Source organism: Theropithecus gelada, chromosome 7b (assembly GCF_003255815.1).
Source record: "Theropithecus gelada isolate Dixy chromosome 7b, Tgel_1.0, whole genome shotgun sequence".
In the NCBI taxonomy this organism is placed as follows: domain Eukaryota; kingdom Metazoa; phylum Chordata; class Mammalia; order Primates; family Cercopithecidae; genus Theropithecus; species Theropithecus gelada.
Genome location: NC_037675.1, coordinates 58,492,604 through 58,636,782, shown reverse-complemented (window position 1 = coordinate 58,636,782; position 144,179 = coordinate 58,492,604). Strand labels below are relative to the sequence as shown.

General features: G+C 36.8%; 2 protein-coding genes and 1 pseudogene across 6 annotated transcripts; 1 reads left to right on the top strand and 2 right to left on the bottom strand.

Annotated features, from left to right (window-relative positions):
* Window positions 1–27,039: 27,039 nt before the first annotated feature.
* Window positions 27,040–54,689, bottom strand: AP5M1 (adaptor related protein complex 5 subunit mu 1). Of its 2 annotated transcripts, none has more exons than XM_025393003.1 (8): window positions 54,209–54,689; window positions 48,281–48,926; window positions 42,844–43,071; window positions 41,035–41,174; window positions 40,258–40,343; window positions 40,046–40,164; window positions 36,471–36,567; window positions 27,040–33,956 (listed from the first exon to the last, which is right to left on the bottom strand). In XM_025393003.1, exons 1-8 carry the CDS (start codon window positions 54,280–54,282, stop codon window positions 33,874–33,876), a joined length of 1,473 nt encoding a protein of 490 aa, XP_025248788.1. In that variant the 5' UTR covers window positions 54,283–54,689; the 3' UTR covers window positions 27,040–33,873. The 2 variants fall into 2 exon arrangements, with proteins under 2 accessions (XP_025248788.1, XP_025248787.1); XM_025393002.1 differs by having other exon boundaries at window positions 54,509–54,642.
* On the top strand, window positions 54,674–119,327 carry EXOC5 (exocyst complex component 5). 3 transcript variants are annotated; one of them, XM_025392999.1, is made up of 18 exons: window positions 54,674–54,956; window positions 76,191–76,285; window positions 77,054–77,201; window positions 79,529–79,723; window positions 83,885–83,949; window positions 86,063–86,091; window positions 87,614–87,723; window positions 89,383–89,427; window positions 89,533–89,673; window positions 90,998–91,080; window positions 92,023–92,232; window positions 93,881–94,028; window positions 101,131–101,239; window positions 104,090–104,210; window positions 105,428–105,514; window positions 113,846–113,954; window positions 114,127–114,342; window positions 115,107–119,327. In XM_025392999.1, the coding sequence occupies exons 1-18, from the start codon at window positions 54,930–54,932 to the stop codon at window positions 115,293–115,295; spliced, it is 2,127 nt and encodes a 708-aa protein (XP_025248784.1). In that variant the 5' UTR covers window positions 54,674–54,929; the 3' UTR covers window positions 115,296–119,327. The 3 variants fall into 3 exon arrangements, with proteins under 3 accessions (XP_025248784.1, XP_025248786.1, XP_025248785.1); XM_025393000.1 differs by having other exon boundaries at window positions 54,743–54,956; window positions 77,085–77,201; XM_025393001.1 differs by lacking the exon at window positions 79,529–79,723 and having other exon boundaries at window positions 54,686–54,956.
* On the bottom strand, window positions 60,420–61,024 carry LOC112629427 (annotated as a pseudogene). The gene is made up of 2 exons (XR_003120594.1): window positions 60,817–61,024; window positions 60,420–60,774 (listed from the first exon to the last, which is right to left on the bottom strand). The product of XR_003120594.1 is annotated as a multifunctional methyltransferase subunit TRM112-like protein (transcript).
* Window positions 119,328–144,179: the final 24,852 nt, after the last annotated feature.

Here is a 144,179-nt window from a genome sequence, read left to right as displayed (position 1 = left end):
TATAAGATTTGACTGTAAATGACAGGAAACCTAAAATAACAGCCACTTAAGTGTGGCTTTTTTTTTTGGTTCTGCCATACATAGTCTCCATTCCTAAGGTCATCCATGATCCAAGGTGGTTGTTCTGCCTCCAACTACCACAACTACATAGCAGAATAAAAGAAAAAAAAAGTCCAGATGTGGTGGTTCACACCTGTAATGCCAGTGCTTTGGGAGACCAAAGCAGGAGGATCACTTGAGGCCAGGAGTTCAAAACCAGTTTGGGAAACAGCAAGACTCTATCTCTATAAGAAATACAACAAAAATTAGCCAGGTGCATGCCTGTAGTCCCAGCTACACAGGAGGCTGAGGAGGAGGATTGCTTGAGCCCAGGACTTTGAGGCTGCAGTGAGCTTTGATCATGCCACTGCACTCCAGCCTGGACAACAGCATAAGACCCTGTCAGGAAAAAAAATAAAAGTAGGTAAAAAGCACCTGTCAGCTGTCCAATAGGGAAGATTCTCAGGAGCTGCCACACTACAATTCTGCTTTCATCTCATTAGCCAGAACTTATCAGGCCACCTGGGCAACAGAAGAGGCTGAGAAATGCATTCTTTATTCTGGATGTCCATGTACCCAGCTAAACTTTCTGCTACTGTGGAATAGGTGGAACATGTATAGTGGGAACCACAAGCTGTCACTGCCACATTCTTGAACCTCTCAAGAAGCCACTGGCAGACTTCCCCCTTATGCCCTATTGGCCAGCAAAGTATTGCATGCCCATGCCTAAGCCAACCTTGACAAGGGACTGGTAGGTGCCATCATGATTAGCTTACATCAATCAAGACTCCCAGTCTAAGCTTGGAATTGGGACTAGCCTCTCCTGAAGGATATGACTTCCAGCAAAAGAGCAGATACCTGGGTGAAGTCAGAATTCTTAGGAAGAAGTAAAGGACACAGAAAAAACAGGAAAGAAGGAGGGGTGTAGAGTGGATTTGGTAGGCATGATCACTGCTTACCCTCTGTATGGAGTGCAACAGTGTCCAGGTCCCTGATTCCATGAAGTGCAATTGAAGTGTTTACTGTGATGCTCCTGTTACCGTCCCATCTCTCCACACTGCCAGAATCAATAGTGGATTTATTGTGTTTTCGTGTGTGAAGACGAGAAAAGGGAAGTGGAAGAAGCCCAATTAAATGCAGTTACTGCTAGTGGCTCCCCCAGTATGCACTCTTTCCTCCCACCTAAAAGCTCATTTGAATTAAGTTCTGAGTATTGAAATTATTTGTATTCAAAAGTATTTGATTAGAGAAGTTTCCCAGGAAAAATATAACTGTTCCTTACCTATGGTTGACTAGCAAGAGTCTCGAAGAGTGCAAACAGAAAAAACAAACTGGCATTTTGAATTGAGGGTGTTAGGATTAGTAACATACACTTTTTTTTTTTTTTTTTTCTTGGCCACACATAAACTTTTTTGGGAAGAAGGAAGCCAGCATAGGAAAAAGGATTAAAAAAATAGATGGAGGAAAATGGCGATGAACAGAAATAGGTGAAAGAGAAACAGTAACGGCATATGTGTGAGAGGGAGGGAAGGAGCCGTTTGCTGTTGTCATTATTATGTTGCTATGGTAATGAAGCAAAACTGGGCTGATACTGCTCTATGGGTTTGCTTTGAATGAGAGGCCAAATATGTGCAAGCATAATGGCAGATTAACTCTTTAGTAAACCAAAGGAACAATTTAATTGTACTTCATCTAAAAATTCATGTAATTTTTTAAGAACTCCCACATTCTGTTGAAATACTAAGACCCAAAGAAGACTCCGAAGACATATAATAATTTTGAAGTTTCTTTCTGTGAATTAGCAGTGAATGAAAACTTCTCAATTATAAAGTACATATTCAGTGCAGAAAAAAATGTGAATATATAAAAGAACAAAGCCGATGATGAAAAAGACAGCTGATTCTGTTAACTTTTTGATGTGTAGCTCTATTGTGGTGATCTTCCCTGGCAGCTTCTGAATTTTCTAAAGGGAGAGGATTTGGCCCAGGAATTCAATCTCAGGCCACTTTAAAACATGCTTGGTAGTGGCTCACGCCTGTAATCCCAATACTGTGGGAGGCCAAGGCGGGTGGATCACCTGAGGTCAGGAGTTTGAGACCAGCCTGGCTAATATGGTGAAACCTCATCTGTATTAAAAGTATAAAAAATTAGCTGGGTGTGGTGGCACATGCCTGTCATCCCAGCTACTCAGGAGGCTGAGGCAGGAGAATCGCTTGAACCCAGGAGGTGGAGGTTGCAGTGAGCCGAGATCGCACCATTGCACTCCAGCCTGGGCAATAAGGTCGAAACTCCATCTCAAAAAAAACAAAAACCAAAAACCATACCTAGTCTGGGACAATGCAGAGGTAGTTGTGTGGGAGTGGAGCACCATCTAAACTCTGGTTTTTTTGGGGGGAGGACGTGTTAGGGACTGTGTGAATATTGAGGTCTGAGTCTATGAGATCATTCAGTATGGTCATGGTGTCTCCTAAGAGTTTCTTGTGATCCTAGATGGTATCACAATAAGACCAAATATGATTCCCTTCTCCAGATACGGAAGAAAGTACAGCTGGAAGGAGCCTGGTGGGTTGAGAAAATGTGCGGCAACCTGCAAACTGGAGTCTGGATGAAGTTGAAGATTAGGTAAAGTGCAAGTATGAGATTGGGAGTTTTGGAGACAGGTGCAAGATGACAGAAGGCTGTGTATAGATCTGCAAGAACAGTGGAGGAGTTCCAGAATGATACATTTTCATGATGTGGTCATGAGAATGAGTTCTTATTCAGAAGCTAATGGATGGTATGTAGAAGGGTGTTGGGAATATTTGTTGCTTTGCTCTAAACTCTTTTATCCTCCAGAGCCCTAAAGACACCTGCATCTGAATGTCTCATTAATCCCCTGCCCAGGCAGAATTCTGCATCTTTCCCCAGCCAATCCGATCTCCATCCTGCGTTGCTGGTCCCAGTACCAGCCATCCAAGCCAGAAATCTGAAGGTAAGTCATCCTCAACATCTCCCTCTCCCTCACTCAAACACAGTCAATCACTGAACTATGTTAATTCTATTTTTTAAATATTTTGCAATTTCTTTTCCAACTCTCTATTTCCACTGCTGTGACCTTGGTACAGATCATTATCACAATCTCTACCACTGTGCTCTTCTTGCCACCAGTCTTCAAAACCTCCAGTCTATTCTCTCCTGTCCCCACCCCCATGCTGGGTAGAATGAGCTTTTTCCTTCAGCACTTCAGACTCCACTTCCACTCCATCTGAAGCAGCTTCTCAGGACACACCCTGCTGTCAAGCCACACTGAACTACTTGAAGTTGCAAGAATCTTCTACATTTTCTCCTTTGTTCAGTCTTTAGTTCAAAGAGTACTCCCTTTGCCTAAAATGCCCCTCCTTTCTTGTTTCTTCCTGGCTAACTCCTGTTCATGCTTTAAGGTCAGGCTTGTGGTTGCCTCCTCCAAGCATTCCTTGGTGACAGCTTTCACCCTTTCCTTCCTGCTTGAGATCCTCCAGACATGCTCCCCAGCACTCCCGCATATGCTAGTAGAGAACTCCCTGCCCTGTCTTGTGAATACAGATTGATATGTCTTTCTTCCCCATTAAATTGTGAGTTCTTTGAGAGAAGAGATGTGAGTCTTATTCAAATTTGTATTCTATTGCCTGGTTTGAAGTCTGACACATAATAGACCCTTAATAAACACCCACAGAAGGATAAATGAATGAGTGAATCCAGGGAAGATCCATCATAACTATAGTTCTTTGATCCTGTGAAGCTTCTCCCTTTTTGCACCATGATCATTTTATGAAGCACTGTTAGATCATGTCTTGTCTGAACACTAAATCCTCATTAAAACTTCTTTGTCATCAAAGGCTGAGATGGAAATGTAGTCAAGTGTCTTCATCTTTACAGATGAAGAAACTAAGGCACACAACAGTGGAATGACATGCAGGGGCACAGTGGGGCCAAACTGGGACAGGATCCTGGGCTCCTGTGTCCTGACTCCATGCTTTTTCCAACTACTACATGGCTGCCCCCTCAAATACCTGTAACTGCAAATACTTTTGATTGTATTTATCTGAGAAATGCATAAAGTGCTGCTGCTGCTGCTTCTTCTTCTTCTTCTTCTTCTTCTTCTTCTTCTTCTTCTTCTTCTTCTTCTTCTTCTTCTTCTTCTTCTTCTTCTTCTTCTTCTTCTTCTTTTCTTTTTGTAATGGAGTCTCACTCTGTCACTCAGGCTAGAGTGCAATGGCTTGATCTCAGCTCACTGTAACCTCTGCCACCTGGGTTCAAGCGGTCTTCGCACCTCAGCTTCCCGAGTAGCTGGGACCACAGGTGCATGCCACCATTCCTGGCTAATTTTTTGTATTTTTGCTGGAGATCGGGTTTTGCCATGTTGCCCAGGCTGGTCTTGAACTCTGAGCTCAAGTGATTCACTTACCTCACCCTCCCAAAGTGTTGGGATTACAGGCATGGACCACCGCGCCTGGCCCATGATGTGCTTCTAACCTCAGGAAACAAACACTCCCACCTGTAGACAACTTTGAATAGATGTTTAACCTTTCTCTGAAATGATTTTACTCTGTATTTCAAGCAGGAGGGTTAAACAGAGTGCCTTCCAACTTGGCTGCCCCTGGCCTCCTCTGTGCACTCCAAAACTTTCGAGGAAGGAAAACAAAGTCAGCTTCTCCTCTCACTTGGCTAGGACAATGAACATGGTCTGATATCAGATCGCCTTCGTTAGGTACTGGGTCTCCTTGGTGTGTTTTTATAAAAATCATTCACATGAAAGTCACGAAACTAAAGCATGTGGTGCTGGAGGTGGTGGGGTGGGTGTTCATAAAGTAAAATACAAAGCTCAGAGCTGTTCCCATCTTTTTTCATAGTCATATGGACTGCTCTGCAAGCCCAACTTGGTTTTAAGGCTTGCTTCTGTTTTCCTCTTTCTTCCATTCTCTCTATGGATCTGCAATATCTGTTAAAAAAAAGATCCCTCCTGATTTTTTCCCTCAGTTTATTTCTCTGATCACTGTGCTTACTGCTTGTGGCAGGTACATGTTTAGCAAGTCAGCGTGACTGAGGTTTCCTTTAGTTATAGGCCATAACCCAGTTTAGATATTTGATTTATTTAATTGCTGCATTCAAAACACTGTTGAGCATTTCTCGTTAGTATTTTTTTCAGTCTAAAGATCACCTATGCTTATATTAATATTTTAAAGAGGGTATTTTTGTAGATATGGCTAGTCTGTCAAATTACTGCCTTTTATCATCTCTCAGAAGTATTCATATTTCTTCTTGTAAGTGATTGTTAAGGATGTGTACTCAGTCAAACAATATCATAGAACAAAGCCATAAACACTGGAGGGTAAACTGATGGCAAAGACTTTCCATTTTACTGAGGCTTCTAGGCTGCTATGTTCCACTTTGAACCATAGTGGCACCTTGTGTGTATATGGTGTGTGTGTGTATGTGTGTATTTGCATGTACTAATAGTTGTATATAAATGTACAAGTATGGCCACCATGCATGCTTGTGGGGTATCAGAACAAAGCACCCTCACAAATATATTATCTACTAAGAAAAGAAACAATTTTGAGCACTGTGGGGAAATTCCAAGGAAGTCTAATCAAGATCACTGCATGACCAGATACCTTTTTTTTAATGTCAGGTATTTATCACAGAATTTTAGCCTTCTTAAATAAAAAGACATACCAAATATTTACTAATAAAACACTCTGACTCAATTTCTCGCCCACTTACAGTTGAGGGAATCATTAAAGTTCTAGGTGATGAACCTGAAGTTTGTGGTTATACAATAGAAAAGAAATGATTCTAGGACTGCTGATGCACTTGAATTCCACGTGGCTCCACCTGCCAGCCTCACAGATTCCCTTCCCCCGGCCCATCAGTCCCTGCAGACTCAAGCTTCCGGTAGGGGGTGCTGTTGTCTAATATAAGGCCTATACTTTGCAAGAGAATTTGGTTATTACTTCAGATCATTTCTAATCTTTACCGTTTCCCAAGATTTAATGTGTTTACATTGATATTGGCTATTTGCTGTTAAGTTTACTGTGAATTTAATCTTACGCTACTGTTTAATACATTGAAGTGCCATTTTGGTTGCTGCCACTGCACTGATCAGCGTTAAATTTTCCCAGAATGTGTTCTGAATATCAGTGACCTTGTTCAGGAAAAAAAATAATAATTTTATTGTTTTTAAAACAATGAAATATTTGATTACTTTGTAAAAATGCATGAAGTGAACTTTGATTAGAAAGGCTTAGGAATCAAACTAAGACTTTTAGAGGAACTGAACATAAAAGTTTTGCCTTTAAAATTTTATTTTTCTGCTGGTGGAGATGTGTTATATTTGCATTTTTGAGCCTGAATAATTTTAATTCCATTTTTATTGTACAAACCCAAGAGGAACGTTTGCTTTGTTTTCACTGATTAGTTATACAATTATTCTCTTCAGATATTACATGAACCATGAACCATAATATTATATTTCTTGTTAATACATTTTGGCAAAAGTATTTACATGACAACACACTACATAAATGTAATGACTTTCTCAAATGAGTACATTGTTGCCATGAAGCAATCATCTTTATTTTAATACAAGTAAAGTTCATTAAAATTTTTCTCAATTAGCAAAGCGACTTTTCCAAATGAACTAGTGAAGGAAAAACATTTCCTGTTTTATCCTAGCCCAGCTGATTTGCTTTTTATTGCCAGATGTCTATTTGGGAAGGAGAGGAAAAAAGAGGAATGTTTAATTTTAATAAACTCGATACAATGCTGACTCCTAGGGGATTAGGTATGGTTCTGATACACTTAGTTTCTTTGCAGTTCGTTTCAAAGTAAAAGTTAAATTTGAAAGCAAAAGCCTTTGAAGCAAAGATACTACTTTCAAGACTCTCTCATGTTGAAAGGTAAAACTTGGAGAACCAAATGAACAAATCCTTTGAATTGCAAACTTAATTTAAACAAAAGAATATTTTATTTTTCTCCTCTCACTAAAATGTTTAAATCCCATCATAAGTCTAATAACCAGATTATGTCATTTGACACAGACAGTTGAGTTGAGCCCTGTATCTGTAAATGCAAATGTAGCTTTTTGGGAAAAAATATAATTAACTTTGAATTTTCATTTACATAGCATAGATTTCAGATTAATTTAACTTAACTGCTCCTTTACGAAGTAATTGTTTAGGCCTAGTATTGGCCATTCATTTTATGTGTAGAATGAAGATATCTTTTTTTCCTTAAGATAAGTTAAAAAATAAATGACAATACCTGTGTACAGACGGAATGACTCAGAGTATTGAATTTGTAAAGTATGTTAGTTTTTTTTTTTTTTTTTTTTGAGACAAGGTCTTGCTTTGTCACCCAGGTTGGAGTGCAGTGGTGTGATCTCAGCTGGCTGCAACCTCTGCCTCCTGGGTTCAAGTGACTCCCCTGCCTCTTCCCAAGTAGCTGGGACTAAAGGCACCTGCCACCATGCCTGGCAAATTTTTCTATTTTTAGTAGAGGGTTTTACCATGTTGGCCAGGCTGGTCTGTTGGATATTCTTAATAAAAATGTGAAGACTAAGAATATTAATTATCATATATGTTTATGTGGCCCTTGCTTTTAAGATACTTAGTAACACAGAATCTAATTCTTAGAATACCTGATTAGCATTCTTCGGATGGATTGTAAATTGCTAGTTAAATAATATTTCTAAGGGAATAAGGTTAATAATGAAAATTTCAACTTCTAGTAATGTTTACCTAGGATAAGTGACAATTAATATTGTCTCTGTCTTGTAGGAAGCTAGATTAAGATGTTAAAATAAATTATACATTAATCATGAGGAAAGAAATCAATATATTTCTCCTTCCCTGATCATCCAAATAGCTCTTAACTTTACAGAAGGAGTCAAGCCTTAAAAAAATAACAGCAATAAAGAAGAGGCACATGATAGACTCTAGTTAAAGGAGCAAGGCTCCTTAGAAAAATGACTGATTAGAGAGCTGATGCAGAGAATATGCAAGATGAATCTAGAGCATCTTGTAAAACTAGACAGTAAGAAAGTGCTCAAAACACAAAAACAGACAAAAAATAAATCAGGCATGTCAGAGGAACATAGGAGTCAAACTAAAGCTGCCAGTGGACAAATCTGGAATAAATAAATAAGGTAGTATTAAATTATAACCCAAAGTATAAAATAAATATTCATGAATCAAAGCTTGAATAAACAAACAAATAGGAGAAGCTCAACACCACCCCTCAAGTAGGTAGAGTTTAACTCTCCACCCCTTGCGTTTGAGCTGTGCTTAGTGACTTTCTTGTGAGAAGTAGAATGTGGAAAGAGGAAATAAGTAACTACAGCAGAGAAATATATCATCTGGCTCCAACATATCATCAGTGAAAAGTCGTGTTGATAGCATGCTTTCTTGATATGATGAGAATGGCACTTTACCTTCATTGTCTTCCTCCCAAATACTCATAACCCCAGTCTAACTGATAGGGTTTGGCTCTATGTCCCCACCCAAATCTCATGTTGAATTATAATCCCCAGTGTTGGAGGTAGGGTCTGGTGGGAGGTGATTGGATCATTAGGGTGATTTCTAATGGTTTAGCACCATCCCCCTCATGCTGTTTCATGGTAGAGTTCTCATGAGATCTGGTTGTTCAAAAGTGTGTGGCACCTCCCTGCTTCTCTCTTCCTCCTGCTCCGGCCATGTAAGACGTGCCTGCTTCCCCTTCGCCTTCCACCATGATCATTAAGTTTCCTGTGGCCTTCCCAGCCACTCTTCCTGTACAGCCTGTGGAACTGTGAGCCAATTAAACCTCTTTTCTTATAAATTACCCAGTCTTGGGTATTTCATTATAGCAGTGTGAGAATGGACTAATACACTAAACATGATTAAAAAAAAAAAAAAAAGTCAGACAAACCCAAATTGAAAGACATTCTACAAAACACATGATGACTATACATAATGCGATATCCTGGAAATATGATCCTGGAATAGAAAACAAAAATTAGTGAAACTGAAGAAACTGTGGAAGTTCATTAATAGTAATGTACTGGTGTTGGCTCCCTAGTTGTGACAAATGAGCCAGGAGAAACTGGGTGAGGGGTATAATAAGGGAACTCTGTACTATTATTGCAACTTTTCTGTGAGTCAAAAACTATTCTAAAATTTTAAAATTTGTTTAAAAAAGAAAAGGTATTTAATATTTCATTTCTGTTACATAGATCTTGATAGGTTTGGGGGGAAATTGGAGCTGGAGGATAGGAAAATGTGGCACAAGAACTAATTCTCTCTCCAAAAAGCATACATGATTTGTGAAAAATACCTCCCCGTCACACCCACTCCCAAAGCTTTCCACCCTTCTGGATATTAGTGATCATATTGTAAATTGGGTTTGAAGAAGTCCATGTTTTGTATTAAGCTAATGGTTAATGTGATGGATTTGCCTCATCTGGCATAGGCTGGAACTGTGATTCTGATATAACCCGGACTGGCACCTGTAATTACTGTTGTGCTAGGGATTACCTTTGCCTCTCAAATGTGTAGGATCCATCCCCAGTCTATTGGTCTATTGAATTATAAGTTTTTTTTTTTTTTTAACTGGCTTTCTCTCTCTCTCTTTTTTTAATGGAGGACCTCTTTTAGAAGTTTCATTGAAAAGAATACATAAGGAAGCAAATTTTGGAGAACTTGAATCTCTAAATATCTCATTCAAGTGATTTTTGATTGGACCTAGAATTCTAGAATGTAAATTATTTTCCCTCAGAATTTTGTAGCATTATTCAACTTTCTTCTAGTTTTCTGTGCTCTCTTAAGAAGTCTGATCCAATACTGAATCTTGATTGTTTATGTCTAATGTTTTCTCCCTTTAGAAGCTTTGTGGATCTTCTCATTGTTCTCTGAGTTCTGAAATTAAAAATTATGAGCCATGTATAAGTGTATTTTTATTTATTGGACTGGACATATACCAGGCCCTTTGAATGCAGAAAGTCATGTTCTTAATTCAACTTTGGAAAATTCTCATGACTATTTTTGTTGGTGATTTCTACCTTTCCCCTTTCCATTTTCCCTGTTATCTGATTATCTCCTTTGAATCTCCTGTATTTCTCCTCTAATTTTTGAATAAATGCTCTTATGTTTTCTATTTGTCCTGACCTGAGCGTCTCCTGACTTCTGGTGATCTGCCTGCCTCGGCCTCCTAAAGTGCTGGGATTACTGGCATGAGCCACCGTGTGAGGGTGCTTCTTGTTCTTTTAAAGAAAAAAACCCTTTCCTGTTATTTTTGTGTGTTTTGTTAAGGCTGACAGAAGGCATGCATATGTGCAACCTGTCATCTTTAGATGGAAATCCAGTATGTCTTTATAGAGGGCCTACCATGGACTGGACTGTGCTAGGAACAATGGGGAATATAAGATGTTCCCTCGAGTCATGAAACTGAATCACTGTCACGACTCAATTTTAACCTGAAATTTAGAATTGGCCTTAGGAAAGACTGAGTAATTCAAGATGCTACTTTTCCCATGATCGAGGTCAAATCAAAGATGGAAAAAAACATGGTGTAATAACTGTTAGAATGAGTAGGAAAATCTTCCTTAGGTACTTTATGTATTGAGATGTCTATATGTTGTAATAATTTTTTTCTTCTTTTCTTTTACTATTCAACCCAAAAAACTAATGAAGATGAAAAAGAGGAAAACTTTCTTTTTCCCCCCTGAGCATTTCCAAGATAGTCTTGTGAAAATAACTCTTCTTTGAAGGGGTGTTACAGTCCCCCAGGATTCAAATATAATAAACTTAAGGTCACACAGTCAAATGTCCATAGAAGTTACCTGGGTGTAAATAAAGAGAAGCAATAGAGCAAGAGACATAATATATGTCAGAAGACCCTTGACCTTACAGGTGGGGGACCACAAAAAGCAATAGGAACTGTGGAGAACTGAAAAGGGAATGCCCTATTTAAAGAGGGTCCTCACTATTGAACTTCAACCTGTTGCTGCCTTGTGGAAATGAACAATCCAAGTTGTCAAGGGAAACCAGAAATCTGTGTTTTTAATATGAAATTTTAAAATAAGATATAAAACAAAATATTAAAATGTTAATATGAACTAGCCCAATTAAAACATTTTAAACATTAAAAAGTAGCTAAATATATATATTTTTAAATAGTGTGCAGGACAAAGAAAATGTGTTTGTGAAGCAGGCTGAGTTGTAGGTCTCCAGTTTGCAACCTGTGCCATAGTCTTCTATTTGCCCTGGATTCATTTTTCAAGATTATATAGGGTCATTCATAATTGTCATGGCAAAAGTAGCACCAAAGATTAATATTCATCTCTGGGAAATATTAGGCTTAGTAGGATGCAAGAATGGGAGATTCTGACTTACTAAAAATGCGGGCCAAAAATCCTGTATACTCTTTGCCATAAGAGTTATACTATTTTTTCACATACAGTTGACTCAGTTTCTCAAAACCAGCCTGCCTTTCCACAGTCCTTCTAATCAGAACTGATTTTTGGCGGGGGGGCGGGGAGGGGGAAGGAGTTTTACTCTCTCGCCCAGGCTGGAGTGCAGTGGCGCAATCTCAGCTTACTGTAAGCTCCGCCTCCCAGGTTCACGCCATTCTCCTGCCTCAGCCTCCCGAGTTGCTGGGACTACAGGCGCCCGCCACCACGCCCAGCTAACTTTTTGGTATTTTTAGTAGAGACGGGGTTTCACCGTGTTAGCCACGATGGTCTCGATGTCCTGACTTCGTGATCCGCCTGCCTCGGCCTCCCAAAGTGCTGGGATTACAGGCGTGAGCCACCGCGCCCGGCCTGTGATCAGAACTGACCTTGCGGTGCTGTATAGCTGGCTACAGGAGTGAAGAAGCTCTCTATCCATTGATAGGAAAGGACTGCCAATATATATTCTTAGGTGAAAAAAATCAAGGTGAGGAAAAATGTCTACTGTGCTACTTTTTGTGTTAAAATAGAGGAAAATAGAGACATATTTGTCCATTTGCTTATATATGCATTAAGAAAATCTAAAAGGTTACATTTTAAAAATTAGGAATGACCTGTGGGGTACTGGGCAGATTGCCGGAAGGATCACTTGAGGTCAGGAGTTCGAGACAGGCCTGGCCAACATGATGAAACCCCGTCTCTATTAAAAACACAAAAAATTAGCCAGGCATGGTGATGCATGCTTGTAATCCCAGCTACTCGGGAGGCTGAGGCAGGAGAATGTCTTGAACCGGGAGGCGGAGGTTGCAATGAGGTGAGATCACATCATTGCACTCCAGCCTGTGCGACAAGAGTGAAACTCTGTCTCAAATAAAACAAAAAACCTATTCTATTTTAATCACAAATCCGTATCAAACATAACTTAAGTTTAAAAAGGGTGGTGTATTGCCCTGTGTACTTGAAGAGTCCAGGAGCAGGACTAGCTGCATAAGGTATGGCTGGATAAATTAGGACTTTTTTGCTTTTGTTTTCTTTCCTCCCTAACTCTCAACTCTCAGTTTGAGGGTGTTGGCTGCATTCTCTTACAGCAGATGGCTGCCCCCTAAGGTTCTGGAAAAATGGTTGCAAGATGCATGAGTCACATGCCTACAGTGGCTACAATCTATTATTATAGATTGCCAAGGAGGAAGAAAAAATATCTTTCTTCTTTGGTAATAAAGTCCAAAAAAGAACTCTGGATCATCTTAGGCTATATACCCATCCCTGATCCCTGAACCAATCATTATGATCAGAAGGTAGAGCACTTTGATTGGCTAGGCTTAGGTCACATGGGGACATTTAGCTTGTCCTCATCTGTACCACATAGAAAGGGCAGGGATATTCCCCCAAGCTAGGGGTGATGGGCCATGAACACTATATCTATTATAGAACCAAATGGGCTCAAAGTTAAAGCAACCCTCCTAAATCCCGGTGGCTCAGATCTTTATTAAAGACGTGCTGCAGAACTCAGTGAACTGCAAGATACCAGGTACATGGAAAATGACCATTAATCGTCCAAAAATACACTCTCGATTTACATAGGCTGCGAAGTTGAGACTAGAATATGACATCTTTTCCTAGGCCCCTACCTGATTAAAGTTGCCATTTTGCATACCAGGAAACACAGTAAGCCCCTTTTCCTCACAGACTGTTTATTTCACTCAGGTATACATGGTTTGAGAGCCCAAACTAAAATGGTGAGAGAATGGAAGAAGCAATACAGCAAGCTCTGATTTCAAAAATGCTGAATTAATCTTCACCAACTTAACAGATTTTTCAAAAATAAAAGCTACGTTCATTAAAAAGTCATCTAGTCTGACAACTGAAGACAAAAGAATGAATGTTCTGTCAGTAAGTTAGCTAGTTTATGCATCCTGCAGCTTTATCAGGACCTGGGGAAAACTTACTTGCTTCAAGGACTGATTGCTCTCACAATGCATAATTGTTAATAAATAGCCATTGCTCTCACAGTGGCTATTTTTGAGTGTACCTAAATTCTCTCTTGAAGGCTGAATCAAGCCACCTGAATCCCTTGAAATATCAATTTCTCTGTCTTTAAAATTGAGATGATAGTTTTGTTTTGTAAAATTCTTGGGAGCTGCATTAGTGTCTGCTATAGACTGAATGTTTGTATCTCTCCACAAAGTTCGTACATTGAAATCCTAACCTCCAGTGTGATGGTGTTGGGAGCTGGGACCTTTGCATGAGTGGAATTAGTGCCCTTATAAAGGGGACTCCCAGAGAGCTCCTGTTCCCTTCTGCCACATGATGTCACATGAAAAGATGTCTGCCTATGGACCAGGAAGCCAGCCCTCACCAGATGCCAAATCTGCTGGCACCTTGATCTTGGACTTCCCAGCCTCCAGAACTGTGAGAAATAAATTTGTGTTGTTTGTAAGCCACTCAGTCTGCAGTAGTTTGTTACAGCCACCCAAGTGGATTAAGACAGTATCCTACTTAGTCAATTGGGTGGCCATGTTTGTGGCCAATAGCTTGTGGCCATTACTACTGCATAGCAATACAAATTACCACAAATGTAGCTTAAAACAACACAAAATTATTATCCACAGTTCTGGAGGTCAGATGCCCAAAATGGGTTGGCAGAGCTGCATTATTTCTGGCAGCTCTAGAGGCAGAAGCCATTTCCTTGCCCTTTCCAGTTGCTAGAGGCTGCCTACATTCCTTGGTTCATGGTCATATCACTGACTTCTCTCATGGTTATATCTTCTTTTCTGACTCTGATCCTTGTGCCTCCCTTTTATAAGGACCCTTGTGATTACACTGGCCCACCCAGGTAATCGAGGATAATCTTTTGTATCAAATCCTTAATAATACCTGCCACGTAAGGTAACATACAGTTTTTGGTGACTAGGATATGAACATCTTTGGGGGACCATTATTCTACCTACCACCAGAGTAGAAAATGAAATAATATCTGTGAATTTTCTTAGCACTGTGCTTGCCACATAATAGATACTTGATTAATGCTGATTTTAAGTTTCTAAGTTTTATCAATTCAGATGTTTGACCATGCATCCTGTCTAGCATTCCATATTTGGATGTTTAATATCCTGGTAGAGCAGAATATGTAATATTATATTCTCATGAGTACCAACCTAATTTTTTATACTTATGAGCTCTTTGTACTTATCTTGAAAGAGATTGTCTATCCAAAAATAAAGGGCAGTCCTTGGATGGAACTATTTTAAGCAGCAAAATTGCCAACATGCACATTCTTTTCAGCTGCTCTCAACGAAGACCAAATGTAACACATGGATTGTGGAGAATTTTCAGAGAATACTCAACGTCCTAACGAATGTTCCACCTTATAGATGGCAATGAAAGGGTTAATTCATCAAGGTACACTGCAGGGGGTCAAGATTTGGCAGTAAGGGTGTTTGTACCTTAGCACATCTCCCCATTTGTCTTTAGGTTAACAGGTTCCAAGGGCATCCCAGCGTCCTTCTTTTGGGGAGGGTCCTCCTGGCCCAAAATTATACTCAGCATGGCCCAGTGGCTCTGATTCAGGGGTTGAATGGTGAATTTTGATGTTTTTCTCCTGGCCTATTATACTCCAAGGACTTTAACGACCAAACAGAACATGCCACCATATTGAAGAATGTGCAGTGGACTTTGAGAGCCTCCCAAAATGATTCAGGAAGCCTAGTCATATATCTAAAGAAAGGTAAAGATTAAGCCTTTATGAATTCTAGCGGAAGAAATGAACGCCCATGATTCCCAGAGGGGTCAATGTTTGCAGTAATGAAGTTTATGTCTGGGATGATGGGCCATCCCTCATGTGTGTTCTTTTGGTTAATAATAGTCTTTGTTTAGTAGTCACTCTCCTAGGAGGGAATGCTAATGTAATACTCACTGATTTCTGCTGCTGGCTGGGAATTATCAATAGGTCATAAATAAACTACCCTCACACAGAAAAGACAGTAAGATTATATATACTCCTACTACCTCCAATTACTGTAAGAGTAACAATTATAAGGTTGTACTCCTACAGCCACCCTATGGAGAAAATGAGAGGAAAATGTTCCATTAGCTTAATGAAGAGAGCACGGCAGAGCCACAAATTTCCTCACTATTAGCACCTATGGTGTGCCCCAGCACAGGAGGGAAGCTCAAGTTGCAGGGTAACAATTAAACTTTCTGACAATTAGCCCCTGCAAGGTATGGTCTCTGAACCTGAAGGAGGCATTTCAAGGAATCCCATTTATGTTTTTCTCACCTCTTGCCTCTGAAATTTGAGTGAGTCATTTGCTTGTGGAAATGGAGGGATCAGGGCAAAAGTTTCTTTTACAGATGATTACAAAGCATCATTGGCAGGCTTGCCAGAGAGCACCCATCAACTGAATGCCCCCATTAGTAAAAGGGAGGGTTAAGAAAGGTGAAAGATCTGCAGAGAAATGCTCACATCAACCTAATTAGGGAAAAGATGAACTGGATCAATGTCAGTACTTTAGCTTTCGTGTTATTTGCGTTAGAAAGAAGACGACTGAAGAATAAAAATAGATGTAAGTCTTGGCATTGCAGCTGTCAAAGAGTCAGGTTTGCTCCTGACAGCACTTGTATTAGAGGGAGAAGAAATCAAGCTCCCCAGAGAGGCTGTCCTGTATTCACATTTTGGCTCTACAGCTTACTCTCATCAAGTCCCTATTTTTCTCCTCTGCAAAATGGAGGTACCAATAGAACAAACGTCCACGGGTTTGGGGAGGATTAAAAGAGAAAATCCACAGAGATTAATCAATAGTAAGTGCTTGACAAATGTTAGGTATTATTACCTAGGTTCACAATTAGCCTACACCACCATGCATTTGTATAGCATAAGTAAATATGTGTGATAATTAATACTCTCAACATATCCTTTGCCAAAATTTCCATGTTCAAACTTTACTTGTGTGTAATTAAATAGTTTACTTAAGATCCTCTCAATTTAAGAAGTAGTATAGAATATTTATACAATTTGGAGATGTAATATGTCTGAACTGTTCTACAAATTGCTCATAAATATATGGATAAATATGGGCAAATAATGGACTTTTCCCTCCATTATCCAAAACACAAGGGGTTTTTGTTTGGTCCAACTTCTCTACCCAATTGCATGGAATACTGATGTTGAGCACAGCAGTCCACTACTGCTCTTGCTTCTTATTGCAGCCTAGAGCCTGTTGAAAAGTGGGTGGTCTACTGCCTACCTCTCTGGGCAAGACAAAGCAGTTCTTAGACAAAGCCCAACTTCTCTTCCTTGGAGCTGACTTTGACCACGGTGCAGCTCTAACGTATGCCTCTTTCTCTTTTATACTCCACATTCTCCAGGGTAGCAGTTGGCCTCAGCAACTCTAGGTCAGTCACCTCATGAATGCAGTTCCCTCTCCCCACAATTTTGCTCAAGGTACTCGCAATGGATTTCCTGAATTGAAAATTTCCAACCTCTGACTTCCAATTATAGTTACTAATAGAAAGCCTAAAAAGTCAAATAGCAGACTATCTTATTGAGAAACAGTCTTGCTTAGGATACAATATTTCAAGCATTATCTTTCATACCTGTGGATTTTATGCTGATGTTTCAGAAGGCAGTTGGCAATTGCAATTAGGCTTTAGGTGTTTTGTGAAACTACAACAGCTGTTTTTTAAAAGATCTTTTAAAATAGCAAGATACTGAGTTTGAGAAATAGAAGTACTTCTCAATGATACCTTTACTTGTCTTGTGACGCCTAGATGTCCTTGTGATGATTAAGCTTGGGTCACTTCTTTTTCCTGGTGTGTGGATTTTGCCTTTCACAGCATGTGCTTCTCTTTTCCCAATCATTAGAGGGTTCACTTTTGCCCCCTGCTACCTGGCTTTCCCCCATTTTGTGACCATTATACATTACATTTTAAAAACTGTACCCCACTTCCATTCCTAGGACTCTGTCCTGATTACCTCTCCCCTCTTTTTTTTTTAACTCCAAAGAATTTATCACCACCTGATATACTATGTATTTTACTTATTTACATCTTTATTTTCTATCTTCTCTTACTGTAGTTAAACTCCTTGAGATCAGGGGATTTTGTTTCATTCATGTTGATCCCCAGTGACTAGAATAATGCCTGGTACATAGTAGATGTTCAACAAATAGTTATCTATAGGTAAAATGTATTAATTTTTAAAATTGTGACCTAACCTCCAAAATTATAGGTGAAGATTTTTATAACTCAACTTCCTTAACTATGAGCCCTATCATCATTGTCACCATTACTTTTTTCTTATTGTCTTATCTCTCAAAACTACATGGCTACTAACAATAAAATTTGATACCTACACTAATTTAAAAGAGACCCAATTTAAAAAACAGAGATTGACTTTTTAAAAGATTTAAAAAGAGATGGGTAAAAAACAGATCATCTAATCATCTTGCCTTGCTTCCACATTTTTCAGATTTAGAAACTGAAAATAGATATAATTGTGATTGCACAGCTACTTGCACTGTGTGGATCTTGGGGACTGGGGGAGTGTTGTTTTAGTTTTAAGATAGAAAAGCCCTGTGACTTTATAAAAAGATTTGATAACCTGTGCTCATGAGGATAGATGCTCCCATAAGCTCATGAGCCCTAATTCCCTGTTTGCAAACACGAGTAATAATTTTGGCTGTCCCTTTATCAAGGTGGATGGACCACATGAGTAGGATGAATAAGGAGCTGCTGATGTAGCATAGTTTGAAAGGTATCTAACAGTATGGAGGCCCTATAGCCCAAAATACAGAACACTCCCAATGTCAGAAATTGTACCATTGGCCTTTTTGCTCAGCTTTATTCACTTTGCAACATTCTATCTGAAAAGCAAATCCTCTAATATTAGAGCGCGTGAAATCCATAATACTTTAGTGGGGACACGGAGACTTGGAAGTGATTCCCAAAATCTAGGCACACAGAAGTACTGAGATTTTAGGTATGGAGAAGGGGCAAAGTGGATACTAGTAATGTACTCAAAGAGAAAGCAAAAACGCTGAGGGTCAACTGCCCACCTAAGGCCAGCTCTGAATGTCCTCCCCAGTAAAATGGGCCAAACGAGCCTGCATAGTGTTAATGGTGGACTATGATGCAGAACTAATCATGTTGTATAAAGGCCCTGGGAAGCATGTGGTTGACACACAATTATTTGAGAATTGTTAATTTACTAATAGATAGCATCCTTGGATCTCCTTCTCACTAAGTGAATATTGATGAACATACAACGTTCAAGGTTGGTGTAGCACATCTTTGAAGGTTTTCTGCAGTTGGATGCCCCTGGCACAAAACAAAGCACGTTTTTGTCGAGAGAGATGAAATGAGGGTAAGCAGTAATGTGTCGCAGGCAGGGTAGTCCCCTCCTGATACAGGCAAAAGGGGATGCAATGTCTGTAGAGAAGTACATAGTAATACAACTGACCAAAAGTGTGTCTGCTTTTCATTATCACTGTGTGCCACCAATTCTAAACTATGCAAATAATAAAATAATCCTCCTGTAAACTACCTTGTGTTAAATTCTAAACAATTGCTCCGGTTGTGGTTGAGTTGAAATAAAACATATGAAAGTTTCAAATAACCGCATCTTGATAACTTATCCTTTAATAAACATTGTATCCTATGTGTAAATTAATTTGGAGAATTTCCAATTATACGGTTAATCCCCCACAAAAGGGCTCTGCTATACCCATTCTTTTTGAGAGTAACAATTGAGAAGCGCTGAAATTCGCTTTGAAGGCAACTTCTATATTTAAGCAGTATAATTGAAATGAACAATTTAGTGCCGTGATTTTAAGATGAAGAACCTGAGTTACTTCAATTAGGTCATTCTGTGTAGTTTTTATTACAATAGTGAAGCAGCATGCCAAGTCTGAGGCGTAATGTTTTTGACAAGTGCAAATTTTATTTCAAGCATTGTCTTTTACTAAATTTGAATACTACTACTTCATTAACTTTTTTTTTTTTTTTTTGAGACAGGGTCTTGCTCTGTTGCTTAGGCTGGAGTGCAGTGGTGCAATCACAGTTCACTGCAGTTTCCACTTCCCAGGCTCAGGCAATCCTCCTGCCTCAGCCTCCCAAGTAGCTGGAACCACAGGCTCATACCACCACGCTCAGCTGATTTTTAAAAATTATTTGTAGAGACGGGGGTCTCCCTATGTTGCCCAGGCTGGTCTTGAACTCCTGGTCTCAAGATATCCTCCCACCTCAGCCTCCCAAAGTGCTGGCATTACAGGTGTGAGTCATCGTGTCTGGTCTAACCATTTTTTTTTTCAACTAAAGAATAACTCAAGAAAACAGAATGTTACATCAGTAGTGTAATCTAGTTGTCTAAATTGTACCTTTTGCAGATGTTTTGGTTTTACTAAAATTCAGTTATCAATTACTGTAATGTTAGTATGTATTACCGAGACAGACTAACATGTAGGTATAAACTCTCCCCTCTTTTTGAGATATATAATTTTAAAATAATGATATTTTTTATTTTGTAATATTTCCTTTTTAAATTTTTGTACTGCATGATTATTATGCACGTGCACACACACACACAAACACACACACACATTTTCAATAAAAGACATTTTCAGTATCTGCACTCCTTTTTCAGTCATCGTTCTCGTTCCTTTCATGATTATTACTGAAAACAATTTTGTCCTGTGAAGGTGGGTATTAAAAAAAATCCACTTTGGGTGTCAAATACTCTAGATATGACACTAATACCTACAACACTGGTACTACAATGAGATCTTCTACTTGGATCTCTTAATTACCTGCAGCTTTGCAAATACACTTTGTACCTTCACTGGCTGATATTTCTAGTGATTGCTAAAGCAATGAGCTACTTAAGACCAATGTGAGCTCCGTTTAATTTGGTTAAAAGATAAGAGTTCTTATTATTGCAGTTATTTTGTCTTGATCGGTTAAATTAACATTCAGTTATTGGGGTTGCTGTGCAATATATGGTATCATTCTACCTACTGTGTGTTCAGAGTAGTCTTGTCATAGTGACAGCATGCTAGCATAGGAAGCATTATAACAAATAGGTAAATACATGTCTTTTGTGAATTAAAGGAGGTAATTATGTCAGCCTTACTGCAATTGTGGGTGAATAGCTAAAAATAATTAAAGTAAAAAAATGCCAGAAAATATTTAACATTAAATAAAAATAATCACAAGATTGTCATAAGAATGAGAATGAGCTGTAAAACATAATTTTTAGTTTCTCTTGATAGAGTATTTCAAATCAGAATATGAAAACACATATACAAATACTCTTTTATTTTCTCTTCATTCAAAGCAGTCCCAGTCCTAGACTATACACTACAGGTACGATTGCTGTAATTTTCCTGCCAAAATAGATATTTGCTATAAAAGACTTCTAAATAGTTATTTTTGTTTTTATAATTTATCTTTATGCTTTGTACAAACAGAACCCAAATAAATCTTGATATTTAGAATATTTTGGCTCCCTAGAAACATGTAGGATTATGCTGTATGGGGTGTCCTATTGAGATTCATTTAAAAACAAACATACCAGAACTTGCAACTGAGCCTCAAAGTAGCTTTTGGTTAACTACACTTATTCCAGTAACTCTGCCATTGTGCCAAATCTTTCTGGGAATTTCTTTTTCCTTGTGAATGGCCTTTAAACCATGTGGCATATTCTTCCAAACATTTGATGTATTGAGCCTCATGAATATAAGGTGGTTAATTATGTTAGATAAAATGGTTATTATTTAAACAGAAGAGGGAATTATGAGGTTCATTTTTCTTCTGTAGCTTCTAAATTAGCTACGAAGGCTTTTGCAAGAGAGGTACCCTGAATACTTTTCTAGCTATGACACACTGGAATCATATTCAGAGGAGGCTAATTTGAAAGACATGTATTTGAACTGGTAGAGTTGTTAATGATGTGAGTCCTCCTTTTTCTTTTAATAGTCAAATAGATTTTAATGGCTATTGATGTGAAGCAACAATCAGTGGCATAACACAGCTGTGTGTGGGCAAGAATGAAATGCTTAAATTTAGAAGCCACCAGGGAATTATCTGACATCCGTTGCAGGGTCACATTACATTTTCCCGAATCTTTTTTTCTAAATTTGGCCTAGAACATCACTCAGCAGTGGGTTGACATTATTTTGTATATATAATTATCCTCAGCCTTATTCCAAAAATGATTTGCGAAAACTATAAAGGATATAGTAGTACATCATTAATAAAGATCAGTACAATATGATAGGGTAGTACAATAGGATGCAACATAAAAAAATAGATTGAGGGTGGGAGAGGTGACTCACACCTGTAATCACAGCACTTTGGGAGGCTGAAGTGGAAGGATTGCTAGAGCCCAGGAAATCGAGGCCAGTCTGGGCAACATGGCGAGACCCCATCTCTACAAAAAAATGTTTTAAAGATTAGCTGGACATGGCGGTAGGCATCTTTAGTCCCAGATACTTGGGAGGCTGAGGCGGGAGGAATGCTGAGCCTGGAAGATTGAGACTGCAGTGAGCCGTGATCACACCACCGCACTCCAGCCTAGGTAAAAGAGCAAGACCCTAGCTAAAAAAAAAAAACAAAATTGAGGCAAAGGGAAAATCAGGAAAGCATAGAAAAATGAAGACAATACAAAGCTATTAACAAAGCATGTACATGAAAAGGCTCTGCGCAACTCTAGTTTCCTAGTTATCAAACCAGAGAGGAAAACAATCTGTTACAAAACACATATACACTAATATGTGTGTGTGTGTGTGTGTAGGGGAAGTGGCACTGGTTAGCTTAACTAGATGAAAATCTAAACCTGACTCTGCCATTGACATAAACTTTTGATTTCTATGTGCTGCAGTAAACATGAGGATTTAACACTTGGCTTTTCCCTATTTTACTAGAATACATTACAAACAATAATTTGATGTAAATAATTATGACCTATTTTCAGTTCACAGCTGACATTGATATTCGAGGGGAGTCAGAGGGAATGAAAAGGTATCAGCTATGTTGCATTCATTTTGTATATGCTACATCTTTAATTCATACACCAATCTGAAGAGGTAAGGTTCCTATTTTATAAATGAGGTCCCTGGGCCCCAGGAGACCTCCTTAAACAGAGATGGCATTTGAACTGTGGCCTGCCTAATGCTACAGCCAGAATACATACTCCACTGACTACACTGCTTACTAAACCCACCAAAGGCTTTATTGAGAAACTATCGATAGGTAGCATAATAAAAAGTTATCTTTTTTTTGGATTCCCTAAGCATCAATCTTTGGTTTTCACAAAGGCCCAAGATTACTGTGCACTCATTTGAGTTTTAACCTTTATGTTAGCTATACTCTACCCAAATGATTTACTAATTTTCTTTATATGAATTCATTTTAAATTTATTTCAAGAGAACTTTAAATCACTATTAAAAATGTAAAACCAATGTGTTTGCCAGCAACAGAAGACACAGAGAAGTAACTATTAAAAGATGGGAATACATGTAGTTCCTAAGCTCTCCAGCACTACCAACTGTGCCTCCCTGGAGGGCAGGGGCCCTCTTATGCAGGACTGGGAAGTCAGGAAGCTCCTCGAGTGTAGGGGAGTGGTCTCCGGGAGTTTCTGAGGGTCAAATCCAGGCTTCGATGTCATTTACTTTTCTCCTTTCAAACATGAGAGAAACTTGGCATTTGGCAGAGATGCAACCCTAGGGAAGATTAAGGAATATACCCACTGCCATCAGAAATATGTAGCTGCAGCCTAGGATACCTTATTCAATGGAGCAAATTTGGGGAAAATGCTGGTAGAACAAAACAAAACAAAAGGTGTCTCTTCTGTGAGATGAAAACAAATTACCACTCCTTTTAGCATTACTGAGATTTAAGTGCCCTTGTTCGGAAACTTCAGATTTTCAGGAAGCAAAATTTGATAACTCAAATGTTTCACCACATGAATAAATCAAGCAATCTGATATTAAAAATTTTTATATTGCCAATATTTTTCTATTTTTTGTGGAAAAAAAGTCAAGAAACCCCAAGAGATAATAGCTGGTACTCAAGCATTTCTACATCTTTTAGATTGTAAATTTTAGGAAAGCAGGTACTTATTCGAATTTTACATTCCTGCCACCCCCGCAACCCCAACCAGGCCCTAGTACAGTACATTACATAATGTGTGTTAGAATATTCTGAACATATTCATCTCTTTACCAGACATCCAACTCAGGTATGATCATGGTTCATCTTAAAAAGAAATGACTTCCACAAATAGCAATTTGTTATGAATGGTACGGACCATATGTTGGACAATGTAAAAGACCTCCAGAAGTTAATTGAGCTCTATTAATAGTTTGTGCATTATTACCACATTTGTCCAAAGTTCCTGTGGATGAGTTTTATTTTCACTCAGTCCCACTTTGGGTAGAATATAACTGTTTTCTTATAATTCATGAATTTTGAGTAAATGTCTTTCCATGAATAATGATGAATTGTTAAACTTTAGCAAACTTTAGCAAACACTTACACCCACTCAATTCTACAGCCATTTTATTAACTCCAAGACCCATTCAAGCAACTGAGTAGGCATTCTGCAATACAGAGTTGAACATTCAAAACCAAGGGCACATGGACAATTCATCTAATTTTGATAATTTGAAGGCACAATCACATAATTATAGGTAGAGACAGTTCCATGAAAAGGCCATTATGAATCTTTAATACAGAAGGGAATGAACACTGATTGAATACCTATGCACTTATAACTTAGTATCATTCAAGGCTCACAATAACCCTACAAAGTTGGGAGGAAACTGAAGACCACGGAGGTTAAGTAATTTATCCAAGACCACCCAGCTTGTAAATGGCAGAGCTGGGATTTGAAATCAGGCCTGTGTGACTTCAAAGACTGTATTATTTTCTCTATACCACTTTGCCTTTATGGTTAATGGAAATGTTCTAAATAATCACTTGGAACTTTTGGATACTGGCGACTCCATTTCATTAGTACACAAGGACCGCTGAAAGCTGTGGTTTTATAGGAGAGTCATAGCATACCAGGTCGTATTATGCCAAACAAAATCAGGATTGACTCTAGCAAATAGTAGGGAGCCCACAAAGCTGTTGTAGAGTGAGTTTCAGAAGGACATTTCTAACATACGAGTGCCAAATGTTTTAAGGTTCACTGAAGCGTAACTGCAAGCAATGTGTCCTATGATGGGCAGCCTCAGCTGTTGCCAGTCTGACAGTTTAAGCCAAGGCACTACAAAGTGTGTCTGAAGATCAGTGTCATAAATGGCAACAAATTCTCTGAAAAGTGCTATAAAGATGGCAATCACAGGGCAGAATTCACCTGTGCCCAATACAGAATGAACCACTGTTTGCACAATGGCCTTTCTATACACACATGCAAAACCCTAGTTACTCAAACATCACTAATTTGTTTTAGGTGACAGGACAATCTGCTTTATTATGTATTTAACATTTTGCTACTTCGCTAAATCAACACTAAGCTGCTTTTGTGTTTCTGGTGGCACCGGAAATCTGAAGGTATGAAAATGAATGTCATGGTCCACAAGAGGTTTGAAATATTAGGGAGGTAGGGGAAAGACTGGCACACTAATATAAACCAGTGTGAGGACACTGCTCTAGAGCTTGTATTTTTCTTGTTTTCCACACATGGACACACACACATATTCAAAATGAACAAGGCTAAGAATGTGTTCCAAGGTAGAAATTCTACTGGATGTGAACTATCCTAAAGAAAAATTTAGTTTATCAATGGACTACACATTAGGATAGTTGGTAAATCTAAGACACATTAGCATATAAATGTTAGATTACATAACATTTCTTCACATATATATTTTCTTTATAATTCTATATAGATATCATATTTTCTTCACTGATAAGGCAAAGGTAAATCTCATACTAGCAAATTGAGCACACATTCAAATCAGTGAAGGAGGCAGGAGGGGAATCAATGGGAGAAACGTATACTCTGTATGTAGGAGTTTTTTTTGTATTTAATTTAGTATTTCAGTATAATAAATTAAATATCAAATCAAATACAATAGTAATCACTTTCATTAGACATTTATATTTACCCTATGTATCCAGATGTTTGGACCTGAGGCAAAACCAATTCTCTCTCAAACATCTGGAGGCAAAACCAAATTCTCTCTCATGAATAAATATACTTCCTATAATCTTTCTTTCCTTCTGCTCTATCAGGTGCTCAAGTTTCCGGGATTCCGTTTGCTAGAGATAGACCCATGGGGATATGCTGCCCCTGCGGCGTGCCCTTTAACTGGCAGGTAGACTTCCACCATCACCTTTTTGGGCAGTTTCTGTACTAACAACATATAGAAATAGTCTTCTACACTACAATACTAATACATTGCAGGAGGCAGAATATATCCTTCAAAATATGGAACTGTTTTTTGTCTTTGTGTCTAATCCCAGAGTAGCATACAACATGAGCACAAAGCTTAACATTAATTATGAATTTTTATTGACCAAATTAAGGTCTCCCTCTGAACCATACTGCTCAGCAGTTTTAAATTCCAAGCCATACCTTATGATCAATTGCTTAGGCCTTAAATATTAAATAAAATAATGTGCTATTTTAATATGTCTGAGGGAAATAAATACTTATGGCACGAGACCACTGTTATTCATATTAAAAAGTCCTCTGGCTCCAGTTAGTTAACAAGCAACAAATATTACTAACCACTTCTACTGATGATTGCCTTAGCAAAAGCAGAATTAGAGGCGTGACATCTACTTTATTTTAGATTAAAAATTTTTTGATTATTGACAAAGACAACTTTTGATTGATTCTAGACTTAAAATATATGATGCTCTGTAAACATACATATTATAGAAATGGTAAGTAATAAAGTAACAGGCTAAGAGTTTCTTAAGGGCTAATCTTTGATAACTGCGATAGATACCATTTTTAGGTTGAAATGTGGGAAAAGGCCGACAACTTGTCCTGTTGGTAAATCTAAGAAAATAGTTCTTCAAAAATCAGCCAATCCATAAGGGATTACAGAATACTAAACTTGTATTCAATAACACTAAGAGACCAAGTAAAACATTTTAATCCCTGTTAAATACTATATTTCAATTTCTAAAGTGTAAGAGTGATTTAAATTGTTCATTTTAAAAAGGTAAAGGCTAAAATTCTTTCTAAATTTTTAATTATTAACTTTCCCACTTATCAATGCATATAATAAAGATTGAACTTTTAAAGGTCAAATTGGTACACCTATTGTTCAATGGCTTTTTCATTCTCAATGTAGTCTTTATGAGATAGTTCAAAATAACTGCAGCACTCAAAAGTTATCACAGTAATCAACTGGTATTTCTCCAGTGCATATATTACATACCCATTTCAGTAATTTCACAATTGTTTTCATTTTTTGATTATTTTCAGCTTATTATTTCTTATGTATTGTAGCTTCTGGGAGGAAAGTTACATAAAGCATCTGGAAGTAACTGGAAGGTATATTCAAATAAATAAATAGAGAGTTTCTTTTCTTTTTTTTTGATGGAATATATTTCCTAGAGACAAAAATCTTTAGCAGAGAAGGTAACATTAAATTTGGCACTTAAATATTTTGAACTAACATAGTTGAGAAATATTATGTTAAAAGTTATTTATTTTCTAAAATGTACAAGTGACTGACTCATTTTTATTATCACTCATGCACTGTAAGTCTGGAGAGCAGCAGGTTGCTTGAAGATGCAACAAATATTCTTTCAACACTTCAATAAACACAATGTAAACAGTCACTTTAATAATGTTTCCTTTGTTAATGCAAAACTGAGTGCATTTTTTCCTTCCCTCTGGCTGAGCTATGACTAGCTGAGTAGCAACAGCAGAGTGCTGAAAGAATTTTTCAACAGCAATTTGCTTGTTCTAATTTACTTTTCAAGGTTGATGATCAGAATCATTATGTTGCTTGCAAAAAGATCTATTTCTATTAATTTGACCCAGTCATTCCTCTTGTTCTCATCATATTTAGCTTCCCTGGCAGCTTCACCAAGTAAGTTAATTGAATCAGAAGTGCCATTACCACTCCAGTTCTACAGTTTCATATAAAAAATGAACTCCTATGTCCTTCAGAAACAAATCTGCTACACCTGTTGAGAAAGTATAGGCGTACTGAAAGGAGTAACTCATGTACTTCCACAGGATGGTGAGGAAACCTTTGCCTTTTGCTCTTCAAATACTCTTTCTAGTTTAGTAGACCTATGTCTGCAATGGGCAGTACCTATGCATTATCTGTTTAGTACTCACTTTTTTAAAAAATAAGCAATTCTGAGAAGGTCTGCTTTTTGAGCTAGAACACAATCATCATCATCAACAAAATCAAGAAAGAGAAATCTTGTGTAATTTTCAAATTATTTTCTTTCATGTAATTTTACATGACGACTGTTGAAAAAGCAAGGCTTACTCCAAATGTGTAATATTCTAAAAACGTAATGGGAAACAAGCTATTCCCTACATTTGCAATAAATTTCAAAATAGCTATTTTCCCAATCTCCCTTCTGTGAGGGAATGTGTATTACTACATTTCCAACATTTAAAGAGCTCCAGCTAAGTAGTCTGGAAGTTCAATGGTATCACATTCTTCACACTAAACACACCTATAAAACTAGTGGAGAAAAGAAACTCCAACTTCAACCACTGGCAAATTAATAAGAGTTAACTTAAATAAATTAGCTCACACTTTCTTTGAAATTGGGTGTAAGCAGGCTATGTGTATGAAAGAGAAAAATCACAGGGTTTTAAAATATAGTCACTAATTATCTCTCTATAACCTGCAGAGGGCACCCAAGTCCCTTGAAGGAAAAAGTAAAAATTTAAGAGGAATAACTAATTTAAAATTTTTTCATTATAACAAAATTTATAAACATAAAATATTTAAAAGAGGCCATTTAAAGGAAATATGCAGTTTTGACTTTAAATGTCTGACAGATTAGAAATGCAAATTTTCACATCCTACTGGAAAAAAAATTCAGCAGGTGGTTTTTAGTGTGGAGTATTTGTCCATCTGTAAATGCTTGTGCATCACACATTAACAATACACTGATGTCAATTATACAGATTGGCCAGGGCATTAGAAAAATCAACCAGCCCTTGCAGTATCCTGCTTATAAGGCAAGAAACTAGTGATACAGGTACAGCTTTGTATTGTTCCAGGCTATACACAAACACTAATGTTACATCCATAAAACAGCTGGTGAGGAAAGTTGGAGGCTAGTTGGAAAGACTTCAGGTCATAAGAGTTTTAATCACTTTGTTTCAATCACCAACTCATGAGTTCCTTGGCAATTTTCAGTTTAATGAATCCTTTCACTACTATTAACTAATACTGTGTTTGGAGGAAAGATATTTGAATATTTGACCTTAAAATATTCTTTATCTTACATGATACCGACATGTTTCACAGGGAAACCCATCAAGTCAGACACACTAGTGTTGTATACATTTACATAAATTCATATACTTGTATATGTATGTTGTGTGTATATATACATATTCTATGATGGTCAATTTCAAAATATACCCTGTTTTATTGAATAAATATAACTGCATGGAGTGTAATGATTAAAAACACTAGTTTCTTAGCAACATAGCCAATGGGAACCTGCCCTCTATCTTTATAGAATACTGCATCTTATATTTTTCCTGATCCGCAATTTTGTTGTGGTTTAGGAACTTGCTATCAAAATATATTTTGAAACTAGTTATTAAATTGAAACTAGAGGAGGCTGGCTTGGCACAAACGTAAGTTAGATATGCACTTCTTTGAGTCACTGTTTCAATTTATAAGTTAGATCGCAAAAAGTCTGAGCCAAAAAAAAAGTATAATAACCTAAATACATCACTTGTATTGTAAAATACTACTAGAATAGTAATTACTAAGCATTAAAATGCTTTGCTTATAATTCAATCATTAATCAAAATCTAATCTTTAAAAACATATTTTGTGACAAATCAGTATACTTTTTTTTTTAAAGGTCTTAAAATATACTGGAGGAATAAATCCTCTGATTTGACATCTTGCAAGATAAAGACTGACATTACTATTGAAACAGTTTTAAACAGCAAATTGAGAAACCTAGCATGAAACATGATCTTAAATTTTTTTCTCAAAATACTGTGCAAAATCCCATGTAATATTTCAAAATTTAAAATTATGGAAGAAGAGGTACTCAGATAACTGAGAGAAAGGCAGGCAGAAAAAATTTAATTACTCGAGTATTTTGGTAATGCTGTCACTTTTTTTTAAAAAAAAAAAGCGTCCTGAAAATGAATGCAATTATTCTTATAATGGAAACATAAGAAGTTCCTTTGCCTCAAGAAAAGAAATAGTTAACAAAGCTTCAAAATCATTAGTCTTAAGGTGGATAACCGGGTACTACAACACATTTTCCTCAACTGGATTTCTTTACCACACAGTATGACATTTTCTAATGGTGGTGGTGGTGGTGGTAGGGGGAAAGGTGAGAAGAAACCACGCAGCTTAATAAAACAGAAGCATTTTCTCAGCCTAAGTTATAGCCACTGCTTTGATTTTTGGGTTATCTCAGGGCCAGTAAGTATACTCTAGTGCATGAAACAAAACTAGAAGCAATACTTAGAATGTAGTCTTTGTTTCTTCTTTCTTCAAAGCCTATGTTTCCTAATATCATTGTTAGGCAAAGCAAAAAGAAATGTTTGTTCTATTACGTAAGAAATAAACTTCATTTGGTATTCAATTGACTTTCTAACTTAGCAGACAGGACTTTACATCTTCAAATACTGAAAATAAATTGCATTCTTGGCCCTTGCTTTAAAAGGTTATAGAGAATAAACGCACACCCTGGTAGTGTTCTAGTGATCTCCCTAATCTCAGTTGCACTTTGTCAGAACGAGGTAACTGGTAGTTAAGTGAAATACCCTAGATCAAAGGGGGATTAATCACCAACTGAATCCTTGCTGAATAAACCTGTCATTCAAGAAAATTATTTCCACTGAACTTAGCAGAGGATTGAAGGTATTTGCATAACAGGGACCAACGTACTTCAGCCAGGTTAAAAGGTTCAGAATTCATCCCATGTTTAGCTTTTTGCCTCCTTTTCCTTTCAGCAGCCTGGTACAATGGTTTCTAATCTGATAATACAGCTAACTATCTAAATGATGTCAGAACAGGAAAGTATTGCAAAGTTTGGATGAGGGATGGATCAATTTCACTTTCAGTAACTCCTAAATCTGATTTGTTGGAATTTAAGATGTAATCCTAAAAAAGTCCCTTAAACCTGAGGACTGTTTATTAACACCCCTTTTTTTGACCTTTGTCTTAGGAACAACCATTCTGTTGTGGCAGCAGTCCCTACAGAAGTACTGGATGGTAATTCCACCTACCTAGCTCCCAGGGGTAGGGTAGCAGTTTATCAATGTCTATGAAGTATTTTGAAATACTATAACAAAAACCAAAAAAAATTGGCAATTGTGACTAAGTATAAATGTCTGCCTTGAAAGATCTTAAATCATACAATGTATAAAAACACCATAATAATTTTAATCCAGTAGAAATACTGAATTGGTATGAAAAAATGAAAACTATTTTATGGGACAGACTAATGTTTAATACAAAAATTTTTTTAAACAAATAATTGTCATCGGAATTCCTGACAAGACTACTTCAAACTTGACATTTGAATCAATTGCTTAAAAAGTTAAAAAAAAAAAAAAAATGCCACTACTGTAAGGGTATATTGCCTGAGTACTATATTGCTGGCTTTAAAAAGTTTTTAAAATATTGTTTAGTAAAAATGGAGAAAAGGGTTTACAAAATCATGAACCATCTTTTCTGGAGTTCATTCTAAAAAATTTAACACTTTTTTTTTTTAACCTTTCGAATTTATTGAAGAATAATTACCTATGTGATAGACATCAGATTTCATAATCATATTTTGGCACTAAAAGGGAATTTAGCAATTTTGCATCTAGAGAAGGTCTGACACTATCCAAATCTTTCACTGGAAGTAGTTGCTCATATGCACTGCAAACGCAAAGCATCTTTCAAGTTAAAAAATGCAAAGAATAGTTATCAAAGAAAATGAATAAAATCCATAGTGAGATAATTTTTTAGAAAATGATTGAAGTTTTAACCCAAGAAAGGACTCTTAGAGTGTCTTATAGCTTAGAATAAGAACATGTCAATCACGATTAAGCTTCTGGAATCGGAATCCCTTTGAAATGCAGCTGTTTCTTCTTTAATTGTGGCAGCGGACTCTGAAGAAAAGAAAGGTCCAGCCTTAAAGATGAGTAAGGAATACAAAATAGCTCAGGATTAGTTGTGGAGTTCAAAGGTCGCTAATTACACTAAGGAGTTCCCAGACACAGGGAAAACATTAAACAGGTCACCTACCAAACGGGAAACAGACTCTGTCTTCAGAAATTATCCTGAAGTGACAGGTTTCTAGACAAAATCAAAAGCATCACAGTGTGCCCAGCTGATCTCAATGGGATGAAAACCTAAGTTGGTTCAGTTCTGTAGCACTATGTTAGAATGGAATGGCAACAGATGGCATCAGGTTCCCCAACACCTCATCACTTTTCCAGGACACCCTAGATTTTCCTCCGGTTTCTAGAAATGCCAAATAGAAGATTCACTGATTTTTCTAACTGCTTATAAACTTTTGCCTAGGGGATTATTATATTAAATCTTCGCCTACTCACTAGATAAATGCCTCTCGCTTACCTTAGTGTATTTGGTAAACATTTATACAATCAAGATTCCAAATGGCTCCATTACCATTAACTTATCAACATAAGTGAAATGTTAAGCTTTATTTGAGTTTAAGAGAGATCAAATAACTTACAGGGAATGATATTTTCTTCTTTCTAAAGGAAAGTTTTCACTGCTGATTATCTATGATTAAGCTAGAATAACAAGTTAAAGTCCTGGTCAGGCAATTATTCTTTTTTCTTTGTTACTTGGGATAATTTTGAACACAGAACCTTATGCCATGATAATGCTTTGCAGAAAATGAGTTTATGAGTAGGACTGACCTTAATTAAAAAATCATATTTCAAACCCTAAATTTATATGCACAATCCCTTTAAACTATCATGCTCTTTTTTGAGGAGTTAGCAAATTTTCTAAGCTTTTCCTTAGAAGACTCATTAAAAAACAGAACCCAAGATATTATCAAATTGAGTATTAATCTTTAATGCATATTTTTTTCTAATCTGTAAAAAGACATGAAGTTTTGAGGTTCGTGAGATTTCATCTTCTCTTGAATGGTCACTTAAAGTCCAACTTGACAATGAACTGCTCTGAAAACATAATATGACATATAATTGCAGAAGTAGGTAGAGAATAAAGATGATTAGATGGTTTCTGAAGAAATCAAGAGAATGGTAAGAAAGTGAGAGTGACAGCTTTAAGGAGATATATACTACATGTGACTAAAATAAGCTTAAATGATACTCTCTACCCACAGAGTGCCTTTTGAAATTTTTTCCAGAATTCATTCATTAATTTTAACTTAATAAGACACAGAAAGAGCAGTATTAGATCTAAATTACCTTTAAAAATTTAGCTGCAGACATTAAACGATTACAAAACACTATGATCCTCTTCTGAAGCTATTCCACACATCTTAATATGGCTACTGACATCCTAAGCAAAATGTCATTGTGGCAGATTAACAAGCTTACTTAAAAACTAACTCTCGAACAGAGATTACACACCTTAAGTAGAAAAGTAGAATTATGCAGATTCTTTATTAGTCAATAGGATAGTTCTGATTAAGAAGAACAGGTTACTACTTAAACACTTTTCCTTTGTCTCTGTTGGCTGTTTTTGAAGAGATGTAGTTGTTTCTAACATGGCCTCTGGTATTCTGCAACAACACCTTATACTAGGAGCTTAGTACTTAGATGTGGAAGAGAAAATAGTTTTTATATTGCACATCATCTACAACCCTGAATCTCTGAACTGAAAAGGAGCCTGACCCTTTATCCAAGGCTCAGTACAGAAAAGGGCTATAATTGATTAGCAATGTCTGCCACAGAAACACTAAGAAACAAGTGTGGCAGGGTGACCCAGGACTAGTCTAAAATGAGCCCAAGTGAATCATTACTTTTCTATGTTGTGAATTATACTGGCATAAAATCAAAGGTTAACAAAATTGGAGACATTAGCTTTTAAAACATCCTTTCAAGTTCTATCAGACTACAAACACCAAATAAGACTACTTTTACAATTAAATCATTCAGTGATTTTTCACTCACAGGTTCTATGCATCCACATTAAAAATATAAGATTATGACTTCCTTCAAACTGTTATCATTATATAATCCCATTTAAACATAAGACTATTACAGTAATAATGATCCATATGTTACTGGAGCGGGGGCTTTAGAATTCCAGATGTAATAATCAGAAGAAATTAGTTTCCGGTCTAAAGAAAAGAAAAAGAAATTAATGATAAGATTATTTTATCTTAGCAAAAATTCAACGAGAGCAAAGTCATGATTTTTGAAATTGTGCAATGCAGTTATTTCAAGGCAATACTTTGAAATATTCATTTTAATTTGATATTATCAAGACTTTATTATAACTTTTACCATTTTACAAATACGGACTCATTAAATATTTGAACAACCCATCTTTGACCTTACATGAAATATCTCTCATTTGTGCCAAATCTGCCAATTTTATCTTCACATTTTCTCTAAAATCTTTTTCGTATGGACCATTACTCTGACTGTAAAAACAGTAAACATTTTTCACTGGTTTCTCTTCTATAACCTTATCACGATGGCCCTGATTCTGGGTCTTGCTATTCTTTACCCAAAATGTCAGAGATATAAATTAACACCCAACTTCCTAGCAACATTCTAAACGGTTTGCTTCACTGATTTCTTATTCTAGTTTTGATCAATTTAAGCCTTTTTAAAAATAGCTTTGAAACCCTACAAAAATGGCAACCTATTTGAAGTAAAGTTTTCTGATATGTAAAGTTGAGATAATAATGTTCATTTGGAATTACATATGTAAATTCTTTATATATATATAATAATTAAATATCCGATTAAATATAATTAAATACGCAATTCAGCCTTCACTTTCTTCTTCATGCCCTTCTTCATAAATGAAAAGAATATAGACTATATTGTCTTTTTTGTTCTCTTCAAAGTACTCAAACCCAGTAACAATGAGTGGCAAGAGAGCATACTGTTAAGTGGACAGGTTCTAGAGCAAGAATGCTTGAGTATCTGACTCCCAGTTCTGCCATTTGCTAGCTATGGGACCCTAATCTCTCAGTTCCATCAGTGTCCTCATCTGTAAAATGGAGATAACAACACTTACATAGGGTGCTGTGAGGATTAATGAGATAATATACATGAAACACTTAGAACTTTGCCTGGCATATAGTAAGCAATAAATATTAGCCATTATTATTTAAATTATCATTAGCCATTATTATTTAAATTAATTAAATTAATTAAATTAGCCATTACTATTTAAAGTATAATTATTACTATTTTTAAACTAAGTTGTATATTTTGAAAATAGATTTTATTGTCAAGATGATGGCAAAATAAAGTTTTACATAATTGCACAAACTGGCAGTCAGATTCCGAAACTAACAGAGGAAGAAAAGATGGGTCATAATATTAATTTAAAATGAGTTCTTTCATTCAACATATTTTGTATTAAGAAGTAGGTATATTCCCATCCTGTATTATGCTCTCTGGAAATTACTGTGGTATGTTTAGTTAACATAAATAAATTAAAATATTTTCCCATAGACAATCTAAAATACTGGTCTGTTTGCTTTCAGTCTCCCATATATACAACAAAAAAATGATGTAAGAGAAAACACAGGGCAAGCCTAGGGAAGTAAAGAATACTGGTTTACTCTGGTTACATTACATAGAAGTTATATTGTCATGCACAGTAGCTGCTTAAAATTCTATAGTTCTAAGTTCTCTAATTCTCTTGAAATGTCCATGGAGAGTCCTTTCCTCTTCTTCCTGTTTTAGGAACCCTAATCCTTAGTTTAAGAAATATTAATCTAACTATAATAATAAAAATGTGTGTAAATTGGGATCATTCTTGTCCACACATATAACAGCTTTATTCTCCTTGAGGCAAAAAGGTTTTGCTTAAGTTTAGGTAACTCTACCTCATTTTAGCTACTATTCTATGTTACATATTTCCATTTGATCTGAATTAAATAATTTTGATTCATTTATAAATTTTTTGTCTCATTATATTTTCATGTTTTGTGTGTGTGTATACACACATATAGATCTATACTTTACCAACCATTAAACATACTAAAATGCGGAAACGTCTTTTTTATTGTCTTCCTATTGATTAAGAATAGAGAAGGTGCTAAATAATGCTTATTGATTGCAATATTTGCTAAAGATATTTAAAAGTTTTAAATAAGAACCATCTCTAGTATCTACTAAATCCATACTATATGCTAAGTATCATACTGAGTCAATATAATCTTATTTAAACCTCATAACAAGCCTGAGGTAAATCACACTATTATTTCCATTTTATAGACAAGAAAATTAAACTTCAAGAAGTTCACTAATTTGCCCAAAGTTATACACCTAATGAAATGGCTGAGCCAGGCTTAGGTCCTGTCTGTTCAACACCACAGTCTCTGTGAATCATCTCTGAATAAAATAACCAGAGAAAAACAAATCTAATTTTATACTGAAGTTCACCTCTATCCCAATCTTTGCTCATCCAGACCACTTTATAAACAAGGAGAAGGCAGAGGACAGTGCAAAGTACACAAACAGTTATGTGGGGTAGGATCGGTCCAGAATTTTATAAATTGGGATTATTCTCTAATCTCTAAATTCTGTTACATTCAAATTTTACCTTAGGTAATAACTGCAAACATCATTTTAGTTCCCTTAAGTTAGTTTGAATCTGTATAACTTACATGCACTTATTTTTGGTTTTCCTGATGCAAAAACTTGAACTGAATGCTGATCTGCGTAACACCCAGTGAGTGTGTAATCTAAGATCCTAAAATGAAGCTAGAAAGAAGAGAGAAATATACCAAATTAAGGTGATCATTTGGTAAAAACGATGGTGACATTTTTTCCCTTGACCCAGTTTTAGCGAATTTATTTTACACAGTTGACAAAATAAAAAGTTTAATACACAAGTATTAAACTTGAATTGTGTGTGTGTGCGTGTGTGTGCACACATATGTATACAAAAACACACACATAATTTTTTTCCCTTTGCCTTAGGGCCATTTCTTTGTAAGGCTGTCATTATGAAGTACTTAACACACAATATGCACTTCACTAACAGCTCTAATCCATACTGCAAGGTATGCTGAGTGAATTGAGGTTCAAAGATGGAAGCAACTGGTATCCCAGCACATAAGCAGCAGAGCTGGCATTTGAACTCAGACCACACCGACTCCAAAAGCTGGTGCTGTCTCCCACTGTGCTGCTGTCTTGTATGCCGTATATTCTCTTCTATCCCTAGGGCTACGTGGTTATGATATATTCTAGATCATAAGTCTTTTACAGGCAGGAAAGTGTAAACCTTCTAGCAAAATATAATGTAATTATGAAAACAGAAACATCAGTTTATCTTGTGTTTAGGGTGAATGAGCTGTACTACTTAATTTTCCAGAAGGGTGAAATTCAACTTTTATAGAACTAAGCTTAGGAATTACCTTTTCCCTTACCTAGAAAACCTTTCTAAAACATCCTCCATAATTCCTGGATTTCATTGACAATGTGGGGCTATCACTACACATGCCAACTATTACACTGTGCTGTAAGAGAGTGAATCATTAGTACCTTCTCTGAAGACATAGCACACTCTGTTGTCCAGGTTGCAGTGTAGTGGCCAGGGTGCCCCTAAGTTACAATGACATTCACATGACCTGTGAAAAAAATCTACATTTCATGGAGCGCCTGTTCTCCTTTGCTGTGATTCTCCTCATCTCTGCTGCTAAATGCTCCCGATTTTTGCAGTATCCTGATATCTTTTTATATATTTTTTCTCCTATCTCTATTCCCACAAAATTTCTCCCATTTCCTAACTTTATTAATTACCAAACTAACTGATCACATGCATAAGATGGGATTTAGAATGTAATTTTCAGATCTTCTCAGCAATTTTTTTTTCCTGTTGCAACTCAAATTATCTCTGATAATAAAGGGCTTTTGCTTGTTTTTTTGGTATAATTCTCAATGCTGGTATAATTCTCAACGCTGGTATAATTCTCAATACAACATTAAGTATAGTTATAAGTTATGACCAGACTGATATCCATACAACTGAAATACTGTAAAACACACTTAGATCATTCAGTCAACAAAAATATGTGCTACATGCTTTCAATGTGAGTGTAACTGGTTGGTGATGCGGAATGAATAGAAAAATCATAATTCCAACCCTTGAAGGACATACAATGTGTGGTAACATTCCACATTTTTTTCTGAACGGTATCTGAAGTAGGAATTTTTATAATAATCCTTGAAACAGAGCTTCTGGACACAAGTGAAGCCAAGATAGAAGAAATGAATTATCACCAGTATACTTCTGACTTCACTACCACTTCCCCTAATTGCCTGTATTTCTCTTGATTTCTTTAATACATTTTATTTAGGTTTTCTCACTACCTTTCTAATCACTCCTTCAATTGCCTCACTTGTTCTTCTGAATCTTCCTGTATTATTTTATCTTTTTTCGGTTATTTATTTTCACTGCCTCAACTATTTCTTCTCTGTGGATAATTCCTAAATCCTTATATACAGCTAAGCCTTCTCTTATGAATCAAGCTTTAGATTTTTAGCTACCCACTGAACATTTACAATGGGCTATATTGCTATTACCAGCCAAAAATATGATATGAAACCCATTTCTTCCCAATTTTCTTCATATCAATAATTTAGGTATATTCATTCATTCAGCAAATATTTATGTGCTAGGTCCTGGACTAGATATTTGGAATAAAACAATGAACGAATGAGATTCACATGTCTCTACCCTCTTCAAAAGCGTCAAATTTGGTTTAAGTTCCATTTTTTTTTTTTTAACAATATCATCTTTGAACAACAACATTTCTTGTCTCTGTATTTACTTAGTAGTCAAGGCTTTACTTTTATCACAGCTTTTACAGCAGTCCCTTCATTTTTCTCCCTTTTCCCTTCTTTTCTCTTTCTGTTGACACTACACTAACTCAGCATTATTAACTTATTATAATATTACCCTTTCATATGGAATATTAATATGCTATAGATTGGCTTGTCTCTAGTTTTTTTACTCACCTTGCTTACGTCCATTCCAGATTAACATTCATAAAGTATCACTTGTGAAAGACTACTCCCCTACTTAAAAAAGTACACCATCAACCAAAGGAATAAAAGTCAGATTCAAATTCTGTATAATCTTAATCTAAATTATGTATCCAGTCTCTTATAGTACTACTACTTTTAGCACTGGTTTCTAAGCATGCCTTGTTTATCCTTCTTTACTCTTTTAAGTAACTTCTTTACCTAAACAATTGTTAGTCAGTCTTCAAGTCTTCATATTCATGCATATCTAGGCCTCAGAGTTTGGCTTAAACTTCACCTCCACTGTAAAGCTTTCCACAATAACTTCAGCTGTAGCACCTTTTTCTTGAAATATCAAAGCTGTTAGCACTGATAAATCGTTGATGTACAACACTGAAAAATTCTTGGAGGGTAAGGACTACATCTTCTATTTTTTGTACACAAATCTCAAATTTTTTGTTTCTTTTTGAGACAGAGTCTTACTCTATCACCCAGGTCGGAATGCAGTGGCATCATCATGGCTCACTGCAGCCTTGAACTCCCCAGGCTTAGGTGATTCTCCTATCTGAACCTCCCAAAAAGCTGTGACTAAAGGTGTGCACCACCATGCCCAGCTGATTTTTCTATTTTTTGTAGAGGTGGGGTCTCACCATGCTGGCCAGGCTGGTCTTGAACTCCTGGGGTCAAGCGATTCACCCGCCTTGGCCTCCCAAAGCGCTGGGATTACACGTGGGAGCCACCAGGCCTGGCCCAAATCTCAAATTTGATAACCAAGAGCTGAGTGGAATTAGACTGAGTTGGGGTATTTAGGTTAGCTGGTTCCCTTTAAAAAAACACAAAAAACCCTTGTTTAAAAGAGATCTGGTTGCATTCTGTTGTCCAGGTTGCAGTGCAGTGGCACAATTTAGCTCACTGTAACCCTGAATTCCTGGGCTTGAGCGATCCTCCCACCTCAGTCTCCCCAATAGCTGGGACTACAGACACCCCGCCACTATGCCTGGCTTTTTAAAATGTTCAAGTATTAAGTGAAATAGAAGTGACTAATACTAAACAACAATAAAAAATCAAACAAAAATCCAAAAGAGAACTTACACCAGACAAAAAGAATAGAATTCTAAAACAATTGGTGGAAAACATTAAAAATCAACTAGAAATATGCAATTTATAAACAAAGGAAGGGCTCTACTGTAGTAAGCCATATAAATATGTTTACCTTTAAATATGCTGTTTCTCCAATACAAATTGGGTCAAATGGCTGCCTCTCATGGCTCTTGGCTCCAAAAGTTACAGTTCCAGAAAGACTAATTTCCATTGACTTTGGGAACTTCTGGCCTAAAACACAAATATACCAATCAACTATTCTAAATCAAGTAGATTCTACAGTAAATGAAAAGAAAAAAAAACCAATAAATAAAACTTGCTCACCAATAATCCAGATCAGTAAGCTTTTCTCTCGAAATACTTCGAGCTGGCCAAAACTAGTTTTATATTCCAAATGTGTAATTGGACCTCTTTAAAAAGAAAGGGATAAAATAGAAAAAGATCACAGATATAACAGTTTTAAGAGATCTAAGTCAAACTTGGCCACTGTTACTTAATACAAGGACAGCATAAAAGCAGATCTGTATTCAAGTTTCCAGAATAGAAAAAATAATGAATATTAAATCTTGAAAAACAATAAAACACACATAAACATTTTTGGTGATGATGTGTATTTCATTATTAGTTCTTAAGACAACTATGAAATCATATAAAATGTATTAATACAGTCACATAGGTTGCTATAACATTAAGACTATGGTTTTACTACATATGTAGATATACTTTGACAAAAATCTGTGCTGCAGAATAAATTTAAAAGTAGAACTGATAATAAAGTAATATTATAATTGGCTAATTCACCGGGTTGTTGATAGTTTGGTTTGACTTGTATATGGAAAAATTGCTAGAAAAATAATTCCTGAGGAAGCTACATTGGTTTAAGTGTATAATTTACTAGTAAGTTTTACTAGAAAGATAAAGGCATATTTAAAGGTAAACAGATTATTTTTATGACTATATCATGAAAATCAGCATTCATTTGAATAGAATAAAATTATTCAGACCTTAAAAATAAGGTAAAAGAGAAAGACAATTTATTGTGGAGCAGTGGGAATGTATTAAGGAAGACAGAAATTATGGCAATACAGATTTTATTCCTACCTATTGTAAAAAGGTATATGAGCTTCACAGAATTCAAAATTATTTTTCACACTTTCGTGAAGTTTTAAATTAATGGTTATTCTTAGTTGTACTTCTTCCTCCTTCATTTGATAAAATCCCAAAATTGGTGGGACAGGGACCTAAAAAGAAACATAAATGTCTATATAATTCTCAGGTTAATGGGTCTAAAACACCAAAAGTAACTGAGAAGAGTTACTTTTAATGACTTAGAGGTTATTCCAAGTTGTTTTAGTAACAGCAATGATGAATCTATATTCGCTTTAAGGATAGGGATTCTTCTCTCTTTTCTGTTTTCAGAGATGAGAAAAGTGCTTTACAAAGGTGTACAATGCATTCTTGTTCCTATACTTGCTCATCCAGGCTCCCCGTCTCCATGTTCTCTGACCTGCAGCATAGGGTATACAATAGGTGTGCAGCAGGCACTGCCAATCTGCCCACAGCTCCTGTTCTCCAATTGAATCCCATGAGTTCTCCAATCCCCTCGTTCAGCAGTAACTTACTTGGTTGGTCATCAATAACTGACTGAAGGGGAAACAACTTGTAGGCTGGGGTGAGCCAATCATTATTTCTGGTACATGTGAAGTAAGACACAGAAAGACCACTTATACAGTGCAAGCCCTAGAGCTGTAAGGTCATGTGTAAGCAGAGAAAGCCAGCTGAAAGAGGAGACTGAGAAGCAGACATGTGACAGACAAGGTGGACCTTGAGTACAGGCTGATATTAATTTTCTGGTTCCAGTCCCAGTAAGAACTGTGTCTGCTTCTTTTCTTATTCTTAAATGGCAATGAGACTGCCTATTGCATTCTCAAAATAAATTTGCTCTACTTAAGCTAGCTTGAGTAGGTTTTTCTAACCTACTCATCCACAACTAGGACAAGAGATAAATGGTATAGTAGAAAAGAGGTTTGGGAGTCTGAAAAATTGGGGTTCAAATCCAGGCAGTGCCATTTATCAACTATATACCTGGTGCAAGTCATTTCACTTCTCTGTGACTCTCCTGAGCTGTAAAATGGGGATAATGTCTAATTAAAGGTTGTTACCAGTACTACAGTACTAGAGAAAATACATGTAACGTGCTTAGGACAATGTCTAACACACAAGCAGTTATTCAATAAATAAATAGATATGAGTAATAATATATATTTGTAATTCAGGTTGCCTGCGATGAGGGGTATTTTATTACATTCATGGTTAAAACCACGACTAAATCATACCAAAATCTATCCCATGACCGTGAACATTTTTAGGGAACATTAAAACAAAAAATTCAATTATTTTGAAAGCTATTTACAAGTAGTTACCGACACCAAAGATAAGAGGTATCTCATTCAAAGAAGTGAATCTTTTTTTTTTTTTTCTTGAGATGGAGTTTCGCTCTGTCACCCAGGCTGGAGTACACTGGTACAATCTTGGCTCACTGCAACCTCCGCCACCTGGGTTCAAGTGATTCTCCTGCCTTGGCCGCCCAAGTAGGTGGGACTACAGGCGCACGACACCATGCCTGGCTAACTTTTTGTACTTTTAGTAGAGACAAGGTTTCACCATGTTGGCAGGCTGGCCTTGAACTCCTGACCTCCAGTGATCCACCCGCCTCAGCCTCCCAAAGCGCTGGGATTACAGGCATGAGCCACGGTGCCCGGCCTAAATCTTCACCTTCATTCATCAATTATTGTCTGATAAATAGAACTTTTTCTAAGTTCTCATACCAAGAGTGTGAATTATTTACTTATCAATAGTATTTATGAACATAAAGATCAGCAAACTCTCAACTATTCTAGGGTTGTTTACCTGGGAAGTGTAGTAGCACAAGTTGAATGACTCTAAAGGTGGAGTCAATGGAAATTTGTAAGGCCCACTAAATGCAGAGTCATCCATTGCATCAATACTACTAGAAGTCAGAATTGCAGAGTCAAGAGAAGTTACACAAGGATGAACTAGAATATCTTGAAGTGGAGATCCATTGGTGGGGAGATTCAAGCTGATGGTAACATTTGGCATGATTCCTTCCAAATCACACTGAAATGCAAACAGAAAGATTATCACCAAAATCTCAGAAGCAAATGTCTGTTTCAGGCTTCTCAAAATTTACCAAAGTCATTTTCCCCAATTAACTCACTTTTCTCTAGGTATTGTTCTCTTTGCTTTCTGTGTTATTAATGGTTTTATCATGTTCTTACACACCCAAGCCAGAGACCAGGAGGGCCCTCATAGACTCCATTGCTTATCTCTAAAGCTCTTACAAAGATAATTTAAATCTGCTGAATTTTCTCCATTCCTGTTGAACCACATTAATACGGGCCCTTACAATTTCTGCCACAGCCCACTAAATATTTCTGAACTTGCTTTCCTATAATCAGTCCTCTAATCCTCCATCCTCCTAGCTCTCCATGCCAGAGCTATCTTAATGAAACATAATTTTTATTATACTTTTTCCATGCTCGAATGCTTTCAGTGATTCTACTTCAATTCTGAATTACTTGTAAAGCCTTTCATTGTTTGGTTCTCATCTACCTCCTTTTTATTTTCCTTCAACTTTTAAGTTTTGGGGTACATGTGCAGGATGTGCAGGTTTGTTACCTAGGTAAACGCGTGCCATGGTATTTTGTTGCACAGATCATCCCATCACCTAGGTATTAAGCCCAGCATCCATTTGCTGTTCTTCCTGATGCTCTCCCTCCCCTAACCTCCCCAACTGACAGGCCCCAGTGTGGTCGTTCCCCCCGTGACCGTGTGGTCTCGTCATTCAGCTCCCACTTATAAGTGACAACATGTGGTGTTTGGTTTTCTGTTCCTGCATTAGTTTGCTGAGAATAATGATTTCTAGCTCCATCCATGTCCGTGCAAAGGACATGATCTCGTTCCTTTTTATGGCTGCACAGTATTTCATGGTGTATATGTGCCACATTTTCTTTATTCAGTCTATCATTGATAGGCACTTATGTTGATTCCGTGTCTTTACTATTGTGAATAGTGCTGCAATGAACATACATGTGTATGTATCTTCATAACAGAATGATTTTTCTTTGGGTATATACCCAATAATGGAATAGCTGGGTCAAATGGTATTTCTGCCTCAATGTCTTTGAGAAATTGCCACAGTCTTCCACAATGGTTAAACTAATTTACACTCTTACCAACACCGTAAAAGTGTTCCTTTTTCTCTGCAATCTTGCGAGCACCTGTTGTTTTTTAACTTTTTAATAATAGCCATTCTGACTGGTGTTGGATGGTATCTCATTGTGGTTTTGATTTGCATTTCTCAAATGATCAGTGATGTTGAGCTTTTTTTCATGTTTGTTGGCTGCATGTAGGTCTTCCTTTGGCAAGTGTCTGTACATGCCTTTTGCCCACTTTTTAATGGGGTTGTTTTTTAATCTACCTCCTTAATAATTTTCTACCCTGCAACTTACATGTAGTCATATTGGATTCTTGCATTTTCCTAAATAAACCATACTGTCTTATACCTCCAAATGCACCTTTGCATGTGCTATTGCATGTGCTATTCCTTCCAGCTGCAATGTTTTCTCCCTGTAAATGCTTTCATTCTTCATGTCTTAGCTCATTTGATGCTCTCTGTGAAGTCTTACACTCTGTATCACCTCTACAGCCTACCTTTGCTATGTAGAGAAGCCCAGGATCTTCTTCCCTATGTAGTCTGGGTTAGTTTGCCAATGAGAGGTACTCATGAGAGATTTACAAGGGAAAAGAGAAAAGGAAGTAACTTTTCTTGAAAGTTCCTTGAAGCCAGATAGGTCAGCTTCTCAAACCTGTCCTTGAACTCCTACTTCAAGGCCAAAGTGGCCAGATGCTACACTTCTGCGGACCTTTCCTTGAATTTCCTCTGTGAGGTCATTAACAGACAGACATGGCAGTTTCTCAGACTTCTTTGTGAACTTTTGATTTGACTATCTCCTCAGTGACTGTTTCTGAAAGGCTATAGCTAGAGGATCAAAGACTTATTTCCTCAGTGCTTCTTGAATAAGCCCTAATTTCTATGTTAAACATCTTTACTCCTATAAATCTTATAGTGGCTTCTTCTGGCCCAACCAGACTGACATACTTTACTTGTGTTTGTGTAGGTAGCCAGGGTCTTTGTACCTCTCTCTTGAAATTCACCTCTATTAAAGCCTGGATCAAACTGACCAACTGAGCCCCATAAGAATTATTAGTATCTTCTGTTTCACCAGAACTACACAATATTTTAAGAGTTAGTGAACTCTGAAAGCATAACACTTAGTTCCTAATGCACTATCATATACATAGATTGCACCATGCATTAACTGTCCACTATCTACAGGTACCTGGTCCATTTCTCTTTTCAAGTTTTAAATTCTTTGAAACAAGAATCGTTACATTTTTCTTAGTATCTCTAGTGCCTGACACATTTCTATGCATAGAAAACAGTAATAAAAAATGTTTGCTGAGTGGCTATCTTTTTCTAATTATAAACCTACTTTTGTTTTCAATTTCTAATATGAAATGTTTCACTTTTAATGTTTTATCTACTATTTGACATGTGTGGGAATTCATTATGTATCTGCTATACAATGTAAGTACTTAGCAGGCAGGCATTATGAAGAGTACTACATATAATCAGTGCCTTTATAAGGTCTCTCAGTGACAATTACAACAATGTCAGTCACATTAAAAATAAATATGCCATATAATCTTACTTTAAAACTTAAAAAAAAAAACTTAGGGTTTTAACTTTTAAACCATCTGCTATTTTCTATATGTGAACTAATAAGAACAAATGAAAAGTAGTTTTGTTTTTGATAGATATTTATGGAGACAAAATAAGCAAACATCAATAGTAAATACCATTATAATTTAATAATATTCAGTTTATACTTAGTAAATTAATCTCTTAACGTTCGTAAAGGGTCAGAGAAACATCAGCCATCATGGAACCTGCCAATGAATCTATCTGGGCACTTAAAATGCCAGATCATCAGTTATTTACTATAGGATGAGAACATCCATTCTAGAAGGAATTGGTGTACTACCCTTTAAACCAATCTGGCATATGTAAACCCAACTTTAGCAGTAAAAGTTATTAAAGAAAAAAAAAGGCACCTAAGAGTTTATCTCATTTTAAAAATGAGAAAAGATTCACAAAATTGTGTAACTTTCTAAAGACATACAGAAAATTAGTAGAAGAATGAGGTCTAGAACTTTGGACCACTGGCCTTTGGCTCTGGTTTTCTACCAGAGTAGGATAAAATGAAGATGATTATTTCCATTTACAATGGGCTTCACAATAAAATTCCTTTAAACAGTAAGTTTTGGAAGTACTTAAAGAATGTCTGGCTAACAGTTATGTTATGTACCTACAACCTTAAAGAAACATTTAGCATGTAGGTTAAGGTATACCCTTTTTTTTCCCTTAAGAACATTTTTTAAGTAAGAAAATTGCCCATCATGATAATCTTGTATCAGGACTAAGAGTAGGAACCAATCTGAAATTCTCCTAAGAGTAAACTGCAGTCAGCCTATCAATGAACAGACACATTAAATGCCATGGTATTAATTAGCATTATATCAAAAATAACATATTCCCTATTTATTGCTACAGAATGAAAAAAAACCAGAACTGGTGAATTTTTCTGTTTTATTTTTTTTAAGACAGAGTCTAGCTCTGTCACCCAGGCTGGAGTGCAGTGGCACAATCTTGGCTCACTGCAGCCTCTGCCTCCCAGGTTCAAGCGAGTCTCATGCCTCAGCCTCCTGAGTAGCTGGGATTACAGGCGTGCTCCATCACGCCTGGCTAATTTTTGTATTTTTAGTAGAGAAAGGGTTTTGCCATGTTGGTCAAGCTGGTCTCAAACTCCTGACCTCAAATGATTTGCCTGCCTTGGCCTCCCAAAGTGCTGGGTTACAGGAATGAGACACTGCGCCGGGCCCTATTTTTCTATTTTCATTTCATTGAACTTATGAGAAAGAAGATTCAACTACTTTAAAACTTAAGAATGACATAATCCATGAACACCTCAATTTTGGAGCCATTTACAATAGTTATTTCTAAGAAAGTGAGTAACTGGAGTGTATTTTTGACCACGATAGATATGAGTTTAAAATAGGCATAAAAACTTTTACGTAACTTTAATGTTAAACAGGATAAAAAAAAAAAAGACCCAATATTTCTGTCAGGACTGTTCTAATTCTCTGCTCTTGAACTCTAGTTTTATCTATCAGATTTATATACAGCCACACATTAAATTTGACATATAAAAAATATACGTAACTGCAGGGAATAAAGAAAGAAAAATAAAGAAACGAGAATACTATTAATATAAACTTGTAGAAAGTTTACCTGGAGGATTTTATTTTCAATCATTATTCAACATGGCATGACTCACCACTAACTGTATTGTTATTTCCATTGTCTTTTCCTTCCTATTTTCTATTTCTACAAAGAACCCAATATTAATCTAATGACTTATTTAAATAAGAGTCCCTCAATATAATTTTAGATATGTCAGAGATGTCAATTTCACCCCCTAAAGAAAATGGAAAATAGGAGTGGTGACTTTAAAGTATGTTCTGAAGTTATTTGACATTACTCTTTTCATAGGTGGAGCTTAATTCCATGCCCCTTGAATATGGACCACTTAATGACTTGCTTCTACTGAACAGAAAGTAGTGGAAGTGTAACCTCCCAGGCTAGGTAATAAAAATAATCGCTTCTGCCTGGCTGGCTGTCTCTCTCTCTCCTCTCTCTCTCTCAGATCATCTGGTCTGAGGGAAGCCAGTCACCAAGTGTGAGGGCACTTAAGCAGCCAGTTGAGAAGTCCATGTGGAAAGGAACTAAGGCTTTCCTCCAATAACTAGCACCAACTTGTTAGCCATGTGAGTGAGTCATCTTGCAAGTAGATCTTCTAGCCTCAGTCAGACCTTCAGATGCCTATAGTCTCAACTGAAACCCTGACTGCAACTTCGTGAGTGACTCTACACTGAAAGTTCCCAGTGTAGTTTCCCCACAGAAACTATGAAAATAACAAATGTCTATTTTGGGGACAATGAGACAATTCTTTACACAGCCACAGATAACTAATATAATTGGTAAGGAATTAAAAAGACAACATAAAATTTTACATGACTCTCCCATTTAACAACTGCTGCTTAAGATGAAAATAAAAAATGTTATTTAAACCACAACTAGCAAATTTAACTTTCTCCATATGTTAAATAAAATGATAAAGCAAATACCAGAGAAAAATCTCACCTTGCAAGTCACTGTTCCAACAACTTGCCATGTATCCGCTATACCCTGTTTATCATATTGCATGGATTTTACCTTTTCAGTGATAGAAATAGAAACTTGTGGTTTTCCTTTGTACGTTCCAGTTTTCCAAGCTGGCTGTTTTTGTGGCTGAGTCACAGATGCAAAATTGGTATTATCTAATGAATTCTTTAAGTTGGCATCTAATAAAGTGCCAAACGGACAAGCCTGCAGAAGCAAGTCAGGCAACTGGCTCAATTTTGTATTTAGCTCAGAGTCATTTTTTTGACCTGAATAAAGAAAATCCTGTATCCCAAAAAGAAATTCAAAGCCTTGTGAAACTCCACTAACACTAATTAATGGCGGACGAGGGGACAGAGTTTGTTCAACTAGTGGAACACAAGCATATATAATGTCATTCTTCAGAAAAGCGACAACTGGCCAGAGTTCTTCACCTCCTATCAAGAGTCCATAAATGGATGTTTTATTGATGCGTGAACAGCTATCACGACTCTCAACAAAGTCTTTATCATCATCCAATAATCTAAGTTCAAAGAGCAGTGCTTTAAGAAAGGGACCATCTTCGGGAATAGGCACATAACTTGCTCCATTGAAGACTCTGGCTCGTTTTTCAACCGTTGGATACCGCCTGCATTATGGAAACAGAAACATTATAAGTGATTCTTCCAAGTAAAACCAAGATGAAAGAATTTTTTAAAAACTCCCAAATATAAGGCAAACAGTAATAATAATAAAATACATGAGAAACAAATACATACACACAACCACAAATGCCAACAACCAAAAAATTATAATGCCCATTAAGTTACTATTAGAGTAACTTTCATATTTGGTATATAATCTGTTATTGAAAATGCTTAATTCAATTTATTTATTTAGTTTAGGTAGAGTACATGATTCTAATTCAAAATCCTTGTCTCTCAGCCACTCAGATATCATCTTGGTCAGCAAGGAGTATATACTTGAACCATTTTAGGCATCTATAAGAACTTTTTTTTTCTTCTGATTCTGTCTTAGCAGCTACAGTAGGACTAACAAAGTGGTTCAATTTAACCCTCCACAATTTTGGATTCATTAGTTGAGATGGTATAATTTTAAAAGGAATGTTCTATTCTACTCAACCTATAGTGAATGACAGGTACCCTGAGTCTTCTTGCCAATCCCTACAAACACAAGGAAGATCATTTTAGTAATAACGGTTTATCTCTATGGCCCTGGAAGATACTTTTAGGTAATAAAAAAGAATAAAATCAGAATGTTTCTGCATGTGCTGAGTTGAACAGTAAGCAGTTACTAATTTATCTTTTCTTTGGTTGGAAACAGAAGATGCTTTTGCTTATTTACAGAAATCTGTTAGATCACAGTTTCTCAGTTCCAAAATATGTACTTTTCCTCATTCCTTCTACCTCCACTCCAAAGTCCAGAACAACGTCATTTATCAGCTGTTAACTTTTGAGTAAATCACTTAACTTCCCTTAGCCTATCTTCTTGTTTGTAAATAAAGGGGTGGCAACAAATCAGCAGTTTTTACCAGAGTCAAAAACATACCTGCTAAAACAGTTTTTGCTAAAAAATATTGATGTTTATTAATATTTAAAAAAAATAAAAGGCCGGGCGCGTTGGCTCAAGCCTGTAATCCCAGCACTTTGGGAGGCTGAGACGGGCGGATCACGAGGTCAGGAAATCAAGACCATCCTGGCTAACACGGTGAAACCCCGTCTCTACTAAAAAATACAAAAAAACTAGCCGGGCGATGTGGCGGGCGCCTGTAGTCCCAGCTACTCGGGAGGCTGAGGCAGGAGAACTGCGTGAACCCGGGAGGCGGAGCTTGCAGTGAGCTGAGATCCGGCCACTGCACTCCAGCCTGGGCCACAGAGCCAGACTCCATCTCAAAAAAAAAAAAAAAAATATATATATATATATATATATATATATATATATATATATAAAAAATAGAATGTATTCAAAGTTATCTATATGTAGGCTGGGTGCAATGGCTCACCCAGCACTTCTGGAGGCTGAGGTGGGCAGATCACTTGAGGGCAGGAGTTTGCAGGAGTTTGAGACCAGCCTGGCTAACATGGTGAAACCCTGTCTTTACTAAAAATACACAAATTAGCTGGGTGTGGTGGTGCATGCCTGTGATCCCAGCTACTCGGGAGGCTGAGGCAGGAGAATCTTGAACCCGGGAGGTGGAGGTTGCAGTGAGCTGAGCTGAGATCTTGCCACTGCACTCCAGCCTGGGCAACAGAGTGAGACTCCATCTCAAAAAAAAAAAACACACACACACACACAAAACAAACAAACAAAAAAAACCACCAGCCAACCAAAAAACCCAAAAGCAGTTACCCATGTGTAGGTAAATCTCACTTACATTCTGATGCATTTTCTTGATTGAGAAAGGGGAAGAATCAGGTAGCACACCAGTAATGACATGGCATAGCAGGTTAATGCCATTTATTAATCTAAATCTCTGTATATGAATAGTAGAGATCTCTGTACTAAACTGTAGTCCAATCTCTTATTATCTAATTTTCTAGAGGATAAAGTTCTTAAGTATAAAAATTTCACAACTGACTGTGAAGATAAGTTAATCTGGGACCCTTATACAATGTCTCAATATGTGTTCAATGAATATTTTGTTAGATGACTCAACCTATCATTTCTAATTTATTATATGCTTTTTCTAAAACAGGATTCAAAGCTTAAATGGGTCTACAACTATGGGGTATGATACCGGCCTAAGCCAGATGTAACTGGATGCTATTATTATCTGGAAAGGAAACCTTTAAACCAGAATCTTAACCAAGTTTTGTCATGGTAAATAAGTACTTAGATAGAGAAAATATCATTTGCCTTCTTAAATCTTAAATATTGGCCACTTATTGACACTTATGTCAGTGCATATCTGTGTAGCTCTAACACCTGCCCCAAGAGGTTAGAAAACTGAAAATACAATAAAATTTAACTAAGTCATTCAATGATACAGAATTAAATTATTTGAACCCAACTTGCTACCTCCATAAATGTATTGAAAAGCCCATCCAAACATATCTGACTTTTTATTCTGAAATAATATCCTGAGCACAGTTAAAAGTCATTCTGAAAACTAGGATTTAAGAAACTTACTTTTTTAAGTAAAAATAAAAGTTTACCTCTATGAGATATTAAGATAAAAAGTTTACTCTTTTTAAGTAAAAAGTTTACCTCTATGAGATATTAAGATAAAAAGTTTACTCTTTTTAAGTAAAAAGTTTACCTCTATGAGATATTAAGATAAGCTACAAAAGCAACAGATATGGTATTGGCACAAGAAAGACAAAGCACTAGAACTGAGACAAACCAACATTTATATGAGAAGACATAACTAACATTACCAATAGCCTCACAAATTAATGAAGACATGACATACTGCTTAAAAGGTGGTGTCAGAAAAACTGATCCACAGTACAGAGAAAAACAAAATGGGATTCCTACTTAACACCATATCCAAAGATGGACTACATATGGGTTATAGACCTAAATGTAACAGATGAAATTATAAAGTTAAGAGAAGGTACTGTAGGAAGATATTTTTGGGAAATATGGGTAAGAAACAACTTCAACAAATTCCCAAAAGCGACTACTTCGATTGCATCAAAATTAGTGATTTCTCTTTAACCAAGGGAAACATAAAGTTAATTGACGATGGTAAAATTAAAGAAAATATCAGTACTTTCTAAAAATGACATAGAACTAATATCAAGAATACAAAACAAACTCCTACAAATTCAGAGGAAAAAACAAGCAACTTTGAAAGAAAAAAAAGACATGTACAGGCAATTCACAGTAAAGGAAACTTAAAGGACTAACAATCATTATTACACACAGAAATGCAAACGAAAATAAGATGTCCTTTACCGGAAAAAATTAAATGTTAGGAAAGAATGGAGATATGGGAACCCCTTCTTGCTGCTAGTGAGTGCGTAGGTGGGTGAACGTGCAGGATTATTTGGCAGTCTTTAGTCAAAATCGGCATAGACATGCCCAATGGACCAATTTGAGGATGCATACTTTGGCAGTGTTCTTTGGAGGCAAATTTGGGAGAGGTCGTCACTAGGGAAAGGGGACAGGTAAAATGTGTAGGATGTGAACCATGGAGTAATACAGAGCAAGAAAAAACAATGGCCTAGATTTGCACTGTCCAACACAGTAGAACTACCCACATGTGGCTATTTAAAATTAAATAAAAATTAATTAACATTACCCAAAAGTAACAATTGAGTTCCTCAGTTATGCTAGCTGCAGTTCAAAAGCTCAATAGGTACTTGTGGCTAGTGGCTACAGTATTAGCCAGTACAAATTAAGAACATTTCTCCTTTCCATTATCATAAAGAATTCTATTGGGCATGCTGCCTTAGATGAACACAAAGTATCATGGATGTTTCTTTAAAATAGTACTGAGAAATCTGACAAATGTAACATTAGGAAGTGAAGTCTAAAGCACATTTAATTATGTAATTTGAAAAACGCATACAATGAAAAAGGGTAACATCGAAGATGTAAGAGCTACCTGTCAAGGGGAGGGGAACGGCAGTTAGAAATAGGTAACCAAAGTGAATATGTAACCAAAGTAAAATGAGAGATACTTTGGATGGACTGATGCGCCTGGTAAAGTATGTACTAAAGAATATATATAATCTCCTGTATTTGAGGTCCAACAACAAATGTTGGGGTTAGTGTCAGCCAGAAATCCTGCGGGGATATGGTAAACTCCAACTCTGATGCCCTCCGGAACAAAAACTGTTTAGGTTGCAAAGAAGGAATTTTTCATATCCTCATTGCCAACCAATTTTCATTTAAAATTACAATCAATTTTTTTCTGCCTCGATCTCAATTCTACTATGGTGCTACTTCACTATAAACTTTCTTCAGGGAAGAACGAATTGGGACAAAAAAGAATTATCAACGGCCAGAGAACAGAAGGTGAACAGACCCAGTCGATTGCCACCAACATTTTACAATGAGTTATTGTATAATTCTCTTAACAGAGCTATTTTGATTACACAGGGCAAATTCTAAAAGTGGGACCAGATCAACTTAACACAATATACGAAAAAGTGAATTAATTTTTTTTGTGTTTCTATTTTCTTCAACAATTAGGAACTGTAAACAGATGATTTCTACCAATGACACAAATTTACAAGATAAAAATAAAAGTCTGGGTAGGGCACGGTGGCTCACGCCTGTAATCCCAGCACTTTGGGAGGCCGACACGGGTGGATCACGAGGTCAGGAAATCGAGACCATCCTGGCTAACACGGCGAAACCTATCTCTACTAAAAATACAAAAAATTAACTGGTCGTGGTGGCGGGCGCCTGTAGTCCCAGCTACTCGGGAGGCTGAGGCAAGAGAAAGGCGTGAACCCGGGAGGCGGAGCTTGCAGTGAGCCGAGATCGCACCACTGCACTCCAGTCTGGGGGACAGAGCAAGACTCCGTTTCCAAAAAATAGCGATAACAACAACAACAACAACAACAAAGTCTGATGTAACTTAGCATGGATTTTTCAGTAGAATAAAATGTTCCTGAATGACTTTGTCAATGCATGTTGAAAATCTGAAACGTTTAGTGCTCAGTAAATTTTCTACCTTTCCCTTAGTCATCTCCATTTTAATCCTAAGCAGACGGAGGTCATTTTAAAATCCAATACTAATAGAAAACATACACCGTAATACTTAATATGTACGAGTCATCAACTCAATTCTCACAACACTGTAAGGTAAGACTATTAAAATCTCTATTTAACGGACGAAACAGAGGTCTGTTAACTGGCTAGTCCAAGGTCACGCAGCTATTCGTGGCAAACCTGGGCCACGAAGCACCACAAAACTATGCTACTTCATCGATCAGGATTCAGATTTGCATTTACCTGGAGAATCTCACGGTGCCACAAAGTGGAGTTCCCGGTTCGTGACTTATAAGCCACACTGCCCGCTGCGCCATGGTAAGTCAGTGAAGCATTAACTCATCTCATAATTAAGGTCGCCACCGAGGAACAGTGCAGATAGGCTTTCTCAGAAGCCCCAAGGCTCATCTTGCGCCACAAACCGGTCGCGCTCAGCAGAGAGGTTATTTTTAGGTGAGGTAACTAACACTTCTGGATCGCTCTAGCTCAACATACACCACAAAAAGTTCTAAGAACCCCAACCTATAACGTTGAGAAATTTACCTATCCCCTGCAACTCCGGTACTTTCTCCCTCTAAATTCCACTTCCGGAACGGTGGCCCGCAAGGATCAAAGTTCCTCATATACCGTAGCGTCGAGCCTCTTTTCGGATCGCCAGCCGCTCGTTTTCTTCACTGGCCCCTCCCGACAACCTCCGGGACGCGCGCAGTTCCACTTCCGGCGTGTGAGGCGGTGACAATGGGAGCAGCGCGGGTGGCGCCGGGAGGCAGCTGACAGGCGTTTGCGGCTTCGCTTCATGGCAGCTCTCCCGCCCCGCCTGGGATCTGTGGGGAGTGGGGGAGCCCGCGGCGGCCCGGAGCCAGGGTTGGCGAGCCGAGCGGAGACCTGTGCGCCGCGCCTCTGAGGCGCAGCATGTGAAGCGGAGACGGCATCCAGTGCGGGGCGAGCCTCTCAGCCGGCCGGGATGGCTACCACGGCCGAGCTCTTCGAGGTGGGCCCCGGCGGCTCTTCAGGGAGTGGCAGGTTCGGGGTTTGCAGGCAGCTAGGTGGGCGGGCTGAGGAGCGGGCGTTTGCTGGCTACCCAGGAGGAGCCCTCGGGAGAGAGACGCGAAACTGAAGGGTTGGGGTGGCAGCTCCGTGTTAGCGCGGGCGGAGCGTGAAATGGGGGAGGGGTGCTTGGGGCCGAGGTGGGTTGGGCGACCGGTCGGCCGAGAGGGGAAGCCGGGTGTCCGAAGGGAGGAGGGTTGGTTTTTCTCTGTGGGGGCAAGAGGGGGAGTCTGGAAGGTTCGGGTGTTGGAAGATGTCTACTCGGGATGAGTAGTGGGAAGGGCTGACTCAGGACGAGGAAAGAGAGCCAAGAGCCTCAGGTTGGGCGAGTCTTGTCGCTGGGATTCTTGCGGGAATAATAGCAGGAAGCCACTTAAGATGGGGACTCTTGGGGGCTTCTCGTTTTGAATAATTATTCCATTAGTAAGGCTGCAGGTGGCATTCATAGGCCTGCCAGTTTAACCTTACATTTGAAAAGGCTGGGACAATTTTTTTTTTTGTACAATAAAGGCCTACTTATCTCTTTCGACTGAAGGGAGGCAAAATTCAAGTGAACACTTTATTTCATGTAATAATAATACACTGAAAGCATTTACGTGTATTATAAAATAAAACCGAAATGAACACTATAAAACGAACACTTCGTTTCATATATATAATGCACCTTAAGTGTATTATATTCATTTACGTGTATTATAAAATCACCAAACTGCAAGCTAGAGAATCCTTAATACGTAATAGTGAGAATACTATCTTTCCTCGAGCGTTTTCAGTATCTAAACCTTAAAATTTAATTTCGTGAAGTCTGGTGTAAGAAGCTGTGATAAAAGTTTGAGATAATAGAATAGGAAAACTAATTGGACTACAAAACAATGAAACTTATAAAGCATCTCGTGTGAAATAAATGAAAACACATGAGAAAAAGGAAAAGACCCCTTTTGTGTGTGTGTGCTTGTGTTTCACATTGAATAACAAAAGTGCATTAATTGAGAAGACTGTAATCCACAATAGGGAACTTCTCCATAAGTGAAAATGGTATCCTTTTTCTGCCTAAGATTCAGCAGTTTTTGTGGCTTACAATTTGAATGCCACAGTTTTGATAAATGGAACTTTACATTTGTTATTGTTACTATATTTTGCGTATCAGTCAGCTTTCGGATCGATAGTGCTTTTTTTGAGAGGAATAATATATGTTATTGTTATAATAACTTGTAATAAGACAGTAATTTGTGAATGAAGGATCGTAATTACAAGAAAGACTTCAGAGATACTGTATTTTCTCAGTTAAGTGTTGGGAGATAAGCTACATTAATTTCTGTAATTCCAAAATTGTGCCATCTGTTTATTGACACAAGATTGGGGAGACACTTTTCCTGCTAGGAACTTTTACTGTGTCCCTGGGTACTAAGTAGTGCTGTGGTTCCTTGTTTTATTTTTCACATCTTATAGAGGGAGAACACGATGAAGTTGTATGAGATCTTCAATTAATGTATTTGCTGACAAGCCAGGTCTTAACAGAAAATTATTATATATGTTGTCATACAGTTCATAAGACATTATCCTTTGAGTTAATCCAGTTCCAGTTGTACCTTGGACCGTCTTATGTATATTTTTATTTAAATATTTGACCGCATGATTTCGGTAACTTATTTGGAAATATGTTTGATTTTTTTTCTCCCTCTCCCTGGCGGGGAAGGGGAGGAGGTGGGGAAATATATATTTTGCTTTCTGGGGTCCGGACATTAGGTTGAGTAGTTAAACCAGATTAGGATTTAATGTAATTTAGTGACTCTAGTTATATGGTAGCCAGTAAGATTCAGTGATAATAGAGACAGTAGCCCTTACACTACTCTTAGGCCAGAGGGTTTTTAGAACAAATTTAAACATATGTATAGATCGTAAAACTTATGTGACTTTTTTTCTTGACTGTATGTAGATTGTTGCTTCGTCAAAATTAAAAGCATAATAGTTATAATTAAATTTTAGTAGTTATAATTAAGAAGTGCATTTATTTTTTCTGGTACTGCTATGAATCCAGCCCTACAGTGGACTCTACTCTTGAGTAAGTTTTCATCCCCAAGTGAAAAGTTGATCTCTTGGCGTTGGAGGGAGGAGGAAAAACAAATCTTGTCACTGCTCAGTTTCCTGTAGCTACTGCCATAGCATCTAGATTGTAGTACAAGTCAAAGGAAGTATCTTTTCCCCCTGCTTCCCTTTCTTAGTGCCAGCTGGAGAACTGTGGAAAACAGAAGGCAGGATGTAGTCAAGGATGTTTGGTTTTTATTCATCCTAACTTTCATGCACTATTAAATAGAATTGTACTTTCACTTTTCATGTTGAGAAGTTAAAACAAAATTAAGCTTTTGAATCCATGAAATTTCATTGTGTTAACTATACTTCTTTTAAAATCTTATTGGTCCCATGACACTTAATGAAAACAACTTCATATAACAAAATCAGACTGGAATGTATTTCCTCAGTTGACCGAAATGATTTAGTAATAGATGATTTGGCTATTGTAATAGTGTATATCCTGAAAGTTTCTCAGAATACCTTCTTAGTTTCAACTTTTGTTGACAGATCTTTCTGAAAAGATCCATGTACAGTGTTATTAAATCTTCTCAGGATAGACATTCTGAATAAGGATTGTTACGTGGTGTAGATAAATTGTATCTTCTACATATGCAAAGTGGCTGGGCTCAGAAATTCCTTTTTAAATTTTCTTTTCTTTGTTTTTGAGACAGGGTCTTGCTCTATTGCGCAGGCTGGAGTGCAGTTGGGTGATCACTGCTCACTGCAGCCTCTACCCTCCAGGCACAATCCATCCTCCCACCTTAGCCTCCAGAGTAGCTGGGACTACAGGTGCCTGCCACCACACCCAGCTAGTTTTTAAAATTGTTTTGGAGAAACAAGGTTTCACCATGTTGCCCAGGCTGGTCTTGATCTCCTGGGCTTAAGCAATCTGCCCACCTTGGCCCCCCGAGGTGCTGGGATTACAGGTGTGAGCCACTGTGCCCCGCCAGAAGTTCTTTTTATGTTGTTGCAAATATTCCTTTCTCCTTTTATTGTACTACTGACGACATTCTTTTCTCATTTGCTTATTTTTTCCCCATAATTCTTCAAGAATCTTCCCTTTTCTCTGGTTAGACTACCATTATGGGAGAGTTCTTGGTTAGTAACTAGGGTTAATTATTCATTCATTCTACAAATATTTGTTGAATACCTATTAAGTTCAAGGTAAAGTTCTTGAACTTTATCTGCATGCCTCAAAGGGCATGCCAAAGAAATATTAATCCTACGAGATGTGTTGCAAAAAAACTAACAGGGTTCAGTGGCCAAATAACTTATGGAAATGAGCATAGTCTGTTTTGTTGGAGATTTGCAGTATATCTTAATATGTTAAAGATGATGAGAAGTCCATTTCCCAAACTTTTTTCACCATGAGACTCTTTTCTTTTTTTAAGAGACTTTTATTTTCTACTGCTTGTTAACTTAATTTTGTGAATTGCAAGGTACATATTTTGGAAAATGTTAAGTATAGAACCTGTCCTTAGCAAATAGAGGGAGAGAAGGTAGATACATGATACTATACTCTTAAAAATAAGGTTATAAATGGTTTCAAAGAAGTCTAGATAAAGTGCCATAGGTGTCAAGAGGATGGGAAGATTACCTCTAGAAGAAAGAAAGGATTAGAATTATCTACAGAGGGATTATTATCATTTGAATTATCTACAGAGGAAAAATTAGATTTGAGTTTGTGGAACTGGGTGAAGGGACTTTTCAGTAAAGCAGACAATGAAAGCTAAGACATAAAGGGAGGGTTGTAGGCCCTGGAGATAAGGGGAACATTCATTTTGGCTGGAGTATAGCACACATAAAGAGGAGGAGTGGCATGTAAGGTAAATTGGGGTTTAATTTTGGAGGTCCTAAATGCCAGGATTAAAAATTCATTTTTTTTTTCTTTCTGTAAATGTAGGTTCCTTGATAATAGTGCTTGAGGTCAGGTAATTTGGCTGTGATAGCAATGGCTCTTTGACTTCCAAATTAGAGTATGAATATTGAAGAACACATTTTCCCACATTTATTTGTCTCTTAATTTTTCAAACTAAATTACAAAAGCTGTTTAAAAATGGACTTGTTGAAAATGATGTCTCGTTCAATTAGCTAGCCAGGTGTATACTAATGAGCATGAGATATACAAGTAAGGAGCACCCCGTTAACTGTCCAGGTGCTGAAATGCTATTTATTTTAACCATATTAGTTGTTAAGTGTTTATAGACGTTGGCTACCAATTGTAGTATCATGTATATGATAAAATGTATTCATTCTGCAAACATTGAATAAATGTGTAGGCCAGACATTATTCCAGGTACTAGAGTTAAAAGATGTTGAGTTAAGCATCTGATTGAGGGAGACAGACATGTTAATACATTAATACAGTGCAGTGGGAGTTTAGAATCTTTTCCAGGGATTATTAGGAAAGGTTTCATTTAGTAGTGGCATATAGAAATTGGATATTGATGGATGAGTAGAGATTTTTCAAACAGGAGAAGGTCATTCCAAGGCAGAGACACAAGATGACTCCAGTTTATTGTAAGGTGAGGCAATTGAGAAGAGTTAGGATGTGTATGTGCATATTTTAAGAACAGGGAGTGGTGGCAAGGCATTGAGACCATGGGAGTTTGAGGGCAGTTTTTCATTTTTTTTTTTTTTTTGAGAAGGAGTCTAGCTCTGTTGCCCAGGCTGGAGTGCAGTCACATGATCTCGGCTGACTGTAACCTCCGCCTCTGGTTTCAAGCGATTCTCCTGCCTCAGCCTCCTGGGTAGCTGGGATTATAGGTGCCTGCCACCATGCCTGGCTAATTTTTTTATTTTTAGTAGAGATGGGCTCTCACTGTGTTGGCCAGGCTGGTCTCGAACTCCTGACCTCATGATCGACCCGCCTTGGCCTCCCAAAGTGCTGGGGGATTACAAGCATGAGCCACCGTGCCTGGCCAGTTTTTTTGTTTCTTGAGACAGGGTTTTGCTCTGTCACCCAGGCTGGAGTGCAGTAGTGTAATCACAGCTCACTGCAATGTCTACCTCCTAGGCTCAGGCAATCCTCCCACCTCAGCCTCCCAAGTAGCTGGGACTACAGGCATGTGCCACCATGCTTGGCTAATTTTTTATTTTTTGTAGGGATGGGGTCTCACTATATTGCCCAGGCTAGTCTCGAACTCCAGGACACAAGTGATCCTCCCACCTCAGGCCTCCCAAGGTGCTGGGATTACAGGCATGAGCCACTGGGCCCAGCCCCGGGGGAATTTTTACGAAGGCTTTTTATAGATCATGCAAGAGGGCTGACCTTACTTTTTTTGGGTAAGGGTCAGGAAGACAGACAATTTTATTTTTTATTTTTATTTTTTTATTTTTTTGGTTTTGAACCTTTAATGAGAAAAAAATATATAATGTCGAGCTCAAGAACACTGTGTGTTTGGTGTCATTGGGTCAAGGGTTGGGGATACACACGGCAGAATTTGGAAACAGGGTATACATCAACAAAAACATTAGTCATAACAAGAAAAACTGGCGCCTGGCACAATCAACTCTCAGTTTCCTCTTCACTCAGCAGCATGTTGGGGATCCCGCGGCTGATGGGGAACATATGTCCAGACTTCGGGCACTGCAGGGTGCCCTCTATGACTTCCACCTCCAGCAGCAGATGGTGCATGGTCCTCAGAAACTTCATTCTCCTCATATCCCTCGACCGGCCCTTTAGGCACCTGGATCAGGCGCAAATTATCGGCCGCTTCCAGGAACGGCACCTGGATCAGGCGCAAATTATCGGCCGCTTCCAGGAACGCCGCCCACTCCACCTTAGGTATCATAGGCGCCACGAAGTTGGGGTTGAACTCCACAGGGCAGATAGGGACCTCAGTGGCCTGGAGGCGCAGGGGGAAGCCACGGGACCCCACCCCCTGCACATGCGAGCTCAGCAGATTGTGGGTGAGCAGTTTCATATCGCCGACCAGGCTCTCGTTCGACAGACAATTTTAATGTTAGCGTGAAGAATGGCCTTCGATGGGGGAAGAAATTGTTAGCTGGGAAAATTGGGATCATGGGCAGCCTAACATAATTGTTGTCATTTGGTAAGTGTTCCAGAATTATCTGTTGACTGATTAATCTTGCCAGATGAAATTCTAACCTAATTCAATGGCAACAGAGAAGAAATTTGAAAAGACATTTTGGAGGAAGAATTAAAATAATTCAATTACTGAGGAGTTAAAATTCTAAATTTGTAACTTTGAAAAGTAGGTGGTTGGTGATTCATTAACTGTGACAGAGAAAATTAGAAAGACCTTTGCAGGGGAAAGAAATAATATATTCATTAAATATATATGTATATGTTATTTTATATATGTATATATATATTTTGTTTTATACTTTGAGTTTTTAGCAAGACATCGTGGTAAAGAAGTCCACTAGGCAAATGGAAATATGAATTAGTAACTCAGAAAGAGATCACAGTTAGAGATAGCAGTTTAGGAAGTATCACTTTATATGGGTGGTAATTTAGTCAGGAGGTGGATGACATCTCTCAGCTCTGCCCCTTACTAGTTGTGTGATCTTGGCAAGTTACCCAACCTCTTTGTACCTCAATTTTCTCATCTGTATAATGGGGGAAATAGTAGTATCTACTTCAGAAGGTTTTTTTGATGACTAAATTGAATTGAGAAATTTAAATTGCTTAGCATACTATCAAAAGAGTAGTATCCATTTTTAAAAATTAGGTGTCGGCCACTTTCAATTTAAGTGGATTGAGATGAGAACTAGATTAAAGATCTATCAGGGAGAGAAAGCCTTCAGCCTTGTCGGTCTCAGCTGACTTAGAGTAAATGATCCAAGAAGTAGGAGATTATAGTAGGAGAGGATTACAAAAAGGGGCTGTGGAAGGTTATATTTTTCAGGATGGTCACAAGATCTGCCATCCCACATCGTGATGTTTATGCCCCTCCCATAGGGAAGTAGGGTCTCTGCTCACTTCTTGAATCTGTACAGGCCTATGACTATAGAAGTGTTGCTACATAGTGATTTGCAAGGTTAGGCCCCATAGAGGGCCAGATGTATTACCTTTGATGACCTAACCTCTTGGACTCTAGCAACCATACCAAGAGAAAGCCCATGCGGCCCTTTTAAAGAACCAAGGCCCTTCACCCTTGGCTCTTGCTGAACTCCCAGCTAACGGTAAACACCAGCTTGCCATCTTGAAAGAGTATCTTGTAGCCAAGTTGAGCAGCCCCAGCTTATTTCATGTGGAGCAGAGACCAGATTTCCCTGTTGAGCCCTCCTCAAATCAGATTTGTGAACAGTATGATTATTGTTATTTTAGGCCACTAACTATTTGAGTGGTTGTTAGGCAGCAATAGATAACTGAAACAGAGGCTGATCAATTTCTTACCTTCTATTGGTGTTAGTGGAGAGAGTGATAGAGGTAGAGGTTGATGCTTAAGAGTAATAGAGTTCCATTTAAGTGTTTTATGCTTTGGAGTTCTCCAGTCAAACCAACTTGAAAGTGAACTTCTGGAATAAGCAAGTCATTAAATTGAGGACAGTATTATAGACTGCACATGTGTATAATTAATTTAAAATACTGAATCCCTGGTGTTCCCAGGAAATTAAATCGTTGAGGTGTGTGTGTGCCCACATGTGTGAGAGAGATTTGAAAGAGTGATTGCTTTGTTCTCTTAAAAGTGGATTGCAACTGCACGTAACACCCGGCAAATAAACATATAACCTACAAATTAAATGAAAGTTCTAGTTGAGTGATAAATAATTTAAAAGTTTGGTGGTTAATATTTTATGTATATATATATATTTAAAACTTAGCAAACTTTTCTGATGCTATTTCCTTGAAGCTGAAATATGAAAATAAGAAAATATAGTTATTTATATATCTTTGCTTATTCAGGGTATAATAAATGAAAGAAGCAATGATTCCTTACTTGTTTAATTTTATTTCCAAGGTGTTTATTAAATACCTGTAAGAATATTTAACGTGTATATTTGTAAATACACTTAATTTGATTTGAAATGCTAATGGCAGATTTTATTAAATACTTAAAGTAATTTCACAGTCTATATTAAAGTCTCTATAATAGAGTGGGAAAAATATCTGGGTTAGAATACTGGTTTAATACCTTGATAAGACTTAAATTTCATTTCCTCAGTTTCCTCATATGTAAAAATGAGATGAAAGAGCTGGGCTGTGATGATATTTAAAGAACATTCTTGCATTACAAATTTTAAATCTGATTATATGATTCTGCTGAGCCTAGTATAACAGGAATTGTAACATTTTGTTACCTCTCCCTTTTGGACATACACATGATATATATTACTTTACGGTTCGAAATGAGAAATATTCTATCCTGGAAAAATATTTTGCTTAAGAGAATCTAAAATATTTTGTAAGATTCTAAATTACCATCATTCAGGTAGTCTTCAAAACAATTTTGATGACATGATTAATTGACCAATTTCATAGTTTAAAGGGCTTCAAGATTGAATGTTAAAATTGACTAATTTTAAAAAGTAAAATTATTTATTTTGTAGTGTTTGTGCAAGTAGTTTTCAAAATACTTTTTCAAAGTTTGCCTTAGTTATATTTGTGTCTTAAAATGCTTTATTTTTCTACCTTTTCATACTACTTTTGAAATCCATTTTGTTAGCTGGAGACAAAATATTTTGTGGTTTTTAAAAAAAATCAGTAGTCAATAAATATAAGTTATTAATATACAGAAAACACGTAAAGAATCTCACTGAAAAATCAAAGAAAATGGGGTTAGAAAGTAGAGGCCAAATATTGTAAAATTCTTTAGTTCTTTGTAGTGCCAGAATTGTATTAGGCTCATATTTGGTTTCTGTTAGAATCTTGGATTGATAGTACCATGTAATGCCTGTTCTTTATTTCTGGGTTGTGGGGTAGTGGTCCTGCCCTTTTGGTTTTGGATATATGGATCAAGAGCATGACTTTCAAGACCGTCTGCAGGGATTTCAGCCATGGCCCCAACTAGCTAGTGTTTTGGTATGCTCAGCATTGTTCTGTTGACTACAGCTGGAAAGCAAGAGAAATGTATGACACAGCCTCCCCTTGCTTTCAATTTAAGTATGGAGAAAAGAGTGAAACTTATGAAAATGATTCTAAATCAATAAATGATAAAATGACAGTTAGTAATATTCTGTGTTGGGATTTGAATTTTTAAGCTTCATAGGGGTTTAAGAGTGGAGAAATTAATGGAGACCATGTAGGGAAGGAACCCTTCAAAGAAGAAAAGGGAATGGAGCCAGGCTTTAAGTAATGGTATAGCAGTTTTTGAAGTTTTGGAGGAGAAAGGGCATACTTAGTAGGGTGAGTTACCTGGCCACAGGTTAGGAAACAGGAGTAACATGGGCTTAAAAAGAAGACTGGCATAGTCTGATGGAAGTGTGGCTATTTGTTTTGAGGTACAGAGAAATTTGGGTAGGTGGTACAAGATAAGAACCCTAAAGGGTAGATATAAGAGTGTGAACTTGGCTGCGTGTGGTGGCTCACATCTGTAATCCAAGCACTGAGTCGGGCAGATCACTTGAGGCCAGCAGTTAGAGACCAGCCTGGCCAACATGGCAAAACCCAATCTCTACTAAAAATACAAAAATTACCCGGGCGTGATGGCGCACACTTGTAATACCAGCTACTCAGGAGGCTGAGATATGAGGAGGCAGAGTTTGTAGTGAGCCGAGATTATACCACTGCATTGCAGACTGGGAGACAGAGTGAGACTGTATCTTTAAAAAAAAAAAAAAAAAAAAAAGGTGTGTGAATTCGATAGTGTAATAGGAATTATATAGGGAAGTTTCTCACTAAAAGGAGGTAGTGTTTTAATGATCTGTTAGATAGTGGTATCCATAATAAATTTAAGGAAAATACATGATAGGCAGTACTTTTGAACCGATGGGTTAGTTGGTTTAACAAGATACAGAAATATCTATCTGAAATGATCTGAGACTTACTTTTTTTTTTTTTTTTTTTTTACCTAGGCTGGGGTAAATATCCTAGTTTCTTTGAGTTTGTGGGTGATTCCAACACATTGTATTGGATCTAGTTTTGGGAATGGAGATATAAGAAAATACAAAAATTTGAATTTTTGTCAAGGAAGCAACATTATTTAAATTAGGGATTTATGTTCCTGTCCAAGGGATTGCCATCCAAGGGAGTTTTCAGTAGAAGTGACCACAAACACCATTAAGTTCTGGGATACATGTGCAGAACTTACAGATTTGTTACATAGGTATATATGTGCCATGGTGATTTGCTGCACCCATCAACCCCTCATCTACATTAGGTATTTCTCCTAATGCTATCACTCCCCTGGTCCCCCACCCTCTGACAGGCTCTGGTGTGTGATGTTCCCCTCCCTGTGTCCATGTATTCTCATTTTTCAGCTTCCACTTATGAGTGAGAACATGCAGTCTTTGGTTTTCTGTTCTGTGTGAGTTTGCTGAGAATGATGGTTTCCAGTTTCATCCATGTCCCTGCAGAGGACATGAACTCATCCTTTTTCATGGCTGCATAGTATGGTGTATATATGCCACATTTTCTTTATCCAATCTATCATTGATGGGCATTTGGGTTGGTTCCAAATCTTTGCTATTGTGAATAGTGTTGCAGTAAACATACATGTGCATGTGTCTTTATAGTAGAATGATTTGTTATACTTTGGGTCTATACCCAGTGATGGGATTGCTGGGTCAAATGGTAATTCTGGTTCTAATCCTTTAGGAATCGCCACACTGTCTTCCACAATAACAAACACCATATTTTAATATTACAATTGGTAACATTTGTAAAGCATTTAAAATCAGTTTAACGGAGCAGTATAACAACCAATTATGTAAAGCTAAGTTTCATATGATAGTATCTTAATGCATAGTTCTAGATTTTTGTTTTGGCTTGGTGATTTTTGCTTTTGATTACTGTAGCAAACAGAAAGTGAAGCTAAACCTTTGTCAGGCTTGTAAAATTCTAAAGGATTTAAAACAATTTTTACAGGTATTTGTATTATAGGGAATTATTTGAGAAGTCTCTTGGGAGGACTTGGTCATTTGGAGGTCTTAGGATTTGTTAATTTGGCTATCTTTTTCTCACTGTAAGTGCCTTTGCAGCAAGGTAAAGTATTAGAAAGCAAGGCATTAGGATTTATTTGCTTATATAAGCAGAATTCTTTATTTTTATTTATTTTTTTATTTTTATTTTTTGCTTTTTTGGAACTTCCATCCCTTGGGGATCAATCGCTGACTTCTCTTAAACCCTAGTGATAATTTGTCTCTGAGGATAAAATGTGTACTTTGCTTCCAGGACACTGACCTCTAATTTTCTTCTGCTTGCACTGGTGCCTCCTGTTTTCTTTTGTTGGATTGTTTTCTTCCTCTTATCTCCAAATGTTGGCATGCCTTTCTTCCTCCTAGATGATCTCACCCAGTCCTTTGGTAACCATCTACGTGTTGATGATTCAAATTTTGTGAAGCTCCAGCTTCTTCCGTGTAGTACTAACTTGTTTTTCCATCTGTGTGCTCTATATTTGTCTTATTTATCTAATAGGCGTCTACAATATAACATATGCGGAACAAAACTCTTGTTTCACAGCTCCCTCATCCGTCTCTTTCCCTGATCTTCCCATCTCAGTAATTAGCACCACCATTCACAGAGTCGTCCTGGCTGCAAACCTCTACCTCTATGAGTAATCTTTTATTCCTTTTTTTTCTTTTTCCACATATTCAATCTATCAGCAACTTATATGAATGCATGCCTTAAAACGTCATGAACCTATTTCTCACCACCTCATCCACTACCACTTTCATCTGAGTCACTGCCGTCTCTTGACTGGACTACTAAGGTATTGCAGGTTGGGTCTTTTGGGAGGCCAACTTTGAGACAGTTTAGCATGCAGAATATTTATTAGGAAGTAACCTTGGATAAACATTTATGAGGGGGCAGAGCAAGGATACAAGATTGGGCATGTGGAGAAACAGAGTTACAGTTTTGGTCCAGTGGCAGTGTTGATGGCTCCTGTGGGGAGGTCTGAAACTGAAATGACCTGTCAGAGTTGTCCTGCTTTGGACCAAAGTGGTCTGGCCCTTATACTCCCATCTTAATCAGTCATTGGCTATGGATCACATTGGGAAAGGCATGACATTGGGTGAAGTGACTCTTTGCATCTGATGAAGTCCCTGAAAATACTGCCCATGAAGCCTTTTTGTTGGCAGCACTGTTAGCAGTTAGGGCAAGTCCCTTCTTGAAGGGCGAGCTGGATGGCACATAGTTGTGTTCACCACAGACCACCCTTGTTCCACAACTAGACTTCACTTCTTCATATACATTTGGGGAGTAGCTCTTCTGACATTCTGGTTGAGTCTTATCCTGGAGGAAAATTCGAAGAAGAAGGCTAGTGAGATGAACTGTGGCCCCCACTACTATAGCTGGTCTCAGAGTTGCAACTGATATTCACTATCTCTCACCTCTACTATCGATTGTAACTCTGCCTTACCTTCAGCTAGTACCTCTGATGTTCTTGGTATTTTAACTGGTTACAATACCCTTTTTAGGCCAGGGTTGTAACATTTGTCCATACATTTTCAGAATTGGTTGAGGGAGTGTCAAGAGATCCCCAAGAGGATCATCTGTGTGCCAAACATACTGCTCTCGGCCCCCATTGTGTGTGGGCAGCCCTGCCTCATCCTGATCATTATGGTTGATTGCCCCAGCCAAAGATGATCACTCCTCTTCTTATTCCCTAGGTATAAGGAAACAATATGACCAGGCGGTACTTGTAGTTATAGTTTAATGATACTCTTATACTATGTTCGTAGGCAAAAGTATTCATTCTTTGGGGACCAAGACTCTTCCTGAAGAACCTAGAGTCACAGGGATCCCAAGCACAAATTGGGAATCATGATAAGTGAACCTACTTTCTGCTTTTACCCCTTGTTGCCAGACTCATGTGTTTTTTGTATTGGAGTCAAAGCATCATATAAAGCCTTTTAATTCAGAATATATACTGCATCTTGGAGGATAGTGCTTCTTTTTTTTTTTCTTTTTTGCCTTTGGAGACGGAGTCTTGCTCAGTTGCCCAGGCTGGAGTACAGTGGTGTGATCTTGGCTCACTGCAACTTCCACCTCCCGGGCTGAAGCAACTCTCCTACCTCAGCCTCCCAAGTAGGTGGGACTACAGGCACCCGCCACCACATCCAGCTAATTTTTTGTATTTTAGTAGAGACAGGGTTTCACTGTGTTGCCAAGGCTGGTCTCGAACTCCTGAGCTCGGGTATGAGCCACCACGCCCGACCAGTGCATTATCTTGATAGAGTACACCCTCTGAACTGGTGCTTCAGCTGTGCCTTCATCAGGCTGTTCCAGTGCTCTGTTAGTCTGCCTACCTCTGTTTGGTGTGGTTTATGATATGACCAGTGAATCCCATGGTTACCTCCTTTGCTGTAAACTGGGTGCCTGGGTCCTTTGGTGTGATGTGGTATGTGAAGTCCTGTGCCAGAGGAACAAACACTCCCTCGGAGGAAAGGCAAATCCAACTCAAATATTTCTCTTTCTATCAAAGTAAAATATTCTTTCTTCTAGAGTGGGAAGGGCCCAGTGTAGTCAACTTGCCAACCATGTGATTAGTCTTGAATGGGGCTATTTTAGGGGCTTAGAGTTGGTCTTTGTCACTGTTAGGCTAGATATTTGGTTTCACAGTAGCTGAATCAGCCTTGGTAAGTAGGACCCCTTGCAGTTGGGGTCATGTTGTCTCTGTACTGTGTCTGCTTTGTTCATGTGCTCAGAGTGCTAATGCCAAGCAGCGTCATTTTTTCTGCTTGGTTGCTTAGTTCCTCTTTCATGGTATATGTTTTCTGGTGCTAACGTGTTATACAAAGAACTTTATACTTTTCATCCAGTCTCATATATCTGTCTGTTTTAGTCAACTCAGGCTTCCATAACAAAGTTCCATAGACTGGATGGCTTCAACAACAGAAGTTTATTTCTCAGTGTTCTGTGGGCTGAGAAGTCCACGATCAAAGTGCCAGCAAGGTAGTTGTCATGCTGAGGCCTTTTCTCTTAGCTTGTAGGCACCACCATCTCACTTTGTGCTTGCGTAATCTCTTCTTTGTGTGTGCAGAGAGAGATTTCTTTTTCCTGTAGGAACATTAATCCCATAATGAGGGTCTGTACCTTGTGACCTCATCTAACACTGATTACCTCCCCAAAGGTCCCATCTCCAAATACCATCACATTGGGAGTTAGGTCTTCAACCTATGAATTTTGGCAGGACAGTTCTTTCATTGTATCGTCCATATGCCTCTACTCTAGACTTCCTTGTCCTTGGTCTTCCAATCTTACTTCTCTGATAGCTAGGCCTTTTGCCATTTCCTGTGTAAGGTGGCATCTCATGGTAGTTTTGATTTGCATTTCCCTAAATATTAGTAATGTTGGGCATTTTTTTTTTGGACAGATTCACTCACTCTGTTATCCAGGCTGGAGTGCAGTAGAGTGATCTGAGCTTACTGCAACCTCTGCCTCGCTGGTTCAAGTGATTCTCCTGCCTCAGCCTCCCAAATAGCTGGGACTACAGGCACTCGCCACCACACCCAGCTAATTTTTGTGTGTTTAGTAGAGACAGGGTTTTGCTATGTTTGCCAACCTGGTCTCGAACTCCTGACCTCAAGAGATCTGCCTGCCTCAGCCTCCCAAAGTGGTAAAAAGACTGTCCTTTGTCTTTCGAATGGTCTTGGCACCCTTGTCAAAAATTGTTTGACCAAATATGTGAGGGTTTTTTTCTAGGCTTTCTATTCTGTTCAGTTGTTCTGTATCCCTGTCTTTATGCCAGTATCATATACTGTTTTGATCAGTGTAGCTGTGTAGTAAGTTTTGAAATCAGGAAGTGTGAGTCCTGCTGCTCTGTTCTTTTGCAGAATTGTTTTGGGCTCTTTGGGGTTTCTTGTCTGTTTTTGAATAGAGCAAAGTCATTGGGATATTCACAAGGATTGAGTTGAATCTGTAGATCACTTTGGGTAGTATTGACATTGTAACAATATTAAGTCTTCCAGTCTGTAAACATAGGATGTCTTTCCGTTTATTTGTGCCTTCTTTGATTTCTTTCGAAGTATTATAGTTTGCATTGTACAAGTCTTTATCCTCTTTGGCTAATTCTTAGTTTATTCCTAAGTACTTTGTTCTTTTTGATGCTATTGTGAATGGAATTGTTTTCATAATTTCCTTTTTAGATTGTTCCTTGTTAGTATATAGAAATGGCAACTAATTTTTCAGTTTTTCTTTTATCTAACTATGTATTTGTATCTGTTAATCAGGCTGTCTTCTTCCTCCTCCCCTCCCCTTTACCCTTCCCAGCCTTTCTTTGGTAACCACCAATCCACTCTTACTTCTATGAGATCACATTTTAAAAATTCCACATATGAGTGAGGTCATGTGGTATTTGTCTTTCTATTCCTGGCTTATTTTCCTTAATATAATGTTCTCCTGGTTCATCCATATTTTTGCAAATGACAGGATTTCCTTCTTTTTAATGGCTGAGTAATATTCCATTGTGAATATATGCCATATTTTCCTTATCCATTCATCCATTGATGGACACTTAGATTGATTCTGTATCTCAGCTCTTGTGAATAATGCTGCAGTAAACATGGTGGTACAGATATCTCTGACATAGTAATTTCATTTCCTTTAGATATATATTTAGTAGTATGATTGCTGGATCATTATGGTATTTCTGTTCTTAGTTTTTTTCAGGAACCTCCATAACGTTTTTCGTAATGGCTGTGGTAATTTATATTCCCACCGACAGTGTGCAAGGGTTCCCTTTTTCTCCACGTTTTTACCAACACTTATCTTTTGTCTTTTTGATAATAGCCATTCTAATAGGTGTGAGGTGATACGTTACTGAGGTTTTAATTTGCATTTCCCTGATGATTAATGGTGTTGAGCATTTTTTCGTATACTCGTTGGCCATTTATGTGTCTTCTTTTGAGAAATGTCTGTTTCTGCCCTTCACACATTTTTAAAATTCAGGTCGTTTATTTTCTTCCTATTGAGTTGTTTGAGTTCCTTATATATTTTAGATAAACCCGTTATCAGATGTGTAGTTTGCAGATATTTTCTCCTATAGGTTGTATATAATCATGTTAATAATGCTATGGAATTTGGTTTGCTGATACTTCATTGAGGATTTCTGCATGAATGATTATAAAGGGATATTAGTCTATAGTTTTCTTGCACAGTCTTTGCATGGCTTTGGTGTATCAGGGTAATGCTGACCTCATACAGTGAATTAGGAAGTGTTTCCTCTTCCTCAATTTTTTGGAAAAGTTTGAGAAGGCTTGGTGTTAGTTTTGTAAAATGTTTAGCAACAGTCAACAGTGAAGGCATGAGTTCCAGGGCTTTTCTCTGTTGGGAGATTTTTGATTACTAATTCATCCCCCTTACTGGCTATAGGTCTATTCATATTTTCTATATTTTCAGGATTTAGCCTTAGTAGATTTTATGTTTCTAGGAGTTTTTCTATTTCATCTAGGTTATCAAATTTGTTGGTATACAATTGTTTGTAATGCTGTCTTATAATCCTTTTTGTTTCTATAAAATTGGTAGTAACGTCTTCATTTTCATTTGTGATTTTAGTATTTTGAGCCTTCTCCCTTTTTTTCTTAGTCTGTTTAGCTAAAGGCTTTTCAATTTTGTTGATCTTTTCAAAAAGCCAACTTCTGGTTTCATTATTTTTTTTTTTTCTATTGTTTCTCTGTTCTCTAGTTTGTTAATTTCTGCTCCAGTTTTAATTATTTTCTTCCTTCTGCTAGCTTTGGCTTTAGTTTTTCTTTTTTTTCTTGGTTACTTAAGTTTATACTTCTTTTTCTAGTAACTTAAGTTTTAAAGTTATGTTGATTTGAGATCTTCTTTATTTTTTAATATAAATATTTCTAGTTGCACATTTACTCCTTAGCACTGCCTTCACTGTGTCCTATGTTTTTGTATATTGTGTTTTTATTTTCATTCATTTCTTAAGTATTTTACAATTTCCCTTGTAATTTCTTCTTTGATCCATTTACTTAAATCCTCTGACAGTCACTTTATCCAGAGGGAGAGGGGCTTGCAAAAATGGGGATGGTGCAACAACAAAGGCCTTTTTATGCCTCTGTGGTCTGAAGCAGCAATTAGCCCTCAGCACAGGGATCCCAGATATTTAGAGGACAGGGTCCTTTTTGGTCATGCTGGCCTCTACAACCTGTGTGCATGTTGTTCCAGAAATTTGTGTACAGCACTCTCCCACAGGGCTAGGGTGGGACCTGGGTAGCTGCTATTGTGCTAAGAGCTGAAATTGACCAAAATTACCACATTTTCTTGTCTAAGTCTTCACCTGGGAAGATACAAGCCTTCACTAGCCTACAGAGTTCCAAAATAGTTAGATTCTGCCAGTGCAGTTGTTACCTAGATGGGGAGACAGATTTACTCCACCATCTTCCCAGAATCCTGTCTGTTTTATTGATACATAACCATGCTCATTCATGTGTTGTGTATGTTTGCATCTGCACCACAGTGGCAGAGTTGAATGGTTTTAACAGAGACTGTATGGTCTGCAAGCCTAAAATACTAGCTATCTGGTCTTTTAAGAAAAAATTGTCGATCTCTACTTTATATTCTTAAGAGTGGCATTACTTTTTGCCATCCTACATGATTAACTACCTTGACTGGACAGGGGCAATTTTAGGGATTTTTACTTGGGCTTCCTCATTATAATAGTTCTTATTTTGTAGACCAAGGACCCAGTGTTGGAGTCATATCAGCCACTTAAGTGTGTCTATACCTGTTAAACATTTGTAGACTGCAGAAATCACCACTAGCTATGCTCATGGACGTATTGGTTTGACTCTGCCAGATCTTGGCCAGGAATCTATTACCTGGCCCCCATAGGTTCTCACTCTGACACGGTCCATGATGCCTTGGGCCAGCCAAGTGCCAGTGCCAACTAGGACCCTATGTCCAACAGACTTCAAAATATTTGCATATTTTTCTTTCCTTAGCGTACTAAAGTAAATGGTTGTAGCTTCTTTTGGAAGAAGGAATAGGAGAATTATTATTGTGTGTTGGCATTCCCAAGAAGAAGGTAATACCTATCTTCTTGAGAACCTGGCCTTTTCTTCAATCAGTAACAGGGAATATATCATAGTACATCATATAAGACTTTGGTATAAACTCTGGATTCTCATTACCTCTCTTGACCTCATCCACATTTATTCTCCCCTGCATTCACTCTCTTTTAGTCACACTGGCCTCTTTTCATTGATTGTATACCAAGAGTGTTCCCTGTGCTTAGAGTCTTCCTCCCTCAGATAGCTTATTAGTTGGCCGCATACAGGTCTTTACTCAAAATTTTATATATCTTGCCTGGTGACTTCTTTCAAAGATAATCTCACTCTGGCCAGGCCCGGTGGCTCATGCCTGTAATCCCAGCACTTTGGGAGGCTGAGACAGGCGGATCAGCTGAGGTCGGGAGTTTGAGACCAGCCTGACCAACATGGAGAAATACCACTTCTATTAAAAATACAAAATTAGCAAGGCATGGTGGTGCATGCCTGTAATCCTAGCTACTCAGGAAGGCTGAGGCAGGATAATCGCTTGAACCCAGGAGGTGGAGGTTGCGGTGAGCCGAGATCATGCCACTGCACTCCAGCCTGGGCAATAAGAGCAAAACTCGGTCTCAAAAAAAAAAAAAAAAAATTCATCATCATCATCTCACTCTTACCCATCATTCTGTATCCTCTTTCATTTTCTTCATGGTTCTTATTCCGCTATCATTTTTTGTGCTCATTTGTCTGTCACTCTCCTCCACTAGATCCAGAGGAGCAGAGATTTTTTTGCTCCTTTTTTACTATTTCCTGGATATTTAGCATAGTCTCTAGCATGTAGTAGGTGCTCAATTAATATTTGCTGAATGAAGGAATACTGTATTTTCAGGTGATTGAAAATATTTTGTATAAAAAATGCTTAGCTTAACTTTTTATGTCAGTAAATACCTGCTATTTAGAAGTTTTTAGTATATGTCATTTAATAAAACTAATATATTAAAATTGATGAACAGTATAACGTGTTTAATTGAAAACTGTGATTACTCAACAAATTAACAACACACAAGAACTAAGATTATTAAGTATTTATACAAATGTGTATGCCAAGCAAATGATAGGGAAAAGGTACATGATTACTATATGAAGTTTTTTACTGGAAGTATTGTAGATTTTTGAAAGGGCTGACTACTTCCTAAAGTAATTTCACAACTGTAAATTGAATTGGTATTAATAGAACCTACCTTGTAGACTTACTACTTACCATAGTACATATTGAATATGATAAAGTATGTAAAATACTAGGCAATGCCTGGCACATAGTAAGTACTTAAGAAACTTTTAGCTGTCATCACCATCTCATTGTATAGGAGTATTTCATGTGATGGCCAAGTTTTCTAAAATTTTTAAGTAGCTTAGTTTGTAAAGTTCTAAGTAGTTCTAAATATAAGTTCATCTTGAGTTCATATTTCTCAATTTTAGATGATGTTAAAAATCTTTAGATTCGCATCAACTCTTGTTTCGACAGAAGTGAGGCAGACTAGAGGCTGATTATCTAAATCGTTATGTGTTGCTAAATGCGTTCATTTTATTTCAGGGTGCCATATTTTTTTCTTTGTAAGGATATTAATTCATCCTTGGAACTTAATTCTTAAACATGTCAGCACTTTATATCTTTAAAAGTTTAAGAAAAAACTTTGCAGATATGAAAGTTCAAATTGTAATCACCAGCAATTGCTGCTGATCACTAAGTTACATGCTAGGTAGGAGGCAATATGTGGTATCCATTTACATGAAAGAGGGTAGTATGAAGAGTATGTAAATTAGTGTGTATTAGTCTAAAAAATGTATTATCTGCTGATGGTGAACATTTGAAGTTTTCTTGATTGAGCCTTTTCTAATATCCTTTTTTAAAAAATGGTTTTTTTAAAGAAAATGATAAGATTTCGTATCTTACTTTTTCTCATCGGCTGTCATGTGTTAGACTTTTTCTCGTTTCTAAACTCTTTACATGATCATGATTTTAATAGGAACATTGTTTTTCATCCTGTAAGTTTACTGTAATTTGTCAGTTATGGCTTTGTGAATATTATTTATGTAAACAATTTCTTAGTAATATACATAATGCTCAATGAACATTCTGCAGAAATTTTTGCATTCATATATGCTCTTCCCTTAGATTTTAAAAATAAAATTACTGTTAGGGTATACGAGCATTTGTAACACTATTGATGTTACCTAATACCAGTTGGCCTCCAAAAAGATTGTAACTGTTGACATTTCTAACAATAATGAGAGTATAAATTTCAGTTTATCCTTTCCTACCTTGCTTATTATAATTAAAAAAAAAAAACAACTTTGTCAGTTTGTGAGATTTTTAAAAAAAGGATAGGCTGGGTGCGGTGGCTCATACCTGTAATCCCAGCTATTTGGGATGCTGAGGCGGGCAGATCATGAGGTCAGGAGATCGAGACCATCCTGGCTAACATAGTGAAACCCTCTCTCTACTAAAAAATACAAAAAAATTAGCCGGACGTGGTGGCGAGCGCCTGTAGTCCTACCTACTCAGGAGGCTGAGGCAGGAGAATGGCGTGAACTCGGGAGGCAGAGCTGCTTGCAGTGAGCCGAGATCGCGCCACTGCACTCCAGCCTGGGCAACAGAGCGAGACTCCGGCTCAAAAAAAAAAAAAAAAAAAAAAAAAGGATAATTTGATTACTAGTAAGGCCGTACATTAAAAATAATTTTTTGACCATTTTATTTCTTCTATAAATTACTTGTGTGTTTACTTTGCTCATTTTTCTGTTGAGTTGTTCCAGTTGGTCATTAATACTGTTCTAGTATTTTAATATCCTAATTTTCGTTAAGTAGTTTGTTTTGTTTATTGAAGACTTTTTAATTGAAGAAAACTGTACATTTTAATATAGATGTATTTAAACAGTAATTTCATTTTAAGTTTTTACCTAGTAGCTGTTTTAATTTTATAAATAATAAGTACTTGTGTGTGAAACTTTGTTAAAGCATATTTATTTTGTAAACTAGGAGCCTTTTGTGGCAGATGAATATATTGAACGTCTTGTATGGAGAACCCCAGGAGGAGGCTCTAGAGGTGGACCTGAAGCTTTTGATCCTAAAAGGTGAAATAAAAAAAATTTTTTTCCCCACAGATCTAATCTGGTACACATTAGTGTTAGAATAGAGATAACTGTTGAGATTGCTTTCAACATTCCTCTACAAGGATTTTAGTTAACAATTGGCCAATAAAAGACATAAATCAGCAGAGCATTAAAAGTTTGAGATTTTGTTTTTTCTTTGACATTCTTTTAATGAAGCAGTTTTACTGGTATGCAGGAAGTAATTTTATTGAGTGTAAGAATTTGACATTTCTTCTAATGAGTCATAAACTAGAAATGGTTATACTTCTAAAATAAAATCATTAAATACATTGTTTTAAATATAGTTGTAAATTAGGGGAACAGAGTCACTGAACTCTAGAATGTATATTATTATTTTTATACAGTACATTTACCTTCTTGACTATTTTAAATAGACTATAAAATGTATTTCTATTGTAGGAGTTTAATGGGGATTCTGGGTGAGGTTTTCATTCACCTCTGAGATATTCCACCAAAAAGTCAATAGTTAAAGCCTGGCCGTATTTTCAAACGTCATGTTTGCTTTAAAGCCATGTGGCCTGGACACAACTATGAGGAAGTTATGAAATTACAGAAAGACTTGATCTTTTGATGAAGAAATTTCTAACAAGATGCTAAAGAAAAAATTAACATGATCATTTCAAGCTCAAGGAACACTTTTATTAAGACTTTATGATTATAAGTTAACTGGTCAGTTCCTAAGGATTAAAAATAGGTAGATTGATACATATTCAAACTTTCCTCTATTAGATTATTAGAAGAATTTGTAAATCATATTCAGGAACTCCAGATAATGGATGAAAGGATTCAAAGAAAAGTAGAGAAACTAGAGCAACAATGTCAGAAAGAAGCGAAAGAGTTTGCCAAGAAGGTACAAGAGCTCCAGAAAAGCAATCAGGTAAACATTTTGTTAAGAAATGGGTATTTTATATAGGCTATAATATCTTTATTTCCTTCCAGTTTTAAGCTCTTAAAAAAGTCTAGTCACATGGTAGTAACTGTCAAGATTTCTCTCTACTGCTTCAGTCCCATGGGGTAAAATGTTAATGAATTGTTATCAAGTACTCTTGGCATGGCTTTCCATAGTGTTGGTTTAGGATCATGGTACTCTTCTCAGGATAGAGTGGTATCCAGTTGAGTGTGGTCCTTGATTCTCCTCTAATAATGCAAACTTTCAAGAATGACACTTCAATAGACCCCTAGTTTTAGGGACTCTTTATTAGCTTGGATATTTAGGTAGTCATTTGCATTCTCTTTAACCATAAGACAAAGTAATATGAAACCAACTATTGTCTGGATTAGGTTTTCCCTAGAGAAAACCTGGTCTGGGAACTTTCACAAAAGTCATGAGGTATATGCTCCAGTGAGAATTCTAGTGTAACTATAGGAAAAACTGCCTTGAACCGTTTTGGAGTAAAACCAGATCATTAGATTGGTCCTGAGGCTAAGCAGACCAAACTTCTTAGTCACTCTTAGGTCCTAGACTTAATCTGGAACCTCTGAATCCCATTCACAGGCTGGGCCTTATCTGGAATTTGATTGCCCTTTCCTTTTTTTTTTTTTTTAAGACAGAGTTTCACTCTGTCGCCCAGGCTGGAGTGCAGTGGTGTGTTCTTGGCTCACTGCAACCTCCGCCTTCCAAGTTCAAGTGATTCTTCTGTCTCAGCCTCCTGAGTAAGTAGGATTACATGCACATGCTACCACACCCAGCTAATTTTTTTTTGTATTTTTAGTAGAGATTTTGCTATGTTGGCCAGGCTTGTCTTGAACTCCTGACCTCAGGTGATCCGCCTGCCTCGGCCTCCCAAAGTGCCAGGATTACAGGTATGAGCTACTGCTACTGGCCTTGATTGCCCTTAGTGTAGTTTGGGATATTGTTTAGCTTTGCTGCCTCCCAGGGATCGTTAATTCTTTAGTGTTAGGGATTAGCAAACTGATTTCTGCTAAAGTTTCAATTTTTAAGATTGTTTTACTTAAACATATGCGGCTATGAGAAATAAGGCAGTAATTTAAGGTAAGGAATGCATTTTTAAGTAGTTAAGGTCACAGTTTCCAAACACTTCTAATGCAGTTTTCCCTTGCTAATAATAATAATTTAATAGTTAAGCTAATAAACTCTGGAACCAGTCTGCCTGAGTTTTAGTTTCAGCTCTGCCACTTATGAACTGTGTAATCTCAAGCAATTTAAACTTTTCACGACTCAGTTTTTTTTAAATCTGTAAAGTGTGTTGTTAAGAGTATTATATAAGTAAATACATGTAATATGCTCAGTACAGTGTCTAGTGTAGCACAGAGAAGTCCTCAATAAATGTTTACAGCTCTTCCCCACCTCAATTTAAGGTTGGAAAAAAAGTCCCACACTAGATTATCAGCAATTCTGCTGTTGGCAGTTACAAGGCATTCATTGCATTCAATTTCGATATGCCACAGGACAATCAGTGTACCCGGGTAGAAGGGAAAGAATATTCTAGAAAGTAATATACCTTTGCCTTAGTAGAATAATTGCTACCTTTCTGTTTTCAAAATTGGGAAAGAACTATTTTACTTTATATATAAACATCACATTTTAAAATATTTAAAATAAATAGGTATATTTTACTACTGACTTTTTTTTTTTTTTTTTTTTTTGAGACAGAGTTTTGCTCTGTTACCTAGGCTGGACTGCAGTGGTGTGATCCCAGCTCACTGCAACCTCTGCCTCCTGAGTTCAAGCGATTCTCCTGCCTCAGCCTCCCAGCTAGCTGGGGTTACAGGGCCCACCACCACACCCCGCTAATGTTTGTATTTTTAGTAGAGAGTGGGTTTTACCATGTTGGCCAGGCTGGTCTCTAACTCTTGACCTCAAGTGATCTGCCTGCCTCGGCCTCCTACTGACATATTTTTTACTCTTTTCAGTTTAGTTAGCTAATTGTTTTCAGAATCATTATTTGGGACTAAATGGTGTTGAGTGTTTTGTTAAAACAGGATGAGGAGTAAATAGCTTTTTTTGTTTGCTTTTTTGTTGATTAATGTACTCATGATAAATATTATTTTAATAGTTAATGGTATAAAAGTTTGCAATTTGGTTAACAGATTTTCAGATCATGTCACACTAATGAGCATGAATTTTGTAGATCATCTCATATATATCTTCTGTTATCTTTAGTTAGTAGCAATAAGATTAGTAGTTTAGATTATAAACTGAGCACACTGATTGTATTTTATGCTTATGCACATTTTTCCTAGGTTGCCTTCCAACATTTCCAAGAACTAGATGAGCACATTAGCTATGTAGCAACTAAAGTCTGTCACCTTGGAGACCAGTTAGAGGGGGTAAACACACCCAGACAACGGGCAGTGGAGGCTCAGAAATTGATGAAATACTTTAATGAGTTTCTAGATGGAGAATTGAAATCTGATGTTTTTACAAATTCTGAAAAGGTAAGTACTGTCAGAGGATAAAACCAAATCACAGCATTAATAACAGTGCCCTAATTATGAACTGCACTAATTGCTTTCCAGAGTTAGACTTCAAATCACTGAGAAGCTGACTTATTAAAAGCTTTTATTGTTCTGAAACGTAAACTAATACAGTCACTTGTAGATTGCTGATGAAGTGTTAATATTGAGATTTTTAATTGGGTTTCCTGGCATTTTTTTAAATGAATTTTTTTGTGGCTTAAAAATGCTGTGGTAACTGTGTTCATAAGTATCTCTTTACCATACATTTCTTTCAATATTAACAGAATTTCTGTAGTCTTTAAATAGGGACAGTCTATTGGGTGGTGGTGGGGTGGTCTGACCTAAATCATTGATAAGCTGAGATGCTTTTCTGTAAAGGAAGAAGGAATTCAGAACTTCTGGTTTTTATTACTTGAATAAAGATCTCTTATAAATAATTAAAGCAGTTTGGACCAAGGAGAATTGAAAAAATTCTGAATTAATTGTTTATGTTAATCCTTTTCATACCACTCGTCACTTACTCCTGGTCTAAGGGTACATGGTATTGGTTGCTCTGCAATCTTGAAAGAAGGTAATTTCGCTCACTTTCTTTCCCTCAGGGGAAAAAAAAATCAAAATGTGTGAGAAAATGGACATTCTTATGGATCTTAGGTGTACATAGCAACATTGTCCACTCATATTGAATACAGTCTTCCTGAATTATTCCAGACTTACTCCATAGAATATTTCAGATATTGGAATGTAGAAGCTAAGTATTATTGACACTCACTTTGAATTAAGCAACACTTTTTAAATATAACTCTATAGGGTTATAGAATTTATAATTTTTAGAGTTCTTTGGAAAATAGTTATGTGTATACAGATAATTCCTCTAAAGAAAAGGTGTTTTTGAAAAATTTAGTATTTTGAGTACAGGTGGTTTTTTGGTTATAAGGATGAGTTGTTTAGTGTTAAATTCTGAGATTTTAGTGTACCTGTCACCCAAACATTGTACACTGTACCCAATATGTAGTCTTGTATCCCTTATTCCCCTCTCAACTTCTGCCTTTAGAGTTCCCAAAGTCCGTTATATCACTGTATGTTTTTTTGTCCTCATAGCTTAGCTCCTGCTTGTAAGTGAAAACATGGTATTTGGTTTTCCATTCCTGAGTAACATCATTTAGAGTAATGGCCTCCAGCTCTCTCCAAGTTGCTACAAAAGACATAATTTTGTTCCTTTTTGTGGCTGAGTAGTTTTCCATGGTGTAAATGTACCATATTTATCTTTATCTGCTCGTTGGTTGATGGGCACTTAGGTTGGTTCCATATATTTGCAGTTAAATTAATTTTTGGCCTGGTTCTACCAGTTAGCCATCCTTAAGAACTTATGTAGTATTAGATTGCCAATTATTAGATAAACTCCTAGCTATCTCAATTTCTGGACTCTGTACCAGTCACCTTCCCAATGGAAAGAAAAGGAGAAAGCACCCACAGAGCTAGACCAATGTGTGATTTTAGGAGGAATTAGAATGGGTTAAGATATCAACACATCATATTCTTTTTCTTCTCGCCCCCTAGTCGTTTTTGTTTTTTTTAATTGTTCTTTTTTAGAATCTTGGCTGGGTGTGGTGGTTTAGGCCTGCAATCCCAGCACTTTAGGAGGCTGAGGCAGGACGATTGCTTGGGCTTTGAAGTTTGAAAGCAGCCTGGGCAACATGGTGAAACCCCGTCTCTACAAAAAAAAAAAAATACATATATATATGTGTATAGATGTGTATATATATGTATGTGTGTATATATATATTAGCTGGTCGTTGTGCCACACGTCCATAGATCTAGCACTCAGGAGGCTGAGGCAGGAGGATTGCTTGAGCCTGGGAGGTTGAGGCTGCAGTGAGCTGTGACTGCCACACTGCACTCCAGCCTGGGTGACAGACAGACCCTGTATCAAGAAAAAAAAAAAAAAAGGAATCTTCTCATATTCTGGGAAAAAAAAAACCCCTATTATTTGTTTACCTCTGTCCTTGCATATATGTTGTTTTTTGTTTTTTGTTTTTCTTTTTTACCTAGAGTGACAGCTTACTGTACCTCATGTGGATAATACTTGATGACTGTGATTATCTTTAACACTATTAGCAAGGGTAGTCTCTCACCTCGCCCAAATATCAGTAACTATTAGAATATAGTTTTGACAGCTTTTGTTACCTATTGTTGTAGTATGTTTTAACTGACTAAATGTCATATATTGTAACCTTAAGAGATACCTGTGCTTTACACAATTTCTATAAAATAATTTGCTATGGAAATTCAATATAAACAAGTGCATTTACCTCTCTTCTACTTAGTACATTAAACAAAGTTTGCAGACAGCACAATGATGATGACAACTTCTTAAAAGAACATGAGCAAACTCCTTATGGAAGCATAGAGCAGGCTATATGCCTAGTATATTATTTCTGAAGGGGGTATTGGTGAGGAGAAAATGATGGACTTTACTAATACAACTAAATGGCATGGTGAGGACAGATACTGCAGTAATATTTGTGCCCATATACAGCAGAACAGAGTGAGTGTTTGGTAGTTGAAAATGACAGTGACCTGCTGACTAGGAGAAAAGAGATGACTGAAGCAGAAATGCTATATTCACTATAATTTGGAGCAAGAAGGGAGAAGAGGGTCTGCTGTTGTTATTCACAGTTGTTTGTCAGAGTTGATATGCCTACTTAGAAAAATCTGTATTGGGCAGGGCATGGTGTCTCAAGCCTGTAATCCCAACACTTTGGGAAGCCAAGGTGGGCAGATCATTTGAGGCCAGGTGTTCAAGAGCAGCCTGGCTAATATGACGAAACCCCATCTCTGCTAAAAAAATACCAAAATTAGCCGGGTGTGGTGACACATGCCTATAATCCCAGCTACTTGGGAGGCTGAGGCACGAGCGTTGCGTTAACCCGGGAGGCAGAAATTGTAGTGAGCCAAGATCATGCCACTGCACTCCAGTCTGGGTGACCGATCAAGCCTCTGTCTCAAAAAAAAGAGAAAAAAAAAATTATATATATAGATGTTCTTAGCTCTTCCTTCATATTTATGAGTCTCACTGTCTTTTCAAATGTAAAAGAAAATGAATCTTCATAAAGTGAATTATTAAAATTGTGCCAAAGTAAAACTGAGAACTAATTTGAAATTTAAAGAATAAATGAACATTATAGAACTCCCCTACACTGTTGTGTAAATAAGCACAGATATCTGCATTAAAGAATTTTAGAACTCTTGCCTAAGTTCCTTACTTCCACAACTTGAATAAATATACACATTTCTGACTGGACTCGGTGGCTCACGCCTGTAATCCCAGCACTTTGGGAGGCGGAGGTGGGTGGATCACCTGAGGTCAGGAGTTCAAGACCAGCCTGACCAATATGATGAAACCCCATCTCTACTGAAAATACAAAAATTAGCCGGGCATGTGGCATGCACCTGTAATCCCAGCTACTTGGGAGGCTGAGACAGGAGAATCACTTGAACCTGGGAGGCAGAGGTTGTAGTGAGCAGAGATCACGCCATTGCACTCCAGCCTGGGCAACAAGAGTGAAACTCCGTCTCAAAAAAAAAAAAGAGAAAGAAAAGAAATATACACATTTCTGTATTATATTTCATCATGGGGCTTTACATTAAACTTTATCTTTTCTTTTAGAACAAGTGTTATAAATTCATATGGTCAGTAAATGACAGGCATTTAGCTTAAAGTAGGATATATGTGGCAGTATACTCTAAATTATTTTTATAAATCTTGTTTATCCTTTTCGGGTTCATAAACTTAGAATTCTGAGATTTACACTTGGCTTTCAGCAAGCAATGATTTGAATTTCTTTGGAATAAACTTGAACTATGGGTTTCATTGGGAAGGGATTATGGCATCAAAAAAAATCACAGAATTTCAGTACCAGAAAGATAAATGTTTATATTTTATTGACTAATTATTGATAACACCCCAAATGTATTCTTGTTGCTCATAAAGTTTTATTTGTTGTGGATTTTTAAAGGAAATTTTTTTAGGGAAGGGACTGTGGGCATTTGCAGGGAGATATTACTACTTTCAAATACGTAATTATTTTTTGATATGCCTAAAAGTTTTTTAAATTATTGCTTTTATTTATTTTTTAATAGATAAAGGAAGCAGCAGACATCATTCAGAAGTTGCACCTAATTGCCCAAGAGTTACCTTTTGATAGGCAAGTTCATTTCTCAAGAGTTGATTTGAATGTATGGTATAATTTATAAAATAAAATTGTGTCTTTTCCTCTATGATTTTCTTTGCCCGTTAATTAAACAGGAATTTATTGAGCACTTGCTGGTTCATTTACTTGCTAGTTTATTCACTTTGTACAAGATGCAGTGTAAAATAATTTATTGAAAAAATACAGTCTCTTCTTAATATCTAAATTTAATGATAGGTCTTGAAATAATTTCAATCCCTGTCTTCTGAAAAAAATTTGATGGAGAATTTTGAAATCAACTGAGGTAAAATTTGGATTTTCACATTTTGGACTTTGAGAAGCGGGTAGACGATAGAACACTTCCTATTTCTTGATGAAGGTTCTTACGCTTTTGGAGGCCTTGGACACCTTTGAAAAGCTGATGAACACTATCACCTTTCTTCAGGAAATTAAGATACACACAGATTATTGTATACAATTTCATGGTGTTTTAGACTCTAGCCTATCCACAGAACTCTTCCTAGGGACTTCACATTAAGAACCCCCTTTTTTTTTTAAAATACAAGGCCCCAGAGCCATTACTAAGTTAGATTTCATCCTAAAATAAACTATCCACTGAGAAGGAAATTTTTTCATGATTTCTTCTAGTGATGGAATGTCAGACTCTTTAATAAACTCTTGGTAAGTTAGTACTTCCTCCATGTGAATATTTGAAAGAAATATGATTTACTATATTACAAATGATACATATTAATAGACATATGTTATTTTGTTGATACTTGAAGATCTTCAGGAACAGATGAAGTATGGACATATTGCTATAATTAAAGCTTAACCATTATCTCCCAAACATGTAATGAATTCCCCCTAAAAAAGTGTCTATTTTATTCTCAACTCTGATTATCATGAAGAATTAGCAACAATGATCATCTGTCATTCTTAATAATAATCTGGCAGTTGCCCAGCATTATGATTTAACTTATTGTAATAATTTTTAAAGCCACCCACCAAAACTTCTCTTTAACTTTATCTCATTTCAGAATTGAACTATTTACTTAAATGGGTAAAATATCTAGCTCAAAATAGGCTCATAATAATTATTGACTGCATTCCCCTCCCCTGTCTTCATTCTATTTTTCTACTGCAGAACACACTTTCATATATAAATATATATTTATACACACACACACACACACACTCATATTCACCACCACTCAGGAACATACTTCTCTTATGTTTTTGTTTTAGCCTCTTCACCAAGCCTTGGAGTTGAATATATATCCTAATTAGATTCAGTTTTTTTCACACAGATTAATATGGCCTTATATGTGATCTGATCTACTGTGACTTTGATACATCATTTTTGTATAACAGTCTAGATTTTTATTTTCTTCTTCATTTGTCTTTGGCATCTCTTTTGCCAGCCACTCTCCTCTCTCTGCAAACAATTGCACACAATCTTAAAACATTTCTTTTTCATGCTATGCATTTCAATTAGATATTTGAAACTTGAAAAAATTCTACTGTGTGGTATTTTAGTTTTTTAATTTGTAAAGATTGAATGGCTACTCTGCTAGGCACATTGCTGGGTCTTTTTATCTTTTGTCATTAATACATCATTATCATATAGTATATTATTTGATCATCTTTTTCTTTTGAATAATAATGATTGAACTTTATTTTTAAAAATACCAACCATGGGAGTGGGGAGGGAGACAAATAATAAAGTGTGTTTAAAATGCCAGCAAATATAAGTAAGAACAGTAAGTCAGTTTTGGGACTGGCTGGGTTGTTAATGTCTTATGCAGAGCAGTTGATTCTTTAAAAAGAGAATTGATTTTCAATGTAAATTTCCTAAATGAGAACCAACTACCCCATCTGAATTACCTACATTAAGTTCTATCACATGGCATGCTTCCTATCGGTATTCTCTCGTCTGATTTGGTCTTTTTTCTTTTTACAATAACCTTTTAGCTTTATAATGGTTTTGGATTTACAGAAAAGTTGCAAAGATAGTCAGATGGTTCTCATATACCCTGCATCCTTTTTCCCCTTTGGTTAGCATCTTACATTGCTATAGGATGTTTGTCACAACTAACAAACCTCATCGTTGGTTTTTGTCTTTCAGATTTTCAGAAGTTAAATCCAAAATTGCAAGTAAGTGATGTATTTATTTTACCTTTTTTTAATAAGTAAAAAAACTACGTGTGTAAAAATAAAACAAATAGCAAAAGGAGAAAAAGCAGGAACAATGTCATCTTCCTACCCCAGTAGGCCACTGCATAGAAGATCCCTGAGTTTGATTTCTCTTCCCTGAAAACAACCATTACCAATTTTTTGGATATTCTTGCAGAATAATCTATGGATATACAAGCATAAGACATAAATTCCATATATGTGTGTGTGTACATATATATGTGTGTGTGTAGATATTTGTATGTACTTCTATCCTCATTTACTTTTAAATAATTGCTACCATACTACATAAATAGCTTTATGCCTTGCATTTTTAATTTAACAGTGCATTTTGGAAATTGTGTGCTTTCCATACATCTCTCTCTGAATAAGATTCTCTTTTTTTTTTTTTTTTTTTTTAAAGATTATGTAAGCGTTTTATATCTGTTTAACTCCTTACATGATTAGTTTGGTTCTTGCCAGTCTTGGATTTTATTTTAGGTTAGATCATTCTAGGTTTTTGAAAAGACCACTACATTTGCAGGCTCTGTGGTAGCCGGGGTCACTATTTAGAGTAGGCCACTGCATAGAGGATTCAAAGGTTCATCTGTATTCCCAAAAAGTCTTAGAATAAGGGTGACACAGCTAGTTAGACTTCCTGGGAATATTTTTGATCACAGTAGATTAGTGTGAAGTTCAGGTGTTCATTGAGAACCATACTAGCCTCAAGAATATAGTGAATAGGGCCGGACATGGTGGCTCACACCTGTAATCCCAGCACTTTGGGAGGCCGAGGCGGGTGGATCACCTGAGGTCAGGAGTTCAAGACCAGCCTGGCCAACATGGTGAAACCCCATCTCTACTAAAAATAGAAAAATTAGCCAGGCATGGTAGCAGGTGCCTGTGATCCTAGCTACTCAGGAGGCTAAGGCAGGAGAATCGGTTGAACCCAGCAGGTGGAGGTTGCAGTGAGCCGAGATTGCGCCACTGCACTTTGACTGGGTGACAGAGAGAAACTGTCTCAAAAAAAAAAAAAAAAAGAAAATGAAAAAAATATAAATACTGCATATTATCCGGATGAGATTTGGTGTTCAGTCATCAGTCCACTATTGTTCAAGGTAGAGGCATCAGAACTCTAGTAAAGAGTTCTGTAGTCCTCTTCACCCTTTCCATATGTAGGATTTTTCATGTGCATTGCTATCAGAAATAGCATCTGGAGGATTTTTTCCAGTTAGCTACTGGTTTAAGTAACAATGGCATATGACAATCAGACTCTGGAAACAGTAGTTTTGCCAGTTTGGAAGTTTTTTGTCTTGAAAATACAGATTTATATGCCACAGTGTATTATAGGGGCTAGGTTCACTGCCTATAATCTCATTAGTTTTTGTAATTCCTTCAAAATAAGTTTATATTCATAGTCATTATATTTGTAAATAATGTAGATACTGTTAAATGATGTGGATGCCTTGTATGCTTCAGTGTAGCTGAATGACTTTATTTTTAGGTAAATACCATGATTTAGAATGCCAGCTGATTCAGGAGTTTACCAGTGCTCAAAGAAGAGGTGAAATCTCCAGAATGAGAGAAGTAGCAGCAGTTTTACTTCATTTTAAGGTAAATACTAAGAATTAAAAATGAAGACTAGTGTTCAAGGCTATGGAAATTGTGTAAGTTCTATATATTATAGTTTCTGACTTCCCCCATCATTATGTAACTATATCACAGTGATAATTTTCATTGTTTTGAGTAATTTGCACATTTTATACTCTGTAAATGGTATTAAATGTTATATATTTAATATTTAAGGTTTTATATTCAATATTAATATTGAATTAAAATTAATTGATCAATTACATATTGGTGAATTTTTGTAGTTTGATAAAATCATACTGTCTGCCTTTTTACTTTCACATATTATGATACAGGTGAAAAGAAAGAAAACTTGACTGTAAATATCTGGTAGAATATAGGAACCAGAGAGTAGATGGCATGTGACTAGTAAGAGAGTTAAATCCAGGGGACCTCAGGACCTTGTATTACAGAATTGTTTTCCTAGAATTGGAACTGGGGAGAGAATCCCTGTGTAGGAGTATATTTCTGCAAAGAAAGTGCTTAAAGAAATGGTTCTTCCTTCAGTCTGTTTCTTTGATTTGTATCAGATTAGGGAAAGGGAAGCCTATTTGTTGGACTTTTCATTTTGGTAAAACCTGAATGAGTATTGAGAATGGCTCTTGAGACAGTAGTGCACTTCATATTGCTTTCCTTACTGGTTTTTATGTATGATTTATTAATAGGCAAAAATCTTATTATAGTGAGCTTAATGACAAATTAGTTTGTTTTAAACACATTTTATTAAAATAGATTCAGTTTAAAAAGTAAATTTCCAAACTGCCAGCTGAATACAACTGTCCAGATTCTTGCAAGGAAAACTAAATGCTAGAGAAAAGCCAGGCGCAGTGGCTCACGCCTGTAATCCCAGTACTTTGGGAGGCTGAGGCGGGTGGATCAGTTAGCTCAGGAGTTCGAGATCAGCCTAGGCAACATGGTGAAACTCTGTCTCTACAGAAAATACAAAAATTAGCTGGCGGGGAGGCGTGCGCCTGTGGTCTCAGTTACTCGGGAGGCTGCGGCAGGAGGGTTGCTTGAACCTGGGAGACAGAGGTTGTAGTGAGCCAAGATCACACGATTGCACTCCAACCTGGTGACGGTAGTGAAATCCTGTCTCAAAAAAAAAAAAAAGAAATACGTATATATGTATATATACGCACACACGTATATATACATATATATGTATATACACACATGTTTTAATATATATAAATATTTTTATATGTATATAAGACACATACATATATATGTGTAAAACCTTTTCCCAAGACCTTGACTGTGTGTGTGTGTGTTTGTGTGTATGCATGTGGGTGGGTGGGTGTGAGTGGGTATGTTTTGGAGTTGGAGGAGATGGCTAAAGAATGATCATAGGACAAAAATCACTCTAAAGAACCCAGTTACATACTTCATCTTTCTTGTTTCAGTCTAAAGTTCAACAAGGATATGTACCAACTGATAAATTTTATCATAGAAAGTGACTAGGGAGACGATAACTTTATCAAGTTATTGGTTTTCTACAGTTAATTTTATTTAAGTCCAACAGGTGTTGCTATCAGCCATTTACTGGTAAATAGACATAGCTTTATGACATATAACACTTCTTTTATTGAAATACTAATTATTATAATTGAACCAGAATAATAACAATGTGTTTCTTCCTTGTAGGGTTACTCCCATTGTGTTGATGTTTATATAAAGCAGTGCCAGGAGGTAACGTAACAGTACACTTTATTGGATATTATTTTTTGCTAATTTGGTGTTTTAAAATCATTTAGAAATTATATGTTCACTGTGTAAAATGGCTCTGCTGTTTAGGGTGCTTATTTGAGAAATGATATATTTGAAGATGCTGCAATACTCTGTCAACGAGTGAACAAACAAGTTGGAGATATCTTCAGTAATCCAGAAACAGTCCTGGCTAAACTTATTCAAAATGTATTTGAAATCAAACTACAGGTAATTTTAAATAGTAACAAAGTAAATAGTTCTTAAGGCAATGTGTAATTTTTTTCCTGTATTTTAAAAGTATTTTTAAAATTTAGTTTACTTATGTAATGACCTTAGAAATAGTAATCTAGTTAAGGAGAAAGGAATCCTCATGCTTTTTAAAAAATGTTTGTTATCCACCAAGAAGAAAGTGCTAATCAGTAAGTATTATCAGAGAACATGCTTGAAATTTGTGTAGTATTCGTAGTAGTAATATAATATATTGTGGTAAGATAGCCTTGAAGACTTTTCTTTTTTTTGGTCCCTGCCTTCACCAATAGATGTCATTTGTGAAACTGAACAAGAATTCCAAGAGCAGTCTGTAGAATTTTTTTTTTTCTTCTTTTTTTTGAGACGGAGTCTCTCTCTGTCGCCCAGGCTGGAGTGCAGTGGCCAGATCTCAGCTCACTGCAAGCTCCGCCTCCCGGGTTTACGCCATTCTCCTGCCTCAGCCTCCCGAGTAGCCGGGACTACAGGCGCCCGCCACCGCGCCCAGCTAGTTTTTTGTATTTTTAGTAGAGACAGGGTTTCACCATGTTAGCCAGGATGGTCTCGATCTTCTGACCTTGTGATCCACCTGCCTTGGCCTCCCAAAGTGCTGGGATTACAGGCGTGAGCCACCACGCCTGGCCCAGTCTGTAGAATTTTTAATAATATGGTACTAACATGAAAAGAGAAAACACAGAAATTTAATTTACCCACATATCACTGTACTTTCAGATAACATTTCCTAAAATATGTTTACTACTGGATTAAACAACATTCAATAAATGCTTGCTTTTTTTTTTTTTTTTAACACAATTCAGGAATTTTGATAGTGTTGTCATTCTCAAGAAGTGGGGATGTAATGTATAGCATTTCACACATTTACTAAGAAACCCTGTTTTGTAGTAATGCCTATAGATGTCTGAAAGAACACTAGTATTACCTGGAGCTCAGTTTGGGAAATGCTGCTTTAAGGAATTGACTCTATTATTTGTACTCTCAGTTTTGTTATTTTGATCTACCTCACAGAGCAGAATAGGCCAATTTAAAAGGAAAGGTATTTCTAAATTCTTAATACTTATTCCTGAGACTGATATAGATCCTCTACAGGTAAATACGAGAAGCTGTAAAATTTAAAAACCTGTTTTAAAATATTTTATGATTGGTCTGTTTTCTGTACATTACCTTTTTGATTGGATTGTAAGTCAGAAAGGTTCAAAACTGTGGAGTGAATTTTAAAAGAATATCTTGAGAAGTTACAGAATTTAATGTTTGCCTAATTAACAGAATATTAACCTTTTTCTTTTAGAGTTTTGTGAAAGAGCAGTTAGAAGAATGTAGGAAGTCTGATGCAGAGCAGTATCTCAAAAATCTCTATGATCTCTATACAAGGTAAATTTTTAATGATTAGAAAATAATAGATAACAGATTTTTTTATTTTTTTGATAGAAAATGAGGAAGTATTCAGGTATTTTTGAATAAGTTTGTCACCAGTTTACCTTTTAGCATTAAATGCTTAGCTGTATAGACTAGTTATTGCACAAGACTGTATTGTACGACCTTCTTAATACATTAACTTGAGGAATTGGATGTTATGCTTTATCTTTTCTCTAAGCATTAGTGTACATTTATCTGCAGTCAAAACTTTAGAAACTGCAAAAGGAAGTGATGTAATCTTAAACGATAGTTTCAGCTCTAAGTCTTATGTAGGAACTTTTCTTGTGCTTTTATAAATGTCAGTGTTACTCTTAGAGATTATCTCAGAAGCTTCATATGGAGTTTTGTGGGGTTTTTTTCCCTTGACTTTTCCCCACCCTATTACTCTTCTTCAGTGTCTTCATTTTGGGAGAAGGTTTTTCCAAAGTTACTGTAATGAGGAAGTCCATCTTAACAACAACACTGTTTTGACCCTATCTTCAGCAAAGGGAAATAGAAAATTAGAGGGAAAGTCCACAAGGACGAAACAAAAGAGGGTGAATAGACAGTAGATCTCTCAGTACTCTGTTTTGGGTCACATGTGATGAATGGCATTAGACATACTTGAGGCCAATCTGCCACTGTCGCCATTTCTGGACTAGTTCATTGCCTCACAATTTCTTTTCCTAGGAATTTGTAACAGTTCTCAAAACCATAAAGTTGTTCATAATATTTCACTGTACTTTTACATGTAACCCTGTAGAGTTGATCTCTGCATCGTAAGTACTCTCCCGGAGTTTAAGAAATGGTGGCTTAACATAAGTCATTAAAGTCACATTGTAAAAATTTGTATTCCTTAATACTGTTACTATACCTAAAACATATATTAATCTTTTTCTCCCCCTTTTTCATGAAAAGAACCACCAATCTTTCCAGCAAGCTGATGGAGTTTAATTTAGGTACTGATAAACAGACTTTCTTGTCTAAGCTTATCAAATCCATTTTCATTTCCTATTTGGAGAACTATATTGAGGTGGAGACTGGATATTTGAAAAGCAGAAGTGCTATGATCCTTCAGCGCTATTATGATTCGAAAAACCATCAAAAGAGATCCATTGGCACAGGAGGGTGAGTATTTTTGTTAAATACTACTGTTAAAACTGAAGACATTAATAACTTCATTATATTTGGGCAAATTTATCAAATGTTGACTATCATTAGAATTTTTTATGAAGAGTTCTTTTAATCCAGATTCTTACATTATTGATCAAATCTTGCTCTTAAACCACATGTTGAAATGACCTAACATAACATGATTAAAATGTAGGCCGGGTGCAGTAACTCACGCCTGTAATCCCAGCACTTTGGGAGGCCGAGGTGGGCTGATCACCTGAGGTCTGGAGTTTGAGACCAGCCTGGCCAACATGGTGAAACCCCATCTCTACTGAAAACACAGAAATTAGCTGGGCGTGGTGGCAGGCACCTGTAATCCCAGCCATTCGGGAGGCTGAAGCAGGAGAACCACTTGAATCCGGGCAGCAGAGGCTGCAGTGAGCCAAGAGCACACCACTGCACTACATACAGCCTGGGCGACAAAGCAAGACTCGACGTCAAAAAAAAAAGTAAAGCAGATATTTGTCAATAAAAAAATAATTTTTTAAAACTATCAAGCAGAACACTAGTAATATAAAAAGTTCCATAGTTTCTTTCATTTTTTTTTTCTAGATAGAATAAGTTCCAGGTTATTGACCAGAAAACACATCTTTTTTTTGTTACTGTTGTAGGTGTGAAAAAAATAGAAAATAGTTTGCAGTTTAAGTACCTTGAATTGGTGAGTTTTGTTCAGAGACTTTAGCATAAAAAAACTATTAAATGAATACCTTAAAGCCTGCAATTATTTACAGACTAGAAGAAAGTAACTTGCTCCAAGGATAGTTGGCAACTCAGCTACCAGGCTTTAACTGCCTGGAAACCAGATTCTAAAAAGAGACAGAATGACTTTGGTGGACTGAGAGTCCAGAATCCCCACACATATATATCCAAACCAGTTTCTTGTTTCCCATTTTGTTGTGTATTAAATAATGATTAGAGAGAGTTAAAATTAGTAGTAAGAGGTATACCTGAAAGGTAGTAGCAAGGAAGGGAAGAGAAAAACTAATGAGTAATAGGAATTTTGTGTGTGTGTGTGTGAGTTTACAGTAGTCTGGAGTTACATACCCTAGGAGCAAAAAAATGTCTAACCCTCCAAAGATACAGCAAAAAATGTCTAACCCTCCAAAGATACCCCATATAAGTGTTTCAGGTGACCCTCAGTAATTAAGAATAGCTAAATTATGTTTAATATATCTTCTTTAATATCATGAGTAAATGTGCAGAATCTTAAAATGACTATATTTTAAAATTGTTAAACTTTTAAAGTTTTCTTTTTAAACAGGACTATTTAGTCACTTAGAATGCTAACCTGTTTGGAATAGCTCACTTTCTAAGGAAACCCAACAAGTTTTACTATTGAGTCAGAATTGTAAGGCTGAATTGTAAAGCAACTTCAGAAATTAGAAGTCCAAATCTACTCATTTATCAGATGAAAATCTTCCATTTGGAGATCAAGGCTAACTCTATTTCACAAAACTAGTTATTGGAATTAGAAATTAGGTCTCTTGGCTATTGGTCCATTTTTGTTGTTGTTGTTGTTGATATATACTAAGTTTGGAAGTACTCGAAGTTGAAATCTAAGTAAAATGTTTTCTTTTTTTCATTTTTCTTTATGATGTACTAGTATTCAGGATTTGAAGGAGAGAATTAGACAACGTACCAACTTACCACTTGGGCCAAGTATCGATACTCATGGGGAAACTTTTCTATCCCAAGAAGTGGTGGTTAATCTTTTACAAGAAACCAAACAAGCCTTTGAAAGATGTCATAGGGTAAGAGTGGTTGTACATTTATTTTACATATACAGTTGTTCCTTGATATCTGTGGGGAGTTGATTCCAAAACCTCCAAGGATACCAAAATCGTGGATGCTCAAGTCTGTTATATAAAGTGTGTAGTATTTGCATATATTCTGTGCACATCCTCCTTTATACTTTAATTCATCTCTAGATTACTTATAATTGTTTATATATATTATTACATTACCTAGTGCAGTGTAAATCTCCATAAATAGTTGTAACTTTAGTGTTTAGGGAATGATGACAGTACATCTTCAGTACAGATGCAACCATTCTCTTTTTTTTTCTTAAATATTTTTATCTGTGGCTGGTTGAATCTGCTGATGCAGAACCCACAGATACAGAACTTACAGATAGGGAGAATTGACTATATAGTTGTGTGTTTTAAGTCTTACCTTGTTTTACTAAGATACAAATTTACTCTCTGATTAGGAACAACTATTTTTTGTAATAAAAGATAGGATTTTTGTTTTGGAGATCAGAATAATTTTAAAATTAGGAATAAATGTGAATTTAAATTCGCATTTAAAATAACTTTAAAGTTGACCAGATCAAATTTTTGTTATGTAAGATTAAATGAAGATGTGAAAAGGACAGTTAGACTTTTCTCTTGAAGAAATGGTGCATCAGGGAAAGAACAGTGTTTTAAGAGCATCAACATCAAAGGGAAAGAATGAAGATTTGGCTCCATTAAAACTTAGATTTTCTTCTCTAATAAACACAGTTTAGCAAAATAAACAGATAAGTCAGAGTGATAAAGTATTTGTAAATGATACTACTAGCAAAAGATTGTATGAAACATAATAGTAGCCAATAATTTTATAGTACATAATATGTTCCAGACACTTTTTTTTTTTTTTAAAGTTCTGGGTTACATGTGCAGAACGTGCAGGTTTGTTATATAGGTACACACGTGCCATGGTGGTTTGCTGCACCCATCAACCCCTCATCTACATTAGGTATTTCTCCTAATGCTAGTGCTCCCTTAGCTCCCCCACCCCCCCTCAACGGGCCCCAGTGTGTGATGTTCCCCTCCCTGTGTCCATGTGTTCTCATTGTTCAACTCCTGCTTATGAGTGAGAACGTGCGGTATTTGGTTTTCTGTTCCTGTGTGTGTTTCCTGAGAATAATGGTTTCCAGCTTCACCCATGTCCCTGCAAAGGACATGAACTCATGCTTTTTTATGGCTGCATAGTATTCCATGGTATACACGTGCCACATTTTCTTTATCCAGTCTATTATTGATGGGCATTTGGGTTGGTTCCAAGTCTTTGCTATTGTGAGTAGTGCTGCAGTAAACATATGTGTGCATGTGTCTTTATAGTAGAATAATTTGTAATCCTTTGGGTATATACTCAGTAATGAGATTGCTGAGTCAAATGGTAATTCTGGTTCTAGATCCTTGAGGAGTCACCACACTGTCTTCCACAATGGTTGAACTAATTTATACTCCCACCAACAGTGTAAAAGCATTCCTATTTCTCCCCATCCTCTCCAGCATTTGTTGTTTCCTGACTTTTTAATGATTGCCATTCTAACTGGCATGAGGTGGTATTTCATTGTGGTTTTGATTTGCATTTCTCTAATGACCAGTGATGATGAGCTTTTTTTCATGTTTGTTGGCTGCATAAATGTCTTCTTTTGAGAAGTGCCGGATACTCTTCTAAGCATTTAAGAGAGTGTGGAGTGTGTGTGTGTGTGTATCTTGTTTGTATGTAGTTTACATACGGGGATGTGTGTGTGTGTGTATATATATGTATGTAAACTTATTTCATCATATAACCACCCTGTGAGGTTGTTATTTTGCAAATAAAGAACTGAAATACATGACTTTTAAGTAGTGGATTGAGAGTTGAGGCAGTCTTAATTATTTATGTTGATGTATATAATCTACATTTATATTGAGACTAAATTAAATTATACATGTGAATATAAATCAGTAGAAAACAAATCAAAGATACACATACACAGTTTGCAAAAAAGAAATGTAAATCACTAGTACAATACTCAGACTCACTAATAGGGAAATGCAACTTAGAATAAGAGAATTACCATCCCATTTTCATTAGGTTGGGATAAATTGAGAAGTCTGATGACCAAGTATTGTTAAGGAAGTGGAGCAATAGCAGTTGTCACACACCACCAACGGGAGTGAAATTGGTACGGTTATTTTGAGGATTAATTTGGCAATTTCTTAGAGAAACTCATAGGTTCATGTGATATGTCTAACATCATAACAGCAGTTTTTGTCATGGTGAAAAATTAAAAGCAAACTCTCAGTGTCCATCAAAAAGAGAATTGTTAAACTGGTGTTTTTCATACAGTAGAAAACTATACAACAATTTAAATACATGAAGTAGAGTTACATGTATCAACATGAATAAATCTCAAAAATACTTAGTATTGGTATTACTGAATCATATGGTATTTTTTTTTAAGAAACTGCCAAACTAATAGTGTGTAGTGATATTTGATTATAGTTTTAGTTTTCATTTTCCTAATGCAGTGATGATTCATGTTGAACATCTTTTCATGTGCTTATTTGCCATCAATATATACTCTCTGGTGAAGTGTTCAAATCTTTTGTGCATTCTTAAATCAGTCATGTGTTTTCTTATTTTTTGAGCACTCTGTATTGTTACAATTTATCAGATGTGATTTGCACATTTTTTTAATGCCTGTGGCTTGTCTTTTTATTCTCATCAGTGTTTCTAAGGATAGATGTTCTTAATTTTGATGACATCCAATTTAATAATACATTTCTGTTCTGGATGGTGATTTTGGTGTCATATAAGAAATCTTTGCCTAACCAAAGGTTACAAAGTTTTCCTCTTGTGTTTTCTTCTAGCAGTTTTATAGTTTGAGGCTTTATGTTAAGATGTATAATCAATTTTGAGTTAAGTTATACAGTATTGTGAATCAAAGTTCATAATTTTACAATTAGGCATCCAGTTGTTTCAGTTTCATTTATTGAAAAAACTATCATTTCCCGGCTGAATTACTCTAGAACCTTTGTCAAAAAATCAATGGACCATTTATATGTGGGTCTGTTTCTGGACTCTTCTGTTCCATTGGTCTGTCTTTATGCCTGTACTGTACTGTCTGAATTGCTGTAACTTTATAATAAGTCTTGAATCGGGTAGTGTAAGTCCTCTAACATTTTTATATAAATCACTTTGTATTATATCTTATAATAGCTTGTCCGTTTTTGAAAAAGTCTGAGATTTTGATTGGAATTACATTGACTCCGTAGTTCTATGTGGGGAGAATTGACATATTTTGATGCCATTATAGTATATGTAAATGGTCTTTTTAAAATTTATATTTAATTTCTAGTTTAACTTAGTTGTTAGTATATAGAAATGCAATTCATTTCTTTATGTTACTCTTATATCCACAAGGAAATTCCTTGTGGGCCTCAAGATCTTTCCCCTAAAACAGTTTTTTTGAATTTCACCTTGGCAATGTAAATTGATAGCTTGTCTTCACAGTTGCAGGACAAAGGAGAGAACTCAAGTCATCCCTCAGCCCACCTAAGACAAATGCATATCTCATTGTTTCCTCTGTCCTATTGTTTGTGTAAAAATGTAGATTCACTGAGCCAGATTAAGGTATAAGTGATTATTCCTCTACCCACCTCTGACATGCAAATTGTATATTCAGTGAAAGGGTGGATCACACTTAGAATACAACTGTTTGTCTCTTACCTACCTGTAACCTGGAAGTACCTTCTTACCCCTTCAAGTTGTCCCGCCTTTCCGGACAGAACCAGTGTACATCACACCTATTGATTGATGTCTCATGTCTCCCTAAAATGGATAAAACCAAGCTGTGCCCTTACCAACTTAGGTGGGCACATGTCAGTGGGACTTCCTGAGACTGTGTCACAGGAATGTCCTTAATCTTGGCAAAATAAACTTTCTAAATTGATTGAGACTTGTCTCAGATACTTTTGGGTTCAGCCCTGCAACCTAACTAAACTTACCTATTAGTTCTATTTGCCTTTTTTTTTTATTTGTAGATTCCACTGGCTTTTCTGTATAGATTATCATATTATCAGCCCATAAATACAGTTTTACTTATTTTTTCCAATATAGATGTCTTTTATTTTGTTCCTTTGCCTTATTGCACTGGCCAGACTTCTAGTACAATGCTGAATAGAAGTGGTGAGAGTGAACACTTTGCTTTATTTCTGATCTTAAGAATAAATCATTTCGTCTTTCACCATTAAGTATGATACTAATTGGGTTTTTCATAGATGTTCTTTTTCAGATTGAGAAAATTATTTTATCCTACTTAACTATGAGGATTAGATGTTAGATTTTGTGCAAAACTTTTTTATTCTGTTAATATGGTAAGTTATAGTGGTTGATTTTCAAATGTTGGCCTTGCATTCCTTCTTTGATAAACTCCAATTGGTCATCAATTGACCTTTGACCTTTTGTCATATTTATATATTGTTGGATTAGTTTTGCTAAACTTTTGTAAAGAATTTTTAACATCTGTGTTCATGAGGGATATTGGCCTTTTTTTTTTTTTTTTTTTTGGAGACGGAGTCTCACTCTGTCGCCCAGGCTGGAATGCAGTGGCATGATCTCAGCTCACTGCAACCTCCGCCTCCTGAGTTCAAGCCATTCTCCTGCCTCAGCCTCCCGAGTAGCTGGGACTACAGGCTCCTGCCACCATGCCCGGCTGAGTTTTGTATTTTTAGTAGAGACAGGGTTTCGCCATGTTGACCAGGGTGATCTTGAATCTCTGACCTCAGGTGATCCGCCCGCCTCAGCTTCCCAAAGTGCTGGAATTACAGGTGTGAGCCACCGTGCCTGGCTTTTTTTCCTTTTTATGTCTTTGTCTGGTTTTAGAATCAGGGTAATGTTGGCCTCGTAGGATGTGTTGGAAAATATTTCCACCACCCCTCCCAATTTTCTGGAAGAGTTTGCATAGAATTGGTATTCTTTCTTTCTTTAAGTGGTTGGTAAAATTCACAAGTGAAGTCATTTGGGCCTGAATTTTTTTGTGTGTGAGGATTTTAAACTACAAATTCAACTTCTTTGGTAGATACAGAACAATTCAGGTTATCCACTTCTTTTTAAGTCAGCTTTGGTAGTTTGTATGTTTTAAGCATTTGTGTAGTTCACATAAGTTGTTGAATTTATTGGAATAAAATTATATTCATGATATTTTCTTATCCTTTTGATATCTGTAGAATTTGTAGTGATGTGACCACTTTCCTAATATTAGTAATTTATGTCATTTTTTTTTTTTTCTGATCAGTCAGGCTAGAGGTTTATTCATTTTACTGACTTATTTCCCCCCAAAGAACCAGCTTTTGATTTCATTAATTGTTCCGTGTTGTTTTTCTGTTTTATATTCATCAATTTCTACTCTTTATTACTTCTGTTATTCTGCTTACTTGGGTTTTATACCCCCCACCACAACCCCCCTGTTTTTTTAGTTTTCTAAGGTAGAAGCTTGAGGTCATTGATTTGAGAACTTCCTTCTGTCCTAATCTAATGCAGGTGTTTTGTTTTACAAATTTCCCTGTAAATACTACTTTAGCTGCATCCCCAGAATTTTTGTATGTTGTGCTTTATTTCCATTCAGTTCAAATCCTTTTAATTTTGCTTTTGATTTGTTTTGGCCCAAACGTGATTTAGAAATATGTTATTTAGTTTCCAAATATTTAGGAATTTGTTAGATATCTTTCCGTTACTGATTTTAAATTTGATTCCATTGTGGTCAGAGGATGTACTTTGTATGATGTGAACCCATTTTAAGTTTATTAAGACTTATGGTTTTCTTTTAGCCCAGAATATGGTCCATCTTTTTTGTATGCACTTGAAAAGATATATATATCCTGATGTTGTTGGATGGAGTATTGTATAAATGTCAGTTAGGCTTAGTTGATTATGTTGTTCAAGTCTTCTGTATCTTTACCAATTTTCCATCTGCCTCTTCTGTCTATTATTCATGGATGTTTGGATGTAAATAGGAGTGTAAGAATGGCTTGTGAAGAAAGTAAGAGCATTTTTTGAGCATCAGTGATTAGAGGAGGAGGGTGAATATTGGAGTAGAGAGACTGATGAAGGAGGGTAAAGATTGGGGTAGTTATTAATAAGACCAGGAAGGAAGCTGAGTAATACCAAATTATAATCAGTGGGAATTCAAAGGGGGTTATAGAATTCCTATCAACTTCTAATTTAATACATCAGGTAATAAGTATTAACCCCAAGAGAATACGTGAATGAAGACTACAAATAGGTTTGACAGAAGCAGAAATCAATGTATAAATAATATGGAAAGCAATTATAAGAAGTCAAGAGTAATTTTCTGTTAAAAAAGGATTTTATTTTCCCAGCATAACTAATAATTATTTTACTAAATAGCTAGTTTAACAGCAACAGCAGCACCAAAATGAATATTGTAAGCTCACTATGTGCAAATACTGTGCTAAAAACACTTTACGCTTATTTTCGTATTTTATTCTCACTTCAAGGCTAGAATGTAAGTACTGTTAATATGATTCCCATCTTCCAAATGAAGAAATTGAGGCATGGTGGGGTTAAATAACATCTCAAAGGTTCACTTAGTCAGGAAATGATAAAACCATTATTTGAGCCAGTCATATTTTATGGTGCATCTATTATTAATTTCTCCATTTCCACTCCCCAGTGAAACAAAGAATTCTTTTTGTTTTAAGTTTTACTAGACTGTTCTTTGCTCAGTCAGTGGCTCTCAAACCTCTGACCCACAGTAAGAAATGCGTTTTACATGTTAGCCCTGTGTATACATATTTAAATGGGGGAGGTATACATTTTATGAAGGTGTACTTGGATTTCACTAATGAATTGCAGTCCAAGTTTGAAAAACGTTGCTCTAAGTCAGGAGAGTTATAGGCAAATATGGAGCGTTAAAATTGTGTGTATGTGTGTTTGTGCATGCGTGCGCAGTATGGGGGGAGCTGTGAGTTATTTTGATACCTGAAACACTGACTACATCTTATAAAAAATTGCTTAAAAAATTGGCATTTTCAAAAGGTAGACTTGAGTGATAATTGTTTGGTTTTTGTTTTTAAGCTCTCTGATCCTTCTGACTTACCAAGGAATGCCTTCAGAATTTTTACCATTCTTGTGGAATTTTTGTGTATTGAGCATATTGATTATGCTTTGGAAACAGGACTTGCTGGTATGTATATTTGTGTTACACTTGTGTTAAATTCCTTTGATCCTGCTTGGTTAAACTATATGCATAATGTTTTACATATAATCATCTCTGTTTGTCAAATTCAGTTCAGTGCAATGAAGTTGGAGCTTTTATAATGCAAAGATTTGCCAGGTGCTAAAAGCTATACAGAATGGTTCTCTCATATTGTTTACATACGGCATAATAGAATAATAAGCTACCTAAGTCACTACAATGTATGACACAATGTCTTACAATGCTGTAACTTAGAAAATGTCAAGGAACAAAAATGAAGGCAAAAACAGTTCTGATTGGGGAATTGAGTAATCTAGATTTAGAAAGAGAAGTATTAAAAACTAAGTCTGGAAAAAAATAGATTCAAATTAAAATTCTTATTTTGCTTTTGGTCTTTTGGTCTTAGTAGTTAGTATTAGTAGCATAATAATGACCTGAGTCCAGTCTCATTAATTCAGTTGTCTACTTCATCTGTTTAATGGTCATCTCAAACTTAACATATCCAAAATGAAACTCTTTATCTTCCTTCTAAACCTGTTCCTTTCCCATTCTTCCCATGTCATTAAAAGGCATTACCAATATGCATGATTAGTGTATGTCAGTTTTTTGAAAGGCATTACTAATCATTTACCACTTGCTCAAGCCCCAACAAAACCCAGGAGTTCCTTAATTCCTCCTTTTCAGAAATCAATCCTGATAGCCAATCCATCAGCAAATCCTGTTAATATACTTCCAGGCATAAGCCAGATTCATGTACTTTTCTCCATCTTCACTGATGCCACCCTAATTTAAACACCATTTTCTCTGACAACTTGTAACTGGTCTCCCTGTGTACATTCTTGCCTCTCCACATTACTGACTTCATGTAACAGCCAGTTTAATTATTTCCTTATTTAAAACTCTGTAGTGGTTTCCTATTACTCTTAAGGGGAAAACAACAGCAAACTCTAGAGAAGCATGACTTTTTATCTGGCCTGGTATGTATTCATCATCTCTCGTTGCGTTTCTTCTCACTGAGCAGTCACTCTGACCCTCATTGTTTTTCCTTGCTTAGTCTCTTTGCACTTGGTATTTCCCTATCCCCAAAATCCTTTTGCTTCAGCTTTTCTCGTGGCTGGCTTTTCAATCATCTGATCCCAGCTAAGATGTTATCTTCTCAGAGAGACCATTGCTGATCACCGTAGCTGAAGTAGCCCTCTTCTCCCAGCCCAGTTATCCTCATTATCTTATCATTGCATTAACTTTTTTTATAGCACTTACCACAATGAAATTTTTATCTGTTAATGCCTGCCTCCACTCACCAGAATTCATTCATTTAACACATGCTTATTAAATGCCTACTCCTGCACCTGTGGAGTTTACATGCTTATGGAGAAGATAGACAAATGATTAGAAAGTGCAATGAAGAAAAATAAAACTGAGTAAGGGATTAAAAAATTTTAAACAGTGTGTATATATAATAATTTTGATATGCCCTTATTTTTATTTTTGAGACAGAGTCTCGCTCTGTCACCCAGGCTAGCATGCAGTGGCACAGTCATGGCTCATGGCAACTTTGAACTCCTGGGCTCAAGCAATACTCCTGCCTCAGCCTCCTGAGTAGCTATAACTATAGGTGCATGCCACTGCACCCAGCTAATTTTTTCTTTTTTTATAGAGATGGAGTCTTGCTGTTTTGTAGAGATGGGGGCCTAGGCTGTTCTTGAACTCTTGACTCCAAGCGATTCTCCCTCCTCAGCCTCTCAATAATTTTTTGTTTTGATTTAAACTGTCTTCCTAAAGGTTTCTTTTCCTACTAACTTATGCCACTGCTGGACTGTTTGTGTGTGCCAGTTTTTCTGTAATTATTGAATATTCTTTAAAAATTTTAATTTCATGGTTAAAAACATACGTCGTAGCTGAGTTCTGATGCCTATAAAGAAAAAAAGTACATCAGTATTACCTTAATTTTTATGTCTTTCATTAATAACAATGATTCATATTTTCTACACATGTATTGATTTTTTTTCTCTTGTAAAGTTTATTTGTTATTGGAGCCTTCAGTTTTCTTACCAGTTGGTAATCTTGTCTTTTACTTGGGTGGGGGAGGGGAACACCTTTATTTTCCATTATTAAGACAAAAAAATAATTGTCCTGTAAAGAACTCTAGGTATCAAGCCTGTATTTTCTCATTAGCTATGCATATTTTCTTTAGTCTCTTAAGTCTTTTACTTTTAGCTAAAAACATAAACATCTAGGACCTTAGAGTTCATCTGTTATTCTTTACAAAAAGGAGGAAATGGAAATCCAGAGGTCAGCTGACATTTTGAGGTCAGAATATGGAGTGGCTTGATTCCCTTTTTATTTTATTCTGAATAAATTCCAGAATAAAATCAGGTATGTAATCTGTAGATAGAACATTTTGAGTATTTTTGAGAAAATAGTGTAGAGTACAGTAAGTGAAATGTGTCAGTTTAGGCATATTACTATGGCAGCAGTATCTAGGATAAAAGATAAAGAGACTTGAATGAGGAAGACCAATGAGAGAATTATTCGAACTATTATCAGAGATAAAGAGGCCTGGTTATAAGAAATATGTGGAGATGTATTCATGGCTCACGTGAATCATGAAGGCAAAGTAGATAGATGGTGAACACTGGGCGTAAAAATAACTTTGGATGAGTTTTACTAGTATAAGCTTAGCTTGATTTTCCTCTTCTGTCCACAGAAGTCATTACTGATGTATTAAAACAGTGGTTTCATTTATGTTGTAGATTAAAAAACCACATTCTTTTTTTCTGTTGCCAAGATGAATTTCTTCAAGGATGATTCTAACATATGTATGCTTTCTGGTTTTAGGAATTCCCTCTTCAGATTCTAGGAATGCAAATCTTTATTTTTTGGATGTTGTGCAACAGGCCAATACTATTTTTCATCTTTTTGACAAACAGTTTAATGATCACCTTATGCCACTAATAAGGTTAGTCAAATTATCTGATTTTCATTGATATTTCAGTGACTGTTACAGCATTCTACATAATATTCTACGTGTATTTTCATTAAATTTAAAAAGTACATGTTCACAAAAATGTCAGACTGGACAAGTGGAATGAAATAAAAATATAAAAATTCCTAGGAAATAAAACATTAAATATTGCTTCTTCTTGCATTTCTGTTTTCTCTTTCCACTATATTATTAATTTTGGTGTATTTCAAAAGATTTAATCTGTCACAAACCTAAAACTGAAATCTCATGTGAAAGAGGACCTCCAGCTTAGTGAAACTCAGCAAATTTGACATCTTTTAAAAGATCTCATAGACAAAGTCCATGTACCCACTTGTTATAAAGACATACAAAAAATTTTATAAGATTAATAGGACAGATTTTAATGAGGCATTAAGTAAAGTTTGGTTTATATCTTCATATCAATTTATGTGAACTTATAAAACATTTGAGAATCAAATAAGATGGTGTATATGTGAACATGCTTTACAAAATTCTCTTTAGCACTATTATGTAAGAGGAAAAATATTCATATAAAATTTTTTGACTTTTTGTTATAAACACTGACATGCCAAGAATAGTCCAGAAACAGTCTCAAAGATAACAGTCACTTGTAATCCCTGAGTCATACTTTGAAAGGAAATTTACTTTTCAAGATCTGTTATACCACATAGCAGAGACAATTATTAGGGTTGCCTATTTCTTAATATTTTGAATGTTTTGACATTCTGATAGCATTCAGAAGGCAAATATGATTGTCAGGTTTTTAAAAATACAAGTGGATTGGCTGTTTCCCTCCAAATTTTATAGTATGATTTACTGTATTCTTAAAACTCTGGTAATGCTAGTCTATAGCTTTTGTTGGTGTTACACTAGATATTTGTTTATAAAGAAAACCAAATAATTCCACAATTTTAAAGTCACATTTATATTCTTGAGAGATGTCTCCTCAGAGATCAAAATAACAAATTTAAGTGGTCCTCTTCCTTAGTCTATTATAATGAATTGGGCATAGTGAATGCTAAATAATTACTTTGCTTCTTATATGCTTCTTGGATTTGTTAACAATATTAATGCGTGTATATGGATGTATTTATAAATGGATACAATGTAATACACATCGATGTAAGAAAAACTTTTAGAAAATCTCAGATTATTAATATGACTCTTTTTCCATTTTAAATATACAATAGCTCTTCTCCTAAGTTATCTGAATGCCTTCAGAAGAAAAAAGAAATAATTGAACAAATGGAGATGAAATTGGATACTGGCATTGACAGGCAAGTTGTTGGTTTTGTCTCTTGCATTTTTAAAAATTATAAAAACACCATATTATAGCAGCATGCAAATACTTGGTAGAGAAGAAAAATATTTATCTTAATTCCACCATATTGCTACAACATTTGATTAAAAAAAAAAATATTTTTACATATTGCCTTCATCCTTATTAGAATGTTGTTTTTATTGGATCCTGAAGTTTTTTACTTTGGCCTATCTTGGCATTTAACATACCTTCCTCACTAAGCTTAATCATTTCTAGCTTTTGATTTAAAGTGAGAAGTATGTGATGCTTTTCAGTTGAACACTTAGAGGCCATTGTAGGATTATTAATTGTCCTAATTTCAATGTTACTGTGTTTCAAGGAATAGGGAGGCCCAAGGAGAGGCAGAGAGACAGGGAAATAGCCATTAACTGGAGTAATCAGAACACACACTATATTTGTCAGTTAGGTTCACTGTCTTATATGAGTATGGTTTGTGACCCAAAACAATTAAAATAGTAACATCAAAGATCACTGATCACAGATCACCATAACAGATTTAGCAGTAATGAAAATGTTTTAAATATTGTAAGAATTACCAAAATGTGACACAGAAACACAAAGTGAGCCCATGCTGTTGGAAAAATGGCACTGATAGACTTGCGTTGCCACAAGCCTGCAACTTGTAAAAAAACAAACAAAACAAACCACAGTATCTATGAAACACAATCAAATGAAGCAGAATAAAACAAGGTATACCTGGATAATCAGAAGTGGGGTTGTTGGATCATATAGTAGCTCTGTTTTTAAGTTTTTGAGGAATTTCCGTAATTTTCCATAATGGCTGTACCAATTTACATCCCCATCAACAGTGTACAAATGTTCTCTTTTATCTACACTCTTGATAATGCTTGTTATCTATTGCCTTTTTGAAAAGAGCCATGCTAACGGGTGTAAAGTGATAATTGATTGCATTTTCCTGATGACTAGTGATGTTGAGCACCTTTTCATATACCTGTTAGCCATCTTTATGTCTTCTTTCAAAAATTTTTATTCAGGTTCTTTGCCTTTAATCATTGGATCATTTATTTTTTTGCTATTGAGTTGTTTGAGTTCCTATATTTGGAGTGTTAAACCCCTCTGAGATGTACGGTTTACAAATATTTCCTTCCATTTCATAGGCTGTTTATTGTTTCCTTTGCTGTGCAGAAACTCTTTAGTTTGATGCAATCTCATTTGTCTTTGTTTCTGTTGCCTCTGCTTTTGAGGCCATATCCAAAAGGTCATTGCCAACACCAACGTCAAGAAACTTTTTTCTTATGTTTTATTCTACTAGTTTTATAGTTGTGGGTCTTATATTAAATGTAATTCATTTTGAGTTGATTTTTTTTTGGTGTAGTGTAAGATAAAGGTATCATTTCATTTTCCTGTGTGTAGATATCCAGTTTTCCAGCACCATTTATTGAGGAAACTATCCTTTCCCTATTGTGTGTTCTTGGCACCCTTGTTAAAGAGCAGTTGACCATAAATGGATGGATTTATTTCTGGGCTCTGTATCCTGTTCCATTGGGCTGTGTATCTGTTTTTATGATGGTATCATACTGCATTAATTACTGTAGCTGTATAATATATTTTCTAACCAAGAAGTACAATGCTTCCAGTTTTGTTCTTTCTCAAAATTGTTTTGGCTATTCAGGATTTTTTCTGGTTCCATAAGAATTTTAGTGTTTTGGTTTTTTTTTTCTATTTCTGTGAAAAATGCCATTGGAATTTTGATTGGGAATGCATTGACTCTAAATTGCTTGGGGTAGTATGGACGTGTTAATAATATTATTTCAAGCCCTAAACACGAGATATGTTTCCATTTACTTGTTTCTTTTGGCAATGTTCTGAAGTTTTTTCAGTGTATAAGTCTTTTACTTCCTTGGTTAATTCCTAAATATTTTATTCTTTTTCATGCTATTGTAAATGGGATTTTTTTTTCTTTCTTTTTTGGATAGTTTGCTGATAATGTTTAAAAACAACTGATTTTTGTGTGATGATTATCTTGCAACTTTACTGAATTCTTTTATTCTATTTTTTGATGGAGTCTAAAATTTAGAGTTTTCTCTAAGATCATATCATCTGCAAAGAGTCAGTTTTACTTCTTTCTTTCCAATTTAGATGTCTTTTATTTCTTTTTCTTGCCTAAGTGCTCTGGCTAGGATACCCACTACTGTGTTGAAAAGAAGTGGTGAGAGTGGACATCCTTCTTGTTCCTGATGTTAGTTAGAGGAAAAGCTTTGAGCTTTTCACTATGGAGTTTGATATTAGTTGTGGGCTTGTCATATATGATCTTTATTATCTTTAGGTATATTCCTTCTATACCTAATTTGTTTGCAAGTCTTTGTCATGAAAGAGTGTTGAATTTTACCAGAAGTGGTTTTTTTTCACATTGTCAGACAATCATAAGATTTTTATCCTTCATTCTGTTAATGTGGTCTGTCACATTTATAGATCTGCATATGTTGAACCATCCTTGAATCTCAGGGATAAATTCTGTTTGATTATGGGGTATGATCCTTTTAGTATGCTATTGAATTTAGTTTGCTAGTTTTTTTTTTTTTTTTTTTTTTTTACATCTTTATTCATCAGGGATATTGGCCCGTAATTTTCTTACCTGTATTGTCCTTCTCTGGCTTTGGTATCACTGTAATGCTGTCTTTGTAAAATGAGTTTGAAAGTGTTACAAGTTCTTCCATTGTTTGAAAAAGTTTGAGAACGATTGGTGTTAATTCTTCTTCTTCTTCTTCTTTTTTTTTGAGACGATGTCTCCATCTTTCCAGGCTGGAGACCAGTGGCGCAATCCTGGCTCACTGCAACCTCCACCTCCCTGGTTCAAGCAATTCCCCTTGCCTCACCCTCCTGAACAGCTGGAATTACAGGCGCACACCACCATACCCAGCTAATTTTTTGTATTTTTAATAGAGACGGGGTTTTACCGTGTTGGCCAGACTGGTCTTGAACTCCTGACCTCAGGCAATCCACCCGCCTCAGCCTCCCAAAGTGCTGGGCTTACAGGTGTGAGCCACCGCGCCCAGCCAATTCTTCTTTTAATGTTGGATAGAATTCACTAGTAAGGCCATCTGGTCCTGGGATTTTTCTGACTTCAGCAGGAACTCTGTCTCTTAATCTCTTCATCTTCTGCCAATCTATTATCCTTTTCCTAGCTTTATTTCTTTAGTTATTGTGCTTATATCACTTGGTCCATCTTTTGAACTACTTTCTTGAAATACCCTAAAGTACATTTCCTTCAAACACAACTGTCTTACAGACCCTAACCTCTGATAGGTGCAGTCTCTTTTATTCCCATAACTGGTTGGCTCCTCGCTGTTGGAGAATATCACATAACATGTACGTTATTAGTACCACTGCAAATCCATGCTTTCATTTCTCAGTTGAGTCTTTAGTACCTCTTATCCATTCTTCTGATTGTCCTTACATAGTGCGACTCAGCGTTGCTCCTACCTGTTTTTCCCAACCTTGTCAATTCTTCGTAAGTTCCCTATCTCCACTGGAAGCATTCTGTACACATTCAGCATCCCTAATCCAAAAATTCAAATAAAAATGCTTCAAAATTTGAAACTTGAAACTTTTTGAGTGCTGACATTACCCTACAAGTGGAAAATTTTACACCTGATCTCATGTGACAGGGCACAGTCAAAATACAGATGCACAGCACATGGTTTATTTGAGTACCCCCAAGGGAAAAAAGACCCAACCCTCTTCAGCTGTGATAAATATTTTCTGTGCATGTCCGAATTCCACCCCCGTCCCTACAATAAGCATGCCTACAAAGAATAATAAAATGGCATGTGTGTAGGCTGGACATGCCAGTGGTAGGTTGCTCACAATGCCCACATGCAGCCAAGACCTGTGTGTATTACTCATTGTGTGTGTGCTTTTTTTTTCTCCTTATTCTGCGCTCTGTGGTATAAAGATGTGAAATCTCAAAAAGGCCTGCAGATACCCCTGTGGTTAACAGTGATAAGAAAAAGAGGAAGTTTATCCTTTTGTTTTTATTTTTTGAGGTGGAGTCCCTCTCTGTCGCCCAGGCTGGAGTGCAGTGGCGTGATCTTGGCTCTGTTCAACCCCTGACTCCTGGGTTCAAGCAATTCTCCTGCCTCAGCCTCCCGAGTAGCTGGGACTACAGGTGCACGCCACCGTGCCCAGCTAATTTTTTGTATTTTTAGTGGAAACAGGGTTTTGCTATGTTGGCCAGACTGGTCTCGAACTCCTGGCCTTAAGTGACCCACCTGCCTCAGCCTCCCAAAGTGCTGGGATTACAGGCGTGAACTACTGCACTCAGCCTGTTTATCTTTTAAAAAAATTTTTTTGTGGCCAGGTGCAATGGCTCACTCATGTAATCCTAGCACTTTGGGAGGCTAAGGTGGGTGGATCACCTGAGGTCAGGAGTTCGAGACCAGCCTGGCCAACATGGTGAAACCCTATCTCTACTAAAAATACAAAAATTGGTCAGGCATGGTGGCAGGCACCTGTAATCCCAGCTACTGGAGAGGCTGAGGCAGGAGAATTGCTTGAACCCAGCAGTCAGAGGTTGCAGTGAGCCAAGATCACGCCACTGCACTCCAGACTGGGCAACAAGAGCAGAACTCCGTCTCAAAAAATGAATAAATAAATAAATAAAAATAATTTGTTTAGAGACCATGGTCTTACTCTGTCACCCAGGCTGGTGTGCAGCGGTGTAATCATAGCTCGCTGCAACTTTGAACTCCTGGGTTCACACAGTCCTCCCACCTCAGCCTCTTGAGTAGCTCAGATCACAGATGCACACCACCATACTCAGCCATTTTTTTTTTTTTTTTTAATGTAGAGATAGAGTCTCATTATGTTGTCCAGGCTATTTTTGAACTCCTGGGCTGAAGTGATCCTCGCACTTCAGCCTCACAAAGTGCTGGGATTACAGGTGTGAGTCACCATACCTAGCAGCACTTATGTTTATCAAAGCTGTTGGACAAAAAGGATGGTGGTGTAAGTGTGAAATGTATTACAGAAGAGTATGGTATTGGAATGACCACCATATATTACCTGAAGAAACAGAAGGAGAAAGTCTGTGCTGAAAGTGATGAACGGAAGTTAATGAAAAATATAAAAACACTACATAAAGCTAAAAGTGAAGATCTTGATTATGTATTGAAAGAGTGGATCTGTCCGCATTGCAATGAATACATTGCCACTTAATAGTATGGTGATGATGAAACAAACAAAGATCTATCACAATGAATTGAAAATTGAAGGGAATCATGGCTATTCAATAGGCTGTTTGCCAAAAGTTAGGAACAGACACGGCATTATGTTTTCAAAGGTTTGTTGTGATAAAGCATCTGGTCATGAAGCAGCAGAGAAATTCCTTAATGAGTTTGCCAAGGTTATTGCTGATGAAAATCTGGTGTGAGAATAAGTCTATAATATTGATGAAACACTACTATTTTGGCATTACTGCCCCAGGAAGGCACTGACAATACAGGTGATAAGATGGCTTTTACAGAAATTGAGAATGCCAAGGGCGGAGTAACTGTGCTGGGGTGTGCTAATGCAGCAGGCATGTAGAAGTGTAAGCTTGCTGTAATAGGCTGAAGCTTGCATCTTCATTGTTTCCAAGGAATGAATTTCTTGTTGGGTCCACTGTTACGCTAACAGAAAGGCATGGATAACCAAGGGTGTCTTTTCTGATTGGTTTTACAAACGTTTTTTACTAGTGGCTTGCACATACTGCAGAAAAGCTGGACTGGATAACAACTACAAGATTTTGTTACTCTTTGACAACTGTTGGTGTCATACTTTTTCCCAAATGTGACTTTATTCAGTCTTCTGACCAAAGTATCTTTAGATCAATGAAGAGTAAATATAAAAACACTTTCTTGGGTGGGCATGGTGGCTCAAGCCTATAATTCCAACACTTTGGAAGGCTGAGGCAGGAGGATCACTTGAGCCCAGGAGTTTGAGACCAGCCTAAGGCAATATAGTAAGACCCTGTCTCTACCCGCCCAAAATTTAAGAATTAGACAGGTGTTCTGGCATGTGCCTATAGTTCCAGCTACTCAGGAGGCTGAGTTGGGTGGATCACTTGAGCCTGGTATGTCCAGGCTGCAGTGAGCAATCATCACACTGCATTTATCCTGGGTGATGGAGTGAGACCCTGTCTCAGAACACTTTCTTTTTTTTTTTTTTTTTTTTTGGAGACAGAGTCTTGCCCAGGCTGGAGTGCAGCGACGCCATCTCAGGTCACTGCAACTTTATCTTCCCGGGTCAAGCAATTCTTCTGCCTCAGCCTCCTGAGTAGCTGGTACTACAGGCACCCACCACCACGCCTGGCTAATTTTTGTATTTTTAGTAGAGACAGGGTTTCACCATGTTGGCCAGTCTTGTCGAACTCCCGCCTTCAAGCTATCCTCCCACCTTGGCCTCTCAGAACACTTTCTTGAACAGCATACTAGCAACGGTGAACAGAGGTAGGAGTATGGAAGGTTTTCAAAATGAGTTGAGCATGAAAGATGCTGTATATGCTGTTGCCAGTGCTTGGAACACAGTGACTAAAGACAGTGATGCATGCCTGGCACAACCTCTGGCCTTCAGCTATGTTCAGTGAAGAGGATGAACAAGGTAGTGACTTTGAAGATTTCCATATTTCAAGTGAGAAAAAAGTGATGTCTGACTTCTTACGTATACAAAAAATAATACATTTAGAGTCTATCAGTAAGTTGGATGAAGTGAATATCAAATAATTTTTAACATCAGTGGGACTCCAGTTGCTCATTCATGGACTGGTAGTGAAATAGCCAAAATGGTTCTAAATCAAGGTGATTGTGATAATAGTGACAACGTAATGTTGCTAACACTGCAGAAAAAATGCCTGTAGATTATATGGTGAAAATGTGCAATGGACTTACAAAAAAAGTACAGCAGTGTACATTCATAATAGAACAAGAAGTCATATCAGTTTACAAAATCAAATAGAGACTTCTAAGACAAAAACCATTATTAATGAGGCAGATAACTCCAGAGGAAACTTTTAAGAAGCCATCCAGCAGAATATCTCCTCATCCAAAGAGGTCCTGCTTTCTGGTCTCTCAACTGCTTCTGATGTTTCCTGTCACCTAAAAAAATAAAATGTAGGATAGAGTAACCTTTTCATGAAAGCACAGCATCGTAGGTGGAGACTGAAAACCTGCTACCTTGTTTGTTGTTGTTTAATAGGCAATACAGGTATTGTGGTGATGTTACTGTGCTGTTTGGTTACCTTAAACGTTATTTTTTCTCTGTATGAATGGCATGTCATCTTTTTTACTGTTAAGTACTTATGTGTGAATAAGTATAAGAAAATGATTGCTAGGCCGGGCGCGGTGGCTCAAGCCTGTAATCCCAGCACTTTGGGAGGCCGAGACGGGCGGATCACGAGGTCAGGAGATCAAGACCATCCTGGCTAACACGGTGAAACCCCGTCTCTACTAAAAAAATACAAAAAACTAGTCGGGCGAGGTGGCGGGCGCCTGTAGTCCTAGCTACACAGGAGGCTGAGGCAGGAGAATGGCGTAAACCCGGGAGGCGGAGCTTGCAGTGACGGCCACTGCACTCCAGCCCGGACGACGGAGCGAGACTCCGTCAAAAAAAAAAAAAAAAAAAGAAAATGATTGCTGACTGGTAGCATATATAAATTCAGAGTCAGGAATGATGGTGATGCCAGACAGCCATGGATTGTCCACATGGGTGTCTGAGATAGTGACATCTTTGCTTTCTGATGGCTCAGTGAACATAAATGTGTCATATATAAAACTATTAAAATATTTTATAAAATTACTCTCAGTCTACATGTATAAGATATATATGAAACATAGATGAATTTTGTGTTTAGAATGGGTCCCATCCCCAAGGTATCTTATTATGTATATACAAATATTCCAAAATCTGAAAAATTTCAAAATCCAAAACACTTCTGGTCCCAAGAATTTTGAGAAAGGGATAGTTAACTTGTATGTGGTTTTTGCCTTTGAAGATCCTTAGTTGTTAAGAAATTAAACTAGTGACAGGCTTCTGAGATCTTTGAATCTTGAAGTATTGCACAAAGAATTTTTGCCCTCTGTTTTGAGCAGAAAGATAATAAAACCAAGAGCTCTTTCATATTAAGACCTAGAGCTGACTTTTTCTAATATCTAAAGTTTACCAATAGTGAAAGAGTTTTATGGTGATAGGATATTAAATAACTGATTTAATTTAGCATAAATAATATAATTAAATATAAACATAAAATAAGTTAGATGAGTTAAAGAATGTTGTGTTCTCAATTCTCTAGGACATTAAATTGTATGATTGGACAGATGAAGCATATTTTGGCTGCAGAACAAAAGAAAACAGATTTTAAGCCAGAAGATGAAAACAATGTTTTGATTCAATATACTAATGTGAGTAAAATGATTCAATTTGTTAATACTTTGCTAACATTTTCATTGGTGTATCCTACTGTGCCCTAGATTTTTTTCTTTTATAATTACAGATTAATGAGAAACTATGTATTTCCTCTTTAGCTAAGCTGGTATACATTTCTGTGTAATGAGTGTAGAAAAACTTTTATAGGCTTGTGTAAAAGTCTGTGCTTACGTAAGAAAACAAGTGGAGAAGATTAAAAATTCCATGGATGGGAAGAATGTGGATACAGTTTTGATGGAACTTGGAGTACGTTTTCATCGACTTATCTATGAGCATCTTCAACAATATTCCTACAGTTGTATGGGTGGCATGTTGGCAATTTGTGATGTAGCTGAATATAGGAAGTGTGCCAAAGACTTCAAGGTATGTATACACAAAAACATCAATCTTGCAAATAGGCCCAGGAACATAAGTCAGATCATTAAAAATCACTATTTACTTATAATTAGTGAAAGGTTTATAACTTTTGTTGATATTGTATGAGATAGATTAACACATTCTACCTGAAACAGTGTTGTTCCAGTCATTTTCTTTTAATTTTAAATTTTAAATTTTACTTTATTTTCCAGAGACAGGGTTTCACAGTGTTGCCCAGGCTGGTCTCTCCTGGGCTCAAGTGATCCGCTGCCTCAGCCTCCCAAAGTGCTGGGTTTACAGGAATGAGCCACCACACGTGGCCCACATATTTAATATTAAACACATTTTTGCTTCACGGTGTATTTTCAGTTCCACAGTCTTTGACTTATTGACATCCATGACTAATGCTGTATATGTCACACATTAGGAAAATAACGTTGTCTTCATTTATGTCCCTCTGAATTTTTCTGTAACATTTAAATTATGAAAAATGCTATATATTAATAACTAGTTTTAGTCCACTGAAGTATATATGATTGTTATATTGAAGAGAATTGACATATGAATCTTTTTGAAATATTATAGTAAGTTTATTTAACTACGAAATCTTTAAGTTTTAATGCTTTGTGATCTTTAAAAAATTCTAATGTGTTGAACTCCGCGCACACTTACAGTAAGTCCCACCTGACAGTATGTAAGAAGTTAGAAGCTAATTGTAAAACTGGAAACTGTTTTGTTTCAATGTTACTTTCTTTCTTCTCTCAATTCAGATTCCAATGGTATTACATCTTTTTGATACTCTGCATGCTCTTTGCAATCTTCTGGTAGTTGCCCCAGATAATTTAAAGCAAGTCTGCTCAGGAGAACAACTTGCTAATCTGGACAAGAATATACTTCACTCCTTCGTACAACTTCGTGCTGATTATAGATCTGCCCGCCTTGCTCGACACTTCAGCTGAGATTGAATTTACAAAGGAATTCAATGTCAATTCCTTTACAGAGGAATTTCTTGTACTTCAGCAGGCCTCGGTTGATAGAAAGCACAGGAGATACCTTATGACACGGCCAACATTTTGTGAAACAGTGACTGGAACAAAACAGCAGCCATACTTACCTTTGAGGTTTTATTTAAAGTTTGGATACCACTAACTATATTTTGCTTTTTTCCCCTTATGTTGAATTTTAATTCCATTCTTGAATGTAGAAATTTCAGATTCTTTAAAACTACATGTCACTGTTTTCATCCTAGAAAATGTTGCTGTCAGAAGGCAAAGGAAATGTTGCCAGTGTTTTCGGTTCTGGTACCTTTAACATATTCCATTTAGAAATTTTGCCATTCTGTTTTCCATTAATAATGGGCAAAATACAGGAAAACTACATTTATTATTCCTCAGTTTTTAAGGACCTTTTCAGCATCAATTGTTAATCAGGTTATTTTAGGTTTTCATAAATAATTTTTTTGCCTCTTTCAAAAGGTTAACAATTAAGTTTACTTTCTGTAGTTGGTTGATTGGATTTTTTTCTGAGGGACAACATTAGTACTAGTCCAAAAAATGTCATAAACTGAACTAAAATGATGAAATATTTTATGTAGACATTAGGAGTGGATCAGAATACTTCTGCTTTCTGGGTAAAACTTAAAAGTTTACTATTTCTTATTTGGTAAATAGATTTTAAGCCAATTCTAGTAAGAAATTGATTAAAACTACCTTATTTTATATTTCACTTATGGTGGAGGACCTTAACTAAAGGACCATATTTATTCATTATTTTAATATTATAAGGGAAGTAAAAAAAAGTGAGGTATAGTCTAAATAGTGCATATAAGAAATATTGACAGTGTTTAGCAACAATGCAGCCCTTTAAGATTTTCTGTCGTAATGCTAAACTTGAATAAGATGGAATGGCTGAATATGTGGTTAGTCTTTTATTTTAAGAGGAATTGATAGATTTGGAGATGAGCTTTGCAAAGACTGGTTGCTTTTCATGTCTATAGGTCTGTCATTGTCCTTTTTCAAAGCATTTCTGAAGTTATTCCTACTTGGATATAGTTAATGGAATTGACTTAATTTGATGACGTATTAAATCACTTATAAAATTTTGAACATCAAGTGAAAATTTAGAAAGGCCATTGCTATTCTATAAACCTTGTAAACTTGCTCTGGGAGAATGCATTCTAAATTATATGTAATGTTTCAGCTCCCATCGTGTTGTTCATAGTCTTCTAGGAACAGATAAACTTAAGTGTTACTCACTCTTGGCATTTTTTCTTTAATACAGGCTTGTAAGCCTGTTTTTGGAAAACTGCTTTTCTTCTGAGAACCTTAATCTGAATGTCATCAACTTTACCAAACCTTCTAAGTCCAGAGCTAACTTAGTACTGTTTAAGTTACTATTGACTGAATTTTCTTCATTTTCTGTTTAGTTCAGTGTTACCAAGGTAAGCAAGGGAATGAAGTATACCAACTTTTTTCAAAGAATTTTAGGACATATATGACAGCTTTAGAAGGCTGTCTTGTTTTCTAGCCAAGGAAAAGCCAGAACAGGTTTTGGATACTAGAGAAAGTCATATGCTTGTACTATTGCCATTTTAGAAAGCTCTGATGTGAATTCAAATTTTACCTCTGTTACTTAAAGCCAACAATTTTAAGGCAGTAGTTTTACTGGCCATTTAAGCTCTTTGTACAGTGTCAATTTGTAAAAAAGAAAAAACGAAAAAAAATCTCAAATAAAACATGAGATAACATTTTAAGACTTCCAAATCAGAGAAGTGCTTCAAATTATTTTGTTTGGATTAATTTTTAAAATGTAAAGCATATACTTGTTGCTTAGTTCTTTTGTTAATTATTTTCATGCTTGAGTTCTGTGCAATATTTTCTATTATGTCCGTTCATAGGACAGTGGCAAAATTCATAAGTGAATACTTAATTTAGAAGTGTTAACATTAATGCTCAATAAACAAATTCCCTACAGTTGTTTTTTTTTTATTTCACTCTTTTTATATTTTAGAGCCATCCATCCTGAATTTTATAAATGATTTTTTATTTAAAAATTTAAGATTTTAAAATTTTTTCACAGCATAGGTCTTCTCACTTTCTTTTTTAGCAAAAAATACTGACTATATAAATAAGACTAGAAATTTATTCTAAACAGATGGTCTTTCTCTAAGGGGAAAAAAAAAATGTGTCATGTGAAGCAATATGCATTCTTTGTATTCTGATTTTTTAAGTGTTTTCATATTTATAGCCATCACAAAATTTTGTCCAAAGTGTATGGCTCAGAACAGATGATCAATAAGTAAAATGTTTTTCATTTGCACATGGTAAAATTTTAGGTAGAGAATGGAGCTTTGTATAATTGGTAGCTTTAACCAACATTTACATAAATGCAATCTTTGCAGTATTACACAATACCACATGAGCTAATATGCAGTATTTACATAATGCATTGAATGAAGTTGAAAATACGCTCTAACACACTGCATATTGTTTTTCTAAAATTGAGAAATATCTGAAATGCAGAATATGAGTTTAGTAAAGGAAGCCTACCTTATATAAATTATGGTGTTGAAAATGACAGTCAACCAGAGTAGATGAAGTGTCCTTATGAAGAATTATTAAATAGTAGCTGGATGGATCTTCAGATGACCACCTGACCATTCCAAGACAATATTTAGTCCCATTTTGAGGATTGCCATAGTTGCAAGTCCTTAGAATCTTCCTTATTTTAAAAAGAACTGTCAAAGTAAGTTAAATTAAAATCTAATTTAAATTAGGTTAATTTATATTACGTTGTAGATCATTCTTTTTTTCCCCCTCATTCACTTCTGAGTATTTTGCTTTCTAAGTACTAACCTTCTGGTTCACAGGGAAATAATTTAATTATCAATCAGTAGATTGATTCCAAGTGGAGAATTGACTGCTTCCCTAAAATGCGTTTTTCTTACCTATGATGGTAAATATTTACAAGGATCTGGATAAAGAGATGTTGATTTTTGAAATGCCACAAAACCCCTTAAAGTGGTCAAGTTCTCAAGGTAGTGGCTAAGGCATGCTTGAACTGTGTTTGAGAGACAGCAGTTCAGTCGGTACATAATTTATTGATGACTAACAAAGCCAACATCTGGGAGATTAACTTTTTTTAATGCAAAAATATTCTGCATATTACCCATATATTACTGAATTTTACATACAAAGCATTTTGTGCTTCCATTCAATTAGTTTAACTGTATTCAGTTTCTGTACTATTTCTCTCTGACCTATCCTGTAATACATTATTATGTACTTTAGAAGAAAAGATCAGTTCATATTGTCAGACTGAATAATTCTATATAAAGTTAAAAGTTAGCAATTTAAAAAATTTTACTGCATAATAAAGATAATTATAGTTACATGTATTGATTTAAGTCTCACACACTGTGCTAATAAGTCCTTTGCATACATTATTTGATTCTAGAGCAACCCTAGGATTTGGGTACTATTATTTCCATTTGACAGATGAAAAACCTAATGCATAGAAAGGTAAGTAGACCAGTCAAGGTCTACAGCTAGTAAAATGCGCAGATTGAAACCTAAATCTTTTCTCACTCACTTTTAGGTTCTATATGCTATTCTCCTTACATAACATTAAATAGATCCTTTAGTTTGGTAGGTTCATTAGTTTTGCTTAATCGTTTCTTCCAATATGAGTCTTATTGTAGCATTTATATTACAGAGTTGGCATACAGGGTCAATATCTAATTTACTGTTGTGTTTTTCTTAATATGTTCAATGTGTGGTCATACTTTCTAAATTTGATTTTTTTAAATTTTATAAGTGGTCATGAAACTTTAATGTTAAGTTTGTACCTAATAGAAATATGTCTATCACAAATCTTTATTGGTATTATTTTATATACTTTTCTAGCTTGATAATTTTCACAATAGAAAGAGACCAAATATTTGGTACTATATTTTGTGACATAGAAGTAAATGACAACTCTACCTTGGAAGATAAGAAGAAATCAGTGTTTTTATGTTCAAAAACTATTAAATGTCATAGGCTTGCCAATTGTGTTAACTATTTAATACGTTGGTAGTTTTTAAATGACTAATGCTGGAGTGAAAATGTAAGGCAAAATATTTAGTATATTAACAGTAGATAGTCATTTTCATGTAATCAGAATTGCATGTTAAGGGTTTTAAAAGCTGTTATAACTCTTACCTTTTATTTCTACCACTGATCAATCATTTCTCTTTACAAATTTAGGGAAGAAACAACTGTTCAAATGTATAGGGGACAGAAACCTGACATTTAGAGAATAGAGATTTTAATTGCCAAATTAGAGCAGTTAGGCTGCCCCTGGGCCTAACAAAATTCCTATTTTTGAACTAGACGCAATGTATTTTATCACTATTATTTAATAGGTACCATTAACCTTTGTTTTGTGATTAAATATCTACTTTTGGGGGGAAAGATGAGTAATTAAACACGCTCGCCCATTTTCTAAGTGGTTTAGAAGGTCGCAGTCTGCCTCACCATACAAAGCCAGTTTAAATAGGAATATATCACATCATACTTCAAATAGCAGTCAACCTCAGAGGAAAGTCATTTATTCAGAAGGCGTAGATTTTGCTAGACAGCAGTGATGCATTACAAATATATAATTATTTGCACTAATATTTGAGCAGGTGGAATGGATTAGAACATGGTCAACATTATGCTGCTGATAACATGTATTTTTCTATATTAATATGTACTGTGCAACATGTATTAAAATTGTCAATAATTCATTTTAGCCAAGATACTAATATTTATATTACTGTGTTTAAGAGACAGTATCCAACTGAGCCACTTTTAATTTAAAACTCTGAAACTGGAATTAAGTTTACTTTCAAAAATCACTTAAATTATAATCAGTGAAAGGTCAGTAAAACGTAGAATCATAAGTGCCTAGTGACTTAATAGGAGGAAATATGGAGGGTTAAGAAAGGAAGTAGGAACCTGGAATAAGAAAGTTAAGTTTCTTTTATAGCTCAGATGAGTGACTTTCTTTGTTTTCACCATTGGGAATCTTAAATGAAGAAAGTGTCGTATCCTTTCCAGTTATCTTTATGTTAATAAACTAAGTGATGGTTGGACAGAACTAACAAAGGAATTAGTCTCCAATGGTGGACTTCCAGAGTTTTGAGATTAAACTTTGAGAGGTGAGAAGTCTTCCTGATGCCCCTGTCATCTTAAGTTGGCAGGTGCCTTTAAGTGAGGCCATCCCTCTTTGCCTGCCTATCATTTTAATCTTTATACCGTAACTGGTTCCTTTCAACTGGCCTTTTATTGTAGCACTTTTATCAAGTCTGCAGCTTCCCAGCTACTTGGGAGGCTGAGGTGGGAAGAACACTTGAACCTAGGAGTTCAAGACCACCCTGGGCAACATAGTGAGTCCCTGTTTTTAGAAAAATAACCCTTAGCTTTTTGCTATAGAAAATATCCAAATAGAGTCTGGACAATGCTGGATGTAAAGAAAACTGTGAAGCTACCTCTAAGTATATTGTCTGTAAATACTGTGTACCATTTAGAGGATAACATGGGGGATTTCACATGAAGTTATGTGAGAATATTTTATAAGGAATAATACCCAAGTGCCTCTCCATTATAGTTCTCCAGTAGAATGTATTTTCAATTTTTGCCACAAGGGGGAGAAGTTATTTTTATAGTAATATGTACTTTTTTTATTTTAAAAATAGAACTCACATAACTTTACAGCATCTATGAACATTTTGCTCTCCTAATTATGTGTGTGTGTGCATGTGTGTAAACAAGATTCTGAAAGTCATGCATGGGAAAAATTTCAAAGGAAATTAATAATAAAACCAAAACAGTTTTGAAGAACATGTGCACAGTGGACACAGGAATTGAACAAAGTTTACCATGATTAAAATTATGTTTTCTTAGTTATATATCATATTGAATTTCTTTATCAGCTCTAATAAGAATCTACTGATTAGTGTTCTGAATTCTGTTTTTTAAAGAAAAAATTTTGAAACAATCTGAGACTTAACAGAAGGGTTGTAAATACTGTACAAATAAAAATTTTCCCTTTTGAGAATAAGTCACTGTCATGATGCTGCACCATCCTCCAATACTTTTGTATTTCCAAGAAGAATGCTTCGGTATAACTACAATACATGAAAATTGGGAAGGTAACATTGACATATTACTACTATCTAATCCTCAGACCCCAGTCGAGTTATACTAGCTGTCCTAATTCCTTTTGAGGATCTCAGTTCAAAATCATGTGTTGCTTTAGGTTGTAGTGTCTCTAGTTTCATTCATTCTGACACAGTTCCACAGCCTTTCCTTGACTTTTGTGACTCCGAACATTTTTATAGATTATAGGGAAGTTCCTTTGTAAAATACCCCTACATTTGGATTTCTGTTTCCCCGTAATTAGATTCTGGTTGTGCTCTTTGGCAGGAGTACCACAGATGCAATTTTGTGTTACTGTTGCATCCTATCACATAGTACACGATTTCAATTTGCCCCATTTCTGATGATGTTCATTTTTATCACTTAAGGTACTGTTTACCAGGCTTCTGCACTTTAAAACTATTACTTTTCCCTTTGTAAATATTTTGGAGGTAGGTTTAGTTAATAGATACAGACATATATAGATCCCCCTAGTTTATTTATTTATTTGGAGACAGAGTCTCGCTCTGTTTCCCAAGCTGGAGTGCAGTGGCGCTGTCTCAGCTCACTGCAATCTCTGCCTGCTGGATTCAAGTGATTCTCCCACCTCAGTCTCCCGAGTAGCTAGGACTACAGGTGCATGCCACCATGCCTAGCCAATTTTTGTATTTGTAGTAGAAATGGGGTTTTGCCGTGTTGGCCAGGCTGGTGTCGAACTCCTTGCCTTAAGTGATCCACCCACCTCAACCTCCCAAAGTGCTGGGATTACAGGTGTGAGCCACCTTAACCAGCCATCCTTTATATGTGTGTGTGTGTGTATGTATCCTTCTAATCAATTCTCTTGGTATCACTATGTATTCATAGTTTTTTGTTCAGTTGATTATAATCTGTCATTTTACCAAATCTCAAATTATTTCAGTTTGGTCAGAAGAAGCCTCTTCAGGTTGTCTCCTGTGTTGTTTTGGCATGTTCCTGTCATTTTTACAGCACTTTCTTCTGGGCACAACAGGATTTTCCAAGTTCATCTTGTACTTAACTTGCCCTAGCTCTGGAATCAGCCATTCCTCTACCTTTTAGTGAAATTGGCAGTTAGAAACTAAGATTTGTGCATGAGATGTGCTTATTGTTATTGAGATATCCAGCCCTACTCTTTCTCAATAGATAATGCTAGGGGGCTTCATGTGTGCACACACACACACATACACACATTTTAAATATACACCTGCACACACGCTCCCCTCTGCAACATCTTCCCCACCTCACTTGAGCTTCCATACCCCGTACTGGGCTTCACCTCTCTCAGGAGGAGACCATCCTCATCTCACATAGCTCTTAAAGTTTTGGCTTTAGGACCAAATTGAGGGAATAAGGATGGTCATTGCAGAAATCATGTAAACATTTTAAAATATTAAATTTAAAAATTACAATTTATCACTCAGAAACAACTATATTTTTGGTGGAAGTTTGTTTGTTTGTTTTAATGTAGTGAGCAAATTAGTAAAGCTGAATTGAAGAGGGGATAAAGTGTTATGCCCAAGACACAGAACTTACATTTTGAAAGAATTAAATTTGAAATGCATACCGTATGTTTTTCTATTATATAATCTCCTTGCTATTGTAATTGCTATTTAATAACAGAGTTCATCAGAGAAACTGTATGAATGGAAACCTGACCATTAAGTACTGAATACCAATAGGATATTTTTACTAATAAAGTTCAAAGGAAAAATGATCATACAATTGTTGTTTTTGTAGGCCATTAGAAAATATATATGCTAAGAAAGACTTAATGTGAGAAAGGAGTCTCTGGGCTAGATCTGTTATAATAGATGTTACAATAAACTTAATGTGAAATAAGAGTCAAATGGAGGCACAGAGAAGTTAAATAACTTCACAAAAATTATGTATCTAAAAAGTAATAGCATCAGAATTCAAACTTACATCCTTAGACTTCTATAGCCTATGTTTTAACCACTTTGCTCTGTTACCTCTAAGAAGATTTCACAAAGGAGGTCACATTTCAGCTGTGCTTTAAAAAGGCAAGTAGCATTTCATCAGTAGGGAAGGAGAAGGGGAATTCTAGGCAGAAGTAACTTAAACTTGCAAGGTGTGGAGGCATGAGTCACTTGTATATCACTGAATGGAAAAACTGCTGTGTGAGTAGAGCTCAATGTGTGGGGTCCATCAAAAAGGGCAAGTTAAAACGAATATTTGGATTGGGGTTAGCTTATTTAGAGTCTAAGCCAGGTGCAGTCGCTCACGCCTATAATCCGAGCACTTTGGAGGTCGAGGTGAGTAGATCACCTGAGGTCAGGAGTTCAAGACCAGCCTGGCCAATATGGTGAAACGCCATCTCTACAAAAATACACATGGCAGGTGCCTGTAATCCCAGCTACTCGGGAGGCTGAGGCGGGAGAATTTGCTTGAACCCAGGAGGCGGAGGTTGCAGTGAGCCGAGATTGTGCCATTGCACTCCAGTCTGGGTGACAAGAGCAAGACTCAGTCTCAAAAAAAAAAAAGTCTTTAAAATGGTATCCCAATTAATTTAGGCTTTATCATAAAACCAGAAAACCATTGAAAATTAAGTAAATGAATGACATGAACAATTCTGTGTTTTAGAAAAAAAGAACTGGTCAGAATGTATGCAGTGGACTACAGGAGAGAAGAGGACAGAAACCAGGCTACTGCATTAATCTGGTGAAAGCTTGAACTAGGGGAGTAGCACAGGAATGAAGAGGAGGTGATGCATTCAGGAAATATTTGGAATATTTGGAAGATTAAACCAATAGGACTTGTTAATTGTTGCTTTATTAGATGTGGGGAGTAAGCAAGAAAAGGAATCAAAGATGATTCCGAGATTCTTAGTTTACATATCTTGGTGAATACCAACACTATGGACTTAAAATATATACATTAGGAAAAGTAGGTCTAGGAGGAATGTCACTGACTACTGAAAGAACATCTCTTTTGCCAAAACTTGGTTCAGTTCGTGCAAAAAATTTAAACTTCATAATCTGCTAGAAATTGTGGCAGGAGAAAAAAAACTCCATCTATGGCTTTGAAACATAGGAGAATGATTTTGAAATTTTAATGGTATGTAATTTGGCATATATATATATATAAAAGTTTAATTTACCAACATTGATATAAGATAAAAATAGAAAATATTAACAGTCTATGTCCAAAATAGTGAATCCATAATTAAAGACTTCCCTGTGAGGAAAATTTAGGCTCCAATGACTTTCCTGATAAGTTCCTCCAAACATTAAAGGGAAAAATAATACCAATATTGTTAAACCCTTTCAGAAAGTAGTAAAGGAGAGAGAACATCCCAACACATTTTATGAAACCAGCATAAACTTGATGTGAAAAATTAACAAAGACATTACAAGAAACGAAAATTACAGAGCAGTCTCTCTTGTGAACATAAATGCAAACATCCTAAACAAAATATTAGCAACCCAAACCCAGTAGTATATAAAATAGAGAATATACTGAAACCATATCAGACTTATTTCAAAAGTAGGTTGATTAGATATTTGAATAAGTCAATGAAATTTACCATATTTAAAGAATTAGGAAAAAATCATCTCGATAGAAGCAGGAGAAAAACAGGTAGTGAAGTTCAATATGCATTTATTATTTTAAAGAAATGTAGCAAATTAGGAATCAAAAGGAATTTCCTTAATATGCCAGAATATCTGCAAAAAATATATGGCAAACATTATAATGGTGAAATATTGAAAACTTTCTTCCAGAAGTCAGTAATGAAGCAAGGATCCTTGCTACCACTTCTGCTTAGCAGTGTACTGGAGATCCTCGCCAATGCAATAAGTGAGGAAGTAAGAAATAAAACTCATTATTTGCAGGTATGATTGTGTACATATAAAGTTCATATAAGATAAACTATTAAATGAATTTAGCAAGGTTGCTGGATACAGAATCAATATACAAGAAACTATTTCTTTACACCAGCAATAAACAACTTGAAAATAAAATTTAAAAAATACAGATTACAGAAGCACCAAAACATCAAATATATAGGTTTGTGAAAAACTATAAAACATTGTTGAGAGAAATTAAGGGAGTGAAAGGCCATATTCATGAATTGAAAGACTCAATATTATAATTCAGTTCTCTACCAAGTGACCCATACATTTAATAAAATCCTAATCAAAATTAGCAGGTTTGTTGTGGGAATTGACAAGCTGATTCTAAAATTCATGTGAAAATGCAAAGGTCCAATAATAGCCACTGGATATCAACACTTATTTTAAAGTTACAATAATTAAAACAATTTGATGTTGGCCAAGGAAGAATAAAACTATAGAGCAAAATAGGAAGTCCAGAAATAGACTGACAAATGCACAGATACTTGATTTATGATATAATTGGCACTGCACAGTAGTGGGGGAGAGGCAGTTTTTAAAAAATGGCCTACTGTCTCACTGTAGATCTTGACCCTTCTTCATAGCATATACAAAAATAAATTCTAGGTGAATAATGCACTCAAATGTGAAAGATGAAACAATAAAGCTCCTAGAAGGTGACATAGGCAAATATCTTCATTATGGTGTAAACAAAGATATCTTTATAGGTAACAAAACCAACAAAGCTAAATTAAATTAAAATTAGGAACTTATGCTTAGATCAATTTGTAGACTCATCTTGGCTTTGAAAAATCCCTTCTACTTTGGTAGAATTTTACCATTTGGACTGTGGGAATCAGATCCCCCACTGAGTGGGTGGGATAGAAGCTTTCATCTGGAAGGAAAAAAAATATTCCCACTCCCAGTTATCCTAAGGCAGAAAATGAATAGACTTTGGAATTAAGAGTGAAGAAGTGGGAGCAAAAGAGCCTCTGAATCTTTGGGGCCAAGAGGTTGGGGAACTGGATTTAGAGGTATAAAGATTCTTGAAAAGTTTTGTTGATAGGAGTTTAAGAATTGAAGGGAAAACAAATATTTGCAATATAAAATATAGTTGCCAAAAGATTCATATCCAGAATATATGAAAAATGTATGTAAGTCATTAAGAAAAATACAATCCAACAGAAAAATGAGCAAAACATTTGAGACTTGATCCACAAAAGAGAATATCCAATGCCCAATGGACATATGAAAAGGTCCTCAATCTCACTGGTCACCAGAGAATTACAAATTAAAACTACAATGAGATGCCATTACACATCCCCAGAATGGCAAAAAATAAGAAGCCCTAACAATTCCATGTGTTTGTAAATGTGAAGCAAGTGGAACTCATTCATATATATATATATATATATATATATATATGTTTCTGGTGAGAATAGATAGATATATTGCTATTTGGATAACTATGTTTGTTTCTACTGCATATGCATACCCAGCAATTCCACTCTTTCCTTTGAAGAGAAGGATGGTGTCTGAGGAGGGCAAGATGGTAGCTTCTAGGATGTTTTATTACTTGATCTGAGCAGAGTTACATGAGTGTGTTCACTTGGTAATAATTCATTGATAATACATTTACAATTTGTTCACTTATTTAAGTTAGTTTCTAATAAAAGGGTTATTTTTAAAAAGTAACTGAAACATGACTACTTCAGCTTTTTATTCATAGCCATTAATGATGCTGTAAAAAATACTATAGAACCTAAAGGCACATTTTCTAGAACTTTCTGGGTATACTACAACTTCTAGCTTGTACTGCTTGTTAATAATTAACATAATTTGACCTCAAATCATAAGAACTATTGTAGTAATTCCTGTAGATGGATTAAAACATGTATATATAATATTTTTATATTAATAATATATTTTTTCCTGTTAGGCTTTCATTATACTTGCTGTAAGTACTCCAAACATTATAGAAATATGCAGTATAATATAACCAGAAATACATAGTGTAGTGTCTTCCTGCTTTATTGGCTTGGGCTATGAAAGGTCAACTTTTAAACAAATATTAAAACTATAACAACTCCAATCCAACACCTTGAATTCCCCCTAAACCTAAGGTTTTAGTGGTTAATAAAATTCTACTGCATGCTTGGGGGATAACCACAGTATACCTCCAAAGTGATTTACTTTGCCATTGGCAATGATTTTTCTTAGGTTCAGCAGCCCCAAATTTAGTATCAGGGACCCTCTGGAGTTTGTCAGGCTCCAGATGTTGAAGTCAACTTAATGCCCACCAATAAAACTCTCCGAGAACTTTTGTGCTCCAAATCCAGACTCAGAAAAGCTCTTTCTGCCCTATCCCGTCAGTCCTGATTTCAAGACCCATTCATTTTTCTGCCTTAAAATGATTGAGATGGGACCAGAAGGTTAGTCACAGTAGAGTGGGTTTCTCATATCTCAAGTTAGTGCATTTTAGTATCACCACATAGGAACACTATGTAAATCTACACATAGGAAAGTACATCTCCAGAGCTTCAAGAGCCCAGCACAGCCAACTCCATATCCAGGTACTAAACGGAACTCCTAATAAGGATAGCTAACACTCATGGAGCATTTACTCTGTGCCAGATACTATTTTAATGATTTTGTATTAGATCTACACAAAAATTGTATAAGGTAGATGTAAACATTATTATCATGAGTTGAGGCATGGAGAAACCCAATGCGAATCCACCCAGGTAGAGGAAGGTAAAACCCAATGCGAATCCAACCAGGTAGAGGATTGAACATGGGCAAAGATTGGCACCTGTTCTATGGAACACTTCGCTGCAATTGCAAAATCAGTTGCTCAGATTGTAATTTCAGGATTTGGATTTTCTGTGACTTCACATGTTCCTTCAAGATCAACTAATGAATTAATAAATTTACTTTGTATAACAAAAGAGCCTATTCTGGATAAATTTCCTCAAACAAACTGAACTTCTCAGAGTATAATGGATGTATCTACTATCAGAAGCCCAAACTATCCAGCAATCTCCTAAAAAGCAGATCACTTAAAATTTTAAAAGTGAAAAATCCCAATAATCCTGCCCCTCAGATCTGAACCCTGTTAATAGTCATGTCACAAATTTTAATTGACATAGCTTCCAAAACACTTCCTTACTCTTGGAAAATCCATGCTTTTCATGCTTAAATATGCAGCATGTTTAATACCAATGTGGCCCTTCATAGCATGAGCAGAGGTTAGAAACACCTGCACAAACATGTAGAGTTTAGGGAGTAAGCCTTTCCTTACTTAGAGAGTAAGCTCCTTTCTGAGCTAGTGGGTAAGAATTAATGGGCTAGTAGGTAATAATGTTGCCTGAATGTTGGACTAGGCTAGCCCCAGAGCCTGATCTGAAGTTTGCTTTATTAGTTTGCCAGACCCTCAAGCTTGGTACAGGTTTAAAGATGAGCAATAACGACAACTTGGCCCTAGTATAAGGTTGCTTTTACTCAGTTACTTGACAAACCAGCAAATGAGCAACGAAACGTGTGTGTGTGTGTGTGTGTGTGTGTGTCTGTGTGTGTGTAGAGCCCCCAATGTCTCCTTTGCTCTCCATGGAAGGGTGTGAAAAGTTAAGAAGTCAATGCACACATTTCCAGTTAAGTATTACCACAAGACTCTGCCTCACAGGGTCTTATTATCCTAGCATAGATGCCCAATTAGCATTCAAGGGTTTATCTTATCATTTGTTCAAGTCAGTAAATATTTATTGAGCACTTACTGTGCACTGTCCTAGGCATGTGAGGTACATCAGTGAACGAGGCTCCAGACATTGCTGAGCTTACATCCCAGCAGCTGAAAGCAGACAATCAACATAATTAATAAACCAATTCTACAATACGTTAGAAAGTGATAAGTGTTTTGGGAGGGGAAAATAGATCAAGGTACAGCAAAAAAAAGGAGTTGATGAGAAAGAGTTTCAATTTTAAATATGGTGGCCAGAATGGCAGGGTAAGCCTTATATTTGTGTGACCTGTGCAGTTGCCCAGGGCTTACTAGCCTCCAGAAGAGTCTATACTTGGTTTAATGCCCTGCTGTCATCATCTTGAAATTCTTGATAATTTTATCTTTGAAATTGTGTTCTGCTAAATGAAGTCTGATGGCACAATGGAGCATGTAAGCAAGCAGAGGAGATATGCACAGTATGCATGTCTGCCATGTTGGTTAACATTCGAATTGAAACTACATTGGTATATTCATTTGGAGGAGATTGGTATTTTTATAATATTAAGTTATTTCTATCATAAAACATAGTATATCTTTTCATCTGGTTTTATGTTCTTTAGTGATATTGTTTAGATTTTTTTAAATTTAAGGTAAGCACATTTTAAATTTATTTGAATTTAAATTCTCTTTGGGGCTGGGTACGGTGGCTCACACCTGTAATTCCAGCATTTTGGGAGGCTGAAGTAGGTGGATCACCTGAGGTCAGGAGTTCGAAACCAGCCTGGCCAACATGGTGAAACCCTGTCTCTACTAAAAATACAAAAATTAGCCAGCACTGTAGTGCACACACCTGTAGTCCCAGCGGCTCAGGAGGCTGAGGCAGGAGAATGGCTTGAACTCAGGAGGTGGGGGTTGCAGCGAGCGGGAATCACACTGCTGCACTCCAGCCTGGGTGACAGAGTGAGCGAGACTCTGTCTCAAAAAAAAAAATTAATAAATAAAAAATTCAATTTGGGTTTATTCTTAGGATTTTTGGGAAACAGTTGTTTCAATGCAAGCCCCATCTTTTTCATATTAAAAACAAGCATTTTGTCCTTTGACATATAGAAATATACAATGAGAAACAAAGTAGTCTGTTGTTTCCTGGCATGTTGTCTTTCTAACTGACCTTTGCTTGCAAGTTTATTTTTTTCACTGAAAACCTTTCAGAGGAAAAGGGATCAGTGAGTTTCATAGAGTAGCAATGGATAAGACAAGGTCAATACTGGCCATGAGAACAGACTGCTTTGTGTGGTTACTTCTTCTTATAGCCGTGGTTGTCAAGAAGACCAAAGAGAAGTAACCAGAGGTCACTGACTTTGTGGCCTCTTGGGTGGGGTCTACATATGTACTTTTGACACTGATGGCCAGTGAGGAGTGAATGCTAAGAGCAGCACAAGCAGGGGCCACAAGAGCTGATGTGATGTATGGTCCAGACCTGATTTGTGCAAACCAGAGGAAATGGAGCTCATGCCAGATCAAGGCTGTAAACCTTCTTGTAACCCACAACAGACACATTTACTTGGCAGAAATATTTTGCATCAGCAGTGTGAAATGTGCCAAGGCACACAGTTGGGAAAGCTAGATGAAAAATAAGAGCAACAGCATCATGGCAGAAAGACGTGGACATTCTAGACTAAAATGAAGTGGATACAGAAATGCTTAGTATGCTGCTACAGCCCTCCAGCATAGTGATTCACAAAAGCAATCAGCCAGGCTAGGACATGCAGGGATAACGAGAGGAGGGGAGGCACAGAGAGGAAGCCCAAGATTAGGTCTGAGACTGACTATCCACTCTGGGCTAGGAGAAAATACCTAGCATTAGAGAAAATGTATGGAATACAGTGTTTTAGTGGTGCCTAAATCAATCACTTTAGTGAATCCACCTGTCATTTACTCATACAGATATTCTTACAAATTCCTTTGTTTACTGTGGTCAAAATCTTCATTCGGATGTTAGAATAGAAACAAAGAAGTGTTTCATACCCAACAAACTTTCAAGCCATAATATTGATTCCAACCAGGACATTTAATTATCAGGCCCCAGTTTTGTAGACCACTGCAGATTTGACGGTATGGAGAGGTAGAATGGGAGGGTGTTGTTCAGATCCAGGAATTGCAACACTACTCTTAAGTATTTATTGTTCAGCAGAGCATTGAGTGAACCACAGGCAGGGAAAGAGTTAAGTATGTCAAACTGCATATGTGAAATAACAGAGAAAGAAATGTTACCAGCATATTTTCAAACAAAAGACATGAAAATGGCGGCTCTTCTGGGTATGGAAAAAATTTTCCTTTTCCTACGTATTGACAGCCAGAGGGGGTTATTATTGAGAATATGGGTAAAGTTGCCACCAGTTTCTGCTGGTACTCATGTTTAAAAAGAAACTATGGAAACCAGGAGAAGGAATATTAATTAAGTTCAAATTTGGAATGTCTTTGCCAGGAGAAGATGAATGAATTCAATGAAGCAAACTCTTGGGTTGTAATTCAGTGTTTTGTTAGTATTTTAATAGAATGCTGAACTTTTCAGAAATTAATACTTTGTTTTAATAATCTTATTAAAAGGTTATTTCTTGATAAGATTAGTCCTGGAATGTGATTTTTTTTTTTAATTTAAAGAACCAGTATATATTTTCTTTCTTTTTCACAATTTTAAATATTCTTATTGGTTATGACTAAAAAATATTTAATACATTTAAAATATTAATACATTTACATGTTAATAAAAAGCACAAGAAAATAATAGACAAGTAAAATGTCTTTCCCCCTCCAAACTTTCAGTCTCCTTCTACCTCTAGATGAAGAAACCTGTTATCGGTTTGTTGTGGATACTTTAGAGATATTATTTGCACTTAACTATTGGCCTACAAGGGCCTCAACTATTTCAAGGCCCTTTGATGATTACTTCTTCTGAGTTTTATTTGCTAAGAACACATGCTTTTTAAAAGAATATTTCCTAATAGTGAAAGTAATATGGATGCCTGGAGAGGGTAATGCTAATGAGAAAATACAAAATGGGGAAATTATTCACCTGAATAAACCTGGAGAGTTTACAAGTAAAGCTTCACTGGTCACTGCAGGGTTTAAAGGAAGTTTCCACTTTACAATGTAAATATGTTGTGGTCGTCTTAGTTCTTAGACTAATTTGCTTCTTTCTGGTGGGGAGGATAGCAATGTTGAGAAAACACTGACTAAACCGAAAATCGGCTCCATTTAAATGTGAAGCTGCGTTCTAAACACAAGCATAGTCTGCTGAAGGGCTCTGAACATTAAGCTGCATGCCTTGCTGAGTTTTATTCCAAATAGACAACAGCAGATGGTAACAATGCACTTCTCATAGATGGTAGGAGGGAGGCAGTCTTGTTTCAAGTAATACTATTTCTGGGCGATAATCCAAAATGCGCAGTAGGCAGAAGTTAAAAGGAAGCGCTTGCTTTTAGGTTTTAAAAATATATCCCTTAATCCTGGGCGATGATTGACAATCATGATTTAGAGTATGAGGGGCCGCTCTTTAATCCGGCAAGTTTGATGTTATTTGCGTATCTAGTAGGGCTTTTATTCAACTAAAACTAAGTGGAAGCCTGTGCAATTGATGCCGCATTTCAGAATTGATTCTTGGCCTGGTACTCTATTTACAGATTAGTAAGTACACAGGATCTGTCCTCCTCCTCATCTTTTTGAAATTTAAAGGTTCTAAAAGGCACATTTACAATTAAAATATTTCTTGCTGTGTAAGAGTATGACTAGGAGATGACTTTTTTCTGTATAATTTAATTTCTTGAGAAAAGAAGCAGTCTATAAGATTATATTAATCCTGATTTGATTATCAAACTATGATATTAGCTATTGGTATTTATAAATGATTAAAATGTTGTCATTATTGACTTCATGTGGTTTGTTTGTTATAAGTTCTTTGGAGAAATTTTAATGAATTACCTCCAAGTCTCTTGCTCCTATTAGGTTTCTAGCAAAGCTTTTCTAAGGAACAGATCAATGTTAAGCCATTATATTACAATTGTTTTATCAGCTGTGACAATAATTTGATCACACATTAAAATAAAATTAGTTAAATCATAAACTCCAAAACAAGATATCATTAAGAAAGGAAAATATACAGGAATGAAAGTTAACAGACAAATTTTACAGCAATTAACAGGAGTGATTTTTTTTTTTTTTTTTTTGAGGCACTTAAGCTCTGCGTTCAATGTCTTTGTCACAGTTCCATTCGACAAAGCGAAATAGACTACATGTGAAGCCCAAGTGATACAGTGTCTTTCCTGTGTTCTCATGATGTTTTAAATTATGTAGTTTTTGGAAAATGTTTAAGAAGTTAAATGCATTCATTACAGAAAAATTTGAAAAATACAGAAAAGTATGAAAAGAAAATAAACATTACCTTCATTCCCAACAGTCACTATTGTGAATCATCTTCTATTTATTTTTCTTATATTTTGTTGCAAATATTTAGATTTCAGGGCTAAAATGTACTTCCCAGGAGACGTCCTGGCTGCTAGGAGTGTGTAGAAGCATTCAAAATGGGTTCCTCTGGAGTTGACGTGAGTGACACAACCTGCTACAGGTTTGGTCTGTGTTTTGTAAGCTGCGTCAGCAGAGCTTTCTATTAAAACCCCAGTGATGGGATCCTTTGTGTTTAGAATATACTCTAACCTAATAAGTGCATGTTGATAATACCTCTTTCTGTTAACATTTCAAAAGCCCGTTTTGCTGTAGTATCATGCATTTGATATTTAAAAGCTAATAAATCCAAGTGATAGTAAGAAAATGTTATTGATATATTCATTGCAAAATGTTCTTCAAACCAAATTTTGTTTTTGCCTTTGTACTCATAGTTTCGTGCCAGTAAATGACTGGGTGATTGCTACAGTGAAAACACTGCTTGCCTCAGCTTTGCTTAATTAATTCATAATGACAACATAGGTAATTCATTAAATCTTAATGAAGATTGGATATAGAGGAGTATAGTAGTTGGATCCAAATCTACAGCTCAAAAATCAAATCCCAACCCCTTAGACTGCCAAATCCAGAGAAAAGTCAAGGCCCTTTCTCTCCAGCCAGCGATGGCCGTCATCCTAGAAACCTACACTGTTGCCTGGTTTTTCCTTTGCCTAGAATGCTCTTCTCCTACCTACTTCCCACCCTCAGGTCTCACACTGCAGCTCTTCCTTCCAGAAACTGCTCAAGTGTCTCCATGAAGCTTTTGGCTACTACCCCCTCCCCAAGGTCCTGGCCCCTTCCTCTCCATGCCAGGGCACTACACACACACACACACACACCCCTCCACACAGCTCTCATCACCTCTGGTTTCCATGATTTGTTTACTGTCTGTCTCCTCCTTACCTGTGAGCTCTCACAGTCTAGCACAGCATTAAAAAATGGTTTGTTGACTGAATGACTTACTAAAATAGATGAATAAACAAACGGATGGTTGAATTTGCTCATGAGATAAGGGTACCCACCACCCAGCATGTGTCTAGCACATAGTACACATAGGAGCAATGACCATCTCTGATGCTATTACTTTTACTGAATAGTTACCAGACATTGCATTCAGTGCTTTAATGAATTACTCATTTATGGTCATCTTATTGCTATCCATATTTTACAGAAGAGGTAACAACCAATAGCTCACAGGGCGGGCACTCAAACCCATGCTGTCTTATTCCAAAGCTTAGGTACTAGGCAATATTAAACATTCTACTGCCTTTTTCTACAGGAGGCAGTCAATACTTAAATGAATGAGTGATGAATGCTTCCCCTCTATTAAAGAAGCTATGGTAAGTAAGAAGTTACAGTAAGCATCTACCACCAGGTGCATAGCAAGTGCTCAATAAATGGCAGTGCTATTGGCTTTGTTATTTTATCGTATGGTCTCCCTCAGAACAACCAGTCTAAATAGCATCATTGAAAATCAGACATGGTATTAGGGCTGGATTGAGATATGTAAGCACCAAGTATGTTGAAAATCATGGTTCAACATTTATTTAGTGAGAAGTGATCAATACTAGCAAGGATGTTTTGTCTTGCCTTTTTTTTTTTTTTCTTCTTTCTTGAGAAGGAGTCTTACTCTGTTGCCCGGGCTGGAGTGCAGTGGCACGATCTCAGCTCACTGCAAGCTCTGCCTCCCAGGTTCACGCCATTCTCCTGCCTCAGCCTACCGAGTAGCTGAGACTACAGGTGCCCGCCATCACGCCCGGCTAATTTTTTGGTATTTTTAGTAGAGACGGGGTTTCACCATGTTAGCCAGGATGGTCTCGATCTCCTGACCTCGTGATCCACCCACCTTGGCCTCCCAAAGTGCTGGGATTACAGGCGTGAGCCACCGTGCCTGGCCTATTTTCCTTTCTTTTCCCTTCTCCATTTTAATCTCTTCTGAAAGGTGATCTACTTCAGTAGAAATGGGACCATGCTATATTTTGTCCTTTGTGTTAGGATGCATAAAGAACTGAGTTCACTGGCAACATATTTCCATGTTTTTGTTTTGTTTTGTTTTTTGTGTTTTTTTTTTTTTTTTTTTAGCATTCCTAATATATAAGTGCCACAGGCATTTGTCTGATTGAACCACCCTATAATCTGGCCTTGAATAAAAAATGATATTATGACAAGTGCCAAAAAATGTCTCAAATGCCAGGTGATCTACTTGGCTCAGAGATTCTCAGCCCTAGTTTTGAATCAGCTCATTTGGGGAATTTAAAAAATCTTCAGATTCCCAGCACCCAATCTCAGAGTTTCTGATTAAGGAGAACTGGAGGGTTGCGGTTGACACATGTACTTTAAAGTAACTCAGTCCTATGAATCGGGATGAGAAGACTGTGTCCAGAACTAAGGAGACAAAGTACATAGAGGCCTCTTCTGTGTCTGGCATATAAATATAAATACAAACCTTCCTTACCTTGAAACCCCCTAAGTAGGATGGCAGATAGAAAAAGACAGTAAGGATTTATTTCTTGTCTGGGGGAGAGGGGAATCTGACTGGGGCTATGCAAATCATTTGCACAGACATAATTCAGTGGTTTCACAAATTTGGCTTTTTTTTGGAATCACCTGTGGTAGTTTAAAAAATCCGCAAAAACCATAATCTGAGTGCATTGGCAACACATTTCTGTAGTATTTTTAGCATCCCTAAGATATTGATGCCACGGGCTCCCATCTCTGGGGATTCTGATCCAATTGATTGGGGGCGTGGCCCAGGTATCAGGATTCTTGAAAGCTCCCAGGTGATTCTAATGTGCAGAAGAGTTTAAGAACCACCGGTCTGGTTGAAGAGACTGCATTAGACCTGGAATAACTGACTCTTTTTGGCAATTTCCTTTCAACAAAGGTATCTTCTTGGATTGCTCTTTCTGCCACTCTCGAAGCCTAACTCTCAGTAAGCAGGCCTCTGTTTCAAAGGCAAGAAGAAAGGAGTGCAGTGAGTACGGCTAAAATGTTGGACTCTCTGGTTTTGTAGAAGTTCTAGATGGGACCTCTGGAAGATTTTGTGGAGGCACTTTTTTAAATGTACCTTTGCTCCATCCTTATTCTCACAAAGAGAGCTCCTGACTTTGTAAGCTCCTGACTTTGTTAGGCTGACCAAGACGAGTAGTCCGTTTGACAGTCAGAGATCTCAGTAAAAGGGAGTACAGCAGGGTTATGACTTATGTGGTATATTGGTATGAGCCAGCTCACGAGGGCCTGATCACCCTCTGGTGCAATAGTAAAACTCTGGTTCAGAGCCTGCAAAACTGAGAACCACACCTTGCTTTCTCAGTGATCCTAACAAATTGCTATCCTATGAGGCTTGTCAAGAAAAGGACAGCCACCTCAGATCATCTCTTCTAGAGAATGACCTGGGAACCATCTCCAAAGCATTTACTATGTTAAATAAATCAGGGCACTTTACTCCCTTAGCTGAATGCTAAAAGTTATAGACAGGGATTTGGTCAGACCTAAGAAGGAAAACAGCCTGCCATCATGGAGAGAAAAAAGAAATAACTGAACGGTCTATTTGCCACCAACATGAACACCAGTCAAAGGATGGTGTGTCTGAGAGGGAAACCATGAGACAGAATGATTCTAAACCAAATGCAGGTGTCTGAATGACCTCATTGCTGAACTCATGAAGCTCACTAATTAAGATGACATCCACCTCTGCAGGGAGTAATTTCTTTTTCTTTCTTTCTTTTTTTTTTTTTTTTTTTTGAGATAGAGTCTTGCTCTATCGCCCAGGCTGGAGTGCAGTGGCGCAATCTCGGCTCACTGCAAGTTCCACCTCCTGGGTTCACACCATTCTCCTGCCTCAGCTTCCCGAGTAGCTGGGACTACACACGCCCGCCACCATGCCCGGTTGATTTTTGTATTTTGTTTAGTAGAGACGGGGTTTCACCGTGTTAGCCAGGATGGTCTCGATCTCCTGACCTTGTGATCTGCCCGCCTTGGCCTCCCAAAGTGCTGGGATTACAGGCGTGAGCCACCACGCCCGGCCTGCAGGGAGTAATTTCAACAAAGGAGTCTTCTCTTCTCTAACTCTTCCTCTTTTCTTCATTGATCATGTAGCTTGCCTAAATGTCCCACTACTAAGACTTTGTTATGATATAAAATACAAATATTTTGGGAAAGAGTAATATAATAAGCCTTCTTATCAATGTACGTATAGTGATTTCCAACCCTGGCCGCATGTTAGAATCACTTGGAAGAGAAGAGTTGTTTTTTTGTTTGTTAGTTTTTAAATACCAATGCTAGAGCTTCACTGTCAGAGATTCTGATTTAACTAGTTTAGGGTGGAGAACAACAACAAATTGTTGTTGTTGTTTTTAGGTGATTTTTAATATGCAGCCAAAGTTGGGACCCATTGGTCTAGAGTGTGAAAAACATCATATTCTTCCTGGAGGGCAGATTTTGACTGGGAAGGAAAGAAAACGGAGTCTCTAGCCAAAAGGAGGTAGGAAGAAGTACCTGGGATTTTTATAAGAGATGGGGAAAGTGGAGATTAGGAAGAGAGGTAGTGCTGAAAATAAACTTTTGTTTGTCAGTTTTGCCTAGGGCTGGCTCGACTCAGGACATAATAGTGATAAGAAGCAAGGAGGAGAATGAGCTTATGAGAAAAGTGCATCTTCATGAATACATTTTTTTTTTCTTTTTTGAGAGGGAGTCTCATTCTGTCGCCCAGGCTGGAGTGCAGTAGTGTGATCTCGGTTCACTGCGACATCCACCTCCTGGGTTCAAGTGATTGTCCTGCCTCAGCCTCCCGAATAGCTGGGATTACAGGCACTCGCCACCATGCCCAGCTAATTTTTGTAATTTTGGTAGAGATGAGGTTTCCAGGTTGGCCAGGCTGGTCTCAAACTCCTGACCTCAGGTGATCTGCCTCCTTTGGCCTCCCAAAGTGCTGGGATTACAGGAGTGACCCACTGCTCCCAGCCATGAATACATATTTAAATCTGTCTCAATAAGTATTCTTTTAATTATTCTTTGAGTTTCCAGCACTGGAAACTGACCACCTTCAACTACAGCAGTTTTAGTTCCTATAGCACTTGTTCTTCCTGGATAACTCTAAAAAATTTTAGCAAAATGGAGAATTAAAGTATGTCTCTGGGAGAGTGGTGAGCATTCTGCTTACGGATCTCTCGGGATAGTTTATGTAAGAACCTTTAAGTGTGCTCTCAGAGAAATAAGTCTCAATCTATTATTGTGAAATGACTATGTAAACATCTGTCTTTTTTTTTTTTTTTTAAAGCATTCCAGTTATATCTTGTTTTTGTTTACTTCTCCATCATTTGCTGGCCAAACAGCTTGCCCCTGGCCCTATTGTCTTGTTACTTTGCTTGGCGTGAAGAATTTTAATGAGTTTTGTTGGTTGCTCTCCTGACTTGTTCAGAACCATTTCTCAGGGCTGCTGTTGTACATCTGTTCCTCGGCCTCTGAGAGGCAGTGTGGCATCATGCATCGAGCTTGTGAGGCCTGGGTTTGAATCTCGGATCTTTGACCTTGGGCAAACTTTATTGGATTTCTATTTCCTCATCCGTAAAATGGGAATGATACTAACACTAACACTCACAGAATCGTAAGAATTGAATGAGAATACATGTGAAAATTACTCTGTCAACCATAGCATGCTGTGCAAGGGATTTTTCTCCCCCTTCATTGGCCCATCCCACAGGGAAGAACAGTTAAAAGTTCTTCAGAAGCACATGAAAAAAGCCTGGATTGTTTGGGGATATTTTTACGGCATCAGCTCCTGGTCTGTGCATCGTTTCAGAACAGAATTACTGAGATCATCGTCTAGCCTGCCTGAGGTCACAGCTCAAGGGTCCTTGGCACCAGCCTCTGGGAACATCATCCATTGGATGCTCTGCCCCAGAATCTGGCATCAGATTTGTATGGGCTACTGGGTTTTGTTGATCTGACTTTAGGTAGGGCTCTAGATTAAGTCACTCTAGCTTGTGATAATCAGACAGGGAGCTGTGTAGATTTTGAGGATGTCAGACTAGAGTTTCCTCTTAGAATCAACATCTTAGCTGTAGTCTACCTGTCTCTCAGCCGTTAAAGGACCCCATTCTTGATATATAACTCCCTGGGGATGTGAGAGTCTACCAAGGCTTCAATACAAAGCAAACTTCAAGCAAGAGCTTTATTGTTAGGATTTGAGGTTGTTCATCAATATTATATGATGGAATCTGACACGTAAATACGATTCAGGAGGAAACAGGAGTTTATATTTTCCCATTCGAAGGCTTTCCTAGTGTTGATCTGAAACAGCAGTGATTCTCAAAGTATGATGCCCAGGCCAGCAGTATCAGCATCAACATCAGCACCAACATCAAGATAATGTGTTAGAAATGCAAATAAATCACTGGCCCCACCCCCAGATCTCTTGAATTACAAACACTGAGGGTGAGGCTCAGCTGTGTTCAGCAAACCGTCCAGGTGATGCTGATGCTTATTAAAGTTTGAGAACCACTGATCTAGAAGCTGTGGCCACCTGTGTTTTCTCTTGGTTCTTTAGAAGTAGAGATGATGATCTTCAGGGTATTCTCTCAGGTACCTTCGTTGTAGTCACCCCCTTGGGGAATTGAGCTTTATTTGAAATGTATTGGTTGCTGTCTACTATATTGATAAAAAGTTGTAAACTACTTGAATTTGCAAACTGTGTCTTTTCTTAGAGTATGCCTCAATTCTTTTAATCTAGTAAATCCCAGGGCAAAACTTTCATCCTGGTTGGTAGTAGTGGGAGAAGAAGACAGGATTAGGAAGAAAAAGTGAGGCATTGTCTGGAATTCTGTAGTTCACAAATGAATCCACTGAGGAGTGGGAGGATGATTGGGATGCCAGAGAAGTAAGAAGTTGTGGGTCCTGTTTACCTGGATAGTTGGCTGTGACAAAGCATGGCTTTGATTAGAGTCATAAATTGTTTTTTTAGGCCAGGCATGGTTGCTCAGGCCTGTAATCCCAGCACTTTGAGAGACTGAGGCAGGTGGATCACCAGAGGTCAGGAGTTTGAGACCAGTCTGGCCAACATGGTGAAACCCTGTGTCTGCTAAAAATACAAAAATTAGCTGGGCATGGTGGCACGCACCTGTAATCCCAACTACTTGGGAGGCTGAGGCAGGAGAACTGCTTGAACTGGGAGGGACAGAGCGAGACTCTGTTTCAAAAAAGACAATGTTTTTTTAAGTTAGTTAATTTATTTTTATTATAAATGGATCTAATTTATAGTTGTATGTATGCGGTACAAAGTAATGTCGTGATTTATGAATACAATGTGGAATCATTAAGCGAAGCTAAGTAACATATCCAGCACTTCAAATACTTATTATTTTTGTGATGAGAACATTTGAAATTTACTCTGAGCAATTTTGAAATTCACCACACTGTGCAATAGCTCTCAAAAGAAAATAACTTATTCATCATATCTGACTGAGGCTTTGTGCCCTTTGACCATTAGCTCCACATTTCCCCCATCCCATCACCCCTGGTAACCACCATTCTACTCTCTGCTTCTATGAGTTTGATTGTTTTAGACTCCATGTGTAAGTGAGAACATGTGGCATTTAGCTTTCTGTGCCTGGCTCTTTTCATTTAGCATAATGTTCTCCAATTTCATCTATTTTGTTGCAAATGATAACATTTCTCTTTTTTAAGGCTGAATAGCATTGCATGGTCTGTATATGCTACATTTTCTTTATCCATTCATCTGTTGACAGACACTTAGGTTGATTCCATAACGTGGCTATTGTGAGTAGTGCTACAGTGAATATGGGATGCAAGCATCTCTTCCACATACTGATTTAAAATCTTTTGGGTAAATGCTGGATTGCATGATTATTTTATTTTTAATTTTTTTGAGGAATATCTATACAGTTTTCCATGATGGCTTTAGCAGTTTACATTCCCACCAATAGAGTGATAATTTTGATTCAGTTCCAAGGTTTAGACATGTAAAGAACAGAGGCTAGGACAGCCTGCCTAGTTGAGTTTAATTTCTGATCAGAATGTTATATAAGTAGAAAGCATTTCCTTTATTTTTAAAGTCACTTTAACCTTCCTGAACTAGAGACAATGTAACTTGATAGAAAGAAGACTGACCTGTGTGCAGAGCCATGTGTTCTAGTCCTGCCTTCCTACCAGCTTGCTGTGTATAATGGGCAAGGCAGCTCTCCGGACCTTTGTTCCCACAATTGTAAAAAGGGGTTTGACTCCACGATCCCTCAGGTCTCTCTTCCAGCTCTGAAGTTCATGGATTAATTCCTCCATGTCCCAAAAGTACTTGGTACTCATCTCAGTTGTCTGCTTCCCTCTTAATGGTACAAACTTAATGGCTGCCATAGGATTCTCCATCTGAGGAGCTGTTCTCTCAAAGTGTAGTTTCATCAACTTCCTGGGTTCAGCTGCTTTTACTTTCAGGACTCACAATTTTGGGAAGAAAAGCATATCATTTCTCTTCCTGGGTAAATGTGCATTTTGTTATCTGACCTCAAGAAATAGCATGAAATTAACTTCTTTCCCCTACCCTTGGTTAAAAGAAATGTAATTTTGTTCTGTGGCTCTTCACACGTTTGGTAATATCTGACCATAAATAGTTTTAGGAGTAGAGAGGGTCAAGCAAATAAAACAGGTTTGCCCATAGGCTGGGAAAAAGAATTCAGCCCAACAAATTTAAATTGCCTTTCCTTTGATCATAATGCATATTGGTGGCCTCAAGGAGGATAGTACCAGTGTGCTAAAGGCTAAAATTTCCATTTCTATCACTTTACTCACTGGAGTGGCTATCTGAAGGACTGCTGGTCATATTCTCTAAGTAGGGCTCTGTGTCAGTTTCAGCTTTCAGAATGTGCTAGAGATCTGTGTAAAATGGCACTTTTTAGCAATAGCTAATAATGTATATTTTCTTGTTTTGCATATGATCACCCCTCTGATATTAACATCCGACTAGTCACATTAGGGAGACATAGGAAAAACACTTTTCTTACTTTATTATTATTCTTGAGTCCTAAAAGATTATTTCTCAGGTTCTAATTGATAAGACAAAGAAAAATTCAAGACCTACAAATTCAAAGGCAGTTTCTGAATGTTACTCAACTCTAAGATTCTATGAGATAAGTCCAGGACTAAGTAAGATTTCCCTCTTCATTTAATAATGAATTCAAGACTCTGCTGTGTGGTAACAAGCCCTGTATCAAAGCTTTAATGGTAAAGTGAAAATACTAGATTCTTTCATTTCTTCGCCAACAAATACTTAAGGGAGAGAGACAGTGATCCCTGGCTTTCACCCCATTTTAAGCCTTTCTTTTGTCATCATTACCCATCATAATGTGACAAGTGGGGGCTGAAAAAAGTAAATTGGCTAAAATATGGGTCACAGGGTTACAAGAAAATGGCCAGAGCAAGCTTGTTCGACTAGCTGCTGAGTACTAAAAATGAACCATCCACATCCATCCCTTTGCCAACTTTGGCTGGCACCATCTGTGGTGATTTTTTCACTCTGACTTATGTTATCAATAGGAATAATTTTAGGTCTGGTGACTGTGTAGGACTGACAAGACAATGACAGCAGTTCCAAAATTCTCCCAGATAATTACCTCTCCTTTCTTTGGCCGGTTTCGAGATTGGCCTGGGAGGCTCCTGGAAGGTGGGGTCCCACTCTTTATGTCCCTGCTTCCCAGAGTTTTCCCTGAGGCCTCACCCTTTTCCTAGGGAAGATAAGAACTTTGCCCAGGCCCATCTGAGCATGAGGGCTGGGGGAAGACAGGACCTCATTGCCAATCTTGGTATATTCGAACTAATGAGGGTTTTCTCTATTTAGACTGCTAGCACAACTAGAGGTAAGAAAATGCTTCAGTTATGTTTAAATTGAGTTGCAAATACAAGTAACATACTCCTGAAAGAAAAATTCTAATTTTAATTAAACCTTTAATTTATTCTCTATCTCATTTTCTTGTTGCAGCTTTACATGATGGTAGGTTGTGGCCGTTTTCATGATCTCCTTTTTTTCAGATGAGGAACCTGAGGCACAGAATAGGCAAATGGCTTGTCCAAGATAACACAGCAAGACAGCAGTGGAGATGAGATGAGAGTAACTGCTTGCAATTAGCCCAAATCCTTTTCCACCTGTACTTTGAAGCAATGAATGTCAGGTAGCATGTCAGTTATATATCTGAGATGCTGACCATTTTTTTCTCCTCCCCCACACAAAGAAGTAGTCCAAACAATGGTCTAGCATTAATAAAAACAGAAACACTTTGTTAAAATAACAAATGTGAATTGGACTCAAAAGGTGACAAATTTTTATGTATGTGCCCAAAGTTTCAGAGATGGTTTTATTCATGGCCATGAGTCCAGCACATGCTTTTGTAATTCCCAAGCTCTGCTTCTTCAACCCCAGTGTGCTTCAACCTCAAGAAGTCCCCCTTGTTACCTTCTTTAAGTTCATAGGTAAAGTTGTGTTTCATTTTGTTTACTGAGAATGTTTTGAAATTATTTTGTGTCTAGGAGAGATTGGAATGGATTGGAAAACATTAACCTGTCTCATTATCACATAGCCAAATGCTATTTAAA

Excerpts from the sequence above, each read along its gene's own strand:
- AP5M1 (XM_025393002.1), bottom strand. The coding sequence starts at position 54,588 with ATGAGGAACTTTGATCCTTGCGGGCCACCGTTCCGGAAGTGGAATTTA. Across the intron at positions 43,072-48,280 it reads TTGGAACAGTGACTTGCAAG|TGTGATTTGGAAGGAATCAT; the intron begins GTGAGATTTTTC and ends TTTGCATTTCAG. Across the intron at positions 40,344-41,034 it reads CATATACCTTTTTACAATAG|AGGTCCAATTACACATTTGG; the intron begins GTAGGAATAAAA and ends TTCTTTTTAAAG.
- EXOC5 (XM_025392999.1), top strand. The coding sequence starts at position 54,930 with ATGGCTACCACGGCCGAGCTCTTCGAG. Across the intron at positions 91,081-92,022 it reads CTCTATGATCTCTATACAAG|AACCACCAATCTTTCCAGCA; the intron begins GTAAATTTTTAA and ends TTTCATGAAAAG. Across the intron at positions 114,343-115,106 it reads AGTGTGCCAAAGACTTCAAG|ATTCCAATGGTATTACATCT; the intron begins GTATGTATACAC and ends CTCTCAATTCAG.